The sequence below is a fragment of the Aotus nancymaae genome, unplaced genomic scaffold, assembly GCF_030222135.1.
Source record: "Aotus nancymaae isolate 86718 unplaced genomic scaffold, 86718_ANA_hifiasm-v0.15.2.pri h1tg000033l, whole genome shotgun sequence".
NCBI lineage: Eukaryota > Metazoa > Chordata > Mammalia > Primates > Aotidae > Aotus > Aotus nancymaae.
In genome coordinates, this window is record NW_026988447.1 from 32,247,138 (window position 1) to 32,391,316 (window position 144,179).

Here is a 144,179-nt window from a genome sequence, read left to right on the forward strand (position 1 = left end):
ATTGTGGGACCCTCAGATTTTTGAAAATGATTCTCTAACACCTCCCAGAGAATGCTCCTTGAATTCAGCTAGCAACTCTCAAAATTGTGTCCTGTGAGATCTTCAGGCTTTTGCTTTTCCAGAGAATTGTGCTAATTACCCCTGCATGCTGTGCAGATTTCTTGGAGGGCTGCCATGTGAAAAGGTCATTTATTAAGACAAGTCAACTGAAAGTGACTGTGAAGCCTTCGTTCACTTCCCGTAATAGTGTAGACAAGAGGCAAAAAAAGTGGTGCCAACTCGTCCAATGTTTCATTTTCCCCATGGAATAGCACAGATCAAGGGAAAAGATAAGTCCAAGCAGCTGGTGGAGGGAGTAGGAATTTTCTCACTGTTGAGGGAGCCCAACAAATAGTTTCTGCAATTTTTTGGAGGGAGTGATGGAGAGATGTGGGGAAGGGTACAACTAAAAAGAGAAAAGTCTCACGCCTACAATCCCAGCACTTTGGGAGGCTGAGGCAGGTGGAATATGAGGTCAAGAGATCGAGACCATCCTTGTTAACATGGTGAAACCCCATCTCTACTAAAAATACAAAAATTAGCTGGGCATGGTGGCACGTGCCTATAGTCCTAGCTACTCAGGAGGCTGAGGCAGGAGAATTGCTTGAACCCAGGAGGTGGAGGTTGCGGTGAGCCGAGATCGCGCCATTGCACTCCAGCCTGGGTAACAAGAGCGAAACTCCATCTCAAAAAAAAAAAAAAAAAGAGAAAAGTATTGAGTCAGAGCAAAGAAAGTATATTCAAGGCTCATGAAGGGAAGGACTTGGAATAAAAGGTATCTAGACTAGAAATACAGTTGGGCACATAAGCATGGCTGGGTCAGAAAAGAGTATTGGGGCTGAGTTCTTATCTGCAAATGCTTTCAGAAACCACATTGCACTGCATGTTAGAATTAAACAATGTAGACTTTTCACAAGATTTTTGGTTGATTCATTGGGATTTTTTACATAGACCATCATGTAATCTATTACATAAAATTTTATTTCTTCCTTTTCAATGTGTATACCTTTTTAAAATGTGCATACCTTTTATTTCATTGTCTCATTGCATTAGCTAAGATTTCCAATATGAGTTTAAATGGGAGTGGTGAGAAGGGACATTTTTGCATCAAACTTACAAGGAAAACATCAAATCTTTCACTATTAAGTTTGGCATCTGTCATTACTTTTGGGAAATTCTCATCCATTATTGTTTCAAATATTTCTTCTGCTCTTTTCACTCTATTCTTTTTTCTGATACTCCCTTTATACGTATGTTATGGCTTATTTAATTGGCCTATATTTCTTGGATATTAAGTTCCATTTTTTGATTCTTTTTTACTTTGCGTTTCTGTGCGTAAAGTTTTTCTTGCCATACTTTATTCTCATGGATTCTTTCCTTAGCTGTGTACAATTTACTGATAAGCTCATGAAAGGCATTCTTCAACTCTCATACACTGTTTTAGATTTCCTTTTGATTATTACTTAGTGTTTCTTTCCCTTTGCCTTCATTACCCATCTGTTCTTGTATATTATATATTTCTCCCTTAAGAATCTTTAACATATTATTCATAGTTATTTTCAATTTTCTATTTGATAATTTCAAAATCTTTATCTTACCTGAGTATAGTTCTGATGCTTACTTTAAGAAAGTCATTTTTCTTACTTGTTGACATGCTCTGCAATATATTAAAGAAAATTTTGATATATAATGGTTGTACATATTTATAAGGTATAAGTAATATTTTGTTACCTGCATATAATGTGTAATGATTGACTGGATAATTGGTATATTATATCTATAAACTCACGCATTTATCATTTCCTTGTGATAGGAACATGAAAATTGGATATGTGCTTTGGTAAAGGAATAGAGATAAATAAGTCTTTCCTTTGTGTTCTTATTTTCCACACTTGCCACTGTGTTCCAGTGTTTGCTGGAAACTAGGCTGTGTTTCAGAGGCTTTATCTTCCTCTGTGTACTCTTTTTTAAATTTTATATTTTATTTTTATTTCAATAGGTTTATGGGGAGCAGGTGGTGGTTGGTTACATGAGTAAGTTCTTTGGTAGTGATTTATGAGATTTTGGTGCAACCATCACTCAAGCAGCTTACACTGTACTCAATGTGGACTTTTTTATCCCTCACCACCCTCTTTTCCTCGAGTCCCCAAAGTCCAATGCACCATTGTTATGCCTTTGCGTCCTCATAGCTTAGCTCCCACCTATGAGTAAGAACAAACCATGTTTGGCTTTCCATTCCTGAGCTACTTTATTTAGAATAATTTTCATCCAGGTTGCTGCAAATGTCATTATTTTGTTTCTTTTTATAAATGAGTATTATTCCATTGTATGTATTTACCACATTTTTGTTATCCATTTGTTGATTGATGGGCATTTGGACTGGTTCTGTATTTTTGCAATTGCAAATTGTACTACTATAAACATGTTTGTGCAAGTATCTTTTTTGTATAATGACTTATTTTCCTCTGGGTAGATACCTAGCAGTGGGATTGCTGGATCAAATGGTATATCCACTTTTAGTTCCTTAAGGAATCTTCACCCAGTTTTTCATAGTGGTTATACTAAATAACATTTCCACCAGCAGTGTAGAATTGTTCCTTTATCACCGCATCCATGCCAACACCTATTATTTTTTGATTTTTTGATTGTAGCCATTGTAATAGTCTGTTTTCGTTATGGTGATAAAATCATACCTGATACTGGGCAATTTACAAAGGAAAGAGGATAGAACTCACAGTTAATGGAGAACTCACGTTTCTACGTGGCTGGGGAAGCCTCATAATCATGGTGGAAACCAAGGAGGAGCAAGTCATATCTTAGGTGGATGGCAGCAGGAAAAAAGAGAGCTTGTGCAGAAAAACTCCCATTTTTTAAACTGTCAGTTTGGGTGAGACTTATTCACTATCATGAGAACAGCATGGGAAAGACCTGACCCCATGATTCAATTACCTCCCATCGGGTCCCTACCACAGCTCATGGGAATTCAGGATGAGATTTAGGTGGGGACACAGCCAAACCATATCAGCCATTCTTGCAGGAATAAAGTGGTATCAAATTGTGGTTTTTGATTTGTATTTCTCTGATAATTCGGGATGTTCAGCATTTTTCCACATGCTTGTTGGCCATTTGTATATCTTCTATTGAGAATTGTCTATTCATGTCCTTAGTCCACTTTTTGATGGGATTGTTTTTTATCTTGCTGATTTGTTTGAGTTCTTTGTAGATTCTGGATATTAGTTCTTTGTGAAGATTTTCTCCCTCTCTGTAGATGGTCTGTTAACTCTGCTGAATATTTATGTTGCTAGGCAGAAGCTTTTTAGTTTAACTGAGTACCATCTATTTCTCTTTGTTTTTGTGGCATTTGCTTTGGGTTCTTGATTACGAAGTCTTTGCCTATGGGAAAAATCCCAATGTTTAGAAGGATTTTTTTCTGATGTTATCTTCTAGAATCTTTGTGGTTTCAGGTATTAGATTTAAGTCTTTTATCCATCTTGAGTTGACTTTTGGATAGGATAAGAGATGAGCATCCAGTTTCATTCTTCTACATGTGGCTTGCCAATTATTTCAGCCCCATTTGCTGAATAGGGTATGTTTTCCCCACTTTATGTTTTTGTTTGCTTTGTCAAAAATAAGTTGGCTGTAAGTATTTGGCTTTATTTCTAAGTTCTCTTTTCTGTTCCATTGGTCTATGTGCCTATTTTTATACCAGTACTATGCTGTTTTGGTGACTGTGGCCTTGTAGTATAGTTTGAAGTCAGGTAATTGGGTAATGTGATGCCTCTAGATATCATGTTTTTTTGCTTAATCTTGGCTTGGCTATGTGGATTCTTTTTCAGTTCCATAGGAATTTTAGAATTGTTTTTTCTAGTTTTGTGGTGGTATTTTTATGGGAATTGCATTAAATTTGTAGATATCTTTTGGCAGTATGGTCTTTTCCACAATATTGATTCTACTCATCCATGAGCATGGAATGTGTTTCCATTTATTTGTATTGTCTATGATTTCTTTCAGCAGTGTCTTGTAATTTTTCCTGTAGAGGTCTTTCACATTCTTGGTTGGATATACTTCTAAGTATTTAATGTTTTTTTGGCAGCTATTATGAAAGAGGTTGAGTTCTTGATGTGATTCTCAGCTTGGTCACTGTTGTATAGGAAAGCGACTAATTTGTGTACATTAATTTTGTATCCTGGAACTTTGCTGAATTCATTAAACAGTTTTAGGAGCTTTATGGGTGAGTTTTTAGGGTTTTCGGGCTATACGATCATATCATATCAGCAAACAGCAATGGTTTGGCCTCCTCTTTACTGATTTAAAAACAATTTATTCCTTTGTCTTGTCTGATTACTCTGTCTAGGACTTCCAGTACTATATTGAATAAAAGTGTTGAAAATCGACATTCTTGTCTTGTTTCAGATCTCAGGTGGAATGTTTTCAACTTTTTCCTGTTCAGTATAATTTTGACAATGGGTTTGCCATAGATGGTTTTTACTACTTTAAGGTATGTCCCTTCTGTGCCAATTTTGCTGAATGTTTTAATCATAAATGGATGCTGTATTTTGTCAAATGCTTTTCTGCATCTATTATGAACTGTGATTTTTGTTTTCTGTTTTGTTTATGCATTTTATCAAATTTATTGACTTACATATGTTAAACAATCCCTGTATCCCTGGTATGCAACCCATTTGATCATGGTTGATTATTTGTTTAACATGCTGTTGGATTAGGTTTGCTATCATTTTATTGAGAATTTTTGCATCTATGTTCATAAAGGATATCTGTTTGCAGTTTTCTTTTTTGTTATGTCTTTGGTTTTATATTAGGGTGATACTAGCTTCATAGAATAATTTAGGGAGAATTCCCTCTTCTTCTATTATAAGGAAAGTGTCAATAGGATTAGAACCAATTCCTTTTTGAATGTGTAATAGAATTCAGCTGTGAATTTGTCTGTACCTGGACTTTTTTATTTGCCTTTATTAAAATACAATTTTAATATCACTGCTTGTTATTGTTCTATTCAGAGATTCTATATCTTCCTGGTTTAATCTAGGAGGTTTTTATATTTCCAGGAATTTATTTAGCTCCTTTAGGTTTTCTAGTGCATGTGTGTAAAGGTGTTCATAGTAACCTTGAATAATCTTTTTATTTCTGTGATATCAGTTGTAATGTCTCCTGTTTCATTTCTAATTGATCTTCTTTCTTCTTTTCTTGGTTGACCTTTCTAATAGTCTGTTAATTCTATTTATCTTTTCAAAGAATAAGCTTTATGTTTTAATTATCTTTTGTATTTTTTTGTTATTATTTCCATTTCACTTAGTTCTGCTCTGATCTTCATTACTTATTTTTCTTCTCCTAAGTTTGGGTTTTCATTGTTCTTGTTTCTCCAGTTTCATGAGGTGTGACTTTAGATTGTCTATTTGTGATCTTTTAGACATTTTGATATAGGCATTTAATGCTATAAACTTTCCTCTTAGCATAACTTTTGGTGTGTCCTAAAGGTTTTAATACGTTGTGTCACTATTATTGTTTGGTTCAAAGAAATTTGAAATTTTCACCTTGATTTCATTATTTTTTAAAAAATATATTCTATTGCACTTTTTAGGTTCTGGGGTACATGGGCAGAACATGCAGGATTGCTGCATAGGTACATACATGGCAATGTGGTTTGCTGCCTCAATCCTCCCGTCACCTATATCTGGCATTTCTCCCCATGTTATCCCTCCCCAACTCCCTAACCCCACTGTTCCTCCCCTAATAACCCACAACAGACCCCAGTGTGTGATGCTCCCTTCCTGTGTCTATATGTTCTCATCGTTCAACACTCACCTATGAGTGAGAACATGTGGTGTTTGATTTTCCCTTCTTGTGTCAGTTTGCTGAGAATGATGGTTTCCAGATTCATCCATGTCTCTACAAAGGACACAAATTCATCGTTTTTTATGGCTGCATAGTATTCCATGGTGTATGTGTGCCACAGTTTCCTTGTCCAGTCTATCATCGATGGATATTTGGGTTGGTTCCAGGTCTTTGCTATTGTAAACAGTGCTGTAACGAGCATAGGTGTGCATGTGTCTTTATAATAGAATGATTTATACTCCTTTGGATATATACCCAGTAATGGGATTGCTGGGTCAAATGGAATTTATATTTCTAGATCCTTAAGGAATCACCACACTGTCTTCCACAATAGTTGAACTAATTTACACCCCCACCAACAGTGTAAAAGTGTTCCTACTTCTCGCATTCTCTCCAGCATCTGTTGTCTCCAGATTTTTTAATGATCACCATTCTAATTGGTATGAGATGATGTCTCAATGTGTTTCTGATTTGCATTTCTCTAAACACCAGTGATAATGAGCATTTTTTTCGTATGTTTGTTGGCCTCATATATGTCTTCTTTTGAAAAGTGTCTTCTCATATCTTTCTCCCACTTTTGAATGGGTTTGTTGGTTTTTTTCCTGTAAATCTGTTTTAGTTCTTTGTAGAGATTCTGGTTATTAGCCCTTTGTCAGATGGGTAGATTGCAAAAATTTTTTCCCATTCTGTTGGTTGCTGCTTCACTCTAATGATTGTTTCTTTTGCTGTGCAGAAGCTCTGGAGTTTAATTAGATCCCACTTGTCTGTTTTGTTGCAATGCTTTTGGTGTTTAAGTCATGAAGTCCTTGCCTATGCCTATGTCCTGAATGGTTTTGCCTAGGTTTCCTTCTAGGGTTTTTATGGTGTTAGGTCTTATGTTTAAGTCTTTAATCCATCTGGAGTTAATTTTAATGTAAGATGTCAGGAAGGGGTCCAGTTTCTGCTTTCTGCACATGGCTAGCCAGTTTTCCCAACACTATTTATTAAACAGGGAATTCTTTCCCCATTGCTTTTTATTTGTCAGGTATTTCAATGATCAGATGGTTGTAGATGTGTGGCATTGCCTCCAAGGCCTCTGTTCTGTTCCATTGATCTATATCTCTGTTATGGTACCAGTACCATACTGTTTTGATTACTGTAGACTTGTAGTATAGTTTGAAGTCAGGTAGCATGATGCCTCCAGCTTTGTTCCTTTTGCATATAATTGACTTGTCTATGTGGGCTCTCTTTTGGTTCCATGTGAAGTTTAAGGTGGTTTTTTTCCAGTTTGGTGAAGAGAGTCATAGCTGGCTTGATGGGGATAGCTAAATTACTTTTGGCAGTACGGCCATTTTCACAATATTAATTCTTCCTAACCATGTGCATGTAATGTTTTTTCATCTATTCGTGTCCTCTCTTATTTCCTTGAGCAGTGGTTCATAGAAAAAACCAGCTCCTGGATTTATTGATTTTTTGAAGGGTTTTTTGTGTCTGTATCTCCTTCAGTTCTGCTCTGATCTTAGTTAATTCTTGTCTTCTGCTAGCTTTTGAGTATTTTTGATCTTGCACCTCTAGCTCTTTCAATTTTGATAGTAGGGTGTTGATTTTAGATCTCTCCTTGCTTCTCATGTGGGCATTTATTGCTATAAATTTTCCTCTAGACACTGCTTTAAATGTGTCTTAGAGATTCTGGTATGTTGTGTCTCCATTCTCGTTGGTTTCGAAGAACATCTTTATTTCTGCCTTCATTTCATTGTTTATCCAGTCAACATGCAAGAGCCGGTTGTTCAGTTTCCATGAAGTTGTGCTGTTCTGAGTTAGTTTCTTAATCTTGAGTTCTAATTTGAGTGCATTGTCGTCTGAGCTACTGTTTGTTATGATTTCCATTCTTTTGCGTTTGCTGAGGAGTGATTTACTTCCAATTATGTGGTCACTTTTAGAGTAGGTGTGATGTGGTGCTGAGAAGAATGTATATTCTGTGGATTTGGGGTGGAGAGTTCTGTATATGTCTATTAGGTTTGCTTGGTCTATATCTCGGTTCAAGTCCTGGATTTCCTTGTTAATTTTCTGTCTCATTGATCTGTCTAATATTGACAGTGGAGTGTTAAATTCTCCCACTATTATTGTGTGGGAGTTTAAGTCTCTTTGTAGGTCTTTAAGAACTTGCTTTATGTATCTGGGTGCTCCTGTATTGGGTGCACATATATTTAGGATCTTTAGTTCTTCTTGTTGTATTGATTCTTTTCCAGTTATGTAATGCCCTTCTTTGTCTATTTCGACCTTTATTGGTTTAAAGTCTATTTTATCAGAGACTAGCATTGCAACTTCTGCATTTTCTTTTGCTCTACATTTGCTTGGTAAATCTTCATCCATCCCTTTATTTTGAGCCCATGTGTATCCTTGCAGGAGAGATGAGTTTCCTGGATGCAGCACACCAATGGGTTTTGACATTTTATCCAATTTGCCAGTCTGTGTCTTTTGATTGGGGCATTTAGTCCATTTACATTTAGGGTTAATATTGTTATGTGTGAATTTGATCCTGCCATTTTGATGCTAGCTGGTTGTTTTGCCCATTAGTTGACACAGCTTCTTCATTGTGTCCATGCTCTTTATCATTTGGTACGTTTTTGGAGTGGCTGGTACTAGTTCTTCCTTTCTATGTTTAGTGCTTCTTTCAGGAGCTCTTGTAAGGCAGACCTGGTGATGATGAAATCTCTGAGCAACTGCTTGTCCATAAAGGATTTTGTTTCTCCTTTGCTTATGAAGCTTAATTTGGCTGGATCTGAAATTATTTGTTGAAAGTTATTTTCTTTAAGGATGTTGAATATTGTCCCCCATTCTCTTCTGGTTTTTAGGGTTTCTACTGAGAGATCTGCTGTGAGTCTGATGGGCTTCCCTTTGTGGGTAATCCAACCTTTCTCTCTAGCTGCCCTTAGCATTTTTTCCTTCATTTCAACCCTGGTGAATCTGATGATTATGTGCCTTAGGATTGCTCTTCTTAAGGAATAACTTTGTGGTGTTCTCTGTATTTCCTGGACTTGAATATTGGCCTGCCTAACTAGGTTGGGAAAGTTCTCCTGGGTTATATCCTGAAGACTGTTTTCCAGCTTGCATTCATTCTCTCCATCACATTCAAGTACACCTATCAAATGTAGATTAGGTCTTTTCACATAATCCCATATTTCTTGGAGTCTTTGTTAATCTCTTTTCACTCTTTTGTCTCTGATCTTGCCTTCCATTTTATTTCATTGAGTTGATATCTCTGATACTCTTTCTTCTACTTGGTAGATTCTGCTATTGAAACTTGTACATGTTTCATGAAGTTCTCATGTTGTATTTTTGAGCTCCATCAATTCATTTATATGCTTCTCTAAGCTGTTTATTCCCGTTAGCATTTTGTCAAACCTTTTTTCAAGGTTCTTAGTTTCTTTGCATTGTGTTAGAACATGTTCTTTTAGCTCAGAGAAGTTTGTTATTATCCAATTTCTGAAGTCTGTTTCTGTCAATTCATCAGACTCATTCTCCGTCCAGCCTTGTTCCCTTGCTGGTGAGGAGTTGTAAACCCTTGGCTGAGGAGAGATGTTCTGGTTTTGGGTGTTTTCATCATTTTTGTGCTGGTTTCTTCCCATCTTTGTGGATTTATCTACCTGTGGTCTTCGTAATTGGTAACTTTCGGGTGGGGTCTCTGAGTGGATGTCCTTGTTGTTGATGATGAAGTTATTTATTTCTGTTTTTAGTTTCCCATCTAACAGTCAGGCCCTTCTGCTGTAGGACTTCTGGAGGTCCACTCCAGACCCTGCTTGCCTGGGGATCACCTGCAGTGGCTGCAGAACAGTAAGAGTTGCTGCCAGTTTCTTCTTCTGTTATCTTTGTCCCAGGAGGTTACCTGCCAGATGTCAGCCTGAGCTCTTCTTTATGAGTTTCTCTTTGGATATATGGGGGTTGTGGAGCTGCTTGAGGAGACAGCCTGTCCCTTATAGGAGCTCAAGTGCTGAACTGTGAGCTCTGTTGTTTTGTTCAGAGCTGCTGGGCAGGTACGTTTAAGTCTGCTGCAGCAGAACTCATATCTGCCTTTTTTTCCTCCAGTGCTTTGTCCTGGGAAGGTGGGGCTTTGTTTATAAGTTCCTGATGTGCTGCTGCCTTTTTTCAGATATTCCCTGCCCCGTGAGGAGGTAGCCTAGTCACAGTCTGCCAGCAGAGGTGTTGCTGAGCTGCTGTGGGCTCTGCCCAGCTGCTATGTGAACTTCCTTGTGGTTTTGTTCATAGAGGTATATAGTTAGAACTGCCTTGGCAATGGCGGTCTGCCTCAGTAATGGTGGACTGCCCTGGTAATAACAAACTGCCTTGGTAATGGCGGATTGCCTCAGTAGTGGTGGACTGCCTTGGTAATGGCAGATGCCCTTTCCTGCACAGAGCTGGACCATCCCGGGTCCAGCTGTGCTTGCTGTGAAACTCTCAATCCAGAGCCTTTCTGATTACTGGTCTTTATGGGGGTGGGACCCGCCGAGCCAGATCACCTGGCTCCCTGTTTCAGCCCCCTTTTTTTCAGTTGAATGGGTGACTCTGTCTCCCAGGCATTCCAGGCACCAGTTGAAATGGCTGCCCAGATTTGTGTGATTTTTTTTGTGCAGAGACCCACCACGCCAGCTGAAACAGCTATGCTGAAGATGCGTGGCACCTTTCTGCCTGGGAATCTCCTGGTCTGTGGGTAGTAAAAACTTATTTGGAAATGCGGTGATCACTCATCCTATGCATTCTCGCTGGGAACTGCGCTCCAGAGCTGTTCCTATTTGGCCATCTTGGATCTGTTTCCCCCCGATTTCATTAATTTATTTAATTTCATTGTTGACCCAGCAATCATTCAGGAGCAGGTTATTTAATGTCCACGTATTTGCATGTTTTGGAGGGTTCCTTTTGAAGTTGATTTCTAATTTTATCCTACTGTGGTCTGAGAGATTACTTGATATAATTTTTATTTTCTTAAATTTACTGATAATCATTGTGTAGTTTATCATATGGTCTATTTTAGAAAATGTCACATGTGCTGATGAATAGATTGTATATTCTGTGGTTGTTGGGTAGAATGTTCTGTCTAGAGCTATTCATGGAGTATTAATGTCCCTTACTGTTACTTTGTTGCCATCTATCTTATTTCTTAGGTCTAGTAGTAATTGTTTTATAAATTTGGGAACTTCATTGCTGGCTGCATATGTATTTAGAATTGTGATATTTTCCTGTTGGACTAGTCCTTTCACTATTATATAATGTCCCTCCTTGTGTTTTTTAACTGCTATGACTTTAAAATTTGTTTTGTCTCATGTAAGAATAACTACTCCTGCTCACTTTTAGTGTCCAGTTACATAGAATATCTTTTTTCCACCCATTTACCTTAAGTTTATGTGAGTTTTATGTATTAGGTGAGTGTCCTGAAGACAACAGAAACTCGGTTAGTGAATTATTATCCATTCTGCCATTCTGTATATTTTAATTGCAGCATGTAGGCCATTTATATTCAATGTTAGTGTGAAGATGTGAGGTACTATTCTATTCATTGTGCTATTTGTTGCCTGGATACCTTGGATTTTTTTTTTTCATTGTGTTATTGTTATACAGGTCCTGTGAGATTTACTTTAAGGAGACTCTATTTTGGTGTTTCTTTGAGGATTTGTTTCAAGATTTCCAACTCCTTTTAGCAGTTCTTGTTGTTCTGGCTTGGTAGTGGCAAATTCTCTCAGCATTTGTTTGTCTGGAAAAGACTATATCATTCCTTCATTTCTGAAGCTTAGTTTGGCTGGATACAAAATTATTGGCTGATAATTGTTTTGTTTTAGGAGGCTAAGGATAGAACTCCAAACTCTTAGCTTGCAGGGTTTTGCCGAGAAACCTGCTGTTAATCTGGTAAGTTATGCTTTATAGGTTACCTGATGCGTTTGTCTCACAGCTCTTAAGATTCTTTCCTTCATCTTGGCTTTAGATAACCTGACAACTCTATGCCTAGGTGATGATCTTTTTGTGGTTTTCTATGAGCTTCATGTATTTGGATGTCTAGATCTCTAGCAAGGCTGGAGAAATTTTCCTCAATTATTCTCTAAAATACGTTTTCCAAACTTTAAATTTATCTTCTTCAGGAACACCAATTATTCTTAGTTTTGGATGTTTAACAGAGTCCCAAATGTCTTGGAGGCTTTTTGCATTTTTTTTAATTATTTTTTCTTTGATGAACTGGGTTAACTTGAAACCTTTGTCTTTTGCACTCTGAATTTCTTATCTTGTGCTTGTTTGATTCTATGCCTGAGATTTTGCAGTGCATTTTGCATTTCACTAGGTGTGCTCTTGATTTCCAGAATTTGTGATTGTTTTTATTTATGATATCTATATCACTGTAGAATTTCCTTTTATATCCTATATCATGTTTCTGGTTTCTTTAAGTTGGACTTCACCTTTCTCTGGTGTCTCCTAGATGAACTTAATAATCAGCCCATGTTCTGGCATTCCAGAGATTTCATTTGGTTTGGATACATAGCTGGAATTATCCTTTGAGAGTGTTAAAGAATCTTGTTTTGTCATTTTACTAGAATTGTTTTCCTAGGTCCTACTTGTTTGGGTGGATTATGTCAGAGGGAAGATCTTGGATTCAAGGTCTACTAATCAGATTCTTTTGTCCCACGGAGTGCTCCCTTGATGTGGTGTTCTTCCCCTTCCCCCAGGAATTTGGCTTCCTGAAAGCTGAACTGTACTAATTGTTTTTGTTCTTCCTGATATAGCCACCCAGTAGAGTTATTGGGTTCTGGGTGGGTACTGGGGACTGTCTGTAAAGGGTCCTATGATGTGACCTGTCTTCAGTTCTTGCAGCTGTGGATACCAGCACCTGCTCTGATGGAGGAAGCAGGGGAGTGAACTATACTCTTTGAGGGTCTTTGGTTGTGTTTTTGTTATTTACGCTGGTTTTGTGTGGATTGGCATCTAGGAAGGAGGTGGTGCGTTCAGCTGCAGTCCTATAAGCAGCATGCATACTTGCCCTAGGAACACCTGGTTAAGTATTCAGGTTTCTCAGGTGGTGGGCAGGGGCATAGAGCTCCCAAGAAATTATTACCTTTGTCTTCAGATACCTGGGTGGGTAGAGAATGATCACCAGGTAGAGGCAGGGATAGGAATCTCTGAGCTCAGACTCTCCTTCTACAGGGCTTGCTGTGGCTATTTTAGTAGATGAGGGTTTGGTTCCCAGTCCAATGGAATTGTATTTCCAGGGGGATTATGGCTGCCTTTGCTGAGTGATGCAGGTCTCCAGGGAAGTGGAAGAAAGCCTGCCATCCCAGGCCTCACTCCACTCCCATGCAGCCCACAACCCTAAAGGCCAGTCTCACTTCCACTGTGCATCCCCAAGAGCACCAAGTCTATTTCCAGGCACCCAGTCACCAGCGCTGAGAACCTGCCCCAGACCATGAACCACCCCATTGAGAAAGCAAGAAGACAGTTTTCAGTGTCTCTGGGAGTCTGCAGCAATAATCCAGTTCCTTCAAAGGGTCTGTGAATTCTCTTGCCTTTTCTGGTGTGTTCCTGTGGTAGTTATTGGAGCAAAACTTGATGAAGTGAGTCTCCACACACAGTTCAGTTCAGCCCCTCCAAGCAGGAGCCGCAAGCTAGTCCTGCCTCCTGTCCACCATCTTAATCTGGTATCCTATGTATCTTAATTTAACTTTTTTCTTTATCTCATTGTTTTGGGGTTACCCTCTTTAATATAGTCAGTGTCATATTTCTTCCTGCTGTAAACCTCTGTTACTCTAAGTGGAGACCCATTAGTGTGGTGGTAAAGTGTTGAGGGTAAATAATGTATAATTTTACAATTTATATCAGCCGTTGGTGGGTCTGAGTCCCTGGATTATGATATTGAGATGATATTCTTCACGTTATTATTTTTAACTTCAGATGGGACAGGAAGACAAGAGGTGTATAGAGTACATTAATTAATCTTTCCTTGGGTACATAGGGTCTGAACCAGCAGTTTCCTTTGGAAGAAGGCCTTTGCCATGAAGAATGATCTGATGATCTGGGAATATTTTTAAATGCTTACCCAACCCTCCATCGAAAAAATGTGGGGAATTTTTTCTGTGATCTTTATTAAAGTGGTGGAGTTCTTAGAGGTAGAACTTACAAAACTGAAGTTTCTCCCAAGATTATGCTGATGAACCCAAACTCTCTGGTTCCTGAGAAAAATTTCTCTGAAGAAAATTACTTCATAGTTTGTTTTTGCATTTGTGTTTCCTACAGACTTAAATCTGATACACGAGGCTATAGGTTTGTCGAATGTTTGGCTGGATTTTTCCTAACTGAGTGAAAACTATCCTTCTCTGGCAGGCTTCCTCTTCTTCCTAGTGTTTGTGCTACCTTAACAGTGATCCAAGTGTCCTCTGTCACTTGCAAGTGCTCATGTGACTCTACAATTTGGTACTTTTAGATATCATTGTGTGAAACTCTTTTCAACAGCTTTAAAGTAATAATTATGTTGTTGTTTTTTATCCTATAATTTTTTATTATTGAAATAAGAACAACAGTCTCTCATTATCTACTACATTCTAACTGTAAGAGAACTCACTTTATTTTTGTATTATTACACCTTTAATTTGTATTTTTCTTGATATTCAATTCTTTTATCAATGTTTAATATTATTTTGGGTGACTTTTTGAAATTTTTATTAAAGCAACTTGTGAGCAATTCACTACACTAAATAGAGTCAAATGTAAATAAATTCGAGTGACAAAATGTTAACTGAAGTTAACAACAACACGGCAAAACCCAAATAGGTCTAGTTTTTAGCAATTCTTTAGCAAACCTTGGTTGAATTGTTCTTTATTATTTAGAAATTGGCCTACAATTCTAATTTTTCTATTTTAGATGTTTTCCTTTATTTTCCATTTATATGAATTGGAAAGAAAAATATGAGATTTTATATTGTATATAATAATAAACATTCAAATCTATGTACATATTGTCTAGTGACATATTTTAATTTACATGAATACTGTGTACCTCCCTTTTATAAAAGTGCCCATAGCACTTTCCCATAGATTATTCAATTTTCATGACTGAGGTAGTCAATTTATCTGACTTGAGCTTAATCTTTCCAACGTGGCCCTTTTGCTTTTGTCACCAACAGGTAGGAATGTTGATACATTTAAGGATACATTTAAGTAATTGCTATTATTTTTCCAATCTTGTGTATTCAACTTTTTAAATATATAATATATATTCCCATTGCCTCTTCTTTTGCTTCCTGGATTTTCTGCTCATAAACAATTATTTACTGGTTTTGAGTGATATTACTGGGTTTAAGTGATATATCTACTAACAGTGGTGATTCTTAAAATATTGTGCAGCTATTCAGATATTCACTGAATAAATATTTGGAATACTCTTCAAAATATGAGGTATAAAGGCAGTTGAATTATTAAAATCAATTGTGATAAGAACTATGACAAAGAGAAGACAGAGAAAGAACAGAAAGTTCACCTAACGTTTTAGAATCATTGTTAGTTTCCTAGGGCTACTGCAAAGAAATACCACAATCTAGGTAGCTTAAAGCAACTCAAATGTATTGGCTCACAGTTCCAGAGGATAGATGCCTGAAATCAGCATGTCAGCAATATTATTCCCTCTTCAAGGTCTACAGGGGAATTCTTTCTTGCCTCTTCCTATTTTCTGGTGGTTTGCTGACAATCTTTGATATCCCTTGACTTATAAATGCTTGAAGGTGCGTGTGTCTTCACTGACTGTCTTCTTATAAGTCTACCAGTCACATCAGGTTAGAGGCACACCCTATTCTAGCATTACTTCATCTTATTACATCTGCAATGACTTTATTTCCAAAAAGCGCACATATTGAGGTAGTACAAACTAAGATTTCAGCATCTTTTTTGAGAGAAAACCATTCAACCAATAATAAGTCATTTCAAATATTGCTATAAGCAATCAAAAAAATAATTACATGTGAACACCATAAACCAATATAAGAAAGACTTGAAATTCATTTTTAGAACAATGGCTACAAAATTCATATTTAATGAACATATTCTAATTTTTGATATAGTCCTACTTACCTCATTAGGTTGGTGAAAGAACCAAATTAGATAGTATGTATAAACGGATTTACAAACAAAAAAGTTCAGAAGAAAAGGAAAATTCTTGCTATTACAGCTATTAAGAATAAATGCATATTAATAATGTAGGTATAAATGACAACTGGCATTTAACCTGACCAGGTCTCTTTATCCCTAAATACTGCAACAAAGTGATAGTGCAGAATTGGAATCTATTTCCTCAACTCTAAAAAAATTAGGTGTTGTCTCATAAAATTATTAGACATATTGAATTTGCCTTTGTTTCTTGTTTTCTGTTGGATTACTTCTATATAACTGGGCCTCACATAGAAAGGAAGCAGTAAACCCTTCCATAAATAATGTGAACCTAAAATCACTTCTTCACTGTATTCAATTCTACATTTGAATTTACAACCAGCTATTTTCTTATGCGTAAATTCTTGAAATCATTTGGCCAAATATCTAGTTCCTTTACTAAACTCACTGGATATTCTTATCAAGATATAATTACTTGTTTAAGAAAAGAAATCTACACCCTGTGAGGAAGGTAAGAAGTATAATCTTCCTCAATAAATACAGATTATTATTATCCCTAGGATTAATGAGAGAATCACTTCTACTCATAAACATCTGTTCTTATAATGCATTCATGGAAATACGTATTGTAATATCTAAGGACATTTAAATTACAAAATCTCATATGTAATTCAACCAATGCAACATTACATAACTTTGGTTTAGCTTTTCTTTTTTTTCTTGTTCTGGACATTTAAAAAGGGCCATGATTTAAAATATCCAGATACTTATTTTGTACTTTATAAGTTCTCTGTAAACTTTAAGAGTAAAAAGTGAATATGATAAAATATAGAACACATTTATACTTTACAGTATTCAGGGGAGAGAGATTTAGTAGTTCATACCATTTTCTACCACAAATGCACTTTTGCAGTATATCAAGTTTTTAATTGTTTAGGGAGACCAAATAAGGGAAAAGCTAACAGTTTTAAATGGGTATAAAATGCTATGTAGATATCAACTTTAAAAATGAATCTTTGATGTGTGTCTTCTTTTCATTTTTGCAATTAATTTTAGCTTTTGAAGCTATTTGGAATTCAATTTAAGCCCACAGAGTATAAAATTATGCATTAACTTGAAGACAGACCCATATTTAGCAAAAACAAGGTTGAAAGATCAACAGCATTCGAGACAAATGTTAATTTCAAATGTATAAACTCAACTTTACTAGGGCTTTTAAACCAACCAGCACATTTGTTCCTAATCAAAGGCTTTAATTTAATCATCAGAGACTGTAAGATGCTTTTTAATTCTGCCTCTCTTATGGGCCGACTAGCATTTATTGTCACACAGTTTTAGAAAATATGCACAGATGAATCTAAAATTGAAATCCAAAGACACTAAAGAGTTTTTATGTACAATTCACCTCTTTGAAGTGAATGGCATTAGGAGCTGGGAAAAAGAAGTTAAAACAAAAGTTTTATACCTAGCATTTTTCTGCAATAAGGAAAGGAGTTTCCGATATGAAAATCCTCTACATGCACCCGGTGTTAATACGATGTTCTGGATGCATATTCAAAGTCAGCAATACCTTGCACAAAGTGAAGTAAAACTGGATCCATAATCCTTAGGTTTGTTTCCAATGGTGATCTTCCCTGCTACATTCTAACACATAAATTCTCATAGGCTGTGAAGTAGCAAAAGACACCTTTCCATTGTCAATCTATTTGGTCAGCTTCATTATTGAATTAGATTGTCATATCTTTTATCTATCCAATTATTAGACAATTAATTAAATTTGCAGTTGTAAGCTGTGGAACCAATTTCACTCCCATATTTATTGGCTAAAGTCTTCAGTTATATCAAAATATTGGAGAGTAAAATGCTAGTCAAAACTGTTTTACATACATTCTTATTAACCATCAAGTCATTCATATGAATATGTATTATATTTCCTGTTATAAGAAAGGATATTTGTTCAACAGGAGGCAGCTGCAAATGGTTGGCAATCAATGCTCTTGATTGTGGATGCACTGAATTTCTGTAAGTGCAATCATTAGTGCTCTCATAAACTCTTACTGGTTTCTTCATCTCCTAACTCTTCTGACATTTCACTTACTTTCCTATAAATTTTAGAATTGTTAAAGGTACCTTCAGAAACACCTTGAATCCAGTAGTGTTATCAAGTGGGACAGTGCTTTTATCATGTAAATCTATTTTAGAATTTTCCTTAAGGAAAAAAGATTATTACCACTGCAAAAAAAATAATAATGTTTTGCATGAAGTGTAATATCTAATGGATTTCAACAGGGCTTGTATCTTGATTGATAGAGAGATACTTTAGAATAGCATTACAAAAGGAAACCTCCAGGAACATGCTTCACTTAGCAGCTACAGTTTCAATTTCCTTTTCAACTATTTACATTTATGAATCTTGCAGAAAACAATAACTGCTCACATTTGCAGTGAGCTCTTTTATTCATTAGTTACATTCAGTGAACAATGTTTTATAATTTCATCAGCCACTTGCATTTCCCGAATAAATGGAAAACAGCACAAATGAGCAAACAGATAAAGAAAATGTAAATAGTGCCAGAGAAAGTCATATACTAAAGAATAAGCATGGATAAATAACATGAAGTATTCTCTAGGCTGCTCAATGCATTTACCTGAGGATGTTAGTAAATAGTTAAGGTATTATTCAATCACTTTTATGTACTTTATGAGAAAAACATATTTTGAAAAGTAACATTATGTTTTTGATTTTTTTTGCCTTTAGTTTTATATAAAATTATGCTTTGGAGGACTTTTATTTTTTATATGAAAATATGGATATTTTTAATCTTAATGTTTTATTTTACCATTTATTTACTTGATGCTTATGAAACTTTTCCTCTTATTAAAAATTCCGTTTTCTATATTGTGTTCTTCCTGAGACAATATACTTTCAGGGAAATATTGGATTATTATTAGATTCATTCTAAATTATAAACAATAACTAATTTTTACATTGTTTCAGAAAATAAATATCGTATTTAATATAGGCCACTGGAACTAATTATATATATTCATAGCAAAATTATAACCTCTACAATTCAATTTTTAAAGTCAAAAGCATTAATTGAGAACATATTGTCTCACTGAAAAGAGCAGTAAGGCCTAGACCATGAATGACAAAAATGAGAAATTCAATAAAAATAATATTTAGGAGTCTATAGCATGAACTGCAAGCATGAAATAACCTTCCACTGTCATTTTATGTATTATTTGATAATTATGCTTTTCAATGTATGTGAATAAATATTACTTACAATATTTCCATTCTTTGTTTTACTAAAGTAGAAATACAAATCTGACTTACTGGATTCTGGTTAGGGAGACCAGAAGCACTGCACCCAGGTTCTCAATAGATCCACTTTAGTTAAGACCCTTTTGGAAAAGAGGATTATAAATACAATTTTCTATATAATTCATTATTTTTGATTTTCTGGTTTACAAGTTGAGATGCCTAGTTTTGTTTATCTAGCCATTTTCCACCTTCAACCACCTTTCAACATTTTTTATTTTATTAGCGATGTTCCTTATTTCAAGCCACAGACTTCCTTTTAACACATTCTGCAATAAAACTGACTAAAGAATTCCAAAGAGTTAATGTTGTTCAAAAAATATTCTGAAGGTTTTCTTGGTATGTTTATATCCTCTGAGAATTAACATAAAATAGTCACAAACTTGCAATATAAACTGCTAAAAATAAAAGTGGAAAGCACAATGTATAATGATATAAGTTCCAGAATGTATTGTTAGTTTGATTTACTACTAAACCCCACCCTTTCTGCTGTTATTAATACTGTGTGTAATACCCACTACTTGTATTTAATACAAGAGGAAATATTAAATTCATGAATTTTAAATTACAACTCATTTAAATCTCATAGAATTACAAAAGAAGGAGCCATAAGCCCAAGTCTTTCTAACTGGCCCACGAATAGCATTATCTTCTTTAATGGTCAGTCCACATAAGGTATGGAAATTTAGTTATTCCCTTGAGTTCTCTGTAGTTCAGGCATCCAGATGATAGGCTATAAAATAAATCATATTTGCTCTTTGCTGCAGATATTTCTTCACTGTGATAGAGTTGGCCAACGGTGCCTATAGAGATATTATTTTTCACATCCAGATATTATACAGTAAGTTTGCATACAAAAATATATATAATATATACTATCATAATTTTGAAAGATTTAAAATCTAGCACACCCTCATAAAAATAGAAATAGGTGAAATGCAAAAGGTGCTTTAGGAAGCTAATAATTTATTCTAGTTTGAGAATTACCCAAAGAATTTGCATAGCAAGCACAGAATGTTGTGAAAATTAAGTCAGTTTTATAGGCTACATAATTATTATTAGCATGCTATTATAGAGAACATTTCAGTACTTATTCAGTTTATTCTGTTTATTGTCCATTTCCACTGATACTGCAGCCATCCATGAAAGAGACTAAATCATTCAATATGGCTCTGGTCCTGCCACAGAAAATACTTGCTGCCCAACAACACTGTTTCACAGCAAAGCTGGAAGAAAATTTTTCTCTTTTTAATATGGCAGCATTTGCATTTGGCATAAAATAGGTGAATACTTGACAGTGGCTGATGCCTTGACATCCAGTCTTATAAATATCACAGAACAACCTCTCTGTACAGAAAAAGAGCATGTAAATTAGTACCTCTGGGGAAAAGTGTATGGAGATTTCTTGATTTCTCAAAGAACTAATTGATCTGGCAATTCAACTACTGGGTATCTACCCAAAAGAAAAGAAATCAATATACCAAAAAGCCACCTGCACTTGTTTATCTCAGCATTATTCATAATAGCAAAGTCATGAAATCAACCTAAATATACATCAGTAAATAATTGGATAAATAAAATTGGATATATCCATATATACATATATATATACACACACACATATATATACACACACACACACACACACACACACACATATATATATATATACTATGCAGCCATAAAAAATAATAAAATCATAGCTTTTGCAGCACCATGGATGGAGCTAGAGGCCATTATCCTAAGTGAAGTAACTCAGAACCAAAAAGTCAAATGCTACATGTTCTCTCCCGTAAGTAAAACCTAAACAATGAATACAGATGGACATACAGAGTGGAATAACACACATGAGAGGCTCCAAAACCTGAGTGTGGGAGGACAGCATATTGAAAAATTACCTATTGGGTACAATATTTATTATTGCCAAGATGGATACACTGAAAACCCAGACTTCACCACTAGGCAATATAGCCATGTAACAAAACTGCTCTTACTCCCCTTAAATCTTTTTTTTTTTCCTAAGTGTGGACAAATACTGTCAATATAAATTCAACCTAAAGGAGAACAGACCCAAAAGTTTTATCACCATATGGAAATATTATTATTTGGATATCTGGGTATAACAATATATAAATATTGCTTCCACTTAAATTTCATTTAACTGACAGAATATTTTAGTTGAATTTCAATTAAATCGCATCAAAGAATATATTATAAAGAAACCAATCATCTTTACCAATATTACAATCAGAAAACTACCAATAATATTTGATGCAATTCTGTTTTTTATAACTAAATTTTCATTACCACAGACATTAATAAAATTTTGCCGAGTATAATTTGATGCAATTCTGTTTTTTATATTAAATTTTCATTATCACAGACATCGACAAAATTTTGCCGAGTAAAACTGCTTTTTTGGGGGGATCCTTTTTAGTATCCCTCTCTTTCTCTCTTCTCTTTTTTACATTCCCATCTACTTCTTTTCCTTTTACTAAAATAAAAAATAAACAACAAAAAGTAACCACTAAACCAAAAAAACTTTTTTACAAAATAATTTATACTTATTTTTGTGAAACTGAATAATTTGCAAAAACAAAACAATGAAGAAAAACTAAAGAAAAAAGACATATATATACATACACATGCAAACACACACATATGTATGTGACCCTTGAACAACATGAGTTTGAACTGTGTGGGTTCACTTATAAGTGGTTTTATTTTTCAACAAATACAGCCCACTCTCTACATCTGGGGGTTCCTCAAGCAAAGGCAGATAGAAAATACAGTACTCATCCTGTAAATATAGAGGGTTGACTTTTCCCATAAGCGGGTTCTGCAAGGTTAACTTCGGAGTGGACTTGATTATGTATAGATTTTGGTAATCTAGTGGGATCCTGGAACCAATACCTGTCAAATACAGAGGCATAACTCGTGTGTGTGTGTGTGTGTGTGTGTGTATGTGTGTGTGCACGTGTGTGGATCAAGTATGCAGAGATAAGAATTATCAAGTTGTGAATACCTTATAAACTTAACATTATGCCTATCTGTAAATCTCTTCTGTAACCCTCATTAGTACACAAATTTCATTAATTGCATTTGCAGAGATACTTTTTTCTGTACTTTTGCAGAGATAATATTTTGGAATTACTATGATGTTTAGTCACTTTCATTATTATATATTATCTAATATAGTTATTACCATCTATAACAGAAAATAATAAAACTTGGACAATCTATCCATTGGGTGCAATGTAAAATATTTGGGTGATGGGTACACTAAAAGCCCAGACTTCACCGCTACGTAATATAGCCATGTAACAAAACTGCATTTGTACTCTTTAATCTATAAAAATTATTTTAAAAAAGAAAGCACAAGAAAATTTTCTGGGTGATAACTTTATCCTATTACCTGATTTATGTGGGTTACAGGTCTATAATATTTTCTAAAACATGCCCCCTTCTACATTTGCTGTTGCTACATGTTTCTGTTGTTAAATAAACTCTCATTAAAAAAACTAAAAAAAAACTCATGGAGCACAAGACAGTGAACTGTCTTTTAGTTACACTTTAAAAGACACTCACTGCCATTGCTTTTCTACCTTGATATTCTCCATTTATGTAGTCAGTCCTTTATACTGGTTCCCATCTCTGTACTGAAATGGCATAGTTCAATGAATTTATAGTCAACTTCACCTGTTGGCAGAAAAATAATAAATTGAGGCTGAGCATACCCTGAAAAAAGCTTCCAGCCATGCTGAAGCCATTGATTTAGTGATATTTCATATGTCACATTACACATTATCAAACATCCCTGCTGGCTATAGCAGCGCATGACTCTGCCACTCAAGAATTCCTTATGTTTTGTATAAAAACATCATGAATTATTTGCAGTAATTTTGTCCTATCTGCACTTTTGCCATTGCTATCTCAAAATGATTAATGATGCTTCAATTAAGAATATGGTTTGAAACTTCAGTCTAAGATTGCCATTTGAGTCTGAGTAAAGAAAAATTGTTTTTTTAATGTTTTAAATATTGTGTTATCCAATCACTTAGGTAATGATTAACTAACTTAATTAGATTTTGGAGAATATTAGAATAAACTGGACATTAGTGGTTTATAGACAACAGACACCATGGATAGAAAAATCAGCAGTGTTAAAAATGTAAATTTATGGGAGAGGTATATATTTTTCTGAATTTGAGTATCACCTAAGTTGCAAAGTTGCCAATACTTGAATGATACTCTTTTTTTATGATGATATAAATTCCACCAGATAATTTTTATTATTAATCTTAGAACACAAATGAAGTCTTCAAGTTGAAAGAGTAACTAATTGAGCCATAGGGCTCTGGGAACTGGTTGGTCATAATAAAGAACATGGATAACGTATGGATGAATTCAAAAGAGAGGAGTTATGTATACTCTGTGCAACACTGTGGACCACTTTGTATATTCACCAAAAAGGCTATTCAAGTCTGTGATTTCTGTCATGGGTAATGTCTATCCAGGGCCAGTGTCACAGGCAGTAACGGAATTTACCAAGACAGTTGTAGATAAAGAAAGGCATATTTATTAAAGAAAGTATGAAAATGCATTGCAAGACTGCAATGGGCAGCACAGCAAAGAAGGGGATATCTACAAAGAGAGAAGGGCTGGAGGGAAATTTATAGGGTTGGGCAGAAGGGGGCTACTTGCAGAATGAGGTCATGCTGCTGGGGCCATGCATGGAAGGATGTCATTATGCTCACAGGTTATTTGTGATTAGTCATCTTTCAGAACAGTTGTTCATTGTTCTCCTCATCTGGACCTTCCTTTTGTTGCTTACTTATCTTAGCAGGACTCCAAAACTTCCATTTCATTTCAGCCACTTCTGTGCTGTATGCGCTGTTATGCTCTCAGTTCTGGTCTTTTGGAATATGTTATTGGAGTGTGTTTTTGCCCTCAAAGTCTCTATTACTTATTCTAACCAAAGCCATCCTACATACAATAACAAACACTGTTCATCTAAAGCAGACTTCAGCCTATTTTCTAGTTCAGAATAGTCCCCAGAAATTTACAAGAGTTTGGACTCCTCATGACAAGGATGACTTTTTATAATCTGTTAATTTCCTATCTCTGAAGCATTATCTCAACTATTCCGTTCATCAGACATCCCTCACACTGGGAAATTTGTCTTTCCCTGCTTGTACTCCGTTTTGTTTGTTTGTTTTTACCCATTCATCGACTGCTCAACAACAAATGTGTCCCGTTCTTTAAATTATAACTAGATTTGTTTCAACCTGAAGTAATCTCATTCTTGTTTCAATTTTCTCATACCACTTCTCTTTGAATAAATCTAAATCTGTTACATTAAATTTATTGGATTTGTTTTTGTTTAGTTCAAGTATTTTGAAAACTCACTGAGAGCAAGCATCTCATCGTGCATGTTCGTCTTTGAATCTTCAAAGTCTATTGTTATGCCCCAAACCTCTTTGCTCAATTAGTTTTTGTTGACTTGGAAACGAATGTGTATTTTACAATAACAATAATTTGATTAATCCTATGGATTTCCAAATATAAAGATAAGTTTCATAAAATTCTGTATTAAAACATATTTTTATTGCCATTTTTAATGTAGTTTATTTGCAAGTTTAAAATAAAGACAAAAGACAGCCAATTCGGAGTATACAATATAATAAATTATATGAAATAGTATGAAGTTTTAAGTGTATAAAATTTAATACTTTAATAAAATGTTACTATAGTATTCTTTTTAAGTAATGTATTTTAAAATATATTTTCTAAGTTTTTTCTTCATTGTTTTAAAAATAGATGCCAAATATCTGTTAGCTTTTTTTATAGCTCACTATTTTATTCTCTACTTTTTCTGGGTGTCAGGATGTCTATCAGCTTGCTTGTTAAAATTCACCACATGACTAACTTTCCTTATCTAATACACAGTCTGCATATGGTGATGATATTTGTGGGAAATGCCTGAAAGATATTCCACCTCGCCCTCCCACCCTTATGTTACTGAGTCCTTCAAATAACATGATAGCCAGAGCTGAAGAACAATGCACCAGATGCTCCCCCTCAGAAACTAACTAAAAGAAAAAGATTCTAAAATACTGTCAGTGATATAATCTCAATATATGCTCAAACTAATCACAATTTATGTCCAAAATAATCATTATGCTAATTAACAATTACATCATAGGAAAATGATGCAGCTAGAGAAACAACAAGCAATTTCTCATTTTAGATGGAGATCCATGCATTTTGCAGTCCCAGAACTTAGGTCGGAAATGTGATAGCTGGCAATTTAGTGCAAAATTCCAGGCAGAGAATAGGAGCAAAATTTAGAGAATTGCCTCAAAAGTTGGTGCAAGAAACTAATATATTTGAAAGAAAATAGAAATGGAAATACTATGGTCAAAAACACATTTTAAGCAGAAATATGGAATAAGTTATTTAAGGTAAGTAATATATATTAGAATATTATTTTATTCATTCCATCTTTAGTTTATTCACTTAACAAACTTTTACTGATTATTATATTTTAAGCACTATGCCAGTTGCCAGCATAACTAATGTGAAAGAAATGTGTCACTACCTCTTTGAATCTCATAGTTTAATGTGAAATATAAATCTAATAAAAATACAAGGAATGTTGGTACAAGATATAAATATTGAAAATATCTGCCTACAGATGAGGAAGAGAGGAATCAGTGGACTGATTCAAGGAATACTTTTCTCTTGAGTGATAGATATGAGCTTGCCAAGTGGATAAAGGGAAGATGAACATTTCAGACAAAACAGACTGCACATTCTTGAAGCTATCACAGAGTTCAGATGTAGAAAGTGCATATATAATTTGTTCATATGTGCAAAAATGTGCTACATTTGCATCAGCATCTTATTAAAAAATTTAATTTCTATTGAACAATTTATTTATCTAGCATCTCTCAGTTACCTGATCTTGGTTCTGTGTACTGATCATACTATGCTAGGTAGGGCTAGCAAGTTGGAAATTGCATTTCTCAGGCTTCTTTGCCAAATGGCTTCCATTTAAAAGAAGTTACGCTATTGAAAACGAAGAAACTGATGATATAAGCAAAAAGGTACATAATCTCAAAGAATTATCTTAAATAAAAGACATCAGGCTCAGAGTTAACATATTATATGATTCCAGTTATGACATTCTGAAAAAGGAAAAAGTGGGGCAGGAGAATGAAGAAATGATTGGTGATTGCCAGGGACTTGGGGTAGGGGTAAAATTGAACTAAAATAAGGAACAGCATAAAGAGATTTTGAATCCAAGAGAATTGTCCTCTAAGATGAATTTGCTGGTGGTAACACGATTTGTCAAAAATTACAGTATTGGGCAGCAAAAGAGTAAATTTTCATCTAATTTTTTTAAAAAGGTAAATAAAATTAAAAGGATCATTGTATAGTTGTTCCTTGTAAAAGCCTGTTCAACTTGGAATATGTTTAAATTTGTGTGATCATGTAATGAAATGTTTAGAATAAAATATAAACATGCAGAGGGAACAAGAGGAGAGAGAGACAGAGAAAAGAAAGAGAATGAGGGGAAGAGGGAAGGAAAGAGGAGGGAAGGAGAGTACAGGAGAGGAGAGAATAATTAGAATATTATCATCAGGGTGGCCAAAGGTGTAAAATCTACACAACCTTAAAGAATTAGTTGATGTTGTAGTTGCAGAACAGCTTCCTTAACTTGTTTACAATTATTTCTACATTTACTGCATTTGAGAAGTTACATCTGTGGTTCATCATGAGATGTTCTACCCAGATTTCCCATTAAGTCCTTAGTGGAACTGCTGTGACTTAACAGGAATTGCTTCTTTCTGGGCCCCTTCTCTTTACCAAGTTCAGCTCATCCAATGACTTCTTAATGTAATATGACTCCTCATCCCAATTTGGGATAATTCTGAATGGCCATCCTAGTTTCAGAGAGAAGAAGCTGAGGTCTTAGTTGAGATTACAGCATCATCCAGTTTCTTACTCTGTCTAGTGCTGATTCCTTCCTTTTCTATTCCTTCTAAAGATGGGAAGTACAGTAACACTCCTTAATAAACTTTCCACATACTAATCTAATCTCCATCTCAGATTCTACTTTCCTGATGATCCAGTCTATGAAAATTCTCAAATCAAGAAAAATAAAACTACTTCCTTTATAGTGACCTGAATAATTAAAAATACAGAGCTACTCTAAAAATAATAAGCAGCAGAAGTTAGAGAATATCCAAAAGCTATAACTAAACAGTCATCCTTTTAAATAAATATTGTAAAAAAAATTAGCTTAATTTCATCCTCAAAACTTACCTTCATTAATTATCAAAACTTAGTTCAATTATTGGATGAAGAACAAAATAGTTATTTATTTTCTTTCAAGAGAGAGTCTTGCTCTGTCACCCAGACTAGAGTGCAGCAGCACTATCTTGGCTACCTTTAACCTCCACCTGCTGGGTTCAAGTGATTTTCCTGCCTCAGCTTCCTGCGTAGCTGGTATTGCAGGCAGGCACTACCACACTGAGCTAATTTTTGGATTTTTAGTAGAGGCAGTGTTTCACCATGTTGGCCAGGCTGGTCTTGACCTTCTGACCTCAAGTGATCTGCGCCCCCTTAGCTTCTTAAACTGTTGAGATTACAGGTGTGAGCCATGGTGCCTGGCCTGACAAAAAATATTATTCTTAATTGCAGTTATAACTTTATTATAATTTTTTCCATAAGACTTGTTCTAACAACAGAATATTATAGAATCAGTTTCAGTGGATTGCAGCCTTAAATTTATAACCTAAGAATACTCACAAACCATTGAATAAATTTCTGCTCTAATATATATTACTATTGAAAACTTGTTTAAATTGCAATTTAAATTTTATTATTAGTACATAAAAATATTATAACTGAAAAAGTCTGAATAAGTAATGTAAGTTACCTCAGCAAAATGTATAAGTATTAATTTTTTCTGTTAAGAAGAAAAAGTTAACCTTAATATTTGGAGATTGGTTTATTATAGTTGTAATACAAATGTTTATATGTAATGATTTTCAGTCTTAAAGAATGTATTAAGAGTTAAGATAGGTGTAAATGTCTGATTGTTCTGAATATTCATGATCACTAATTGAAATGATAGAAAATGTTTACATAAAAAAATCAATATATTGGATCATGCGTGGGGTGGGGCAGGGATAAGGAAGGAGACTAAAATAAATTACTTGGGCAAAGAAGACACAAATTCATAAAGAGAGGTGATAACACATTGTCAGAAGATAGCTTGAGGCAAAATAGGTGAAAATTACAAAGAGACAAGCAGCACAGAAAGGGAAACAAAATTGCAGAGGAATAACAAAAGCAAAGGCTTAATAGTTATTCTGCGTGGGACATGTTGACAGCATGCCGAAAGAATTAGGATCTCATCAGTCTGGAGGCCCAAAGACTGTGTAGAGGAGGAAGAAACAGATAAATGGAGTCTATAAAGAAAGTCAAAAGAACAAACTGATTTTGAAGGGAATATTATGTTCCTGCCAAAATCCCTTGACTCAAAAAAGGAAAGACAGATGATCCCTCCTGTTACATGACAGTTGGGTCATAATCTCTGTTTTATTCAGAGATAAGAATGAAACTATTTTTAAGTCAATCCATAGAAGATCTAGGACACCATCTATCCATCAAGAGAAAGGTTGACCCTTTACTGAAAAAGAAGTCGTGAAACAGTAATTATACACTATTTCTTTAGAATTAAAAAAAAAGTGAGAATAATGAAATATTCCTGATAAATATTATTTATTTTATGTATGATTTAAACAGTGTTTAAGCAGTTGAATTATTGGCTTGATCTCTTAAATTTTCAAATGCAATAAAACTCTTTTAACTGACTTTTATTTAACTGACTTACCTGATGAACTGACACTTTCTTTTAACACAGCTGACACCCATAACTCACCTATTCTCAAATACACACATTTCTGCTCCCGCCATTTTATGTTTACCAACTTTAGTTGTGTTTGTTTTCTAATTTATTTATTACACTAACACCTAAAATTGTAATTACACAGTATTGTATAATTGTAGTACTGTAAATATACACTAAGCTGAATAGAAGGAACAGGATGTAAAGAACTGTTTTATGACTAAACACATCAGTCCTAGACTGCAGCACCTTATAAGGATCATTTGCACTAAAGTCCATTAAAATGATGTGAAAACAGTATTATAATTACTCTCAAAATTTATGTGAAAAATAAAATAAACCTTCTTAAAAAGTCACTTGTAGCTAGTACAAACATATTCAGTTCTCCTACTTGCTAAGTTTTGTGATCTTGGGCAGGTCATTTTACATCTCTGAGTCTCTGTTCTCACAACATTTAATGAGAATCCTATTGTTCAGTATGACTACAGTGTTTATCTCCCTTCCTACATGCTCTTACATTATTACTTAATCTTCCCTCTATGAAGCAGTGATTAAATATCTTGTTTCCTGGATCCTGAGTGATTGCCACAGATACATAGAATGGTGGATGTGACCAATTGTGACTTCTGGGCTAGATCATAAAAGCCTTCAGCTGGTTATTTTGGTGACTCTTTCCTCTTGGAACCCAGATACCTGCTGTGTGGAAGCCAACACTAGCTCTGGCAAGAAAATCACATAGTGAGGTCTATATGAAGGGGAAATAAGCCCCTCGCTTCCAGCCCTGGCTGAGCACTTAACCAACAGCCATTACCAATTGCAACACCATGTGTATGAGGTATCTAGGAATTAAATTCTCCAGTCTCCAGGGAAACTGTCCCAGTTGATGCTATATGAAGCAGAAATGAGCCTTCCATACCTATCTCTATTCAAATTGCAATTTCATGGAACTTATAAATGATTATTTTTACAGGTCACTACATTTCCAGATTTGTAATGCAAGAAAACTAAATCGAAGCCAAAATAATAATCTTACATACTCAGTAAGGTTGTTATTAATATCGATTATAATGATAAATGTTAAATTCACAGCACAGTGCCAATTACATTGTAAATACAGCAGAGTGTTTGTTCACCTGTTTTATAACTCTTGTTATGACAAACTATAAACTTTATTCAATAGTGGGTATATTCATCTAGAACTTGGTTACTTTGCTAAATGGATGTACAGGTATTTGAGTTATAGTTAATAAAATCATAAAAAATTATCTCAAGGATCAGCATTATTCTGATAGCAAAATCTAAAAAAGATGGCAAGAAAACCCATGATCTCTCTATATGCAATGATGGGTTATTTTGGCTGGAAGTAAATATAGTCACTTAGAAATAGACAATATGCAATAATGACAATATAGGACAAAGTTATTGCTCACTTATCACATTTGCTAGGAAATTAATAAATTTAATTTTTGGCTAATATAGAAAATTCAGAATCAATCATAAAGTTTTCTATTAAAAAACTTAATAGTGTTATAAAAATCAAAAGAACACAAGTATGTGAGAAATTATCATATCAATTTAAATTGCATGTTTTACATCTACCTGTAAACCTATTTTTTGTTGTATTTGAAGTTGGCTTTTGGGGCACAAAACCTTTTCACCTTCTTTTGTTTTAAAAATTAATATTTAAGTTATTGAAATAAATTTTAAATGTTTTTTATTTTTAAATTAAAATTAACCTTATTTATAAAACTCATGAATCTTCATATAACTTTGATGAGTTTGTGCTTAGGTAAAAAAGTTTCCTTAAGAAATTTAATATTATACATCATATATTCAATTTTCTTCTTCAAATGTCTCAATCTAGCAAAAACATCCCAAATAGCCAAATATATGTAGTAAATAGAGTCAGTGTCAAATATAAATAATGTTGAGTTGTTTTAACATTTTAATAAGGCTGGTCCACATGACTAATAGAAGGGCATTGCTTAAGCATTATGTATAATTTAAATACCAATACAGAATGTTTCTAAGACCCAACACAAGAACACTGATGCTTTGTGTTTCAATCAAATTATTCATCATCATCTTCAATTTTTTTTTTTTTTTTTTTGAGATGGAGTTTCACTCTTGTTGCCCAGGCTGGAGTCCAATGGCGCAATCTTGGCTCACTGCAACCTCTGCATTTTGGGTTCAAGCAATTCTCCTGCCTTAGCCTCCCAAGGAGCTGAGATTACAGGCATTCACAACCATGCCCAGCTAATTTTTTTGTATTTTTAGTAGAGACGGGGTTTCACCATGTTGTCCAGGCTGGTTTTGAACTCCTGACCTCAGGTGATTCACCACCTCGGCCTCCCAAAATGCTAAGATTACAGGCATGAGCCACCGCGCCCAGCCTCATCTTTAATTCTAAGAACCCAAATTTAAAGATGTCCACTAAGAAAATGGAAGTCACCAGCCCAAAATGTTTTGGGATGATTTCTCTGTGGGCTGAATTTGTTATTAGCCAAGATAGCAGATTTAGAGAGACACTCATTAAGCATAATTTTTATATTTTTGTTTAAGTAGTATGCTGAGAGACTAGAGTAGATAATTAAGAGCTGCTAGTCTCCACATAGGTTATTTTATCATTTCAATAGATTCAATTAATCTACTTAATAGAGGACTCTTGAATTATATGTATATCTTTCCTTTAATGTTAGATCTTAACTTTAACAGACTTTAAAAATACACATAATTTAGGAAACTTTCACATTTTTGTCTGACTTATACACTAAATATTTCTAATGCAACTTCATATACTCATTCAAACATTGAAGCATTTATAAAGGGAATATTTGAACTTACTGAGGAAAACTATTACAGCTATTAGAACTTAATAACTCTAATAGTTGTAAAAGCCTGTATGTACAGAAACACACAGACACACTCATGCACACACACATAGATGAATGATTATGGTAGAAATATTCTCAACTCTTTTTGTATCATTTATGTGTGTGAGGCTGCTAGAAATAAAACAATAAATTAGGTATCTGGTTAAAAATTGTTGAATTGTTCAATATTTGCACTATGAATTGGGAAAAAAGTCTTATAATTTATAAATTTTTAAGTTAAATGAAATATTCTTAATATACAATAATATTGCTTCATTAAATGTATTTCCGCTTACCTTTTGGATCTCTGCAATGTCCTGTTATTATATTTCACTAAAACATAAATCTTATTTGGCAAATCATGATAAGGCCAATCAGAAGAACTGCTAATTTATAATAGCTGCTGTATTAGCCAGGGTTTTCCATAGAGTCAGAACCAGTAGGATGGATATATGTATCCCACAGATAGACAGATAAATACATGAGAGGGAATTTATTAGTGAAACTGGCTCCCTTGATTATGGAGGCTGAGAAGTCTCACAATAGCCCATTTACAGGCTGGAGAACCAGGGAAGCCGACAGCCTGTTTCAAAGTTCACAAACCTCAAACCAGGTGGTGTAACTTTCAGTCTAAGGCTCAGGGCCCAATAGCTCAGGGGTGACTGGTGCAAGTTTTACAGTCCAAAAGTCAGAAAATCTGGAGTTCTGACATCCAAAGGTAGGAAACAATGAGTGGCCTAGCTCCAGAAGAGAGTAAAAATGTGCCCTTCCTCTGCCTTTTTGTTCTGTTCTATTGAGGCCCCCAGCCAATTGCCTAGTGTCCATCCATATGGAGGGCAGATCTTCCCCACTCAGTCCACCGAGACTCAAGTGCCAACATCCTCTGGAAGCACCCCTCAGACACACTCAGAAATAATGCTGTACCAGTTATTGAATTATTCCTTAATCTAGTCAAGTTGACATGTAAAATTAACTAGCACAGCTACCTACCATCCAGGGACTACACAAAATCTTTTCCCTAATAAGTAAGAAAGTTATTCTCAGTTTTGCTTAAATCCTTTGTCTATATTAGCATACTTTAAAATAGATACTGTCTAGCAGTTTTATCAAAAGATTAAAAAGTGCTGATAAGCATATATTAGTAATTCAACAAAATTTACATTTGAAAGTTTCTTGATAAATAATGATTATTCTTTTCTTGGAAAATAATATGCTACTGAAAAACTTTAAAATGCATTTAGTTTTTACATTTAATTGTAAAATATTTAATTTTATTAACTCGAATATTTGAAGAATTTAATATTTTCTTTTGAAAATTCAACAAAATACATTTTGGGATTCAATAATCATAAAATATCAAAAAGTTAAAGTATACAGCAGTATGACTATGATTATCATAGAAAACATAATTCCTTTATAATTTACTTTATGAGAAATGTATTGCCTTGAACATGATAGTCACTCTCTTTGAGGCAAAAATCCTTTGTAACGTGAAATACTTAGAGCAAATAACCTGAATTATCTTCAACAAATATCTTAAAAAGTGTTGTGTGTCCTTGGAGCTTAATAGAACTGACTAAAACTGAGTAAATAGGGGGTCATGCTGTTTCTTTACAATGTTACGCATACTTCAAAACAACACATGATAATGAAAAATCAAAATGTTAAATGTTTTTTATTTTTATCTACATGTGTGTAGGCAAATCATCAGTAATATGTTATATGTAATATTCTATTTTTTTCTAATTTAATGATTCATAACGGTTCAAATTCTTAATTCACAACATCAAATATATTAACTCACAATAGAAAAATAAGAGATGTTTAAATATATTCTTACTTCATATTTAACATCTTCTGTTCATTTGTTCATTCAACTAAAAAAATTTTTTTCCTTGTTAGATATCCAGGATATAATGGTGACCATATATGAATTTAGTAATGACTTTTAGGAAGAACATACTTTTGAGCAAGTTTCCTTGCATTTCTATCCCAGCTCTACAATACTATATGCCATTGAAAAAAACTATAGATCTTTGTTAAGCATATTATTTCCTCTATGTAAAATGACATAAGTAATAGCGTAGTCAATTCTTCTATAGTCCAACCTATGCATTTTGTAAAATGATAACAAAGTGCAAAATCACACAGTAATAATCATAAAAGTTTGGAGAAAATGGGGCCAAAGCACAACAGTTAAACACTTTTTTAGTGACACACAAAAAATAAAAACAGAGGAAGCTACTAAAATATTAGCATGGTTTTACTCTTGTTAAATTATTAGGATACTATAATACATGTAGGGCATTATCTTGGGGGAAAAAACAAATATGCTTGTGAAAGTGGAAGTTGGAATCATTACAGCTTAGGGTTGTGCTTATTAGCAACTAAGAATTGGTAGAAGGAGGATTATCTGAAAGAGAGTTATTAATGAATTTCAAATGTAGAGAAGAGCATTGGAAAAGTTGTAGACATCAACCATACCTAGATATTCAAGAAATTCAACAAAATATTTCAAAATTGGAGTTGATCAAGAAAAAATGGAAAGCCATTAAACAGTGAAATCACAAGATTTCCTTTGAATTTTAGAACAACTACTAGGTGTACAGTGAGAAAATTAGATTGGTGTTAGAAATCATTCTGTTAGGAAGTCCTATAAGAGAGCTTATACAGCACTAAGCGAGATCATCAGATTTTTAAATAAAGAGCAACTGGGTGATAGGTATCAATGGAGGTATTTAAATCTTGTTTAGAAAATATAATATAATAATTTTGGTGGATGCTTTGACATAGCCTTGGGAGAAAAAGATGGGATCACAAAAAGACAGATTGTTTTTTTGGCAACCTGGTATAGAATAGCCTGAAAACAGGCACACAATAACTGATTTATTGAGAGTGAGATGACATAGTTTTTAAGTTCCCTGTAGTTCATCCATGTGGAGCCTTCAAGGATACAATTAAATTAAAGAATATTAGGAGAGTGACAACAACCAAAGTATGAAAAGTTTGGAAAGCATATCTAAGTTGCTTCTAACAGGGCAACTAGAAAAATGACTGAAAAGTTCACACTTGACTAGTAATACTGGTATCACTTTCAATTTTTGCAAAAATAATTTAAATTGGGTAGCAGTACAGATGGTAGAATACATAGAGTTGTGTAGTAAGGTTAGGAAACAATAAATGAAAAAACTCAATAATTGTAAGTATGAAGAGATATTATAGTTGGAGTTAATTTGTTTTGTCATCATTGCTGTTCTTGTTTGTGTAATGGATTAATCTGTGTCTCTTTACGTATTAAAGGGAAGATGCCCCTAAGGAGAAATAATTGATTATATATGAGAAAGTTTTATCAATTGTGTTCTGGAGTGGGGAAAAACAGTCCTTAAACACAAATAAAAAAATTACCTTCTACCTAAAAAGATATACGTCTTTGATTATAATTGGAGAAAGAGTGGAAAAAGGAAATACATATTACACTATTGCAGTAGCATGAGACTGATAGTAGTCTCTTGTGATGCCCTCACTTAAGAAAAGAGAATATATTGTTTGTCACTATGGGGGTAACAGGTTTTAAACAGTTTGGGAGACTCATATATAATACTCACAGTGCCTTATACATTTTTTTGGATTGAGCTCTATATTACCTTATATCAATATTAAAATAATCAATATGTGTAAAACATATCAGTTGCTTAAGAAAATGTTGCTTTATCTTCTAATGAATGTAAACATTTTTTACTTCTGTAAATATTTTCATTCAATTTGAAACCTATCAAAAGGATATTATAATGTCTAAAAACTATTTAATAAGTCAATAGAACCCAGTTCATGGTAGTGCAACAACAACAAAAACAAGTGAAAAATGGAATCTGAAGCTGCTGTTAGACAGCAATTTGTACAAGTGTCAAAAATATGTGACAGAGAGGAGAAAACATTCCTTCCACCTAATTGTCATCTGTGGGCTATTATACCAGGTACATGGTACATTTAGACACTTTCAATGAGTTATCAAAGGATCATATTCCAAAGTCATGTGTTGTTTGGGAATTCAAGCAGAGTGGCCTGATGTACTAAGTATTCTGGTTTGGCTAATGAGCAAAATCTCAGGAAGAAAATCTAACCTGTCAGCTTCTTGATTTTGAGTAGTGTGACCTAAACTCACATATGCCAAGTTCTCTGCAATGCCAGGAGGCAGTTTTTGGGGATTTCATGCCACAGATACAGTTATAATAATTTGATTTAGTCTCATTAAATCTTTTCAATGATCTGTGCCGTATTTACCTATGTTAGAATAAACTAGTTTAGATTTTTGTCTCCATGTGAGTGAATGTATACACACATAAATACACATAAATATTTTCAAAAGCTTTTAGCTTTAATCTTTGCTAATGTTATAAGCATAAATACACCAAGATAATTATACAGCAATACAAATAATAGTATAATTGTTCTGTATCATTTGGCTCATTTTTGAGATTTGATATTTAATTTCTAGTATGCCGTAAGTCCTTAGATACTTTACAGATAATACATAACTGATGCCTTAGTCAATACTGATGGGTATTACCTGCAGGCTTTACAGATGTTCATATTTGTGTCGTATCAGCAATACTACTACCAATGTTCCTCAACTTAACAATGCAGTTACACCCAGATAAACACATTTTGAGTTGAAAATAATGTAATGGAGAACACATTTAATACTCCTAACCTACCCAGTATCATAGCTTACTCTAGCCTACCTTAAACATGTCCAGGACACTTATGTTAGCTTAAAATTTGGCAAATTTTCTAACACAAACCCTATTTTATAATAAAGTGTTGGATATCATATGGTTGTTTACCCTTGTGATCACATGCTTACTGGGAGGTGTGGCCTGCTGCCACTGCCCATCATCCTGAGAGAGAATCATACCACATATTGCTAGCCTGGAAAAAGATCAAAATTCAAAATTTGAAGTAGAATTTCTACCAAATGCATGTGGCTTTTGCATCACCATAGATTGAAAAATTGTAAGGTAACCGATTATAAGTTGGGACAGTCTGTATTCCTACTACAGTTTCTGGATACCCTGCTATAAAGCTGTAATATATTACATTATTTCCATTGTATAGAGAATTTAAAATATGGAATATAATTTAACATTTCAAATTTTAATCTTTACCACTAAGTCAATAATAGAAAATTAATCTTCAATGACATCAACTGATACAATTCCACTGTTCTACTATTAAAAAATATATATAAACATAAAAATTTACTTGTTTTACAAAATTGAGCATTCGATGTCATTATTCTATTTGATCTACTATCCCATTTTATTTCTTTTGCTATAGAAACACCTCACCCTTTGCTTGTAAGTCTTAGTTATGGAACATGGCTTTCCAGACAAATAGCATACTTCCCAGCCTGACTTGCAACTACATATGGCCATGTGGCTAAGTTCTTTCTTGTGGAATGTGAGTAGAAGAAAAGCAACTCTGATATAATTTTCTCAGGCCCTCACTGTCTTTCTTCTCTCTTAGAGTCTGAAATATTTTTGTGACCGTGACAACAACTTTGACTATGTAGATAAGGGCACTACTGAGAGGAAGGTAGAGTGACAGGATTCAAAGTTTGAGACACTTAAAGAGATGAAGCTGCAGCTTCACTTTTTCTGAACCATTATGTATTAATAATTAAAAAGATAATTTTTCTTCTTATTTGAGCCATGTATATTTTGAGATTCTTTATCAAGACAAGTTAAGCTGTATACTAAATAATATGTTTGGTTTCAACAAAAATATGGAAATATGACTTACCTCAAATAATTTCCAGGGTTCTCCAAGAAATCTGAAAAGTGAAATCATTCAGAGTGTTGTATAGTGATAGTTTAACTATTTTTCATGTCTTAAAAAAGTTTTTAATTTTCTTCATATATCTGAGAAGCATATCTGAAAAGCAGGAACATATCATATTGCTTTTACTTGGATGTTTTTACAAGTGATGAGTCAGTGTAATTAAAATTTATTCTTTGGAGGTGGAAAGAATGTCACTCTTTATATAATAAGTTTTGTATTATATTTAATCTTTTGATGAATTAAATTTTTTTATTGTACTACTAAAATGTTTTCCATACCTAAAAATTACTTCTATTTAAAAAAGAAGTATAGATAATAAGTCAATTGACGCAATAAAATGGAATTATACAAAAAATGCTCAATTTAACAAAAGAAGTCAGAAAAAGAGAAAAACAAGAACCTAGAGATAAAATCATACTTATTGGTAAGAAGCTTGATGCTATTCCAACAAGATTGATAGCAAAGTAAAAATGTCCCTTCTCACCCACTACTATTTAGCATCATTATGCAAATCCTAGCTAATGCAACAGAAGAGAAGAAAATAAAAGGAATGCAGATAAGGGCGGAAGAAGTAAAACTGTCTTCATTCACACATGACAGCTATATTTGCTCACAGATGACAGATTTTCCAGATTTGTCTAACTAGAAAATCCCAAATAATATACAAACTTAAAAAGTGTCTAGAGTTAATAAAAGATTACAGCAAGATTGTGAGATAAAAGGTTAATATATTTGGTAGTTAAAAACACACCAACACTTACATATGCACCAAACTAAGGAAAATGCTTAGTTATAAATCTAGCAAAATATGTACAAAGAAATATGTACAAAATCAATTATCTAAATAAACAGATATTCTATGTTCATGGATAGGAAGAGTTAATATTTTTATGTTGTCAGTTTTCCCTACTTGATTTATAGATTTAATGCAATCTCAATAAAAACACCAAAAAGTTAGTTTGTAAGTTATAAAGTTTATGTGAAATAGAAAAAGAAACAGGATTGGCAACACAATACCGAATATATAAATGTCAGTGTGGCACTACCTGACTTCAGAACTTACTATAAAGTTACTTACTAGCAAAACAATATAGTATTAGTGAAAGAATAGACAAATATATGAATGGAATAAAATAGAGAAGCCAGAAATAGTTCCACAAATACATTATCAACTAGTCTTTGGCAATGAAGCAAAATTCAATGGATAAAGGACAGCTCTTTTAGCAAATATTTCTGGGGCAACAACTAGAAAACCACATGCAAAGAAAAAAAAAGGAATCTAGGCACAGAACTTACACCTTTTATAAAATAGCAAGGTAAATCATAGATCTAAATGTAAAATTCAAAACTCTAAAATGTCTGGAAGATAATTTAGGAGAACATATAGATCACTTTGTATTTACCAATGAATTTTTGGATACAACACCAAAAACACAATACCTGAATGAATGAATGAAATGTTAGACTTTACTGAAATTAAAAGCTTCTACTTTGAGAAGACACTGTTAAAATAATGAAGAGACAAGCAACAGGTAGGGACATCTTTGTGAAACATATCCAGTAAAGAACTACTGTCCAAAATATACAAATAAATCTAAAATCTGAACAATAAGACAACAAACAACTAAATTTTAAAATGAGTAAACAATCAGAACAGATACTTCAGCTGAGAAAACATACAGATAAATATATAAAAAAGATATTCAATATAATCTACCATTCAGAATTGCAAATTGAAACAATGAGTTACCACCACACATAGGTTAGAATGGCTAAAATCTAAAACATTGACAGTACCAAATGCTGACATGTATGTGAAGCAATGAAGTGGGACTCTCATTCATTGCTGGTGAGAGTGGAAAATAAAACAGCCATTGTGGAAGACAGTTTTAAGGTTTCTTGCAAAGCTAACCGTAGTCTTACCATATGATCCAGCAAGAGAAACCAGGTATTTATTCAATTTGATTAAAGTATATGTTTATACAAAAAACCTACAAACAAGTGTAGTTTTACTCATAATTGGCAAAAATCAAAAGTAGACGGTCTTCTTTAGTAGGTAAATAGAAAAACAAACTGTGGTACATTCATTAAATAGAAAAATAATCATTGATATAAAGAAATGGCCTAATAAACTATTGAAAGACTTGAAAGAATCTTAAATTCATATTACCAAGTGAAAGAAGTCAGTCTGAAAATACTACAACTTGCATAATTCAAATTATATGAAAACTTGGAAAGAAAAATTTGTAGAGGTAGTAAAAAGATATATGATGTTCAGGACTTTGGGGTTGGGGGAAGGGATAAATAGGGGAAGCATAGAGGATTTTAGGGTGGTGAAACTATTCTGTGTGATACTGTAATGTTGGATACATAATGATGTTTTGTAAAGCCCATTGAGGTATACAAGACAAAGAGTAAACCCAAATATTAACTATCTTCCATAGTTAATATTTTAATATTGATTCATCATTTAATACAAATATTCTACACAATTGCAAGATGTTAATAAAGAAAACTGTGTGGTTGGTGGTAAAGGAGGTAGCTGGAAGTGCTTCATAGTTTCTGTGCAACTTTTTTGTAAAACGAGTATTTTCTAAAAAATAAAATCAATTAAAATATAGTATCTGATTGGTGAAATACTAAAGTGTTCAAAATATTTTAAAATTTATTCCCTCATATGATAATTTTAGTGTTTATATGCATCTATAAAATAATAAAATGTCAATATTTTTATTTCACTCTGCTTAGAAAATGTAATGATTCTTAGCGCTCACCCTCATATGGTGTGCTAACACATGTGTTATCAATTATTTTTTGCTTCCCCCAATATTAAGGAAAGAAAATACTAAGGGCATAAAAAAGCCATTTCTGAGGTCTTTAAAAATGTGTGAAAGCTTACTTTTAAAAAGTTAAATAATAAAAGATTCAGCTACAAAATGAAATAACTCCTGCATGAGAGTTTTAGGCAAAATACTCAAATAAAAAGAAAATTAAAATGCTAAGTGTAATATCTTATTCTAGGTCAAACAGAATCTCCAAGAATGAACAGATACTTGATTTTTAAAATAGTTTTTAAAAGATTAGAGATTTTTTATTTTGAAAAGTGACATGCAAATATAAAACCTCAAATGTAAGTGTCTTCTCTAGCACTGTTAATGCCTATCTATATCTGTTCAATTGTTCTCATCGGCTTTTGCTACCACGTTGACCATGTCTTGCTATTATCCTATTTTTTTTTTCTTTTTTACTACTTTCAGAGTCACATTTCATACCCGCTTTTCTTCTTCTTTTTAATTATTTTTCTAAAAGATTCTAAGGCCTTTGTATATGTTAGGGCATTTCTTTCTTCTCCTTCTTGTTTTTTATTTTTTAATATTTTGAGACAGAGTCACTGTGTCACCCAGGCTGGGGTATAGTGGCATGATCTCAGCTCACTGCACCTCTGCTCCCAAGTTCAAAGGATCCTCCTGCCTCAGCCTCCCAAGTAGCTGGCACCACAGGCACATGCCACCATGCCCAGCTAATTTTTGTTTTTTAATAGAGACAAGGTTTCACCATATTGGCCAGGCTGGTCTCAAACTCCTGATCTCAAGTGACCAGCTTCCTTGGCCTCCTGAAGTGCCAGGTTTACAGATATGAGCAACTGCTTTTTTTTTTTTTTTTTTTTTTTTTGATACCACCATAACATTTTATATAATGCTTTTTTGAATATTTTTGTATTTGAGTGGCTTGGGAAAGTGAAACAGGAGGAGAATCTGCAACAATTAGATTGCACCACAAGTGCAAAGGGAATACCAAGGACTGTAGCTGAAAATATCTGTGCACAAGAGACATCAAAAATTATTTTCCAAGGCTGGGTGCAGTGGCTTACGCCTGTAATCCCAGGACTTTGGGATACCAAGGCGGTCTGATCACTTGGGGTTAGGAGTTCGAGACCAGCTTGGCCAACGTGGCGAAACCCCGTTTCTTCTAAAAATACAAGAATTAGCCAGGTGATGTGGTGGGTGTTGTAATCCCAGCTACGCAGGAGGCTAAAGCCCGAGAATCACATGAGCCCATGAGTTAGACGTTGCAGTGAGCTGAGATGGCACCACTGCACTCCAGCCTGTGTGACAGAGCGAGAATCCCTCAGAAAAAAAAAAAAAAAAAAAAAAAAATACCAATGGATGCAGGATTAAGGAATGAAAATTTAGGTCAGTGAAGTTTGTCACTGAAGAGGGATCTTGCACTTTGAGTTTAAATCCCTGTACATAAGAACTATGTTTGTTCAGATGCCTTTTTGACCCTTCCTAACACTACACTCGACGTCTAGATGAATTTTTAGCTTTCCAATTTCTAACTGGGCATTTGTATAGAGAGAGAATATTGGCATATAAAAATTAAATCCGTTCCATTCTCTATGAACCCTCAGATACTCCTTTTCTTATTTATCAATTTATAATGAAAGTTCTTAGTCAGCCATGTCAGAAAGCCAACATTTATTGATGATCTTTAAAAACTGTCCTGCTTCTAGGTCTAAATTTTATAGTGGATCAACAAGTCTACTAAATTCTCTATCCAAAATGTGCATTTAAACATTACTTGCAAGGAGACTCAGGGGCAGTGACTCTTTCTCATTAAAAATCAGTATGTTGTTTTCTGTAATACCTACTTGTAAGCCTCATTTGGACAAGAGCCATGGAGTTTTTGGTTACTATTGAATGCCCACCACAATGCCTGATATATTGTTCACATGTTAAATTTTCTTGAATGAGTTTTCAAATGATTATTTTAACAATAATCTCCATCCCCAACCTGAACTCTTATGATTGATTTGGGTGGTAGATATAGAAATCCCTCCAAAACTCATCACATTAACAAATTATCAACATCTGTAAATGGCAAAAAAATTTCCTACTGATTGTGAAGATCTACTACAGATAGTCTTCTAAGGTTAAGAACTTCAAAGAGCATTTAGATATTGAAAGGCCTACCTGAGGTCCAGTTTGGGAAGAGGAATAGGGAGGACTGCTAACCTGTGCCACATAAAGTGATCAAGAAATGAGGGGCTGGAGGCTGACCAACAATAAAAAGAAGATTAAGAACATCTCTTTTGAAAGAAGGCCCAAATTTAAGGGGAAGTGTCCTATGAAAATGTCCCCATAATAAGTAGTAACCAATTGGAAGACTGAGAGTTGTAAGGAATGTTCTATATAGTAATATCATTATATTCCCCAAATTCTATCATGTATGTCAGTCTTGTGTAGGCTGTGTTCTAGGTGAATGAAGGAGAATTCTAGTATCCAAAACCCACGTCCTGATTACCTTATAAATTTTCTATGTCCAATAGAATTTAAATTAATTTTTTGTCCTCTTAATTGATTTATAACACTTGGATTTTACTTAAATCAGAAAAAAACTATCTAGAAAATAAAAGTTACATATTTATTAAATTTGTATTTCTAAAATCTTAGGCAGGAAAACTAATTTTATTTAAATCTGTTCTGTACAATTTATTTATATTAAAAACAGATAATGCCCTAGTCATAGACAAAGACCAACTGATATTATCAATTTAGTTTTCAGACAAATTTTTGACTATTTTAAAACAGCTCAGATCAGTTACAAATTTCTTTAGCTAATACTATTTTACAAATTCTGTTTATGTAAAGTTGTGAATTTCATAAATATATTTATTGAGAATTCAGGTGATAACTAATGTTATAATCTAACAAAAATCTCCAACAAATTCAATTTTTGTTTTAAATATTGCTATTTAAGTTTAAGTGGTTTTTTGAGAAAACAATCATGCACATGAACCTTACCTAATAAATACTGTGTAAATCATGATCAAGAAATGAAAGTATTCCTTTAGAAAATCATCACCCATATGAGCCTTCCCTAATAAATACTGTGTAAATTATGATCAAGAAAATGATTTTTAAAAATTTACTGGATAAATTAAATGTTTTAAAACCAATTACGGTATTATCCATCTCTCTCACTACCTATATATAATACAGCTGCCTAAAGAAGTATTCCTAGAAACAGAGTAAGTGTAAAGGTAGATCAAGTAATATTAGAGGAAAAATTGCAGAGAAACAGAGAAATCCTAAAACTAGAAGAACTTATTAAAAGTTATGAGAGCGAGAACAAAATGAAGCAGAAAAAAAGAAAGTGAGGGCTATATATAGCTTTACAATTGGCCACTTACCCGCCTCTGCAGCATGTGTAATGATTAATTCTGATTGAAGAACAAAGAAGACTGGTTTGATGTGCTTAACTAGCTGAATTCCTAAGAGGAAAATGAACTGACAAGTAAAAAGCGACTGATGATTTTAATTTTCAATAATCTGAAGTATAACTTAATTTTGATAGTGGCAAAACTATTAAAAAGTGTATTTTCCCTTTTAGTTTTCTTATTAAGGTGAGAAAACAAAGTATGCTATTGTCACCAGTGCTTTATAACGATAGAATTTACTAATTTTTCAAATTAGTCTTATCAGAGTTATCCTAAATCTATTGATTAGACTTTCATTTAATATTCATGTTTCCTGGCCTCTCTAAAAGACCAACTCATTTTCACAGGTCTAAGCATACATTTTCTTTTTTTAATTCACATTTTGGGGATTCTGATATTACAATGTGACTTTTAATTAATGTCAGAACACACTCTGGGGGAGTACATTGTGATTACAGACCGTTGTCCTTCTGTGTTTTGTGACCAAACTTATTCAAATAAGCCAACTCCCCTAATTGTCAACATTGTTGAATCATTTTTATTTGAGGCACCACAAGCAGTCTGACTTCATCCTGGATCCCTCTTTTAACTTAAAATGTCTTCAATTCTGTTCAGTTGTCCTCCATATTTGGTCTTGAGATCTCTCAGGATAGTGGCTATAACTCGAGACCTACGCAGACTGGACTCTAGATTTGGTCAATGTGCCTTTCGTGGGATCCTTTCTCACTCTGGCAACTGCCTAATGCTTAAGTGCGACCCACAACCAGGTGTCCCTCTCCCAGGAAACTTGTTTATACTGGCAGATAGTTTTGTGGATCCTGTGTGACCTGTGTCCAATTGATTCCTGCCAGGATAACCACTCTGTAGGAGAGGCTTGACCAGGGGGAAAGTTAGATCCAAGTGTGTCTGTCCTGTGAGACAGAGGCAACAACACAACAAAAACACATAAAATAACAGAAGCAGTCAGTTACTCACAGATCTACAAGAGAAGAGGAGTGCCAGCAAATGCCAATAGGAAGACGGCAGGGAGCCAGAGAGCAATGGACCTATGGGTCCATGCCTTTATTGGGGTCTGGGCATTACCCAAGCAGGTTTCCTGCAGAGAATTCTAATTGGTGTGTTTGGAGCAGGCAGACGTTAAGTCTTGTTGGGTCATGCTGTGACTGATCATGATCACTGTGGCTTATCTCCACAGACCATGTGGGATGCAGGGTCGGTGGAGTAAGTCAAATAGTTCGTATCTGTATGTCCTGGAGGAGATGGTTACAAGGAGATAGCTGTATATCAGACAGATATATGGATTAAGCACATTGAGAAACTAGCAGAGAACTGGAAACTGTGTGAAGGGTGACTGAGTACTGCTTTTGGTATTAGAAAGTTGAACCTTCATTTAAAATGGATGGCAAGGCAAACTGAAATTATAGAAATCTGCTGTAGAACATAATTTTGTAAAAGTCAACATTTGACACAAAAATTCTTGATACATGCTAGACAATGTAAATTAAGACACTTGGAATTGTCAAAGCATTTGAACTACACCGCAGTACTTTCAAGGCCGGAAGACACTATTGGGACTGAATAATGTATTTCATAAGGCCATCCATCATAGTTCAACATAAGCCTGTGAAATCATTTAATTGCTAACAAGCAAAATTCAGTGAAGAGGAGAACAAAACAGACTAAACAAACAGGATGAAAAGCTCTAAAATAACTAGAACAGAATACCAAAATATTATAAAATTATTTAGATTTGGTTTGCAAGTGACAAAAATCATGTTTAAACCAGAATCATTAGATAGCTTGCAAACTTGAGATTACAGAAACCATATATTTGAGCCGTTGAGAGCTTCCGCTCCTTTGTCTCATTTCTGCTTCTCTGAGCAACTAATTAATTCTTTTCTCTTTTATGCTGATTTTCTTTACCCCTCAATCTATGTTTAGAATAAAATATGAATATGTATATCTTCTTTACTGAGAGAGAAAAGGGAGAGTAGGGGGTTTCAACATTATTTTTGAAGTTTAAAATCCTCTTTGGCCCATCTTAAGATAAGTGCCCATCGTTAGACCAATCAACTCTGAAGAAGAAAAGAGGACTGATTATTCTGACTGGAGTCAGGTACCATCTTAAGACTAATCAGCCATAATAGTAGTAGGTACAAGAGCTAGAAGGGTGAGTAGCCAGTCCTCAAAGTTTAAATATATTCTGTAGTTGCCATTTATCTTAAGATCATGCAGTTAACCTTAAAAGTATGAAGCATGATAAAATATGATTATTGTGATAAGTATTATAGGTTAGAGAAAGAACAAGCCCTGGAAGGTTAAAATGATTTAACAAAGTTTTCACATTCTGAATATGTTAAAAATAAAGTTATACTGAGATACTAAGGAAAAAATGGCATAGAATTTTATGGATAAATGAATGCTATTTATTGTCTTCGAGAACAGGATGGCATAGAAAGCACATAATGCAGCTTAACTCCAGAAATGATACACAAGCTATAAAAACAAATTTGTGAATACAAAGAGGTGCTAAAAATATATAAGAATATAGAATCTGCAAGAAGCTGGAATTTAGATTCATGCATAAAGGGAACGTGCCATCATGGAAGCACAGTGGTCATTTGGTTGGTTCCCATGCTCCTCCAAGACCAGGAAAGGAACATTCTTCCTGGGTGTTAGCATAGAAGCAACACTGACTTCGGGCAAGGCTGACATTGCCATCTGTGTGCTACATACAGAGTTTATTGCTGATCATAAACGGGGCCAGAAATGAGATGAAATAACTTTATTTTTAAAAGTTATACAAAATAAAATAAATCAATAAAATAAAATACTACAAAATATGTTTATGAAGAATAAAAATTAGATTCATGGTTTGTGATAAGTCCTCTTCATTCAGAATTTTAAAAAATTTGTATAATTATTGATATATATCTTTTTATATAGCAGAGGAAATTCTAAATAAATTTTATAAAATAAACTTGAAAACATAAAGAGAAACTTTTTAATAAAATTATAATTATAAAAAATTAGTCCAAGACAAATTGAGAATTTTACTAGGGTAACTATAACTAAACCATTGAAATATATGTTAAATGGCCAACACAATAAATGCCACAGATTTTTGGATGAATTATGACACACCTTCAAGAAACTAATATTCTAAGAAAAAATAGCAGATAAGAATAAAGCGGAAAATCAATCATATAATTTTGAAACAAGGCAGATCTCCTAAATAAAATAGTATACTCAATGGGATGTTAATAATATTTTATAATGAAGTCAGTTAAATCCAAGGTAGCCAGTGTTTCAGCATGAAAACCAGTATTAGTGCAATTTACTATTAAGTTAGTAGATTAATAGATTAAAGGAGAAAATCAATGTGATTATCTATATAGATGAAAAATCAGTAAAAATCCATTACCAATTCATTATTTTAAAGTAATAATTGTGAATTGAAAATAAAAGTGAACTTCCTTAATTTGACAAAGTATACATGACACATAAAGAATGCCTTCTCTTTTCCCTATTATTGAGTTGTACTTGTGTCTAGCTGATACAATGAGAAAAGAAAAGAAAATCAGAAATATAAAGATTTAAAAGGAAAATTTGGGACCATTAGTTCAGCAGTATAGTGTAGTAATTAGAATTAATAACTTTAGTATTGAGTCAAATTGTCTGGTTTTAAACCTTTCCATCATTTACTTACCAGGTGACCTTAAGCCAGTTACTTAATATCCTTCTGCATTTGATTTTTTATTTGTAAAACAGTGATAATACTCATAATACCTGCCTTTCAAGGTTTCTCTGAGGATTGAAACAGTTCATTTACAGAAAAAGCCTAGAATAGCCGTTTATTAGTAAGTGTTATGTAAGTACTTAATTTTATTTTTTAATATTTGCAGGCAATAAGAACAACAAACAAGGAAGAGCTACGATTCAGTTGTCAAGTTTAATCAGGTCTTTTGAAATATAATCAGATGTAAGTTCAAAAGATAATAGTTTTCTTTTTTTTCTTTTTTATAACTTTTTCTTTTTTTAATATATATTTTTTATTGTACTTTAGGTTCTAGGGTACATGTGCAGATCATGCAGGATTGTTGCATAGGTACATACATGGCAATGTGGTTTGCTGCCTCCATCCCCCCCGTCACCTATATCTGGCATTTCTCCCCACGTTATCCCTCCCCAACCTTCCTACCCCTCGCTTCCCCTCCCCTAGTCCCCCCAACAGACCCCAGTGTATGATGCTCCCCTCCCTGTGTCCATGTGTTCTCATTGCTCAACACCCACCTATGAGTGAGAACATGCGGTGTTTGATTTTCTGTTCTTGTATCAGTTTGCTGAGAATGATGCTTTCCAGATTCATCCATGTCCCTACAAAGGACACAAACTCATCATTTTTTATGGCTGCATAGTAGTCTGTGGTGTTTATGTGCCACATTTTCCTTGTCCAGTCTATCATCGATGGGCATTTGGGTTGGTTCCAGGTCTTTGCTATTGTAAACAGTGCCGCAATGAACATACGTGTGCAATGTGTCTTTATAATCCTCTGGATATATACCCAGTAATGGGATTGCTGGGTCAAATGGAATTTCTATTTCTAGGTCCTTGAGGAATTGCCACACTGTCTAACTTTGCTAAATTAAAAAATAGAAAGAATAGAGATTCCTGTTCACATATTCCAAAGGGCATTTTCCCACCACTGACCTATTCCCTCTGTGGTCCTCTCCTTTACAGTATATGGCAATATCAGTGGTCCAGTTGTTCCAGTCAACAAACTTGAAGCTATTCTTGACTTTTTCCTTTCATATTCCACCATATTTAATTAACGAATACATAATCAAACCACTTATGATTTTCATTGCTATCACTTGGATCCAGTATACTATACTGGATTAATATACTGAGTATTGCATAATTAATCACAAATATGGCTTCATAGCCTCTTTATGAGTTTCTATCCTTGACTCTTTCTCTCCTTTATTTTATTCTAACAAAACAGCAAGCTATTCTTTAAACTGGGACGTTATCTCAACTGTCATTTATCATTTCAACTCATTCAAAACAAAACCAAAAATCTTTAAAATGTTTATGTTCTCATGTAATTAGGATGATGACTTCTGGTTTAACTTCATCTCTTATGTCTCTCGCATTCTGCTGGCATACTAGATTTTTGTAATGCTTCCAATGAGTCAAGCATTTTCCTTTTTCAAAGTCTTTACATTTGCCATTTCCTCTTTCTAGAAATGTTGTCCCTCAGATACATATATAGTTTACTTTCTCACTTCAGGTGAGAAATCAAATATCGTTCGACTTCCCTCAACACCTTATAGAAAACCATAATCCCAAACTTCAATCAGCAAATTCCCTATGTACCCTATCCAGCTGCATTTTTCTTTAAAATGCTTGAAACCATATAACGTGTTAGGCATTGACTTGATTGTTTCTTTACTTTCTGTGTCTTCCCGATAAACTAAGTTCTGTGAGTTGATAATTCTTTTGTTTTGTTTCCTAGGATTATAGCTTTAATATCTAAAATAATGTCTGACACATACCAGGCAGTCAACAAATATTTGTTTAATAACTGAATACATGAATGGATAAGTAAAATAAAAATATAAAAAGGCTAGCAATCAAACAAAACAAAAATATATAAGGTTGTTATGAATAAAAATGTATGACTTTACTGCTAAGATTTTTTAAAGAGCTGCAAGTTTCGAGAGGTATATCATGTTTATTATATTGTAAATGCTTCAAATCTCTCTAAATTAGTGTATAAATTTAGTGCAAACCCAATCAAAATTTCAAAGTGATTATTCATGGAAGCCAACATGTTGATTATAAAATTCATGTATAAAATTTTAATATGTAATTCTTGAAGAGAAAAAATAGAAAGAAAGATGGGAAATTATCATACCAAATCTCAAGACGTATTGATATATATAGTAATTTAAACAGTGTGATTTGGCAGAGCAAAAGACATATAGATCAAAATCCAGAAGGAGGTTCATGGACATGTGAGTATTTGGCTTTTTGCAGATGTGGCAATTTAAAAAGGGGCACACCAAGGATAGACTTGCCCACAAACAGTGCTATGAAAATAAAACTCTTATCTCAAACCATACGGGCAAAAATTTCCAGATGGCTCAATAGCACATATTTAAAACAAGCTTAAAATCATTGCAGAAAATATTAAAGAGTATATGTATATATAAACTTCTAGTAGGAAAATCTGTTTAAGGCAAGAGAATTCATCAAGAAAAGTGTTGATAAGTTTTATTGCATCAAAATTAAAATTTTCTTCAAATGTTCTTTATTTCAAAATACACTGTAACAAAGTTAAAAGGCAAATGACAGACTAAAAGAAAATATTTGCAACATTTTTAAGTTCTTTATAAAACCAAAAATATATTTAGCTACAAGTATCAACATAAACAAAGCATAAAGATAATTTTTATACTTAGAAGAAAAAGAATGGTCCAAGAGTGTAGAAAGGCAGTCCACAGAATGGAAACTCCAAATGCTGATTAAACATATAAGTAAATGTGTGACAACTGATTATCTTTGCCTGTATTCAGGAAAATGTCTTATCACCAAGAAGAAAAGAAATGGTAATAGCATGTGCTGGTGAGATTTGTAGAGAGTTCTTGTTTACAGCAGGTGACTGGGTAAATTGGTGAATCCAGTTTGAAACACAGCTATGGAAATGTAGCTTACAAAAACAAAAATCAGAAAAAGACAGAAATAGTCTTTCTCTGTCTAGTTAGGAAATAGATATATAAATTGTGGTGTAACTAGCAACAAAATGAGTAAACTAGATCTGTATACAACTTGGAGATTTTAAAAGCATAAGTTAAAATCATATTTATGAATCTCTATGAATGCTGTATCTGCTATAGCTGCATGACTTAAATGTTTCTTTACAAAGTCATCATGCCAAACAAAGGCATTTATTTTATGTGGATGTAATATTATGTATTTTTTAAAAGCTTGGTTTTGTAAATATTTATGAACCAAAATAATAGTAATCATTAAAAGTTGGACAAAGAAAAATAACATAGGTTTGTCCAAATTTAGTATTTTTTGTTATGAGCTACATGTTTAAGCATTAAATTCATGAATTAAAAATTATACTTACATGCTTGAAATTAATTTTCAAATCAGTGATGTATGTGAGTTCATTAAAAAGACATATATCTTAATTTTTAATGTAGTGTTCCTCATTTTACCCCAAAAGTGTTATTAAATTAATGATGTGTTTTACTTAGAGTTAATGACTTTATAAATTTAATGAGATATGAGGTTTTTTTTCCTTCTAAATAGTGCCAAATGGGAGGGATTATGTTAGAGACCTCTAAAGAAAAACGGAAGCAACCAAGTATTTGTGGATCAAGATTTCAAAATATTCTGTCACTAGTGTATATGTTAGTGTTACTGCCTTTGGAAGGTTTGGCTTTAAAGTCAGTGTGCAACCATAACATTCTTCATATTTACTCCTGAAAAATTCCTTCTAAGAGCAATATATTGGAAATAAATGTAATTCTCACCATAAGCCCATGCTGCATTATTTGTTCCCAGTGCTGAAACAGAGGGCTCCTTCTTTTTTCTTTTTTTTCTATTTTCTCCTTTCCTCCCTTCCTTCTTTCTTTCCTTTCCTTCACTCATTTTTGTTTTTCTAACAGTCATAAAAGACTTGCTAAAAAAGGAAAAAAAAATTCCCCTTACTCATTTAAGCACATTTTGTTCATTCCATTTAGACACTGGTACTGAGAGGAACAGGAAAAAGAAAACAAATTAAAATCTTTGATCTCATGTTTACTCTGGAAAATGAGTTTACTGAGTGAAATAAATTTATTGAAGTTACTATTTCTTATTTTGTTTTATTTTTCTTTGCTATAGTGTTTCTCAGATCAAGAAAAGATGTATTTGCTAAAGCCAAATGCACTTAGGACAGGAAATTGTTGACCCTAGCATTAAGAAAAATAAAGACTGAGGCCATAATCACTGTCTTCAAGAAGCTTATCACTTAGTTGAGGAGGAAATATATCTGACACAGCATAGGAAAGCAATAATTGGCACAAAAATATTAGTTGTTGATTCTTTTACTACTTCTTTAGAGCTCAAACCTCTTGCATTCTGTTAAGAGATGAAAATAGCAGCAAAAAAGAGCAGTGATGGCATAGATTTCACAATCTTAAAGAGTACCTCAGAGAAAGACGTTCTGCTTTTTTTCATTCCTGAGTTCCTTCCAGAAGCTATGTTACCTAAACACGGGTAGGCAATGTGGAATCATTAACATTTAGTTTCTTTACCGTAAAGTAGGCGGCGTGAGTAGGCGAGGCATTATATCTTCAGTACCCAAGAAATGATCAACGAATACACTCAGTGTGATTCTTTTTATTTATATCTTAAGTTTGTCCTCCCATGATCTTTATTTTGCTTCACGCAAAGCGCTCTACCAAGTTTCTCCCCTAACTTTTCCTAAGGTGAACTATGCATTCTATGTGTTATGTTCCTAAGTATAGTTTGTTTCAGTTATGTGGGACTTTTATCATGAACATGAAGAGCCCCTCTCAAGGACAACTTGGACCAGTCTATTCAATTAAATTTTAGTTTACCTTCTATTTTAATGGTTCTTGGTTCAACTCAGTCCTGTGGTCACAAGAAAGTAAACATTTTGCAGCATCTTTGTTTCGTCAGTATCTTCACATATATTATAAGCAAGTCAGCATTCTTGAATCCAGTCCTTTGCAAATTTTCGTTGTACTTCTCCCATAAAGGATATACCCAAGCATACATAATTATGCAATTATAATTTTGCAAACTCTTCCACCAAATATCTCTTAGATACATATTACAAAACCTAATACATCTCCCTCAACTTACATGCATCCTCTCTTCCGATCAAAGAAACTCAGCACTCCCCATGTGAAAGATAGTTTCCTAATTCTCAGCTACCTACAAGAAGAAGCTCATTAGGCATTTCCTCATACCCTTGCTCCATATAATTCATGCACTTAGTACTTATCAGCAATCACAATTATATGAGAACATATACAAGCATTTTATTCAACTTTAATCATGTCCTTCTTTTTTGTTCACCATAACATGAGTCATAATGAGCACTGTAGTGAATTGATCAATGTAGAGCATCTTTCATCAATAATAGAAGAAACACAGCACGATTGTAAGTATAGGATATGTTTTGTTTCCATGCTCTTTTCAGTGGCATTACTTAGATGTATGTCATTCATGCTGGTGAAATTCAGGAGTGAGGTGATGTTACTGTATCAATTGTTAGCTACAAGTGATATTTGAGCTAGCTAGAGGTGCAGTGGATTTGGATATGTGGAGGGAGAGGAAATATATTCTAGACATAAAAGACAAGATGAGTAAAGAGAGCAAAGACATAGCTAAGAACCAGCATCAGTGCCCACACTCTGCCGCTCTCCTATTAGCCAGGAGGAACATCCTGTGCCCCTAAATAAGGGAGTTTTCTATATTCTGCTACAGGACATAGTTCCAAAAACTGTCTTGTCTTTTCTGAATTACCAACTTTTTAATTTTTTTTGGTATCATTCACATTCCGTACAAACATTCTCTCATATCTTTAATGTTTAACAACAACAACAACTTACCCCAGCTCTCATTTCTACTGTCAGTTATAGCTCTCACATTCCTTCCTTTCCATGCCCTTTAAGGAAAGGTTTCTTGAGCCAGGCACAGTAGTTCACATCTGTAATCTTAGTGATATGGGAGGCTGAGGAGGGAAGATGGTGCAAAAGATGTAAAAGGCTTGTTAAAAGAGGGAAAAAAGAAAAGGAAATCACTTCTTACTCACTTAAGCACTAGCATCTTACTCATTTCATTTAGATGTTCATATTCTGAGAGGGATAGGAAAAGACACCACAAATTCATATTTTTTTTTATCTCATGTTTACTCTGAATCGTGGGTTTACTGAGTGAAATAAGTTTATTTAAATTACTATTTTTCATTTTGTTTTATGTCCATTTGTTTTACTGTTGACTTTTCTCAGGTCAAGTAAAGATGTATTTGAGAGAGCAAAGACACAGCCAAGAACCAGCATGAGGGCCCACAGTGGAAGGGCCCACACTCCACTGGTCTGTTGGCCCGGATGAACTCTTATGCTCCTAAATAAGAGAGTTTTTTATGTTGTGTTAGAGAACATGACTTCAAAAACCGTCTTCTCTTTTCTGAATAACCAATTTTTAAATTATTTTTAATATTTTTCACTATTGACACATAACCAGGAGTCTGAAGCCAGCTTGGGCATCATAGTGAGACCGAGTCTCTAAAAAAATAAAAAAAAACATATTATCAACTAGCTGGACATGATGGTGTGTGAATGTAAACCCAGCTACTGGGTAGCCTGAGAAGGCTGAGGCTACAGTGTACCATAATTGTACCACTACACTCTAGCCTGGGTGACAGAGTAAGACTCTAACTCAAAAAAAAAGACAACGTTTCTTAAAAATGACACACATTCTTTGATACCAATCTCTCTCATTCTTTCTTCAACCCACACTTTCCCCATCATGATTCCAGTAAAGTCGTTCTTGTTATGGTTGCCAGGGATTACAGCATTGTTCTATTCCAATGTCAGCTCTCAATTCACATCTCACTTGACCCTTCAGCAATAGTTGACATAATCGGTTCACCTCCTTCGAACATTTACTTTATCTGCTCCACTGACACTTGCGCCAATCCTGTGCTTATTCCCCCCACCCCCCCATTAACATTCCTTGTATTTTTCTGTTGTCTTCCAAGTTATACAAAATGCAAATCTCTATAGGTTGTCTTTCCTGAGCAGTTGTAGACTTTCAGAGTTAAGTCGGTTGTAGACCCTGGTTTGAGACTGGAAGCTGGGAGGAAAAGATAAGTCAGAATATTATTCTGTGTCTCCCTTTCCTTCTGGTGTTAAACTTGGCATTGACGTTACCACTTATGTGACTCCAAGTAGGTAGAAAAATAACATTTACTTAGATTTTTCAGTGTTCCTGTGAAAAGTCTTAGCTCCTGATACGTAGAAAAGAATGGAATATAAAGACTTGTAATACTTGTTTTCATGTCTCTCAGAACCATTTTACTCTTCTTATACCATGAGAATTAGATTTATAACCATTAGTCTGGCTAAGAGGGTCAGAGGCCCAGATGAAGTCCTTTCAGTTAAGGATCTAAGGTGCCATGAATACTGAAGCATTTTCTCCCTGAGTATTTACATTTCAGATGGTATAAAATCCAGACATTGGAGAAATCTCTAGGTCATAAAAACCAGAGACACCCAGAGTTTGTCTGACTCTTGGAAAGATATTAATACATTTATATTCCAAAAGGTTAAGGTAAAAACTCAGGATATTTTTCATAGTGTCTCAAAGTTGTTTCTTACCTCTTTCATTTCAGAAGGGAATGAGGAAAGCCATCCCTCTCCTACATAAAAATGGAGAAAACACATTGTTTTACATTTCTTGTCTATGATACCGAGTTTATATGAAAAAGACATTTGGCTTGGCTTTCATTACGCTGCTCTAGGGTGAGACTTGGGGTATGAAGAAACATGTGCTCATTATTTGCTTTGTTTGTGAATAATGACAATCTGCCTTAGCTCAGGAACACTCCATGTTTGCATTCAAGTTAAAATTAATAAAGAGTAACATTACAAACTCAACAATCACCTAATGGATGGAACCTCCATCATTCCAAATTCCACAAGCTGACCCAGAGTTCTAACCACCCAGAATGTTGACCTCTCCCTTTCTCATTCCAGGCTAGGGCTGGTTAGCATCTTCCTGATTCTAATCTCATCTCCTGGGTAGCCACTTAACAAATTTTATCACCTCCATAGCAACTTGCTGTGTTAAATTAAGTTCTTTTAAATATTCTTTTCCATGCTTGACTCTTGGATGATACAGCATATCCCTTTCTGATATTCTTTTTTTCTCCATGATTCCTTTTGTCTCCTTTTCTAGTTATTCCTAAGCCCACCAGATACGGTTGTGTTTTATATGGTCTGCACAATTCTAGTGGGTGCCATTTAAATCACAGTCTATTTGCCCAAGTTCTAACTGTCAGAGTATTCCAGAGATCAGGGCTTGGCTGTCACACATCTTTGATGAGATCATCTACTCTAATGTTTTTCAATTCCATTTATATGCCAATGATATAAAAATTATATCTCCTAACTAAACCACTTCAGATTTATATGCTATGACTCTCCTCTTGCTAATGTTATGCCAACCACATGCCTCTTTTTTTGATTAGTTGAAAATATCTGATATATTCCTGAACTGGCTGTTGTCTCTGCATGGTTTGTTCTTCTCTATGATCTTGTATCATCAATCAGTATCTATGAAACTGTAGTGGGCTAATTTGTTAGCTAGCAAGTGGGACAAAATCTGAAACCCTTCATGCTCTTGATAGTTTTGGTAATAAGAATGGGATGCTGACAGAGACATTGCTTTCTGGAAGAGAAAGGATGTAAGAGTAAAATGGTGCCTGAATTCAACAAATGGGTTAGGCAAGATGCACAGTGGGTATCACAACCTGGTGTGTCTCCCTTGGGGATTATTAAATGTGATATTGTTATGACTTCCACTGATTAATGTATATTTGGTGTTGATGTTTTACATGCCCATAATGTGAATGTTCATGAATACTAGACTATGCTACCACACCCAGAAAGAGCAACATATAGAAAAGTGCTAATACCTTTGAGACTTCATACCCTAAAACATTTCTTAGCAAGAAATCTCCATGACTAATGAATTTGCCAGAGCCTTTGTTGAAAAGAGGCAGCTTTCATCCAGTGCTTTTGGTATCATATTGAAGAAATCATTGCCAAACACTGTATTATTAAGCTATGTTTTCTTCTAGGAGTTTTACCATTTCAGGTATTACATTATGGATCTTTAATTCATTTAGAGTTGATTTTAGTGCTTGGTTTAAGTAAGAATCCAGTATTATTGTTTTGCATATGAATATACACTTTTCCCAGCACCGTTTATTGAAAGAAGTGTTCTTTTTTTCCCCTAAATTTGCTTTAAATATTTAGTCTCTCATAGTTTTGTATGAACTTTGGAATGTTTTTCTTCTATACCTGTTAAAAGTACTACAAGACTGAATGTTTTTGTCACCCCAAAATTTAAATGTTGAAATCAAATCCTCAATGTAATGGTCCGTAAAGTTGGGTCTTTCAGGAGATAATTAAGAATGAGGGTAGAGCCCTAATCAATATGAGAAGAGGCCAGATAGCTAATTCTTTCTCTATTTCTACAATGTTAAGATAAAACAGGAAGTCAAGAGATTGGATTCAAAAGGTCCCCCAGCAGAACCAGACCATGTTATTAGGCCTGATCTTAGATTTTCAGTCTCCAGATTGTAAGATGTAAATATTGTTGTTTAAGCCCGTAGACTATGGCAACTTGTTATAGCAGCCCATGCTAAGACAATTATCAATGGAACTTTGATAGAGATTGTATTGAATTTGTAGATTGTTTTGGGGAGTAATGATGTTTTAATAATGTCAAATCTTTCAATTCATGAGCACTGATGTCTTTTTTACCAATTTAATTTCTTTTATCAAGAATTAATAGTTTTCAGTGTACACATTTTTTACTTCCTTGGTTAAGATTATTTCTAAGTATTTGATTCTTGTTGATGTTATTGTAAAAGAGATTTTTTTTTCTTAATGTCCTTTTCAGATAGTTCATTGTTATTGTATAGAAATACAACTGTTTTTGTGTGTTGATTTAGTTTCTTGCAACTTTATTGAATTTATTCTAGCAGTTTTTTTTTTTTAATGTGGATTCCTTAGGGTTAGCTACATATAACATTCTGATTTAGATGGCTTTTATTTCTTTCCTTGCCAGTTTAGCTCTGACTAAAACTTCTAGTATTGTGTTTAATAGAAATGGCCTGAGTAGGCATTCTTGCTTTGTTCCTGATTTTAGAGGAAATAATGTTTTAGATTTTTTACCATTGACTATAATGTTACTGCAGGCTTTTAATATATGTCATTCATTCTGTAAAGAAGGCAAATTATTTCTATACTTAGTTTGTTAAGAGTTTTTATCATAGTAGTGTCAAATTTTGCCAAATGCTTTTCCTGCATCTATGGAGATAATTATGTGATTTTTATTCTTCATTATATTGGGTATTTTATCAAATCAATTGATTTGTGTATGTTAAACCATCCTTGAATCCCAGGGATAAATTTCATTTGATCATGGTAAATAATCCTTTTAATGTACTATTGAGTTTTGTTTCTACTTCATTTTTAAAGAATAGTTTTACTGAGTATACTATTCTAGTCTACAGCTTTTTTTATTCTTTCAACTCTTTGAATATATCATTTCTCTGTCCATTGACCTACAAAGTTTCTGTTGATAAATTCACTGAACCTTGTATGTGACAAGTACCTTTTCGCTTGCAGCTTTCATATTTTTTTCTCTTTGACTTTTAACTATTTGAATATAATTTGTCTTTGTGTAGACTTCATATAAGTCTGTATATTTATATTACTCGAGGCCTTCTGAGTGTTAAAAATCTAGATGTTCATGTCTCTCTTTAGATTATAGATGAATATAAAGTATTCATCCATTATATCTTTAAATACATTTTCTTTTACTTTCTTTTCCTCTTTTCCTTATGGGACTCCTATAATGTGTATGTTGGTTCATTTGATGGTATTCCATAATCCACTCAGGGTTCCTGTGCACTTTTTTTTTCCTTTTTTTGACAAGATAATTTCAAATGGGGTGCCTTTGAGTTTGCCAGTTCTTCCTTCTGCTCGATCAAGTCTGAAGTTGAGGCCCTCTAGTGAATTATTAATTTCAGTTCCTATATTATTTAGCTCCAGAATTTCTATGTACTTCTTTTTTATAGTTACTACTTTATTTCATGTATAACTTTTATAATTTGTTGTTGTGGTTGTCTGTGTTTCTTGTATCTCCCTGAGATTCCTTAAAATTATTATTTTAAATTCTTTGTTAGGCAATTTATAGATCTCCTTTGTTCTATTTCAGTCTTTCGATTGTGTTATATTTTTCTGATTTTTTTTCTTTGTAGCTTTGCATTGGTATCTGTGCAATAGCCACTTGCCAATTTTTCAAACTGGCTTTGGTGGAAATTAGTCTTAACCAATGAGCCTGGCTAGAGATTCTAGATTCTTGTTCCTAGCTACACAATGTTCCAGTCTTTCTTTTGTTTTGGATTTTTGTTTTTTCTAAAAGTCTAAAGTTTGGACCTCCCTTTGGTGTTATTATCATTTCCCCAGTGTTCTATATGAGGTGACACAGAAACCATTCCCTCAGTGGCACTCTGAAAAGCCAGGGATGTTGAAGCCACATTCCACTACTTTTTACTTTCTTGAGGAGAAGTCTCAATTATGTCTTTTCCATATCTCTCAGAGTGGGGTCAAACCACAGAAGATATCCATGCTTTTTATTTTGTTTATAGCTATCACAAGTATCCATACTACACTTAATTTTGGTCCAACTTTGAATAAAATCTAGTCTAAGAAGCCAAGTCTAATTAATACTAGTGATAGATGTAACTGAAGGTCAACAGCTAAAAGAAAACTGTTGAGATAAAAAAATTAATTTGAGCCATTAATTTCTAATTCTCCTAATTGACTAAAAACAAAATTTTCAGAGTCAAATTAGTATTATTTCTTTAAATTATTCTGTAGCTATTTATAGAAGATATTGAAAGTGATAGTGCTTCTCTTTATTCTTTTTTTTTCATATATAAGGCATGTGGTTTATTATAATTACAGTTCATTTGTACCAACTGTTTGTTTTTCCAAGAGTCAGTAACATCCTTGCTTTTCTGTCTGCTCTGTTTCCTATGTATCTACCAATTATTTATCCCCAAATTCTTCCACATATACGAATTTTCTGTGAATATATTTAAATACATCAGATAATCTATCCTATACATTCTAGTCATTTTTTTGTTTCTTAGAGACATGTAGAGCTCTAGTCTTATCGCCGTAAATTAGACTAGGTTTCTCATAAACCCTCTGCCCTGCAGTCACTCTGAGATGTCTCTTCACCATCATCCTGAGAATTCCATTTGCCTCCTTCTGGTATTCAATCATCTATTCCCCAGATACTTATGTCTTCTTTTTTCAGGTTTCCATCTTTATCAGTATAAAGGTGGGGTGGGGGCAGGGTAAATCCTAACCCCATGCTTAAGCAGCACTTTAGCTGGGAATTAAGTTCTACATTGGAAATAATTTTTACTCAATATTTATTATCTTCTAATTTCCAGAGCTTCTAGTGGGACAGCTGATACTATTCATATTGGGTCTTCTCTCCTCTCTGAAATGTTTAATCCCTGTTTATATGGAATTTCTGTCATATTTACGTATGGCCTGGGTACTTCGTGGCCATTTCTAATCTTGAATGATTTTTTTAACCGCATCCTACTCTTATTTCATGGATGTGGCCTCTTCCTTTGTGTCTCTGAATGCCTTGATTTTGTTTATATGTTTTCTTCTAACTTTCTGCACTGCTTCTGTTTCCTCTGAGTTCATTTTTTTGCTTTTCTTCCCCTGTAATTGTCATAAAGGTTTCCGCAAATGTCTGGATAAACATTTTCTATTGATTCATATAATAAAATGTGACACATAAAAAATAACTGTTGGAAGCTCTGTGTGGTATTGGTGGTCTCTGTGTTCAGGAAGAGACCTGGTTGTTTCTTTGGGATCTCAGCTGACAGTATCTGTACATCTTTTATGTTAGGCTGGTGAATTTCCTTAGAAAGGAATCCTCTTATCTCCAGCCTGGAGGTGATAAGCCTGGCCAAGAAATATCCTCTCAACCAAGTGGGAATTGGGGCCAGGAGGTCTCAGTATTTCATATGCCAACTTCACCTAATGCCCACATACATGGAATAACATCCTTATTCCATGGGTGCCTGATACCTCAAGTCAGAGACTGTTCAGCCTCTCCAAAGCTCCAGGCTTCTGATGAATTCAGAAAAAGAGGTCTTTGCTTAGAAGACCAGGGTGATGGAGTCCAGAGGATCAGCTGTCTTTTATGCAACTTCCAGCCGGTTGTCTTATTCCTACCTGGTCCCATACCCATACCCACAGGGGCAGCCAATGCCTCTAATGGTTTAGGTTTTCATGTTCCAGCACCTCAGAATGACTCAATTCTTAGTGTTGTCTCTTTTGGACATGTAGTTTCATCTTTCTGCCATCCACCTAAATCTGCTACCATCAGTCCAGCTTCTAGAATTTTACCGACATTTCTTAGGTGCCATCATTTCTTTTTCTATGCTTTTTGTCCTTATGCTTGTATGCTTTTTCATACTTCAACTGTCATTTTAGGCTTTGGGAAAGAGTAAAGAAACTCATGTGTTCAAGCTGCCATGTTTCTGAGTTACGTCTTCTTAGGAGACGCTTTTTGGCAAACCATTTCCATCCTATCACTGGGGGTGTTTCCTCTCTGGACTGCTAATATATGATCATCTCCGATTTATCCAGTGCAATATCAGAGGGAAAAGCAACCAGACAGTGTAAACCCTTCAATAAAGCACCAGACACGCTGTGATTAAAATGCATTCAGGAATCTGTATGGTGGGTGAAAGCATGGATCAGCCTCAGCAAGCGGCCCCATGTGTCCCATTTTGGATGACTGAAGAAAATTGATGGCAACAATATAAGTACTGTTCAGATGTTCAGGATGTTCCATGGCAGGCATGTTCTGTGGCTCCTGGTCGCATCCTCTAAAATCCTCATGCCAGCATTAACAATTTGGGTGAGACCTGGATTCATTAGGTATTCAAGCAGCATTTGTTTAGTCCCTTCAAAGGTCTTTCTTTTCCCCTGGAAGACAAGGAGCTAACTCTCTTTTCCTCTTCCTGGCTTTGAAATAGTCTACTTCTCATTACTATTTTAAATATGGCCAGGCTACTTTCCAGCCAATGTGATGGTGACTGGCAGACCAAATGATTGTTATTTTGTCTTATTAGGTTGAAATCTATTGGTCACAGAATCTTTGAGTAAAATCATTTTTTAATAATGTGAAATTTCAATATTCTCTGCACTAGCATGTCTTAATAGAAATATAATGTGAAACATGTAGGTTAATTTAATTTTTTTCTAGTAGCCGTGTTAAAAACACTACGAAGGGAAATTTTCATGTTGTTTTCCATAATGGCTGTACTAATTTATAAGCACACTAACGGTGTGCAAGATTTCCCTTTTCTCTCCATTCTTGCCAACACTTATTTTCTTTTGTCTTTTTGATAATAATCATCCTAACAGTGTGATGTAGTATCTCATTGTGGTTTTAATTTACATTTCCCTGATTAGTGATGTTAAACTAATGTTAAGTGATGATGCTAATTAGTTAGTTATATCCCTGTTGAAATTTTTATAACTTCATTTGAGAAATGTCTATTAAGCTCTTTTGCTCATCTAAAAACTTGAGTTAGCAATCCCACTATTGGTAATACACATGAAGAAAATGAAGTAAATATTACAAAGAGATACCAACATCCCAATGTTTATTGCAGCACTATTTATAATGACCAAGATATAGAATTAACCTAAGTGTTCAATATTGGATAGATGGATAAAGAAAATATGGTATACAGAATGGAATACTATTCAATCCCAAACAAGAATAAAATCACGTCAATTGCCACAACCTGCAACAACCTGTAAAACATCATATTGAGTGAAATAAGTCAAACACAGAAAGGTAAATACTGTATGATCTCATTCATATGTGGATATTTTTTTAAGTTGCTATAATGGAAGCACAGAGAAGAGTAGTTGCCAGAAATGGGGGAAAGAAGATAGGGCGAGAAGAGTAGGAGTCATTGGGATAGCAACAGAAGGCAGCCAAATGCCTAGGCAGATAGGGGCTTTTAATTGTCCTAGCTGGGATAGTTAAAAGCCCGAAAGCTAAGCTACAAGTTAGATTCTCAGACCTGTCTTCCCATTTGGCACACTATCCTGTGATTGATCCCCATCCTTCACCATTTTACATGTACCTATCCTTTCCTGATTGGTTTTCTACAATGTTGTGCCCACCTTTGAGTGTTGTCTTTGCTTTAACCTTTTTTGCATACTCACAAACCACTCCCCATTCTGAGTCCTTAAACAGGTCTGTACCCAGCCACAGAGAGAAGAAACCACCCAGCTGCAGGTGTGGGGGACCAGTCCCCCATGTCCCATGCCCCTCTCCACTGAGAGGTGTTCTGTTGCTCAGTAAAATTATCAGCCATCATCACCCTTTAATTATCAGCATGACCTCATTCTTCTTGGATGCTGGACAAGAGTTCAGGACCCATTGAGTGTGGGTACCCAGGACTGTCACACTGGCCCTTTGCCCTCACTGGCAGAAGGAAGCTGCCCCACACAATGGGGCTGGGGCTAACTGTGCTGGTAACATGCCATTGTCAATCAGGCTGTGGATGGTGGAACTAAAAGAGCTAATTAACACATAAACACCCACTCTGGGACTTCAGGGTCACAGGCAGCCCCGCCTGGGTGCTGCTGCATTTCTTTCGAGGTGACACACCTTGTCTGGTCATGGGCTGTACGGAGCTGGCTCATGTGTTGGCACCCAGAGCGTCTGGCAGATGCCACATTCACCTTCTCATGTGCTTCCTCCAGCAAAAGGCTGACCACAGCGGGCAGAGTAGATGGGGAACCCATGCTCCAAGTTCAGCAAAGGGGCTGAGAAAAGTCCTGCTTCAGTTGGCCAACAGGTATAACATTACAGTTAAATAGGAGGAATAAGTTCTGGTGTTCTGGTGTTCTGGTGCACAATAGTTTGACTACAGTTAACAGTAATGTATTGTATATTAAAGATAGCTAGAAGATAGGCTTTTAAATATTCTCAACACAAATAATAAATGTATGAGGAGATATATACATGCTAGCTACCCTGATTTGATCATTATACAATCCATGTAAATTAAAACATCACATTGTACTCCATAAATATATGCAATTACAATGTGTCTGTTTTTTTAACAAAAGCATTTCAGCCAGTTAGTTTTGGAATTATTTTTTACAAATAAAAATTAAAACATTATAAAGTAACAGGTGAAATTGATTTTAATAATATATTTTATTTACTGTAACATATCCAAAATATTTTTATTTCTACTTGTAATCAACATAAAAATTATTAGTTAATCCTTTTTTCATAAATCTTCAAAATCAGCTGAGTATATAATAATACATCTCAAGTGAGATAGAATATTGTCAACAGTTGAAGTGAAATGTAATCCTACCAAAATAATAAACTTCTATTTAACAAAAGATCTGACACTTTAGTTTTTAAATTTAAATAAATTAGAATTAAAAATGTATTATGTTTCTCACACTAGCACCATTTCAAGTATTCAATAGCCACATGTGGCTGGTGGCTACACTACTGGGCATCTCAGCTCTATACAATAATGTGGGAATAGAATTTGGAAGGAAATAAATAAAACACCTAAAGGAAGAATATAAGTCTGCTTATGTTTACGATTTTTCTAGGTATACATAAATTGAATTTTATTTAACTGCATCAGGAAAAGTTAGTGTATAATCTGAGAAGAATCATTTAATAATCTGAATTACTTTGGTTACCTTTGAATTTTAAAATCTACCACTAATTCATTTTGTATATTTACATTAATTTTTATGGTATAAAGCTAACATTTTTATCCTTTATTAAAGTTATAGTGTGATCATAGGCTTGATGTATAATTATGAAGATTCAACAACAACTTTTTTAAATGAATAACTCCGTCATAAATATTAAAACATGCAGTTGTAATTTCTAGATAGACAGCAAACATAAATTAATCATTTAATCTTACTTTAGATGTAAGTAAATGACAACATATACTAATATTATATTTAAGCCAAAGAAAGGTTATATGAGTTTAGGAGGCAAGAATGTGACACAAGTTATATATATACATAAGAAATATAATAGCAGCACTGGGTAACTAATTAGAATTGCTTTTACAGAGAACTTTTCTTTTTAAATACTTTGCAGATGATGCATTCTGCAATTTTAATTGCCATCAGTTGCTGCAAATGATGAAATAAAGTCCCACAGTCTTGTCTAGTTCTCAACTGCCATATTGTAACTCCGCCATAAATTACATTCTCTTGGCCTCTTGAAACTGCTCCATTTTCTCTCTGAGCTACAGTTTTCAGAGAATGGAGTTCAGATACTATGTCTGGCTCCTTGCCCTGGATACTGACTAGTTTGCCTCTGTGACATTAACCTGGTGCCTGAGAGTCTGAGTGTCAAGAAAGTTGACTCATTTACAGTTTTCCATTATGTAGTTCTAACATTTTATGTTGTTTCCTAAATAATAGATGTAGTATGGCTGGCCTAGTCTTGGTAAAAATACTGCTAGTATCACTCAGCGGTTGTGTAACAGTGTACTTAACCTTAACTAACCTGATATATGACTATATGTTTTCTTTCTTTCAATATTTTCTGTTTAATCACATGCCTTAGAAGAAGACTGGATTTCCTACAATTGGACAGGCCACTCCTTTTTGTCTCATTTTATCATTATTTGAGCATGTGAGCAGGAAGTTATTCTACTGCTATATTACCATATGTTGTAATTTATGTGAATTAATTCCAGTAAATAAGATTATTGCCATATTAAATAGAAAGCTATAAAATATCAGTTATTCTATGAACATAATTGATATTCTTTTCTTTCTATAGTGCATTAGTAAATAAAAGTTTTATACAGGAATTTTAACTAAACATTATCTCAGAGATTATCACCTAGAAGCTTATGGGATAGGTGTGTTTTTTTCTGTGTAAGATGATTTTAATTAGTACAAAGCAAAATGAAAATAAACAAAATAACAACAACATTAAAAATACATTGTGGAAGCAAATAGCCAATTTTCAATTTTTAAGATTTATTTTAACAATGAAAATAATCACATTCAGACAACTGAGTTGAAGATTCCTCCACGTGTATTCTCTAAGTTGAACTCTGCTTTCTTTGATTGCTTTTGAGAACAAGGCATGTAAGTGTAAAAAAAAAAAAAACTTGATTTGGTAACAGAATATGTTCAATAGTTGTTGCTATGGTGGTCAGCAAGAAAAGGATTAAAAACTAAAAAAATACTTCATTTTAAATCTAACTTAAAAATGTTATTACTTAATCTGTTGGTCAATCACTATTTATGTATATACATAGGTTTATATATGCATATTTATACATAATATATGAATGCATACACATATTTAAACATAAATATGCATGTAAACATGAGTGTATATATACACACCTACATACATTTAGGATAAATATATGCTACTATATTCTTTTAGCAAAAATGTCATAGTACTGTATTGATTATGATTTTTAAAATTCTTCAGAGAATGTGACACATGTGGACAAAATGTTACAGTCAGCCTTCTTTGGTAATTCATCTAGGAGCTGACATGTCTCTAAGTATGCTCCTCTTTGGTCACTCCTTGTCATCATTTGAAAATGAGCCTGAATACAAGAAGCAATTTTTCAAGAAGACATTCATCAACACTTATTCTATTGTAATTCAAGTTCCTTTTTCTTTTAAGGAAATTAGTATTGAATTATAGTTCCGGACCATTCTTAACAGCACAATTACTAAAACTGATTTTTTCATACATATTCATAGGCTAAAACCTTAAAGACCATTGCAGATTTCAAAATGATACATCAATCAATGTCATAGATTCCTGCTTAGCAATTAAAAAAAGAAAAAGCGTAGCCTAATATTTTCTTTGCGAAACTCTTACTGTCCACTTTTATGTAAAACATATCAAAGTAACAATTTACCATGTAGACCACAAACAAACACAGGATTGTGAAATAAGCAAAATACTAAAAGAAAGAATTCTTTATGCAGCTTCCTGCCCTTCAAAGTCAGTACATCTTGAGGCAAGTTATAAAGTTCTGAAGGCACAAAGTAATGTAGCTAGCCCTAAGTTAGAAAATTGTTGAACTTGATTTGGCCCAAAATAGCAGGTAGCAATGTAATTTTGCAGTGTTTCATATCTTCTCACGATCCCTTGGTAACACATTTTTCTTACCTATCAACACTAAGACCTGAAACTAACATGGGAAATTGTTGATTAAAGAGTTTTGTGTTGAAACACTATGGAAGAAATTGTTTTATACAAAATTGTTTACTACTCTTTTCTAGTTAGAGGGAAAAATAAACTGAAAATCCAACATAATAGTAACAATATAGAGAGATACAGCAGTATAATAAGGAAAAGGATACAAGTGTTTAATGACTGAACTTAAATCTTATTAAGAGCAATATAATGAAACATCTATTGAAGTAACCTGATTGTGTTATTAAATTATACATGGAAAGTTCTTAATTTTGATTATTATACCATGTTGTATATATAAGAATAAAAATAATCTACTCATTCAATATGACTACTAAAAATAATTCTTAAAACATGTTATATGGAGTAACTAACTTCCTTCTCTTTTAAACTATATGTTTTTATTATGATACAAAAAATAAACATTTTAGAGCTAACTTTTAATAATATTAAAAGGTTTAATAATTTCAACTTCTTATAGAAGAGTACATGGGAATGTATGTAATATATGGTGCTAAATATCTAAATTCCTTCAACTTTGCTCCATCTAGACATTCCCAGTTTATTTACCTTACTTTCCTTGGTGTTTTAGATTTTTTTCTTACTCGACTAAAATGACTTTCCAAGGATAACTTCTCTAGCTTGTGTTTTTAATCATATTTCCTTTTAACTCACACTATTACCCTACAAACAACTTTATCTGCCATAGTGTAAAACCAAAACTAAATTGCCACCATAACCACCACCACTGCCACCAGCAACAGCACACCTGCCCCTCCATTCCGCTTTGTCATCTAAAGGCAGCACCACGGAAGCCAGCTTTTTATTAGATTTTCCTTCTACCTGGAGAATGCTTGCCATCCTGCCATTTCTCAAGGCTCATTCTAAATATAACCTTATCTCATACTTGCTTATGTTTTTTCATAAAGGATGTTCAGACTAATTATAGTGCATTACAAATGTATGTCTAGCTCATCTTCATATTCCCAATGTCTCACGTACATTCACAATGTCTTCTACTTAAATCAACAAGCATCAGAGTTGGCAGGAGTGTTAGAAATTATCTCACTTTCATTTTATATATATTTTAAAAGATATGAAAATGAAGTGAATTTCCCAAAGTCAGACAGTGAGTTAGATTGAATTGGAATTGGAACTCATGTTTTCATCGTCTCTGACAAGTGCAGGGTCGTTTTTTCATAACATAATTTTACTTTCTTCTGGATGTTGAATGACATATCCTAGATCATAGCACAAGTTACAACATAATAAATATTTGTCTAATAACCTATAAACTTGGTCATTAGCCAAGTATCATAGAGTAGAGGGTGTTTTGTGGAGGCAAAGATAGCCGTTCTAAGACCCTTTACCTTAAGCCCAATTTGGAAAATCTATCAACAAAATGCTCAATCTTTTCTTCTTTGCTATCATGACATATTTCTGAATTTTAAGCACAAATTAGATTGCCTTCTACCAAATTATATCAAAGATGTGTTAAACATTTTTAAAAGTGTAAAGGAATCTGATTAGTAAAACTATCTCATCATTTTCTTATAAGTATTTCCAATTGTTTATTCAAAATTGTTTTGAAGATATTTTCCATATTAAAGTGGCATTGAATTCACTACTAGAGAAGGTAAACCTCTGATGGCATAAGTTCAACAGAATTGGTTTCTGCAATATTCTAGTTATTATTCTGCCAAAGACATTTGGGTAACTGGAGGGAAGACCTAGACTCTATAGGTATGAAGTTTCCTGATAATGTTAGGTAGTAACATATATTGATTAAAAAGAGTAATGACTGTTTTTGTCAGGTAAAGTCTATGTATTCACTAGTATCTGTGTTTACAAATCAGTGCATTTAAGATGTATCCATCTATCTGCTGTAATATCTAGCAGCAGAGTTGTATATAACTGTATAGTAAACTACATACATACAATTCACATACACATAAATGCCAAATCCTACAAGTATCACTTGGTGTTTTTCTGTTTTGCTTTTCTCCTGGAAAATTTCAACTAAACAGACTCTGAGACAAATATATTTTGTACATCTTGCCCTTTCCTCATATACAACATTTAGTAGGTATAGGTCAAATGAGTGTTGAAAGTAAGAACATCCCAGATAAATTAAACTCACCCTTGAAGGAATCCCTGTAGAGTTGTGTAAAGGCCAAAATTTGAAAGAAATAATTCATTTTGACTAAGAGACCATAGTGTCCAAATATAAAACATATTTATAATAGTTCTCAGATTTGTGCCAGGCTCTTTAATTGAATACTACAGTTCTAATGCCCAATGGCTAACAATTGTGAAGATCTTTATATTAATTTACAAGTGAATAAAACATCATTTTGGTTTTTGAATTTATTTTGTAAGCCATTATACCCACAAAACATTTTAGTTTTATTGTGCTCCATTTACTTATTTCCATATTTGTAACTCATCCAAACTGCTTATTAAATTTAAGATTTTCCATCATGATGGCCATTTTAAACATTTCAAATTTCTTTTGTCAGAGAATTAAAAATCTGTCTCTCTCTTCCTCTAAGGACACATAATTGTATTTTTATCCAATTGTCAGTAGTAAACACAAGTTGAGTGCTAAGAGTCCTAAGAACTTATTTTGTAGTATTGCAAAATGCTAGTGTGTAAGAGGCTAGTGTTGTTTCATGTCTCTATACCGCTTTAAAATTACTTGGACATGAATTAGAAAACAAAGTTCCCCAAGAATTAGAAATACATGAAGTACTTATATATGAACAAATGCAGAAACAAATACAAAGAAAGTAACCTCATTTCTGTCTGTCAAGAACTGAGCAGGGTCTGAGATTTTGCTCTACTTAGAAGGTAATGAGCTAGTTTGCTATAGTTTCACGTATTATAAGACAACATGAGACTCCTGGGTTAGAGAAAAAGGACTTTTTAAATTACAGCAAAAACAGTGGCTGGAGTTTCCTAGTAATATGTGCTAGGTTCTCCATGTTTTCCAAGTCCCAAAGAGGTGATCCAAAGGGTCCATCAAGGATGCACGCCTAGGCAGTAGGTTGTACTACAGGAGAAACATGAGCTTGCTTTTACGGTAAGCAGAAGCAAGTCTGGCCTTTGCCCAGTCTGAGGGTGAGGACAGTGTAAGCTTACCTCATCTCTCAAGTTTAGTTGTTGCAAAAACAACCACGGGTAAAGAGTGGTCGGGGTCTCAATTCTTGGTATGTCAACAAAAACATGTAGAAATGCTCAAGGTCCATGTCAGTTACCTCTCTCAACCCTCCCTTACTAATTTTTATTAGCTTTTAATAAAGCTTAAAATCCTCAAATTCTTATATTTCATAGTCCATGAAACTCAAGATACATATAGGTCTTTTAACTAGCATGAAAGAGGTTAGGAAACTTTAAGGAATAGAGAATGCAAACTATTTTACAGATGATTCAACATTATGGGGGTTACTAAGAATTAGCCATAATTTTAAACTTAAATTCAAAGAGAAAATTTCTAAGGAAGACTTGCCAGGTCATTATCAGGAATAGCTTGGTTGGTACCATTCTGAACACAAGAAGAGAAATGTTTCCAATATGCTCAGAACGTATCTGACAGATGATGCTCTAGAAGGTCGTCAGAAGATAATTAAAGCTGGAGCCTCTTAAATAGTTTTAAAAATGGTTACAAAAATCCAAGATATAAACACATATTTTTTATATGCTTTCCCTTTAGAAAGTAAGAGAATAAATACATTTTTATTTTAAATAATCTATTATTGCACTTGAATTTATTGAAAATATAGGAGAGAAAATATATGTGTGTATACACACATGTACTTTTTGTAAAGTTTGTATTCCTTTAATGAAGAATTTAAACAGGTGAACATTACCTTAAGGCAGCACTGTTTTCTTATGCCATTTTCTATCAAGACACTAAAGCAGAGAAAATTAACTTTATTCAACACTTGTGTCTTTTAAAAGGATAATGATTTCATCTAGTTAAAGCTGTCCTGGCCTACTTAGTTTATTTCGGGGAAGAAATTGCCTGCTCACTCATGATAAGATAATTTGTCACCTTGGAAATTAAATTACCCATCCTTGTTTACCTTGAGGAGTTGTGCTATATAATACGTACTTGCTCTATTACTACCTTTATATCAGTATGTGCTCAATTCTATAAGAACATGTGTTGTATAATCAAACTCTGTTGGGAGGCTTAAATAGCACACAAGTCCTGTTCCCTAATCTAAATTGAACTTGATCGATATATATGGGGATTTTAATGAATCTAAAAATAATTATCCATTTCATATTAGGATCTCATATATTAACACATGTATCTCTAAGAGAAATAAAAGTTTATTCCATAGCATACTGACTGAACTCTAGCTTAATAGGTTGTATTTTCTAAATGTTTATTATTGGTTTTATGGGACATTCAATTAAAAAGATCCAGCTATAGCAATTGTTTGTTGAGTGGATGTATTGATCTATCTGTAAATACCTTCAATTAGAAGTAATGCTTCCTATTTCTCTGTGTTCTTTTGTAAAATGTTGAAAACCTTAATTATTCCTCATTTCCTTAGAATTTAGACATTAAAACCTTTATAATTGCTTGTACTCTGTCTTTAATTTTATTTTAGAAGGCATGGTAATAGTCTTTCATAGATGGCAGAGCTCTCAAAATTTATTCTGTCACTAGATTTACAGAGAGCTTTTTAACTGAAATTATTTTTTAATAACAAAATAGTTGAAAGTGTTTAATAGTCTAAAAAAGCAGTAATTAGCAAGTAAGGAGTTAAAAGAATCCTTTTCTTCTTTTTTCTATAGAAATATTAATTTCTAATATTTCTAGAAACAGAAATATTCTAAAAAGTATAAATAGAAAATCTTTCTGGGATTGCCAGTGAATAAGAGCCAAGAAGTATATTACTGACTAAAGGACTAAATGTGAACTGTAACACCATTTTTTTTTTTTTTTTTTTGAGACAGAGTCTCTGTCTTCCTAAGACCATTTTTTATAAGATAGAGTTCTGGGCTAGATTATGCCTCCCCAAAATTTATAGGTTGAATTTCTAATCCCCAGTACCTTAGAATGTTGAGATTAGGTCATACTGGAGTAGGGTAGTCTCCTAATCCAGTATGACTGAGGGCCTTATGAAAAGGGGAAGTTTGGACACAGATACCCACACAGGGAGAAAGCCATGTGAACACCAAGGCAGAAATTGGGTTGATGTGCTTAACAAGCCAAGGAATGATAAAGATTGCCAACAAACAACCAGAAACTTGGAGACAGGCATAGAACAGATTATCCATCACTCCTTGGAAAGAATGAACTCTGCCATGCTCTACTGAAACTTCTGTCATCCAGGACTGTGACACAATCAATTTCTGTCATTAAAGCTACTCGGTTTGTGGTACATGATTTTGCTATAGCAGCCCTAGAAAACTAATTGCCTTCTCTTTTGGAAAAACATGTTATAAGTCTATATTATTTTTAGGTTGTATAGGGCTTACCATACATTGTTACAACCAATCCTCATAATAATCTTTAGAGATGTTCAGGGTATTCTTTATATATATATATACACATATGTGTGTGTGTGTGTGTGTGTGTGTGTACGCGCATATATATATATGTGCATATATATATATAAAATTGCATTTTAGGTTCTGGGGTACATGTAAAGAATATGCAGGATTGTTGCATAGGTACATACATACATGGCAATGTGGTTTGCTGCCTCCATCCCCATCACCTATATCTGGCATTTCTCCCCATGTTATCCCTCCCCAACTCCCCACCCCCCCGCTGTCCCTCCCCTATTTCCCCCCGACAGACCCCAGTGTGTGATGCTCCCCTCCCTGTGTCCATATGTTCTCATTGTTCAACACCCATATATGAGTGAGAACATGTGGTGCTCGATTCTCTGTTCCTGTGTCAGTTTGCTGAGAATGATGGTTTCCAGGTTCATCCATGTCCCTACAAAGGACACAAACTCATAGATTTTTATGGCTGCATAGTATTCCATGGTATATATATGCCACATTTTCCCTGTCCAGTCTATCACCGATGGACATTTGGGTTGGTTCCAAGTCCTTGCTATTGTAAACAGTGCTGCAGTGAACATACATGTGCATGTGTCCTTATAATAGAATGATTCATAATCCTTTGGATATATACCCAGTAGTGGGATTGCTGGGTCAAATGGAATTTCTATTTCTAGGTCCTTGAAGAATCACCACACTATCTTCCACAATGGTTGAACTAATTTACACTCCCACCAACAGTGTAAATGTGTTCCTATTTCTCCATGTCCTCTCCAGCATCTGCTGTTTCCAGATTTTTTAATGATCGCCATTCTAATTGGCGTGAGATGGTATCTCAATGTGGTTTTGATTTGCATTTCTCTAATGACCAGTGATGATGAGCATTTTTCCTTGCTCTTAGTTTTCAGAGAATCTGAAGCATGTTTCTAGCACAAGATTTTCTTTGTTTTGTGTTGTTTTGCTTTTTATTGCATTCAGATGCCTTAAAAGCATATATTCTGCTTCCTTCAGACAAATAATTTCGTTGTATGAGTTTACTTTTTAATTATTTAATTTTATATTTCCTATTTTTTTTTTTTTTTACATCTATAAGTGTTTTTTCAAAGGGTATAGACCAGGCTTGAAATCCATTGTGGTTGTCTTCATGGTTATGTAACGGAAGGAGAAAGAAGTGTCTTTAAGAAGTAGTGTTGAGATGTTAAGTAAGATGGGAATAAGAAACACCTGTTGGGTTTAGTAACGTGGTGATCCTTGATAAATAAACTAGTGGCCATGACCTGATCAGATTTTGGGAGGCCAAGGCCACAGGATCCATTGAGCTCATGAGTTCAAGACCAGCCTGGGCAACATGGAGAAACCCTGTCTCTAAAAAAAAAAAAAAAAATACAAAAATTAGCCAGGAATGGTGGTTTGTGCCTGTAGTCCCAGCTACTCAAGAGGCTGAGGTGGAAGGATGGTTTGGGCCTGGTAGGCAGAGGCAGAGGTATAAATGAGCTGCTCTACCTGGGCAACTGATGGAGACCCCTGTCTCAAAAAAAAAAGAAAAGAAAAGAAAAAGGCATAGTAATCATCTTAAATAAATGTAATAGCCATGTCTTTGTATTCCACATCTTCCCTCTTCTAGAAACTAATGGAAATTATTCTACAACATATGCCTTTAACTATAAGTTATTTTTTGCCCTGCCTTGGAATGAAAAACCTGACTCTTGCTGTTTGTATGAACTGATATTTTTTTCTAATTTAATTCATCAAAGAGAGCATCACATTCTGAACTTATTCAACGATATCAATATCTTAAAGGCATAAAAATAAGCACACTATTGAATGAAAAAATGTGAAAGTGTGGGAAAATGAAAAAAAAGTGGAAATTATACTTGCATAATTTTTTACATGGATTAATTGCATAGTGGTAAAGTAAATTTATATAAATAAAATAAAAACAAATAAACATCTTGTATACTTTCAAATATTTCAGGGTACTTCTAAATCACCTCAATTTATGAATATAAATATTAATGAAAACTTCCATAGATGATTGCACTTCTGCGTGCCTTTGTGTTTGGTGATAATTATTATTATTGCAATGATTAAAACTTTTATGACTTTGAAGAATTCTGTCATGCTTTTTGTCTAAGCATTAATTATTTTCAAGGAAATCTTTAGCAAATGTGAATATCCACCTCTGGAGAGCTTTTCAGTATGTAGTCACTATATTTTATTTAATTTAAAAAAATCAGGCCGGGCGCGGTGGCTCAAGCCTGTAATCCCAGCACTTTGGGAGGCCGAGGCGGGTGGATCACGAGGTCAAGAGATCGAGACCATCTTGGTCAACATGGTGAAACCCCGTCTCTACTAATACAAAAAATTAGCTGGGCACGGTGGCGCGTGCCTGTAATCCCAGCTACTCAGGAGGCTGAGGCAGGAGAATTGCCTGAACCCAGGAGGCGGAGATTGCGGTGAGCCGAGATCGCGCCATTGCGCTCCAGCCTGGGTATCAAGAGCGAAACTCCGTCTCAAAAAAAAAAAAAAAAAAAAAATCAAAAGATTTTTAAAATACTGTAATCTTTGTGGTACTTTTTGAAAGCAAAAATAAACCTCATGTTAGCTAATCTGTTACAAGAAAACTACAATTTATATGAGATGATTGAATATAGAAATTTGGTACATATATATGAAGCATGAAATCTAACATCATATCATCTTTCATTTTGTAAAATCAATTTTTTTATATTTTAACATGATTTACTATTTAGAAGCTGCTGAGCTATGCAGCTGTATGTGCATAGTCTAAGATTTCATTTGTTAATGAAGTTTTATGTCCTGTTAAAAGTTCCATTTTCAATATTATTTTAATAGAATTTTTATAAAGTCCTTTCAAATCTCCCCAAAGAGCAAATTCTCCTGGGAAAAATAAAAATTGAGAGCTGTTGTTCAAGTACAAATGACATAAAGTTACAATTACATTCTATTATTATAATCCACTCCTTATCTCTACAGGCTAAATATGAGTACGTTTTAGAAAAATATAGCAAGAAATAATTTAGCTATTATTTCCCAGATTTGTAAATAGTAAAACAAACAAAATAATTATAGAATTTAATGTAAGACTAAATGTTCCAATTTTTCAGCATTTTCCAAACACTTCCATAACTTTTCTGTTCATCTTAATATCATTCCTTCTTCTATATATTAAGAATTGGTCAGAAGACATTATAGATTCTGTGTGGATTTGTAGTTTTTATATTAGAAATGTTAAACTATAATCTGACCTGAGAAAGACTTTGTACTCTCATACTTGAGTTCTTACTTATACACGACAACCTTACTTAGCCGGTAAACAAACAAAAGTTTTAACTTAGGAGTATTCTTCTGTGGCAATAGCTGAGTCTCAGCCGATCACAGCAACCATACTTCAACCACTTAAAGGCAGCTAGCTGTTCAAACCATGTTCAAATAAGGAAATGCTGAGCTGTAACATATCCAGCTGTTTCTGTACCTCACTTCCGTTTTTTGAACATCACTTTCTTTTTTCGGTCCATAAATCTCTGTCCATGCAACAGCGCTAGAGTCTCTCTAAATCTGTTTGAGTCTGAGGGTTACCTGATTCGTTCACCTTTTTTTTTCTCAATTAAACTCTGTTGAATTTCATTTCTCTAAAGTTTTACTTTAAGAGATCTAGTATCAGAAGCAAGGATCAGAAGTAAAACTGCAGTGATTCCCAGAACACCAGGTGATAGATCAGGCAAGGTACCCATAGGGACAATGTGCTTTTGCTTCTCTTATTTGTAATTGGAGGTCATGGGTAAATTTTCTTTTAGATTCAGAGCTTTACTCTTGTGTTCTCAGCTCTCTAGTTTATTTCAGCTATATTTGCACTAGACTAGGTCCAGGATCAGACTGGATTCAGTAATTAACTTCATTGAATGCGGTTAGAGGGCTCAGACTTGGGTAAACACTCTTTTTTGGAAATGAGATCTTGCTCTATTGCCTAGACTGAAGTGCAGTGACTATTCATAGGTGCGATTATATTGTATTACTGCCTGAAACTCCTGGGATCCAGGAACTCTCTTGTCTGAAGCCTCCCAAGAAGCTGGGACTATAGTCATGTACCACCCTGTCTGACATGGTACCTTTTTGATAATGGGCTTGTTTCAATCCATTGAGAAGGTGGGATGCCAACTTGTGGGACTATAGCTAATATTATATAAACCAGGCCAGGTGCAATGGCTCACACCTGTAATCCCAGCACTTTGGGAGGCCAAGGTGGGCAGATCACGAGGTCAGAAGATCAAGACTATCCTGGCCAACATGGTGAAACTTCTTCTCTACCAAAAATACAAAAATTAGCTGGCTGTGGCAGCCTGCACTTGTACTCCCAGCTACTCGGGAGGCTGAGGCAGGATAATTGCTTGAACCTGGGAGGCAGAGGCTGCAGTGAGCTGAGATTGCGCCACAGAGTAAGACTCCATCTCAAAATATAAAATAAAAATAAAAATATATACAGGCCCAAACATAAGCATTTTTAGGAAAATGGGTTAACTTTACTATAAACAACTTAAGATAGCCACAAATTACAATGTTTAAATTTGGATGAGATTGTTTATTTTCGAGAAAAAATGGAGATGAAAACCCCATCGGAAACAGTAGAATGAGGCATCTCAAAGACTAAATGAATCAAAAATCCTTAGAAGCCTCCTTAGAAGACTCTTTGCAAAAAGCAAATGAAATGCTTAAGCAACAGACTAAAGACATCATGAAAGAGGGCAGTACTCTGAAGGAACAGCAACCGTTTCTTCTCTTTATCTGTCTCTACCCACATGCTCTAAGTCTACTAACCATTTTGCTAAATTATCCTTTCATTCTGAAGGTTATGAATGAAGAAACATTAGACAAATGCCTTACAGAAAGTAAGACCTTCTGATTAGCCAATCCTTCCTGACACAGCCACGTTTATTTACTCCATGACCTGAACTGAGCTTAGAACCATTGTAAAGTATTTCCCTGATCCAAGGGAAATTTAGAATCCTCATACGAGCTTTTGATGCCAGACTCTATGAACTTTACCAATTTACTCACATGATTTGGGGGCCTGGCAAAGCTTGAAACTGGATGGCAGCAGTGGTATGGGTCAAACCCAAGGAGGTTATCAATGTTTCCTCCAAAACCTCATGAAAAGGACCAAAATGAGCTAGAAAAAATTGATGAAAACCTTTTAGATTCAATTCCTAAAATTTTTCCACAAAGAATGGAATTGGTCCATTATACAGTCACTTAAACCCAAACCAAAATAAAACAAAAAGATAAACCAGTTTTATAATATAAAACTTACTTGGAATCACTTTGAAACGTTCTGGACTCAGAGAATAGGAAGGAGTATTTCCTACAGGGACTGAAATGGCATTAAATGCTCTATTTATAAATGGACTCTGTTGTGAACGTAGCAGTTACTCAAAAAACATAAACTTGGATGGGAAGTTCCAGAAATGACTGAATTGGTGACCTTAGCTAAACATTTTGAAAGGACTCTATAGAGTGCAAACAAAAAAGAAAACCCAAGAGGCTAACCAGCTTATGTCTCTCCAATTACAACAGTTACAGGGGCCAAGACCAAAGGAACATTCTCATCCTTATTTTAAATTACAACTAAGACGTCCTAGAATAAGAAATATTTTACCCTGAGATGTCTGCCTTAATTGCAAACAACCAGAACACAGAAAGAGTTTGTTCATTTTTTCATCAGTCCACCAATAAGCCTCCCTTTAGGCCAGATGGTTTCACTATTAGAGGAAGCCCAAGATATTTAAGCTATCATGATAATCGTGAACATTGATGAGGATTGGAGGAATTCATCAGTAAATTGGTCCCCATGGTATCCTTAACTAAACATAATGAAACAAAGATTAAAATAGGGTATCATGTACCATCATAGTAGATACCAAGCCATCTCATTTACCATGAACCCCACTTTAACAAACCAACAAATCCCTTGGAGTAAAAAGGTCATTTCTGTAGTGGGAGTTTTGAATTAATTTCAACAGTTTCCTGTATCTGAGCCAGTCTAATTGACTTTGGGGCCATTTCCAAGAAAACACATCTTTTTATCACGTGATACTGCTCCGGTAAACTTGCTAGGGTAAGACTGACTTTCAAGCCTGAAAGGCAATGTAAAATTCTCCTCAGAAGGAGAAATAATCCTAGAGTTTTCTGACTTTCCGGAATCAGATCTGTTATGCTCTCTACAGGCAGAAATTGGCGTCATCAAAACTTGTAGGGAATCCATGAGCCCCACACATTGGGTGCCAGAACATAGGGATCCATGAACCCCACATTGGGCACCAGAATGTAGGGAGCCAGCCCTACATCACCCGTGGGTATCCCAAGTTCGGTGGCAACAAAGAAATGAGAAAAAGACAGATTAAGAAAAAGACGGTGGGACCAGGAGGCCACATTTATTACTTTGGAGGAAACAGTGAAGGCCCTGAGCTCTTATCATCCACACTATTTACTGATTACAATTACTTTGATCTACAGGGTAGGGGTGGAGTATTGATGGAGTGAATCAGTGAGCCAGAACTGGTGTGTTATTCTAAGGACTGATAACAGTGGCTTTTGGGAGTTTCACAAAACAAGAACATGTGGTTATTTTTAGCTTATTATCTTTGTACAGCTGATGGAATGTGGGCCTTACAAGGAGCTACAAATCTGGCTACATCATAATGCAGGGTTTTCAAATGCATCATATGAAGGGGTTTTATGTCCTTGAGCACAATGTTTATGGTAACAGAGCCTAGGTCACCCTGCACCGTAACATGAGGCATGGAGAGGCCTTCCTCCTCAGAGGCCTCCTGTGGCCTTCCACAGTTTGTTCTTCCTTGTTTATATGTTACTCGTAACAAATTTATATGGGCACTCTGTAAGTCCTTTCTCCTTTGCTGTTTTTCCCAACAAAAACTTAGGCCTGTGACACACATGACCCTTCTAAAGTACCTGAATGTTTGTGGGGTTCTTCCTCAACTGACACAGGAATAATTAATAGTGTGGAACCTATAAAAATCGTAATAGATTATTCTAAACCTTTGTCTAAGTTAACCCAGTAGTTACTAAAACCTGAAGCAATTCAAAGGCTGTCACCAAATGTAGAAGATTTAATTAAACAAGGACTTAAAATTCCACAAAGCAGTCCCTGTAGCACTTGAATTCTACCAGTTGAAAAACCAAATGGTCAAGGTTGGAGCTTCCTTCAAGATGGACAGGCACTTAAAATTAATAAAATTGTAATACCAAAGTTTCCTGTAATCTCAAATCATAATATATTATTACCTAATGGACCTATGGAATCAAAGTGGTTCACAGTAATAGACCTCTGCTAAGTCTTCTTAGCATTCTGGTTCATAAACAGAGTCAACATTTGTTTGCTTTTACTTGTAAAAATCAGCAGTACACCTGAACTGTAGTGCCACAAGGGTGCACTGAAGCCATTTTGTATTTTCCCCAGACATTGGATCAAGATTTGATAACCTCACTGTTTTCTTGAAATTCTACTCTTATTCAGCATGCAGATCACCTGTTGTTACGCTCCTCAACTAAAGAGGACTCAGAAATTGACTCCATTTGCCTTTTACAGCAACTCACACATAAAGGTCACAAAGCTTTGATAGAAAAACTTCAGTTTTCTAGAAGAAGGTGCACTAATAGAGACATGACTTGATTGATGAAGGTATTTCACTTTCGCCTGAGAATAAAAACTGTTTAAAGTAACTCTCATCCTGTAATCAAAAAACAGGAGGTTTTTTTGGACTTACTGGATATTGCAGAGTATAGGTTCCAGAATTTTCCTCAATAGCCTTATCATTGTGTGAACCCACTAGAAATGCAGTACCAGAGCCATTACCTTGGGAAGACAGTCACGAGCAGGCTTTTAACCAAATGAAATTGGCCTGACACTAGGCCCCAGATTTAGGACTACCAAATTCCACTGAAACTTTTACTTTATTCATTTATGAATGTAACAATCAGGCTTTAAGAGTTCTTACGTAAGAATATGGGGAAAACAGGCCCATTACATATTACAGACTGCAATTAGACCCTGTAGCTGAGGCATAATCCCAATAATTTAAAAGCAGTAGCAGCAGCAGCCAAGGTGGTAGAATCTTCACCTAAGCAGGTTTTAGGAAATGAACTTGATTTGAAAGTTCCACATGCTGTGGAAAGTCTATTAAATTCCAATGAAACTCAGCATTTTTCAGCAAGATCTTATGAAATTTTTCTTCTGTCTTCTTCTAATCTCCATCTAGAATACTGCAATCTACTTAACTATACTATTTTATTACCTCTGCCTAATGATCGTGAAAACCACAACTGTGTAAATGTAATGTCAGAAAGAGTGAACCCTCATGTTGTCTTACAAGATATTCTATTGCGTAATCCTGAGTCACTACATTTTCTTGATTGGTCCTATGCTAAAATCTCAAAAGGAAAATACCAAGCAGGGTATGCTTTTACCACCTAAAATGAGTTAATAGGAAAGGAAACCCTCAATTTAAGTCTGTTCAACCCATGGAGCTTTTTGCTCTCAACTGAACTTATTATGCAGCTAAGGACAAGTCAGTAAATATTTATAAAGATAGTAGACATGCTTTTGGAGTAGTACACAACTCTGGCATGCTATGGAGACAACAAAGATTTCTCATTTCTAGTGGACAGCTCATCAAAAGTGGACTCCAAGCAGATCAACTTCTTTGTGCAATCTTGTTACCATTACAGATTGGCATTATTAAGATTGACTCTCACACCTGTAGAACTAAACCTGGCTATTAAGGGAATGCTTTAGTAGATTTTTATGCTAAATCAGCTAGTGCTTAAACTATTAGGATATGAAATCTAAATGAACTCCATAACATTTGTTCAGGTCAACACCCTTATGATGACCTATTTAATAAAGAGTACAATGCACCTGACTTAGAAAAACAACATTATCTAAAAGGCTGTAAATTAAATACTAAATACAAACTAAAAATCTCAAATGATGTCCTGGTTCTCCCTGAGTTTTTGAAGCTTCCACTGTCAAAAGCTTTGTACTCCAAAACTCATCATGGAACAGAAAATAATCCACATTTTGAAAAACTACTGATGGGGTGACTGTTCCAAAATTTCTAAAATGGTTCATAACCAATGTTTGGTTTATCAACTAATAATCCTAGGAAAGGATCACAACTTTAGGTGTATTTCTGCCACCTGATGGGCCACTTGTCATTTATGTGATATTACACTTACAGATGGACTTCATTCAGTTGCCACCTCAACATGGTATCAGTGTATTCTTGTAATAGTGTATATGTTTTTCAGTTAGGTAAACACTTTCCCATGCACGAAAGCCAATGCTGTGACAGCAGCTAAGACATTATAAGAAAATATATTTCCTTTGTTTGGCATTCCTGGAGAAATGTTCAGTGATAAGAAAACTCATTTTACTAGTAGAATTAAAAAGTAGTTAAATAAGGTGTTATAGATGCAATGGTGCTATCATTGTTCTTATAACCTTCAGTCTTCTGAAAGGGTTGAAAGAAAAAAATGGCATCTTAAAACTGAAACTGGCAAAGTTCATTCTCTTAACTTGGCAAATCAATTAGGTTGCCTTGGCCAAAGGTTCTGCTGGTTTTAATGGCAATCTGATCCACCTTCACTGGAAAACAGAAGTTGGCACTCAGGACCTTACATATTCAAGACCTCGTGAAAGTCATGGAAAGGCCTATTCCCCTAATAAAAGAAACTCATGCATTCTCTGCTATCCCAAACTGGTAAGACTAAATACTCCAAAACACTGAATTGTTATGCCAAAGTATACTTTCACCAGGTAAAGGAAGCTTTTTGTGATCCACCAACTGATGACAAGAAAACCCTTCATGATATAGAATCTGGAGATTGGGTCTTCTGAAAATGACGCAAGAGAAAGACTCCCCTTGAACCTTGTTGGAAGGGACCATAACAAGCTTTGCTCACCACCTACACTGTAGAAAAGCTTCAGGGCCTCAAACCTTGAGCCCATATCTCATAATTAAAAAGAATCTTTTTAGAGTCTTGGAACTTTATGCCTATTGGAGACTTTAAGGTAAAGCAGAGAAATTTCTCCCCAAAAGCACGCAGCATCTTAGATGTGATCAGCTTTCTCAATATCACAAATGATGACTTCTCTGCCACCAAAAAAAGCCTATACCATATTTTTTCCTTTTGTCCTCATTTTCTGCTGTCCTAATACTTTCCTTTTCACTAAAGTACATTCCAAGGGACCATATTAAGTGGATGGTTTTAGTTCAAGTTTATTCCTTAGCATAAACCAGAGTAATTGTTGTATGGGCTAATACCTCAAAATTAGAAGACAATTTTATTGATATCAGTGCTTATTCACATTCCCAATGAGAGTCACTCTGAAACTCCAAAGGAAGAGGGGAATGTTATCCTTTATATTCTAATTATCAGGGCTACTTGCTCTCTTTCACTCACTAGAGTACTCTAACTTTTCCAGTCAACAGCCTAATTGTCATCAAAATAGAAAAACCTTTCTGAGTGAAGCCTACAAAAGGCATATGTGTTTTTAGGCATTATACACCGAAGACCTGGGAATGACCTATGGGAGCACAAATTTCTTGTACAATGTCACTGTATTAAATTCATTATGTTTAAAAAAAATGTGGTTATACACTCTTACTGCTTGCTTTAAGCAGGGGGACAAAAAAGTGAATTTCCCAAGGATCTTCTTCAAGAGCTATGAAAATGTATGGATAAACAAATTTAACTGACCCCTGCTCAAATGCAACTATGTGGCCCTCTTTTTTAACCCTCAGGGACCTATATTAGGTCCACAGAGAAGGTGCTTATTTTGTTCTGTCTCCTTGCTGGTACAGATATTTCTATTTGATCTTGTTTATTGCTGCTTTTTAATAGCTTTCCTTGAAAATTTTCATAATAGTGTCTATGATCAAAGACCAAAACAGTCAATAATCAAAATTAACACTAAATTTGCAGTAGACATAGATAAGCTATTTCCACTGTGGAAAGTTTCTAGTGGAACTTCTGGAGACGCACTCTTGGTGGTAATGGGATACTGATTGTATGGAGTTTAAAGTTAATCTGTAAATGGGGAAAAAATCTTGGATTTGGTAACCAATGAGACCTACCAGGCCTTTGGACAAGTAGAAGCATCTCTTCAAAAGGTGTATAATAACATACACATTCAACAAAAACTCTTAGTGGACCATCATGCAATTTTAGATTTCATTTTTGCTCAAGTTGGGGGCTTGTGTTTTGTATTGAACAAAACTGGATACTGTACTTATACTTCTCCCATTTTCTTACTGCAACAAGCTTAATTAAAAAGTGCTATTTTCTTAGACACTGCCCCCAAAGACATTAAGGAAATCTCTCAAGAGAAAGGAACACATGATGTGTTTACAGGAGAAAGTTACAGCTTATTTTTCAGATATCCTAAATGGTAAATGACAATCTCAGGTTTTCCAAATCTTTATTTATTATAATTTGTGTTACCAGGCTAATGACAAAAGTGAACAAACACCTCTTTAAGTCAGGTAACTTTACAGTAAACTACAGTCCTTAACTGCCATTATACTCTGAAGAAGGACTATGACCAATTAGGCTCAAATACTGTTAAATTGGCTATATTGCCTGAACTTTGACTTGTTTGATTTCATTTGGTTTGTTTCATAAGGACAGTTGTTATGGAGTATATTTTGGTTTTTTGATAATATATTCTTGATAGCCATCATAGTCAATTATAGTTTCCCTGGTGAAGTATCCTGTTGAACCTTAAATGTCAAGTGTTGAATTGTCTCATTTCAACTAGGTCAGCAAAAACAAGGAATTCTTCAAGTGGTATAAAGTCATAACTTCCGAATTCCGTACTAAGACCAAACAAGACTTCTGAACTCTGTGCCGAGACCATATAAGTAATTTAAGATGGTGATAGAGTAGTGTAAATTTCTAAAATTTTGATGACTCTCTCAAAATTAAGAGGTTAACCAAAGGGGGGAATTGTTAAGTCAAACTAAAATGGGGCCAAAGAAAGCCTCCATACTTACATACTTAAATTCTTGCTCATAAACTGCAACCTTACCTGGTAGGTAAGCAGATTGAAAACCTAACTTAGGAAAATGCTTCTGTAGGAACAGGTGATTCACAGTCAATCACAGAAGCCATACTTCAACCCTCATAGGTGACCAACTGTTCAAACTGTGTTCAAATAAGGAAAATGGTGAGTTGCAACCAATTCAGCTGTCTCTGTACCTCACTTCCATTTTCTATACATCACTTTTCCTTTCTCTATTTATAAATGTTCTTTGACCATGCAGCATCTCCGGAGTCTCTCTGAATTTGTTCCAGTTGTTAAAGCTTGCCAACTTATGAGTTTTTCTGTCTCAGAATTAAAATCTGTTAACTTTAATTTTCCCAAAGTTTTTGTTTTAACAGTACTAAATCATTAATTCTTTCAGACTCAAAGGGGAAATTTCAACTATAATTTACCACTTTTTTGAATTTTTTCAATGTTTTTTCTATGTCCAAATATTTTGATAGCCTTGATGCTACCAAAAATTAAAAAAAAAAAAACCTTCATATTGTCTGCAAATAGAGGCAATTTGACTTCCTCCTTTCCTAATTGAATACCATTTATTTCTTTTTCTTGCCAGATTGCTCTGGCTAGATCTTCCCATGCCATAATGAATAGGAATGGTGAGAGAGGGCATCCTTGTCTAGTGCCAAATTTCAAAGGGAATGCTTCCAGTTTTTGCCCATTCAGTATGATATTGTCTGTGAGTTTGTCATAAATAGCTTTTATTATTTTGAGATACATTCCATCAATACCTAGTTTATTGAGAGTTTTTAGCATAAGGGGCTGCTGAATTGTGTCGAAGGCCTTCTCTGCATCTATTGAGATAATCATGTGGTTTTTGTCTTTGGTTCTGTTTATGTGGTGGATTACCTTTACAGACTTGCGTATGTTGAACCAGCCTTGCATCCCCCAGATGAAGCCTACTGGCTCATGATGGATAAGCTTTTTGATGTGCTGTTGCGATCAGTTTGCCAGTATTTTATTGAAGATTTTTGCATCTGTGTTCATCATGGATATTGGCCTGAAGTTTTCATCTTTGTTGAGTCTCTGCCAGGTTTTGGTATCAGGATAATGTTGGTCTCATAAAATTATTTGCGAATGATTCCTTCTTTTTGGATTGTTTGGAATACTTTCAGAAGATGTGGTACCATCTCTTCTTTGTACGTCTGGTAGAATTCCGCTGTGAACCCATCTGGAACTGCGCTTTTTTTGACTGGTAGGCTATTAATTACTGCCTCAATTTCAGCCTTTGTTATTGGTCTATTCCAGGTTTCAACTTCTCAGTTTAGGTTTTGGAGGGTGCAAGTGTACAGGAATTTATCAATTTCTTCCAGGTTATGTGCATAGAGTTGTTTGTAGTAATCTCTGATGGTAGTTTGTATTTCTGTGGAATTGATGCTGATATCCCCTTTATTGTTTTTTATTGCATCTATTTGATTCTTCTCTCTTTTCTTTTTATTAATCTTGCTAGCAGTCTGTCTGTTTTGTTGATCTTTTCAAAAAACCAGCTCCTGGATTTATTGATTTTTTGAAGGGTTTTTTTGTGTCTCTATCTCCGTCAGTTCTGCTCTGATCTTAGTTATTTCTTGTCTTCTGCTAGCTTTTGAGTTTTCTTGATCTTGCTCCTCTAGCTTTTTCAATTTTGATGATAGGGTGTCAATTTTAGATCTTTCCTTGCTTCTCATGTGGGCATTTATTGCTGTGAATTTTCCTCTAGAGGCTGCTTTAAATATGTCCCAGAGATTGTGGTACGTTGTGTCTTGTTTCTTGTTGGTTTCAAAGAACATCTTTATTTCTGCCTTCATTTCATTGTTTATCCAGTCAATATTCAGGAACCAGTTTTTCAGTTTCCATGAAGTTGTGTGGTTCTGAGTTAGTTTCTTAATCCTGAGTTCTAATTTGATTGCACTGTGGTCTGAGAGACTGTTTTGATTTCCATTCTTTTGCGTTTGCTGAGGAGTGATTTACTTCCAATTATGTGGTCAATTTTAGAATAGGCGCAATGTGGTGCTGAGAAGAATGTATATTCTGTCGATTTGGGGTGCAGAGTTCTGTATATGTCTATTAGGTTTGCTTGGTTCAGATCTGAGTTCATGTCCTGGATATGCTTATTAATTTTCTGTCTCATTGATACCATTTCATGCCAAATAGAATGGCAATCACTAAAAAATCTGGAGACAACAGATGCTGGAGAGGATGTGGAGAAATTGGTGGGAGTGTAAGTTAGTTCAACCATTGCTGAAGACAGTGTGGCAATTCCTCAATGACCTAAAAATAGAAATTCCATATGACCCAGCAATTCCATTACTGGGTATATACCCAAAGTATTATAAATCGTTCTATTATAAAGACACATGCACACGTATGTTTGTTGCGGCACTGTTTACAATAGCAAAGACATGGAACCAACACAAATACCCGTCAACAATAGACTGGACAAGGAAAATTGTCCAGTCCATGGTGGCACATATACACCATGGAATACTATGTAGCTATAAAAAACAATGAATTTGTGTCCTTTGTAGGGACATGGATGAATCTGGAAACCATCATTCTCAGCAAACTGACACAAGAACAGAAAATCAAACACTGCATGTACTCACTCATAGGCAGTTGTTGAACAATGAGAACACTTGGACACAGGGAGGGGAGCATCACATACTGGGGTCTGTTGAGGGAGGCTAGGGGAGGGACAGTAGGGGGTGGGAAGGTTAGCGAGGGATACCATGGGGAGAAATGCCAGATACAGGTGATGGGGAGATGGAGGCAGCAAACCACATTACCATGTATGTACGCATGCAACAATCCTGCATGATCTGCACATTTACCCCAGAAGCTAAAATACAATTAAAAAAAAATGGGAAGACCTAAAAAGCATGCAAAAAATATGAAAAGCCAAACTAAAACTCAGGCAAAGCCTTATATCAGAAGGGTTTATGTAAATTGTCTACTTTCAGCATGAAAAATTTATGAAGAATGATAAGTTAAAAAGAAAAATTTAAGCTCAGACCTCATCTAATATAAAATAATTAGTATATGTTATTTTAGTATATCTCATTATTATTTTCATCACCTACCTATGAAACTTCATATAATAAGATATTTCTTGAACTAGTTTGAGGAAAAATTTTTTGGATGTACACATATCTTATAAAAATGTTGTTTTATTATTAGTATTGTTATTTATTTATTTTTTGAGACAACCGAAGAGCCTATATTGACAGATTATCATTGGTTACATTATGCTTTACTCTTGGTGTTATACAGTCTCTGAATTTGCTTACAAACATGTAAAGATATTTTGCCACCATTATATTATTTTATAAGATACTTTACTACCCTAACAAATCCTCCGTGCTCCACTTATTTAACTCTCCTCAGCCTGTCGTTCCCTGGAAAACTAATTTTTTTACTATCTACATAGTTTTACATTTTTCATAATGTCATATAATTGGAATCCACAGTGTGTAGTCTTTCAGACTCATCTTTTTCACTTAGTAATATGTGTTTGAGTTTCTTTTATATCTTTTCCATGGCTTTGTAGCTTATTTCTTTTTAGAACTAAAAAAATGTCCCATTAAATTGATGTAGCCCAGTTTATTTTTCCATTCAACTCCTGAAGGACATCTTTGCTTCAAAGTTTTGGCAATTATAAATAAAGCTGCTATAAACACCCATGTGCAATTTTTTGTGTGTGGATGTAAGTTTTCATCTCATTTGGATAAATATCAAGAAAGATGACTGCTAGAACACGTACTAAGAGTAAGTTTAGCTTTATAAGAAAATGCCTAACTACCTTCAAAAGTAGTTATATCATTTTTTGTTCCCACCAGCAGTGAATGAGACTTCTTGTTATGCCATATTCTCACTAACATTTAATTTGTCAATGTTCTGAATTTTGGTCAATTTCATATGTGTGTTCTTATTATTGTTTTAGTTTGTATTTCCCTGATGACCTATGCTTATTTAGCATCTGCATGTCTTTGGTGATGTATCTGTTAGGATCTATGGCCCATTTTTTAATGAGGTTGTTTGTTTTCTTTTGTTGTGTTTTAAGAATTTTTTATATATTTTCATTAGCAATCTTTTATCAAATATGCTTTTTGCAAATATTTTCTCCCAGTCAGTGGCTTGTCTTTTTATTGTCTTGACATTGTGTTTCACAAGCCTCAGTTCTGAATTTTAAGAAACTCCAGTTTAAGTATTTCTTTCATAAAATTTGCCTTTGATTTTGTATCTAAAACGTCATCACCATATCCAAAGTCACCTAAGTTTTCTCCTATGCTATTTTGTAGAAGTTTTGTATTTTTGCATTTTACATTGAGGTTTATGATCTATTTTGAATTAATGTTTGTGAAGGGTATAAGGTCTGTGTCTAGATGCATTTCTTTTTTTCATATGGAGGTCCAGTTTTTCCAGCACCATTTGCTCCATTGTATTCATTGTATTGTCTTTGTTTCTTTTCCTTCTTTTTTTTTTTTTTTTTTTGAGACAAAGTCTTTTTGAGACGAAGTCTTTTTCTGTCTCCTAGGCTGGAGTCCAATGGCATGATATCAGCTCACTGCAACCTCTGCCTCCTGAGTTTAAGCGAGCCTCCTACCTCGGCCTCCCAAGTAGCTGGGATTACAGATGCCCACCACCATGCCCAGCTAATTTTTTGGAATTTTTGTAGAGGCAGTGTTTCACCATGTTAACCAGGCTGGTCTCAAACTCCTGGCCTCAGGCGATCTGCCCACTTTGGCCTCCCAAAGTGCTGGGATTACAGGCGTGAGCCACCATGCCAACCCTTTGTTTCTTTTTTTAAAGATTGTTTAACTATATTTGCGTGGTTGAGATATATATATATGTATATATATTTATTTATTTATTTTTATTATTTTTATTTTTTTGAGACGGAGTTTCACTCTTGTTACCCAGGCTGGAGTGCAATGGTGCGATCTTGGCTCACCGCAACCTCCGCCTCCTGGGTTCGGCCAATTCTCCTGCCTCAACCTCCTGAGTAGCTGGGATTACAGGCACGTGCCACCATACCCAGCTAATTTTTTGTATTTTTAGTAGAGATGGGGTTTCACCATGTTGACCAGGATGGTCTCAATCTCTTGACCTCGTGATCCACCCTCCTCGACCTCCCAAAGTGCTGGGATTACAGGCGTGAGCCACCGGAGAATATTTTTAAAGTATAAATTTGCTTTGAAAAATTTCCACTGTATCCATAGGAAACACATACCTTTAAGATTTCCCTCAATCAACATCATCGCATGTTTCTTACAGTGCTGCTGTAAATCATGGGGTTAAGTAAATAAGCAGAATCTAAATGTAATTCACATTTGAATATATTTCATCACTTTCAACTATAGCATGTTCTTATTTTAAAACTTTGGAGTATTGATAACTTTTTATTTTTCCTATCATAATTTTGAGACAACTTTAAAAATATGTTATAGAATTATAAACTGTTAATTCTAAATGTATAAAACTTTGAACACATAATTCTATACATTCTTATGATTTTTAAAAATGTTCACTAATTATAATACTTTTTCAAAGTTAGTAATTTGGCAAATTTCTTGTATCAACAAACTATTAGATTATAATTAATATTATAAAAATTCTGGTGACTTTATATGCTAGAAGATAAATAAAAGGACACTAAAAAGACATATTTAGTCCTTAAGAGCTAATAATTTAAATTATATAACTACGACATCTACTTTTTATCAAATGTTTACCATTGCCAAGCACTATTTAAAATGTTTTACATCGATTGTTTCATTTAATACTCTTAACAATTCTATGAATCATTTTACAGAAGAGGAAATCATAGCAACTACAGTTAAAATTACTTATCAAAATTGGCTGGTGCAGTGGCTTCACTTGTAATCCCAGCACTCTGGGAGGCTGAGGTGGGTGGATCACCTGAGGTCAGGAGTTCGAGACCAGCCTGGCCAATATGGCCAAACTCCTTCTCTACTAAAAATACAAAAATTAGCCTGATGTAGTAGGGGTGGGAGTCTGTAATCCCAGCTACTTGGGAAACTGAAGTAGGGAGAATTGCTTGAACCCCGTAGGTAGCAGTTGCAGTGAGCCGAGATTGGGCCTCTGTACTCCAGCCTGGGTACAGAGCGAGACTCTGTCTCAAAAAGAAAAAAATAAAATTACTCACCAAAATGTGCACTGTTAAACTGGAACCAGGATTTTAATCTTTGCACAGGGATTACATAGCGTTTCTTATAACCACAAACATGAATGCAAATATAAGCAAAGCTTTAATTTGAACACAGCTGAAAAATATTTTAATAAAATAACTATTGAACAAAGGGCAGTTTTTTTCTTGCAGATTGTCACATATAAGCTGTTTCCTGAGAAGGATTTGAGAGAAAGATTAATACTAACAGAAAATATAATTGAAAATAACAGGTTAATACATGAATGACATGTTACCACTCATTGCTTTTTTGTAACTAGAACATACAGTTTGAAAAGGATAGAAGTAGAAATCAAGACCATTAAACGTTGGTTATATTCTGCTAAAATAGATGGAAAAGAGAATGGAGTTCATTATAAATAAAATAAGCCATTAAAGACTTATTTTTTAATTAAATGATTTTATATTTAATATATTGCATAAGTAAAAAAATTAAAAAGGGACATATTTGAAATATATAAACAATTGAGCATCTCAATGATGGGATTCATTTTGACCCATAAATATGGTGTCATTTTATTTTACTTTAAGTTTTTTGATACATGTGCAGAACATGCAGGTTTGTTGCAAAAGTATACACGTACCATGGTGGTTTGCTGCAAGATATGGTATAATTTTAAACTGAAAACATGTGAACCAACTTGAGCTGGAGAGGTAGAGAGAAATCCTTATCTGAACTTCTTTTGTTTATTTAAACAAAGCTTCCAGAAAATACAGCCACCATAAATTCCCCCTTTGGGAGGTTCGCAGCCGGAAAGGAAATAGACCACTTGGACCTGGATAAGAAATCGTAAAAACAAAACATTCCAAAACTTCCACTTATTTTCTCCACTTGTTTTTTATTAATTTCCCACTCTCTGTTGAATTCCTAACCCTTCTTATTAAGACCATATATAAACCCCTAATTCTAACTGTAGCAGGAGCCACATCTTTTTGCACTCCCACATATATGAATAAACTTTATGTTTTCTTCTGTTTATCTTTTGTCAGTTATTTCACAAGCTTCCAATGGCTGAAGCTAAGTTGGTAGACAGAAAGTTGTTTTTTTTTTTTCCCCAAGTATAAGATATATGGAAATAGAGTGACAAATATTAAGTAAAACACATTGATTCTTATTTTTCCACAATAGCACATTCCTTAGACATAGCAAAAAGAAAAGTTTCTTTTTCCTGAAAAAAAAATGCTCTCTGTGGCAAATACACAAATACACATACATCCATAAATACATAAAGTCTCCTTATCTTTGGAAACTATGTTTCTAAAATGAGGTTATTTTTCTTCATGTTTGCAATCTACAAAAATGAATAGATCAAATTATAGAAGCCCAATATCTCATTGCTATTAGGAAATTTAATATCGAGCTACCTGGATTCTCCTCCGTTTCACATTTAACACGCCTTCTTGAAGGATCCCTCCACTAGTCAGGTCTCACTTCTCAACTGCCCATCACTCCTCCACCCACTGCAGTCTGAGCTTTGCAACCAAAGAACCATTAAACCTGCAATTGCCAATATTAAGAAAAAAAATGCTCCTGCTTCCAAGTTCAATTAATTTTTCTAGTCCATTTGTTGACCTTTTCTACTTTTTAATTGTGATAAATGCACGCTGTAAGTATTTTTAATATGGAATAAAACAAAATAAAAAGTGAAGCACCCATATCTACTCTTTTTTGATATTTTTATAACTATATTGACTTCAAGTTCTTAAATATCTTCTGAGTATTTTACTACTTCCTTTTGACTTAATTGATGGATGTTTTCACATTGTTTTTCTTACAAAGTCCTTTCAGATATAGATGTGTATTTATTCATTTTTTTCCTTGAATGATTTTCTTCTCTTTGATCCTGAGGAAACACACTCTCCTCTTTTTACCTTATTTTTCATACTCGTCTTGGGTCTGTTCACTCTCTTGTCCAGAATAAACTCCTACTCTTCTTATTTGATTTGATTTGAAATGCTCTCCATTCCCCTCCACACACCTCGATTTTTTTTTCCCCTTTCTATGAACTAATCTTGCATAAACTTACTTTTCTTTGGAGTTAACTTTATTATATAGACTGAGAACCCATCAATGCTATTCTGAAGCCAAAATGTCTCCACAGTTTCTGATCCATATGTCAAACTGTGAGTACTATCTGTACTCCAACATTCCATAACCCTAGAAACTCAGTATATGCAATCCTGAGCTCAATATGTACCCAGCCAAGCAGCACCTGTCTTTTTCATGATTAGGGTAAAAGACACTAGCATCTAATTAATTGAGAAAACTTGACATTTTTACTCCTTCCTCTCTCTCATTTAAATACAAAAAAAAAAAAAAAAAAAACCCTGTTGATTCTGAACTATGTGTATCTGATCTCTTTGTATTGTCATATTCAACCATTTATTAATATTTCCACAACCAATATCATAGTACAAATGTGAAACTGATCACTCTAATATATTCTCCACAAAATGTTAACTAAATTAATATATTACTAATATGCAAGTTGAATAATGCCACTCCCATAATAAAGTGTCTGACAGTGAACAAATAATAAAATTTAACCCTTCAGCCTGGCATACAGAGGCCTAAGATCTGATCATTCTCCTCTAACTTTTCTTTAGAGCTCTATGTCTCAGAAGCAGTTCAGCACACAGCTTCCGAGGCCAGCCTCTGGGGACAGACAGATTGCAATGAATCACTATTCATTTTTCTAATCTGCATAATGATAATATTAGCTACCTCATGGACTTGTGAAAACAATGCCAAATCCAGATGTTGTTACCTTTGTTTTGTTACTTCTGTCATTATTATACCATCTTTTTTTTTTTTTTTTTTTTTTTTTTTTTTTTTTTTTTTTAGCAAATGTTGAGAAAAACAGCAAAGGAGAAAGGACTTACAGAGGGCCTACATAAATTGTTTATGAGTAACATATAAACAAGGAACAACAAACTGCAGAAGACCGCAGGAGGCCTCTGAGGAGGAAGGCCTCTCCATGCCTCATGTTCCGGTGAAGGGGTGACCTAGGCTCTGTTACCATAAACATTGTGCTTAAGGATGTAAAACCCCTTCGTAGCACTATGACATAGCCAGACTTGTAGGCTCCTTGTAAGGTCCATGTTCCACCAGCTGTACATAGATAATAAGCTAAAGATAACCACATGTTCTTGTTTTGTGAAACTCCCAAACTGCCACTGTTACTAATCCTTAGAATGACACACGAGTTCCAACTCACTGATTCACTTCCTGCTCACTGATTCACTCCACCATCATTCTACCCCTACCTTATAGATCAGAGTGATTGTAATTAATAAATAGTGTGGATGATCAGAGCTCGGGCCTTCACTGTTTCCTCCAGAGTGATAAAGTGATGGCCCCTGGCCCACTTTTTCTCTTAATCTGTCTTTTTTTTTTTTTTTTAAAGAAAGAAAGAAAAAAAAGAATGAAGAAGAGGAGGGAAAGGGAAGAGAAAGAGAGAGAGAGAATGGGAGTATTGCTTTCTTGCCCAGGCTAGAATGCAATTTAGTAATGGGGATTGAAAAACTCTTTTATACCAATAATTATACTTAATGATGTAGTCAGGAAGGAAAAAGGGAAGAAAATAACAAATAAGCAGCCAACCAATATTTCATTTAAACCTATGAAATGCTATGCGATTACTGAGGAGTGATTTACTTCCAATTATGTAGTCACTTTTGGAATAGGTGTGAGGTGGTAATGTATGTTTTGTGTATTTGAAGTGGAGAGTTCTGTAAATGTTTATTAAGTTTACTTGTTCCGGGTCTGAGTTCAAGTCCTGAATGTCCTTGTTAATTTTCTGTCTCGTTGATCTATAGAATCGTTAGCTCTTCTTGTTACATTGATCCTTTTGCCATTATGTAATGTCCTTCTTTGCCTCTTTTGATCTTTGTTGCTTTAAAGTCTACTTTATCAGAGGCGAGAATTGCATCTCCTGCTTTTTGTTTATTTGTTTATTTTTACTCACTGTTTGGATGGTAAATCTTCCTCCTTCTCTTTGTTTTGAATCTTTGTGTATTGTTGCATGTGAGATGGGTCTGGATGCAGCATACCGATGGGTTTTGGCTTTTGATCCAATTAGAATATATATAAGTTTAATACTGGCATTTGATGCTAGCTGGCTGTTTTGCCCATTAGTTGGTGTAAATTTTTCATTGTGTTAATTCTCTTTGCTTTTTGATATATTTTTGGAAAGGCTGATATTGATTGTTCCTTTATATGTATAGCGCTTCTTTCAGAAGCTCTTGTAAAGCAGGCCTGGTGGTGGTGAAGTCTCTAAGTACTTGTTTGTTCGCAAAAGATTTAATTTTTCCTTCGCTCATAAAGCTTAGTTTGGCTGGATAGGAAATTTTGGGTTGAAAGTTCTTTTCTTTAAGGATGTTAAATATTGGTCCCCACTCTTTTCTGGCTTGTAGGGTTTCTGCTGAGAGATCTGCTGTAAGTCTGATAGATTTCCCTTTATGGGTAACCTGACCTTTCTCTCTGGCTGCCCTTAGTATTTTCTCCTTCATTTCAACCCTAATAAATCTGGTGATTATGTGCCTTGGGGTTGGTCTTCTTGAAGAATATCTTTGTGGTGTTCTCTGTATTACCTGGAGTTGAATATTACCCTGCCTTGCTAGGTTGGGGAAGTTTTCCTGAATGATATCTTGAAGAGTATTTTCCAACTTGGATTCATTCTCTTCGTCACATTCAGGTACACCTATCAAACGTAAATTAGCTCTTTTCACATAGTCCCATATTTCCTGGAGACTTTACTCATTCCTTTTTATTCTTTTTTCTCCAATCTTATCTTCTCATTTCATTTCACTGAGCTGGTCCTCGACTTCTGATATCCTTTCTTCTGCTTGATCAATTCGACTATTTAAACTTGTGCATACTTCGTGAAGTTCTCGTGTTGTTTTTCAGCTCCATCAATTCACTTATATTCCTCTCTAAATTGTCCATTCTTGTTAGCATTTCGTCAAACCTTTTTTCAAGGTTCTTAGTTTCTTTGCATTGGGTTAGAACAAGTTCTTTTAATTCATGGAAGTTTCTTATCACCCACGTTTTGAAACCTGCTTCTGTTATTGGAACACACTCGTAATCTATTAAGCCTTGTTCCGTTACTGATGAGGAATTGCGATCCCCTGTAGTGGGAGAGGCATTCTGATTTTGAGTATTCTCTGCCTTTTTAGGCTGCTTTCTTCTCTTCATTATATATTTATCCCTCTGTCGTCTTTGTAATTACCGACTTTCTAACTAGGTCTCTGAGCGGACATCCAACTTTCTGATTCGCAGCGCCGAAATCTGAGCAATCCACTGCGCTGGCCAAAACAGCAGTGTTAAGATTGATGGTGCTTTTCTGCCCGGAAATCTCCAGACTCTGCACCAAGAACTGCCGCGCTAAGGTGCCAGCAAAACCGCTGCGCCAGCCACAAGAGTCGCCCTGGCGACCGGTGGGGCTCCTCCGCTGGGAATCTCGTGGTCCGTGAGCAACAAATATTCGTCTGAAAGTGTGGCGTCCTCTCGTTCTCTGTGCTTTCACTGGGAGCTAGGTGCCCAAGCTGCTAGTGATCAGCCATCTTGGATCTCTCCTAATCTGTCTTTTTCTCATTTCTTTGTCACCACTGAACTCGGGGTACCCACAGGTGATGTAGGGCTGGTTCTCTACATTCTGGTGCCCAATGTGGGACTCATGGATTCCTACATTCTGGCACACCAACGTGTGGGGCTCATGGATTCCCTACAAACAAACAATGTTTATAATGTGTACAATGTGCCAGGAACTGGGCTAACACATCATGATACAATATATAGATAGTTCAGTCCCCATTGAACATACACTCTAGCCTGGAGCAGTGTGAGCCACCACACTTGGCCCACATTTTTTTCTGGGAGACCAAGGCAGGAGAATCACTTGAGCCCAGGAATAAGACCAGCCTGTGCAACATGATGAAAACTTGTCTCTGCAAGAAATAAAAATGAAAATAATTAGCCAGGCATGTTGGTGTGTGCCTGTGGTCCAAGGTACTAGGAAAACTGATATAAGTGAATCACTTGAGCCCAGGAGTTTGAGGCTGCAGTGAGCCATGATCCTGTCACTGCACTCCAGCCTGGGCAACAGAGTGAGATCCTATCTCAAGAAGAAAAAAATGTGATGATAAAAACTTATTTCATTATAGCTGTGGTAAATAAGTTAAGGCAAATTATTTGATCTAATCCATCACAAGAGAGTTATACCTAAGGATGTATCACTGAATCTGAGATCTGAAGAATGAAGAAGAATTAGCTAGATGAGTGACTTTTTAAAGAAAAGGAAATTTATACAAAGATAAATATTTTGCCTATTCCTCCTGATCTCTGTGAAACAGGTTCACCATGCACCAGTTACTCTACCACTTCCAGGAGTCTAGTGGGACAGAACATTCACACAAGTGAAGGAACTTTAGATGGGCATCAAGGGTCAATAGAAGTATAGGACTAAGGGACTCTGAAAGCATTCTGCATTGGATTTTAAACGCTGAGGGTCACTGCAATCACATAGCTAAAGCACTGCAGGACATCCTATTCTCAGAGAAATAGGAGCAAAGTCCAATTCCTCCTGATACCTTTCTTATCTCAAGATGTTGCATTTTCAGTATGTTCCACAGTTTTCCTGAGATCTACAAGCAGGAGAAGGAGAAAGCTGGTTGGCCTAGGCCATCTGGGGACCCATCCTCCTGCAATACCAAACTCATTGTTTGATTTTGCTGCCTTTTTTAAAAAAATTAACTTGTTCTTTATTGCCTAGCACTAATTGTTTTTAGACTTAGTCCATTATTCCCAACTATAATTGTATTTCATTGCAGCCCATAATTGACTTCCTGTCTCTTTTATTATATTTTCATATCAAAAATATTTTTTCTTTGATCATTTGGGAGGGAGAGAAATAACTTATTACCTTATTTTCTTCTCTAGACCTCTTTGGTAGTCTTTCATCCCTGTCATTGAGAGAATCTTACTCTCATTCTTGAATAAGTTGATACCACACTTACATCATTGATGGCAAGGTATCCTAAATCCTCCTGAATATTTTTCTATCTTATTTTGTTTTGTTTTTCCATATTAAACTGTCAATAATTCAGTCAACTATGGAAATCAGGGCTGCAGACCCTGGATAATGGCAACAGGCATTTGAATCAGGCTCCACCATTTACAAGTTGGATTATCATGGATAAATTCTTAACCTCTTCAGGCCTTCATTTTGTCATGTGCAAAATGGACAAATAATCATATCTCTGTCATTCGTATTTGTTTGAGGGTTAAATGAGGTTAAAAATTAGCTCGTACATAAAACGTGCTTGCTCATGTATTATTGTTTTCATTAGTTTCTATTCTGATGTAACATACTATAGCCTTATTTGTATTAATTCCAAAGTCTATTTTCTCCTTTAGTTTATATTAATATATTGTAACAAGATAGGACTCTGTCATATTTGCCAAATCTTATTGCTGGTAGAATTTACTTTTATGACTCATAACATCCTATGAGAAATATTCATTTTTGATGGAGATTTTTTAAATACCTTATATATTCTCTACTCCGGGGAATCCAAAAAATGTCACACAGGGCACTCTGGAAATCCATCACTGCTTTCACTGGAGAGAGCCAGTTTTAGTATCTTCAGAACTTCAACCAAATAACTTCTATTGTGTTATTTAGTGGTTACTATAGCCCAGTAATTTAAACAGGAGACATATTTTTGAGATGAGAAGCTGAAGGTATGAGATTAAAGAAATGTATGTAAAGTAGTACAAGTGAGTAAGCAGTTCCATTTGATTGCTAACTACAAGAATATATGATAAGGGAGTAAATTAAAGAGAGATAAATATGAGTGATAATGTTTACCTGTTTTGTCTTAGTATTGCCTATATAGAGGAGTACTGTTAACATATGATTTCCATGTACACTACATTTATATTTACCAATATAAATATTAATATTTTAACATAATTGATACTTATCAATATACATATCAATATTTTAAAAATTTTTATCATTTAAGACTTACATGTCCTTAGCATTATTCAATGATAATTTTTGAAATCATTATTAAAAATAGAATATCAACATTTATCAACTTAAAAACAACATGATTTATTTTAAATAAATCTAGTCTATTTGGTTTCTTTCTGGTGCTAGGCTCCATCTACTTAAATGCTTGCTATTTTCTACATCAAAGCTACTGTGTGAGAACATTTTCATGTACACACAAACCTTTAATTACCAATATTCAACAAGAAGTCATATGAGTTGTGAGAATATGGGCAAGTCACATATGTCAGAGAGAAACATAGCAAAATATCAGTATTACAAATAATATTATACTCTAGCAAATTAAAAAATGCTATTGTTGCAATGGCATATTGGAAATTATCTTAAAAGTCATAGTTTAATGCAATAATACATTTTCAATTCTTATTTAGAGCAATTTCAGTAAAACTACATCTCTGTTTATTAAAGCTTTTGATTTTTTAATACTATCTATTGTGTTGTTTTGAAGAAGCTGTCTTCTTGAACCACAAAATGGATGCTGCCAATTTTTTTTTGTTATTTTCATATCCCAGTGGATTCTTCCTTCCTGCTGTTCCCCACAAAACCAATGAGAACAGCAGGTGTTGCAGCAAAGAAAGAGTTTAATAAACACAGGCTGGCTAAGAAAGGAGAACAGGAGAAATTTCTCAAATTTGTCTCTCCAAGAATTCAGAGGCTAGGAATTTTTTAAGGGCACTTTAGTGGGCAGGGGTCTGGGGAACTGGAACAATTGATTGGCTGGAGATGAAATGACAGGGGCATCGAAAACTGTCTTCCTGCAGCTCGGTCAGTTTCCAGGAGGAAGGTGGTTCTTAGGCCAAGTGACATCTCTTCTTCTATTGAAATGCTAAATCTGAAAAGTATTTCAAAGACCACTTCTTTAGGCTTCACAATAGTGATGTCATCTACAGGAGTACCTGGAGAAGTTATGTCTTACGAACTCAGGTTATGTAACTGTATGGCATTTGGCAGCAACTGACTTACAGGAAAACACACTAAGCAATGGCAGCGCATGTTTAATTGTCCCTATTCTTTAACAAAGTTCAAACTCCTATCATAGTTTTAACCTTGCCTTATGAATGCAGCTTCAATCTCCAAACAAGGCAGGTGGTGGCAGGGGGCAGCTTCCCTTACCTCAAAGTCTACCTATAAACTAAATTTTCTGCATAGTTATCTTGGCCTCCATGCTAGAATGGGCAAAACAAAAGCCAACCAATCAACCAACCAAACAAAAAACAATTTAACCTCTGAGGTTAGAAGCAAGATGGAATCAGTCATGTTATATTTATCTTATTATTTATGATTTATTTATTTTGAGATGGAGTCTCACTCTGTCACCCAGGCTGGAGTTCAGTGGCACAATCTCAGCTCACTGCAACCTCTGCCTTCTGGATTCAAGCAATTCTCCTGTCTTAGTCTCCCAAGTAGCTGGGATTATAGGCACATGCCACCCCACCTGACTGATTTTTGTATTTTTAGTAGAGATGGGGTTTCATCATGTTGGCCAGGCTGGTGTCGAACTCCTGACCTCAGGTAATCCACCTGCCTTGGCCTCCCAAAGTATTGGGATTAAAGGTGTGAGCCAGGGTGCCTGGCCTTTCTTCTTATTTATAATTCTGCAAATGCAGCTTCATTATTCTGTTTTATACATTTGCAAAAGGATACACAACTTTAGAATGTTTGGAATTAAAGTTTTCTTTCCTTTTGTACATATTTATTTTTCTATTTAGATTTATTTTTGCCAACGGCTAGTCTATTTGGCTTCATTCTGGTGCTAGGATCCATGTACTTAAATGCTGGCTCTATTTCTACATCAAAGTTACTGTTTGAGAACATTTTCATGTACACACAAACCTTTAATTATCAATATTCAACAAGAGTTCATATGAGTTGTGAGAATAGGGGCAAGTCACATAACCTCTAAGTGAGTTTCTCCGTCTATAAATTGATAATAACAGTATTATCAAACTTCTAAATATGTTGTGAGGAGTGAATGTCAATTCAATCAGAGTTGGTGGTCCGGCACCTGATAGGCACTTTGTTGGTGACTGCAAACTATTAGAGTGTTTCTACTTTACAGAGTGTGTATCTTTGTTCTCTCATAATTTGAACTAATAATAAAAATGATCCCAAACATATTTTGTTAATTGCCCTTATCGTTTTGCTTTGGGACATAATATTCAGAGAATTTGAGAACCCATTTTTTGTGATTCCTTCTTACTGGCCTTTACTATTCAGGATCTTAAAATACTAGAACAATAAAGATAAGTAACTGTATACTCCCTTGACAGAAGCCCTTAATTTTCAGTTAGCATTACTCCTTGTACATTCATCTGTGATTGCAAATACACAAAACAGAAATGCTCTTTTTTAATCCTTCTTCTGCCAACAGATTAGTTTGTTTCTGTTTTATGTGTATGACCAACTCCTTCTTCTTTCTAGCAAATGAAAATTCTTTGAAAATTCTGACATATCGCCAATCCTATTCTGGGTCCTATTAGTGTCTGTTTTGGTATATTTAGGAAAAGGCTTAAAGATATATGTCACAGAAGGAGCTGCAAGCCAAATGCCATTTTATTTTATTTATTTTATTTTATTTTATTTTATTTTATTTTATTTATTTATTTATTTATTTATTTATTTATTTATTTATTTATTTCGACGGCCTTGCTTGGTTGCCCAGGCTAGAGTTCAGTGGTGGGATCTCAGCTTACTGCTACCTCTGCATCCCGGGTTCAAGTGATTCTTGTGCCTCAGCTGCCCAAGTAGCTGGGACTACAGATGTGCACTACCATACCCGACTAATTTTTCTTTTATTTTTTTTGCATTTTTAGTAGAGACAGGGCTTCACCGTGTTGGCCAAGCTGGTCTTGAACTCCTGACCTTAAGTGATTTGCCCGCCTTCACCTCTCATAGTGCTGCGAGCATGAGCCATGGTGCCCAGCCCAAATGCCATTTTAAACTGGTAGTTTAACTGATTTTGTTTTTCTTGTGGCAAAATAATATTGCCTATGTTTTTAAGCTTCTGATGCTATAATAAGTTGTAATGATGTCACTTCAACCACATCATGTAATTTTTCACAGAAATATGTTTATAACATTTTATTTTCAGTACAGTTAAACTTCATTTTGTTTCTCATGCTTTTACATCACTAGAAATTAAGCATCCATAAAGAGCATCCTCATGCAACAACCTTTCTATTTCTGGAAAATAGGTTATTTCATTTCTTAAGATCCCAAGATGAGATTTCCCTCTCTCATGCCATCTGGCAAAATAATAAGATAACATCTAAAATCAATACTTTAATATGATCCTGGCTAAAACCTAGCCTCAATGAGAATTAATGGCATATGGCTGAAGCTTAAGAGGAAAAAAAAAATAAAGAAATAATGTTACTTTAAAAAATATACGTTCAAGAAAAAATTTTTTTTACAAAAATGGAAATAAAGTATAAAAAGCCTGTGACATTTTTCAACTCAGAACTAAGTTGCTGATCGCATGTCCTGAAAATATTTTTATAGAAATCTCTTCTAAAATAAAATAGTTTGTGTTTAGTTTGCAAAGCTTCTATTTTAAAAATTGAATAATAAAGCAATATTTTAATTAAAATTAATTTAAAGGTAAAATACTAAATACATATTTTGAGTAAGATAGTTTAAATGAAAAAATATAAAGACAAAGAAAATAAGAGCAAGTACCATAGCAATAAGTAACACAGATTCTGTATTTTTATTTCTGTTTGAATTGTGTATATATTTTAAATTGAAATGGGAAGAGGAAGGCTGTGTTTAAATGAATTTCTCAAGATGGATCCTAATCTCTAAACATTGCATGTGTTCATTGTGGGCCGGGGTATGAGTGGGATTGATATTTTACTTATCATATTGTAGTTGAAAATAACATCTTTATGATTTCAATCCTTTGACATTCATTGAGGTTGCTTGTTTTTTAAATGTAATTTAACTGAATTTATTATAATGGACAAATAATCATATTCATGGGGTATGTAGCAATGTTTTAACACATATAATATATAGTGATGAGATCAGACTAATTAGCATACCCATCTTCTCAAATATTTATCTTCTTTTACATTGGGAATATTCAATATCCTCCTTCTAAAACTATTTGAAACTATGAAATATATTATTAACTATAGTCATCCTACAGTGGTATAGAACACTAGAACTTAATCCTCTTTTCTTGTTGTAATTTTGTCTCCTTTGATCCAGTATGTTGTCAATATTTCAGAATGCTCTGTTTGTATATGAAAACAGTGTCTTCTGCAGCTGTTCAATGTGTGAGTTACATGTATAGGTCAGGTCAAGCTTGTTATTTCTTTTCTTTTCTTTCTTTTTTATTTTTTTTGACCGAGTCTTGCTGTGTCTCAGTCACTCAGGCTGGGGTGCAGTGGCCCGATCTTGGCTCACTGCAACCTCTACCTCCAGGTTTCAAGCGATTCTCTTGCCTCAGCCTCCTGAGTATCTGGGATTACAGGCATGCACCACCATGCCCAGCTAATTTTTGTATTTTTAGTAGAGATGGGGTTTCACCATGTTGGTCATGCTGGTCTCCAACTCCTGACCTTATTATCTGCCTGCCTCGGCCTCCCAAAGTCCTGGGATTACAGGCCTGAGCCACCAGGCCTGGCCAAGCTTGTTATTTATGTTACTCAAATTATGTATATCCCTATGGATTTTTTTAATCTGCTTAAACAGTAACCTTAACAGTATGCTTGAATCTTTCACAAGAATTGTGGCTTTGTTTCATATGCCTGTATTTCTGTTAATTTTTCCTGTACATATGTTAATCTGTGTTACTAGTTCATACAAGATTAGAATTGTCTTAGCTTTATGTTAATAAAAGCTTTTGCCTTTTTTCTTATGGACTAATTCTCAGCTATAGGAATTATGTTGCCTTAACCTTTCTAGGGTTAATATTTATATGGCATATATTTTTTCTGTAGTTTTCCTTTCCCACTTTCAGAAACCTCAAATTTTACATGAGCTTCTTAACAACATAAAGCTATTCCTGTTCACTTGTTTTGAATTTTGTCCATTGAAAATTTGCCTTTAACCATAACATCCCATTTATGTCTATCATAATGACACAAATTTGAATTTCACCATGCAGTGCTATCCTGTATTCTCTATTTGCTCCACTTGTTATGACATATTACATTATTTTAAAATCTTATTTACCAATATTTGATCCTGAAAATGTTAGTAAGCATACTTGTCTTTTTATCACCATAAAATCATGGTGAATTTATGTGTTGTCTTTTACAACAAGGACATAAGAGTATTTTAACACAAAACAAGATCTTTTAAAAATGAGATGCTGTTGTTTACAAATACTTAAATTCTTTTTCTGCTATATTCAGGTATAATTGACAAAGTAATACATGTACTGTGTACAATGTGATATTTTGATATAGGTATACATCATGAAATAATTACCATAAACTAGCTAATTAATGTAGACATCTGACTCTTATGACATTTCATGAAACATTGTTATTATTTTACAAAATCAGTGTTTGAGATATTTAGCTTTGTATTCGTAACTTTCTTTGGTCTTCATATATTTCTATATCTCAGATTTTTCAACCAATATGAGATTCTGCTAAGGCAAATACTTTTTCCTTTTCTCAAACTGTATTTTGTTTGTTATAGATTCTATGTTTTCCAACTCCTTGCCTCTCTCTGCTACATTTTATTTTTTTTTAGTTATATCATCTAATTTCCTGTATTCTTTTTGATTGTGTCTAACTTGAAATTAAATAGTAATTGTTTTATTTTTATATTTTTAATTTTTAGAAATTCTTATTTTTTGTAAATTTGTTTACTTTTAAATTATATATACTATTATATTTTTTATTTCCTGATATACAATGAAGTAGTTGCTTTAGTCTGCTACTTTAGTAATTAATATCTTTTAGTTATTTTGAGTTATAATTCTGCTTCCTATGTTCCTGCTGATTCTTGCCTGTTGTACTTCAGTTCCTTAATTACTTAGTGGTTTTTAAAAATGTTTTTCTACTCATTTTTCTTAATAAGGTATCTGTTTAAATTTTTGATACCTGGGATAATAATTTTTTTTAATAAATTTGGAAGCACTGTTTTCTATAACTCCTTTACAGTAAACTCTTTACATGGGTAATGATAATATAAATTGGGGCTGCAAACTTGTTTGAGAGATACAATAAGACTTCTCAGAAAGTGCTTTCTTCTTTTTTCCATAAAGTATCCTATGTGCGCTCTGCTTCATGACTGGAGGCTTCTTCATTACACTTAGGTATACCCTGGACTTGGTTTTATTTTTACCCTAGGCTCATAAGGCCACATAACTTGATATTAAAGTCTATTTGGGGCCCAAGAGTAGAGTATTCTTGTTTTGAAAAAATTTAAAGTATGTATATGTTGTTATAAAAATATATTTGTATTCTAATATCAAATTTAAACCAAGTTATAATACACAAACTCTTCTATTAAATATAAGTGTTTTCCAATTAACTATAAAAATGATAATTTAATTTTTTATTTCCAAAACCTATTTCTGTTTCCATGCATTATTGCAATAAAGCAATGGAGTATACCAGCTCTGATGATTATATATTGTTCTTTATGCTAAGAGTCCTTAGGTTAGTTGTATGATATGATAGTCATATTGGAAAAATCACGTCAGCTGCAGTGTGACCTTAATTTGAAATGATGCGGTAATAGAAGTAGTAGTTGAATGCCTCTGGCTAAATAGTTATATTCCACAAGAGGCTCTCACACTATTGACTGTAAAAGACTTGAGACCTAGTAAATCTCAGATTGCTGGATTCTAATTGGGTAGGTATAAGGCAGGATCCTCAAATTTGCATTTTAAATGAGTTTCTAATTGCTACTGGTCACTGTCTTAGAATACAGTAACTTGTGCGAAACTGATCTTAACCTACCCTTACTTAAGGAATATTAAAAATGTGACCAGTCATATGTACTGTCAAGTGGATGCACTGTTAGGGGCAACCACAGGAAGTACTGATAAAGAATTACATAAAAATGAACAGCAAAGTAAGGTTAACGCAACTACTGATGCAAAATGAATAGCTGTTGATGGTTTACTAAAAGTATATAACAGTAGTAGACTTAAATCTAGATAGATAATACTGAAAATCAGCTATAGTTTTAGATTCACATGCGTGCTACCAGCATACATGCTCTTGGATATATTTTATTAATAATAAGCTTAACTAATTATATATTTATGAATAGGCATATTATCTTGGTTTTTGATTTCCATTTCCCCTGAAATCTCTGTAAAGTATTACATAAGGAAAGAGATTATCTCACCTCTCTTGCTTTGTTCTCCCTGCCTGTGTCTCCTCTGTCTGTTTCTGGTACTTTCTGTCTCTTCTGTTCTTTTCTGTCTCAACAGTACATATCAGCTCTTGCATTGTCTCTAGCTACTTCACAGAGAGGTGAGGACAGTGACCCCAATGTGCTGATGTCATACAAGGGAGTCAAGAAAAACCACAACGTCTTTCATGGACCTGTCTCAAAGGAGGATAGAAATCCATTCCTTAGTTCTCCAAAGCCCTGGTTACATATGCATTACATGACTTTATTTAACACTCAGTGCTAAAGGGTAGGAAGAGCACCACAAAGAGAAACCTTAACATTTAAACCTAGAAGGTAATTATACTAGCCTTCAGAGCTCAGGGGCAAAATCTTCTGCAGCAATCTCTCTCTTCTAGTTCCCAGTTCAATTCCAGGATACTGCACTGCCTCACATTTTTCATTTTCTAATATTCCCAGCAGAATGTCTCCAGCTTTGTGCTCATAGGTACATTAATCGTTATTTTCCATTTTTTTTTTATGTCTACGTGGATCCTCTTTGAAAGAAGTGCTTGATGTATGTAGGAAAGAAAGGCAAAAATTAAAAATGTCTGTTGGTCAGTGATATATGGCCTCTGGACCCATCCTTTAAGAAGCAGCTTCCAAGGTATTGGAAAGAATTCTAGCCTGTGTCTATAAGTTTATGTAAAATTTGCAAAAAAGAAAATATGTTACCAGTAATTGGTTAAATCCACTGTTACTTTCCACTTGGCATCTTTTTCCCACCATCAGATTTCCTCTCATTTTTGGCAGTGTTGAAATCACCAGAGGTGTGTGTGTGTGTGTGTGTGTGTGTGTGTGTGTGTGTGTAGAAGGAATCCAGCCTGCAGCCTGGGCAAAATTGAGTAGGAGATGCATTTAGTTTGAACATAGTCTAATGTTACTTACATGCATATTTACCGTTGGCTGTCCTCAGGTAGAAAATACTTCAAGGAATATTCCATCTGCCATTGTGCCACGAAGGTTCTTAAATACTTGAATTTGTAAGGGAGAAGCAGATTTTGAGATGAACACTATCAGAAGGCAATCAGTGGAAAATTCTTTCAATCATCAGAAAAATCTGAAAATGTAAAATCAGAAGATATAATTCTTACTAACAAATAGCCAAATCTGAAATTTTCACCTACGAGGAATAAACTTGGAATTGCATTGAAGGGATTTAAGATTCAGTGTTCATTGTTTTCCTTTTCCTTTAACTAGAATCACATGAAATTGAATTATTTAGAATTCCTAGTTTTAGGGAAAAAACTGGTAGTGATACTATGGAAATAAACCCAGCCCCTAGAACAAGCATGGGCTTTTATTGAGATCTTACTATAGCAAGGGAATAAGCCATTAGCAATTGTGTTTTTCAGGCTCAAAGACACAGAAAAGAGCAAACAAAAGAGTAAAAAAAAAAAGAAAAGGCCTTAGTTATGCCTTGATTGGAGGCTATTGACATGGAGAAGCTGTAGGCAGGCTAAATTGAAGCAGGACATTCTATGTGAATGGTTACGGGTGCATTCTTGGTGCTCCTTGCTTGGTTCTAAATTGGAAAAAAGGGAAAAAATTAGCTCCTAGTTATTAATCAGATCCCAACCATTTGGGGCTGACTGATATAGGTTCATGTTTTGTTTTTGAACTGTTGCTAGAGATAGTAGGTCTCATTCCCTGGACTGATTTCTGTAGACAGCAGTTTTGCTTCCTGAGCTAGTTGCTAAAAATGATGGATTAGATGGATTAGAGTTTTATATATATATATATATATATATATATATATATAGAGAGAGAGAGAGAGAGAGAGAGAGAGAGAGAGAGAGAGAGAGATTGGTTATTGTTCACCTGTATTTTTAATCTCTCAGTACTATAAAGACTATTTATGGCTGAGTACAAAGTCATCTTTTCTGTAGATCCCAAAATATTAGAATATGCCTTCTGTATCTTATATATCTTGCACTAATGGCATCTGGCATTTTGGGATGCATGTGGTGTTTGTCAACTTCTTTAAATTTATAATTTGTTGTGATTACTTTCTCATTGCAAATATCATTTTATGCCAAAATTTGTATTCATAATTTTATATTTCTTGAGGAGCCCGTTCCTTCAACTTAAAAGCTTCAAATCCAGATTTTTAGATCTGCTTCTGAAAGATTTTGGCTTGTGCAACTGGTCCATTTGGTGCTATTTATCTTTATGCAAATGACTGGTAGAAAGGAAGTTGAAGATCTTAATTTTCAATTTTTGCTTTAACACTTTCATATTTAGCCTTGTATTAGGCACTTAAATGAAGATGTCAGGTACTTTTTAAACTTAAGAGTCTGAATATTTACTAAAGCATGGTATTGGACTAGATCACATTAGGAGCTAGAAGAGATAGAAGAGTGAAAATAGCCTTGGATCAAGATTTGAAGCCTGTCAACATCTGGAAGTTTGCTGGAAGGAAAAAAAATCATTTTAAAAAGAGAGAAGTTTATAGAAAATCACTGAAATTTTTCTGTATTGCTTAGATTCACCTTTAGAGTTAAGGGATCCCTTGTTTGAATTAAATATTTCAATGAGTCTTCTCTGTTCAAAGTTAAAATCAAGATCCCATTTAGGTATGTTCAATAGGGCGCTAACTGCTGTGCATGATAATATAAAAAGATTTTTTATTGTGTGCCTGATAATAGGTAACATCTTTCAACTGTGATTGCCTTCAGGAGCTTTTTCTCCTTTATATAGATTTGTACTTTGCTGCCTGTGTAAATTGTTATTGGAAGCAATTGTATTGTCTCCAGGAGATTAGGAATAGATCCATAGGAAACAGGGCTTATCTTAAACTTGTATTATTCAGGCACAGTGGAGTTGACCAGACTGATAATGTCAAACCATTCTGGACATTTTTATCATATTTCTTATATGATAGCAATCCAGATTGAATAACTCAACCTTTGTAAATTGCACTATTTTCAGCATTCTCTTTTAGTGTTTTTTTTTTTTTCCTTCCAGAAAGAAATGATTATTTTACCTAAAAATTAATAGGGATATTTACAATTCAGGATTATGATGCCTTGTTGGAAGACTCATTTGGTAATGAAGCAGGAAGAACGAGAGCAGAAGCATTTGGGAAGGAAGCAGCACATAGGAGGGGACTGCAAACAGGATGAGGGGTTTGAGGAACGTTTCCCAAATGAACTGACCTCCACATTGAGAGCTTAACTAGAAAAAAACAGAGGTGGGATCATGAGCATGTGAATTATGTTTCTAGCAGAGGAAACATAGAAATTCTACAGCAAAGTATGATTATAAGACTGCGTGGAAATGAAGAAAAGAAAAATAAAGCTGGGTAATGGAATTATGAAACACACCACCCAAAATAATGCAGCTGTCAAGGTGACCAGGGTTAATATCAGAGAATCTCTATAGAGATGTAGCATACAAAGTGTAAGAATTTAAATTTTCATTATAATTTTCTTTATTCTATTTTTAGTAATGAAGATTAAATTACCTTGAAACATGAAATAACACAATGTAGAATGTGCAAGTTGTTTGTCAAAAGACATAATAAAATTGTCAAATTTTATTACATAATAATAAATAATAATGGCAACAATAAAATTGGTAATTGAAAAACAAATCAAAATGTAGATAAGGAAAGACTGTATTCAAAGCGATTATTTCATAAAATGGGGAAGTATTGTCGTAATAGGAACGATGCAAGGGCCAAGAGATCTGAGAGCATGTCAAAGGTAAGGCAGAAAGGCTTTTTAAAAGGTTGTTGTTTTGTTTTGTTTTGTTTTTTTAAATAGGGAGGAGTGAACAAGGTTAGAGGGAGTGGGTATGGGGACGTGGAAGGGAAGGATCGCATGATTAGACAATTGATCAGGGAATGGTTTTTCTTGAGGTCAGTCCATGCTCTGGAGGAGCTGTTAGGGAGGAATTAAATATGAGCTTAGGCTAGAGGCTGAGGGCTATCAAAGTTCAGGAAGCTGGAGGAAGTCGAGAAGCTTTATTAAATTTGGTTGAGTCAAGGTAGCAGGTATTTTATCCAGATTGGTCAGTATACGCAAATAGTACAATTAATCATTTAGGAGACAAAGAATTGTAATTTGGGAGGTCATCTCACAGGTAAGCAGGTATTTTGTCCAGATTGGTCAGTGTACCAAAACAGTATAATTAATAATTTAGGAGATAAAGAATGGTAATTTTTTGTTTGGCCATCTCATATGTAAACAACGGGAGCATCCTTGAGTCTTACTTAAGTAACATGGAGAAGGGCAGTTCCTTGCTTTATGCCATTTCTGGAATACAAATATGTGGGGAGAGTTCTTTAAATGTCAATGCTTTCCAGAATCACAGGGCTCAAGTAAAGTTCAATTTGCCATGCAAGAAGGAAAAAAGAAAAGACAGACAAATATGAACAATGTAAATAGAGTTTTACAAAGGCCAAAATTCCTATGCTTAGGAAGTCCTAAACTTCTATGGTTAGGTGGCAGACCAAAGCTATGAATCTTGGAGAAGGGGATGTTCTAAAAGACTAAATATCTCATCACAATCAAAGGACAAATGTAATTTTAGCATGGGAGTCTACAAAATAAATTAAAAATGGTTAGCGCAAGGGTAGTTTAAGATTTCAGAAGTAAGACAAATATGGTTTATAAAAAGGAGTAGCGTAGAGTCGTGAGAATGGTTTTCTGAATGAAGACCCGTTTGTTGAATGGGTTATCTAATTAGATGTCAAGTATGCCCTTCCGAATAGTCTAGGATAAGCCAAGGTTGCCAACAGCCCTGTGTCTCCGTGACATAAAAAACAAAGCTTAGGTACACAGGATAACAGAGCAGGAGCTAACAACAAAATTGTTGGTTACTGGATAAGAGAGGATTGTTTCAGCCCAGAAGTGACACAAATCCCTTCCGTTTGTAAATCACAGGTTTTCAGATGGCCCCACCCCACATAAGCGATCCAACAGCACAATTCCTCAAAGAAAAATGAAAGCTGGAAATATTTGGTGAACAGCTTTAATGGCTACTACAGTGTGCCACACATTCAGCTTACTTTCCTTTCTGTAGTTAGAAAATAAGCAGACACTTTCCAAGTGAGAGAAGCGGTTCTGTCTGGTCAGGGCATCAAGCTCAAAGCCCAGGATCATTTTATGATGGGTGATTGTTTCTGTTTCAGGGGTTATGCTCAGCAGTTTCTAACTTCAGTCTGAATATAGCTTATTTTGCTCTGTACACCAAAATAACAAATATTCTGACTGCATCCATCTGATATATGGGGAGAGAGTAATGGAAGACACAGCAACAAATATTCCATATTAATCTCCTTGGGCAGAAATTATGAGTGCCCACTCCCTGGGGATGAGGATTATCCCATCTTGAGAGGAGCTCCATGGTCCATTGCTTTCCATGGTTCTTGAGCTGCTCTCTGGAGAAGGTTCTTTTTTCATCCCCCCACCCCCGCCATTATTTTACTTGGCCGTATTTAAACAGGAAAAGTAGATAATATGCCTTCCTGGAGGTTGGGCAGCTGGCTGTCTCAGCTTGTTTCAAGCCTGCATAAGTATAGGAGTGGAAGGATGATTCAAAGTCCCAAATTCTCACTACTGTTTTTCAGTCCGGTCAGTGAAATGTACTAAAAGACAATGCAGACCACTTAAGCCATTTAGAATTATTCCTTTAAAAAAATTAAAAAAAGAAACGGGTAAAATTCATTTTTCTGATCTACTTTATTTGACCCAAATGTGTAAAATGTTATATTTTACAGTCAATCTAAAAATCATGAATGAGATATTTTACTTTATTTATTTTTACTAAGTTTGCAAAGTGTAGGGTATATTTTACATGTATAGCATATCTCAATTATAATGCTAAATTTTCAGTGAAAACAGGCTTTCCAAAAAAATAAAATTGTACTTAACAGAAAAATATTTAACAGACTTCAGAATTTTAATTTAAATTAATCAAAATAAAATATTAAAAATTCATTCCTTTCATCATATTAGCCACATGTCCCAGTCAATAGCCCCATATGGCTGGTGGCTCTCACCTTGGAGAGCACATATCCAGGGCCATGATTTCTTTGGTAGTACAAATTTCTCAAAACCTTTAGTTTTCTTACTTGAGCTATTCTTTTTGAGGTGCTGATACTCATATTCACAGTCCATTGATAAACGTGTCTTTTTTCTATGTATCTTTCTTGACATAATCTGCCTCTATTACCTAAGAAATTATATTCCTAGTTTTATTTTACTGGGCCATTTTATCTAAGGGAGAAGTTTGCCGGATGGTACCTAAATTCTTTCAGATGTCTTAACAGCTGTTGTGGCAGCCATAACATTCATTTGAATCTTGCAGCAAGGATGTATTCTAATCAGCCCTTCGCACTTAAAGGCCTTCTTAGTTTTGTATTTTGTAAATTGGTGATAAGAAACAGCTACATCTTTCAATCCTACAAGTCTCTGAATTTCTAGATTATTTTTATTCTTCCTTCTGCTTTCAGTCATGCAAATATTTTCTGAGCTCATCTCTTTTTTATAGTAATTTGTCAACTATAGCCGAAACACACTGCTAGCATTTTATTTTCGATCTCTTTTCTAGATCTGTTAAGTTCATAAAATATATTTTGTTATACAGTGCTGAGAATTTATCTATTTTGCCACTGTGTAATAAGGATTGTCATACTTCCACTTTACAATAACAGTTTCCAACCACAACCAGCCCACACATTAGCTAATAACATATATGTTAATTCAATTTTATAAGAATGCATAACTTAGTTGCAGAGTAGGCTAATTCATGCTACATTATCCAGACATCCATATCTCAGCGGGTTAAAACAAATGTGTATATTTCACTCATGCTGCTAGTCCCTCACAAGTCTGCTTAAGCATTCTATTTTTCATACCTATTTAGGGATCTTGGCTAAAGCAGTGAACACTATCAACACGTATTACTTCTTGTCATGCTAGAGGAAAAAAGCACTCTGGAGAATCTCAAACCAGCAATTAAACTATCTGGCTAGAAAGTGACATAGATCATTTCTGCGCACAATGCTTTTGTCAGAACAAGGGAGTCTCACACGTGGTCCTAACATGTCAAAAAGAAGAAGGTAAGCCAGATATACTTAGTGATTAGTGTTAATGACAGTCATAACAATTACAATTATGGTAACAGAATTCAAGAAAAAAACAGTAAGACAGATGTCTGTGACCTCAATTATTATGGAAAAATGATTAAAATAGACATTAGTGGAATAAACTAGACTAGATGGGATGAGCTTCAAAAACATGGTGCCCTTGCATGTAAGAATAGGAAAGTCAAAGTTTTGGAAGTGACACAAAGTAACAAAAGTAATGCTGACTCTTGTACTTCTCAATAAACTCCTGACATGGGAATTCCAGATGACATGGTGAACAAGTACTCTCCACCAAAGAGGGCTCAATATAAGTGACACCCTTAGGGGATTTCTAGGACAATTAGGAAAGAATACAGATATTTTCTGTTATAATCTTTTATAAGGAAATTATTTGCAATAGAAAGGAAGTTTCAAAATGCGTGTTGAGGTCATTTTTGTGTGTGTAAGTAGAATTACGTAAGATGTAGAAAGAAGCACATAACAGCCACTGTATTTGTTTATTATCTAAATATAAGAAATATGAGTGATACTCGTTGATTCCGGGGTTCTGCATAATAGTAGGAAATGAAGTAAACAAGTTATAATGTTCCCAAAAATTATTAAAAGTTTTTATCTATAATTCCTGATGCCTTTGAGGAGATTAAGCTACAAGCACCCAGATTGATCTCTTTTATTATTTTTAGAGTGGAGATAACTCAAACTCTTACTCTTTGTAAACCCACTAAAGGCAAATGTCTCATTGACTTTATCCACCTGGTAGGCACCACAATTCAATCAGTATCACATCACAACTCAAGGGTAACCTCTGTCAGAAAGCTTTCCTGACTTACTCGGGCTGAGAATCATGCCCTCTGCGCTCTTGTAGCTGTACCGGGCTGCATCCCTTACCTCTCCTTCTCCTTGAACTGCTCTTTTGTCTATTTTCAACATAGCAGCCATTTCCAAACAAAAATCAGTTCGCACCATATCTTTACTTAAAACACCATGATGGTTTCCAATTTAATCGCAGGAGGCTCCATGCCAAAGGCCTTGTAATTGCCCACAAGTTTTTACATGATCTCATCTTTTCTTCCCCCCTTGTTCATTCTTCTCCTGTTACCCTGACCTCTACATTTTTTATTATATTCATTAAGTGCACACATGCCTTATGGATTTTGCACTGGCCTTTTCTTTGCCTGGAATACTGTCTCCTGAGATATCTATGTAGCTAGCTATCTCATGCTTTTCAAGTCTTTGCTAAAACCATATCTCTTTAAATAAATCTTTCCAACACAGTTTAAATTGCAGTGTTTACGAACTGGAACACCCTTATTCCACTCTATTTTTTTCCTATTGTAATTTTCAGTTTCTAACATGCAATTCTTGTATTATTGTCTCTTTTCCTTACTATAACCTAAGGTTTAGAAGAACAGTTATTTTAATTTTTTTTTCATGTTTCTTTCTTTTTTTTTTAGGAATGAGTAAGAAGACTAGTTACTTAATTACTTGTAGAATGAATGATTGTAGTTTAACATTGATATATCTTCTACCTTCCCAACCAGACTTGGTGCAGAAACAAGATTAAACATTATTTACCTCATTTTTCAACTAGGATTGAACAAAGAGAGAAAGATCAGAAACAAGTTATTCCAAAAAGACCTAAGATGGTATATAAAGTATATGACATACTTATCTTTTGCATTTTAAAAAGAGACTTTTATAGAGTATAATATTTTAACATAATATACTCATTACTAGCTTTAAGTAAAATTGAAATTTAGTACTTTTGTGTAAAGCTAGAGGTGCAATTTATGTTTTGTTTAATATAAAAATGTTAAGTAAGAGACAATACAATTTGATTGCCCAATTTGCTTTCAATTATCTACATGTGCAAAACATGAGTATAAAAATAATCTACTGAGTATAAAATAATCTATGCTAAACTTGTTTTTGGAAAAATCCTAGTGGAGATACTTAACTACATGTATTTTCTAAGAGTGAACACTGATGCCTTTTGATTTTTTAAAATTTTATTTTATTTCTCTCCCTCCTTCCCTGCCTCCCTCCTCTCCCCTCCCCTCCCCTCCCCTCCCTCCCTCCCTCCCCTCCTTCCTTCCTTCCTTCTCTCTATTTCTTGCCATCCGTAAACATTGATAACTGATTTTTGACATGGAAACAAAAGTAATTCAATAAAGAAAGTATAGTATTTTCAAGAATTTACCGTGGAATAGTTGGACTTTCATATGCAAAAATATTAAACTCAACTCATACCTTAAACTTTGTATAAAATTAATTCAATTAAGATTATATACCTAATATTCGAATAGAAAGTTATAAAACTTTTAGTGGAAATTGCAGTAAAAATTATTGGTGACATTGGGTCAAAGTGTTTTTAGATAGAACACCTAAATCATGCTATATATAAAATAAAAATTAAAGAATTAAGCATCATTAAAATCTGTTCTGTGAAACACTCTGTTAAGAGGATTAAAATATAAAAACATGAGATGAAAAGAAATATCTGCAAGTTACATAGCTGATAAATAACTTCCTTCTGTAAATATAAAGAACTCTCAAAACTCAACAATACGAGAATGAAATAACCTAATAAAATAATTGTCAGAAGATTTGATAAGGCAATTCATCAGAGAAGATGGCCAATGAACATATTAAAAGATGCTTAATATCATTAATCATTTGGAAAATCAAAATTGCAACCATACTGAAATACTACTACACAGTTATTAGAATGAGGAGGAAAAATCTGACAGTACTTAGTGCTAAGTGTTGGAAAAGAATTCAGAACAACTGGAATGGTTATAAATCACTGATCAACATAGAAAAACAGTACAGCTACTATGAAAAAGGCTATGGCAGTTTTTATACAGTTAAACATTCACTCACTGCATTCCAGCAATCCACTCCTATGTACTTCCCAAGGGAAATGAAATCTATGTTCACACAGATAGCTATAAGTACATAGTATCTTTATTTATCATCAGCAACTTGAAACTCCCAAGTGTCTCTCACTTGGGGAATGAATAAATAAATGATGGTACATCTATAATGATATTCTATTCAGCAACAGAAAGGAATAAAATATTTGTATACAAATTGACTCATAGTTATAGACTGTAGGTGTTTTTCTGAAAACATACAGATATTTTTTGATTTTCTTTGTGGGGTTAAGTATATTTTGTAAAAGATCATGATCTCCTGAAAATAAAATCATGTAACTTCAATTAAACAAAAAGGGTCATAACACACTCAATACTATACAACTTTGATGAGGTGGCAGTTTTTTAATTCTTGATTTATGAAATAGAAATTCTGAAATTTTCTGAGTTCTCCAAAAAAGACCATACCATTTGCTACATAATGAATGGCAGTTTTTTAGCGAGAGCTCACAAATTAATTGTAAGTCAATTAACAATTCATGTTAATTTGGCAACCTATGTGAAGCTAAGCTAAGAGTATTTCTCAGTTTTGAAGAAATCATCAGCAATTTACTTAAAACCAGCCTCTTATTTATTTGGGTAATGTTAAGTGGATACTACAAATTTAATCATATAAATCTATAATGTTAAATAATAGTATAATAGGCATGTAAACTAAGGACCTTAACTATATCACACTTCAGAAGTGGTTGATGCCCATTATTAGGATTTTCAATTACCATCAAATTACAGTCAATAACCGTGATAGGAATAGAATTCACTATTAAAAGCCCCTAACCCTGTTTATTCTTAGATATAGAGTCACTCACTTGTATCCTCATCAATTGAAGGGGAGAAGGAAACCTCCAGTGTATACTACACACCAGGTTCTATGTCAGAGATTGACATTACCTAATGCAATCTACATATATACATACAGCGTTATTTTTTTTTTTCTTTTTTTTTTTTTTGAGATGGAGTTTCGCTCGTTACCCAGGCTGGAGTGCAATGGCGCGATCTCAGCTCACCGCAACCTCCGCCTCCTGGGTTCAGGCAATTCTCCTGCCTCAGCCTCCTGAGTAGCTGGGATTACAGGCACGCACCATCATGCCCAGCTAATTTTTTGTATCTTTAGTAGAGACAGGGTTTCACCATGTTGACCAGGATGGTCTCGATTTCTTGACCTCGTGATCCACCCTCCTCGGCCTCCCAAAGTGCTGGGATTACAGGCGTGAGCCACCACGCCCGGCCCATACAGCGTTATTATGCAGTAAATTGATTTTCTATTTCTAAAATGTGAAAGTTGAAGTTCAGAGAGTTCATCTTATCCAAAATCACATAGCTAGTGAGCATTGCAGCTTCAAATATGTACTTTATTTTTGTTTGAATCTTGGAAATGCCCACCTCAATTTGAAGACTCTGAAAAATATCTGCACAGGGTCTCAGTAAGTCTATTTAGTCAAATTTTATAGCCTAGAAGGCAATGGTAGTAGAGTGGAGTGGTAGAACTTTCTGACAACCTAATCATTAATATATAATGAGGAAAGCTCTTTAGCACCTTTTAGTTAAATTGTATTGGTAAAGTTTAGGCATAGCCTATCTAATCTACATATGACATATATATACACACACATTCATATATACACATACATGTGTTTTCAAAATATAGCTCTTTTAAACACAAATTTTATGCCAGATAATGTATTCATTGGATGAATTTTAAGGAAAAGTTTGAGTAATTATGAGTAATTAACACTAAGATTATCGTATTTAATTTTAGAGAGTATTCTATTTTTTGTCTTAGTTTATCACGTATTGCTGATGTCTGTCCCTTTTTCATAGTGAGAGACTGAACTGTCTGCCAAGACAAAGAAGAAGAGAAATTACAAAAAGAAAAAAAAGAGACTTTATAGTCTCATAAATAGCATTTATAAGCCCAAGTTTTAACATTAGAGTGGAGTAATTACCTAATGGAAATGGGAAGGAGTAATAAAATACGTCAAGTGATAACTCTAAGCTATTGCATCTCCTTTTAAGAGTTTATATAATCTGGCTAAGCTAGTTTAATTTTTTATGTAACTATTCGGAATTGAAGGCTAAATTAGCCTCTTCTTACAAACTCAAGGCTATTTAAGAAGGTGAGTCATGTTAAGACACCTAATATCTTTAGGTCTATCACATGGTTGAGAGATTTTCATTTGCTATGTTTACATTTAGCCTTTTTTCTTGACTAACAGAAGTGGCAGGGAAGATTCCAGCATCCTGTCTTCACAAGAGTCAAATACATACTAATATTTATTGAGAACTATGTACCAAGAACTGTAAAAATTGTGCTAAATATATTACCTTATTTCAAATTTACACCAACTTTCTAGGCATGTGCTATTTTATTTATTTATTTTGAGACAGGGTCTTGCTCTGTCACCCAGGCTAGAGTGCAGCGGTGCAATCACAGCTCATAGCAGCCTCAATTTCCCAGGCTCCATTGATCCTCCCACTTTAGCGTCCCCGGTAAGTTAGGACCACAGGCACATGCCACCATGCCCAGCTGTTTTTTTTTTTTTTTTTTCATTTTTAGTAGAGACAGGGTTTCATGTTGCCCAAGCTAATCTTGAACTCCTGAGCTCAACTGATCTACCCTCCTCGGCCTCCCAAGGTTGTGGGATTACAGGTGTAAGCCGCTGCACCGAGCTGGTATGTGCTATTTCAATCTAGTTTGTTTGTAAGGAAATTGAGTATTATTAGATTAAACCATTTGCATGTTTTAACTTAAATGTAAACTTGAGATCTGCTTGATTCTATTACTTGCATTTGTTGACTTTTCTATCCTCAAATACAATCCATCTCATTTTCCGACACTTTTTAAAATAAGGTTTTTAAAATTGTCTTCAAATGCCTACTTTCTATTTAGCCAAGTTTTTCAAATATGTAAGTTTCTGGTTTCGCAGATACAGGATATTTCAAAGATTCACAAAAGCTCAACAAATAATTGTTACTTGGATGAATCTCTCTTCCTATCCTGTCATTTTAATCATGAAACAACTTGTGGCTATAAAGAAATTAAAAGTATATTCCATATTCACACAGTAAATTATGGAACCAAGTTTTGAAATAGAAATTTATTGCCTCAACTGCCTCTACTTCAGTTAACTTTATTAATGACCGAGAAAGACACCACAAATACACATGAAGATAACAAAGCATATTACTCAATTTAGTGGAAAAATGATTGTTAAGATAAATAGAAATCAAGAAGTGAGTGGCACATCTCTGACCTAGAAAGGTGCTTCATAGATTATGACATCAAAAGAGACATACAGAATGACATTTCTGTGGCCCAGTGAGGTGACCTGACTTAGGCTGCTTGTGGCTAGAGCAGAATGGCCCAGAGTCCCAGGCAAATGAGGCAACTGGCTACTCAGTGTCCACTTGACCAGCCCAAGTGCTGCAAGGCCAGTATCTCAGCACACCTGTAAATAGGTGGATATACATTCAGCCTGCTTTTTGTACAGGCACTCGGTTTATTAAAATATTAAGATACTCCTATTTCTTTTGGTCAGTAGCCAGTTCACCTAACCCCCCAAATACCACCCCCAGGTCTTTCCATTGTCCTACAACAGAAGGGGAAATCCCAGGCAGCAGGATGCCCCCACAACTCCACTTCATTTTCAGCCGTCTACCTGTGACCTAGCAGTTTGTTCTGACACGCTGGTTAAAAACTGCAGTCTTAGAAAATTTACTTTAGTGGTTAAGGGTTGAATTTTTTCCTGGGAATTTTTGATTAATTATTTATTTAAAATCCTGGTTAGACACTCTAAAATAATTAAATGTTATTTGAAGTCATTACCTAACCATTGAGCATCTCTTAATAATACCACCATGCATTTATAAAATATGATCCATTTTTAAAAAAATCTAGTGCTATAATAGAGTTACTAGATATATAATCAATGGTGGGAACTTGATTATGTTGTTTCAAATCACAGGCTATAGAACTAAGACCTAGGTTTGAATGTGACTTCTATATTTAACTAACTCTGTGGAAGTGCAAATCCTTTCATTGTATCATTTCCAAAATGAGGGTAATAATCACAATTGCCTCTTTCTTCACCCTCACAATCACTGCACCCAATAGATCCTGCACCAGAGGATTACAATGTGATAACTAGCCTTTAAAATCTAAAGAAAATATAATCATGCAGTTCCCTTTATTTTTGTTATTAAAAAAAAAAAAAACAGCATATCACATTAGTGATATTACAGCCAAAGGAAAAAATAATGAATAGATCAATTTTTACATTGTTATTTTATGTCACTTATTTATATAAGTAAGCAATATTGAAGTGTAATGCTAGTATATTCTGGATATACAAACACACACACACACACGCACATAAAAGCTGACATAGTTGAAATGTCTCCTTTTATTTAAACTTATTTATGTTAATAAATACCGCAGAAAGTGACACAAAGCTTTTCTTCCTAAGATGTTTTTGTTTTAAATGTAATGTGGTCAAAGGAATAGCTGCAGTCTCCCAATAAAACATGATAAAAATGTTTGACATTTTCAGTGTATGAGCTGATAAAATTATTTACACACTAGAAAAAAAAGTTTAAAATGTAAAAAGTATGTTTTGAGTTAAATAATTCAAAATCACAAAAAGCAGAAAGAGCATGGATTGCAAAATAAACTATACAGAAGATAAAATATTAAATTTATAGACAAATATTTTAAATAATAGAAAACTATAAAGAGAATATTAAAAATTGTCATTAAATGGTTGTAATTTTTAGAGAACTAAAGTTTAATGCAATTTTACCAACTACACTTGTTTTGTGCTAAAAACAAAATTGGATTTTTTCTTTAATTTTCTGTATTCTCAAACTGAAGGCAAAATAGCAACTAAATTGTTTCTGAAAGAAAAGTATGTGATTTATGGAAAATAATAAGCAGTAATTAAATATTTTAATTATTTTTTGCAACAGCTTTTAAGACATACAGTTGAACCTTGAACAACATGGGGTTTAGGGGTTACAACCCCCCACACCACAGTAAAAATTCCAGGTATAACTTCTGACTCCCTAAAATCTTAACTATTAATTGCCTACTATTGAGTAGAAACCTTACCAATAACATACTGAATGGAAAATTTCATATGTTTGTACATGTTATTTAATGTATTCTTATAATAAATAAGCTAGAGAGAAGAAAATGTTATTAAGAAAATCGTAAGAGGAAATATATTTACTATTCATTAAGTGGAAGTGGGTCATCATAAAGCTGTTCATCCTCATTGCCTTCTCATTGAATAGGCTGAGGAGGAATAAGGAGGGGTTGGTCTTCTTTTCTCAGAAGTGGCTAATGTAGATGAAGAAAATCCACTTAAAAGAAAATTTATCTGGTTCAAAGCTGTGTTGTTCAATAGTCAATGGTTGTCTTTCCTTATTATTTCCTTCCAATTGTAACATATTTTAAAACTTTATTGATATTAAATGTTCTTGTTCTTAAAAATGTGTGTAGTTTTAGAAAGTTGAAGGTCATGTTTTGCATGAATACTTACATAAACAAAATTAGATATTTTACTCTGGTATTTTTAAAATATTTGGAAAAACAAATTTATCTACAAAAACAATTTCAAACCTAAGTGGAGTGAAGGATGTCAGTTATAAACGGTTTTTAATATTTCAAATAATATGTACTGCTAGAATAATATTTAGAAAAAGGATATATTGCTGGGTGCAGTGGTTCACCCCTGCAATGCCAGTACTTTGGGTGGCCGAGGTGGGCTGATCATCTGAGATCAGGAGTTTGAGACCAGCATGGCCAACATGATGAAACCCTGTCTCTACTAAAAAAAATACAAAAATTAGCCAGACATGGTGGCAAGTACCTGTAATCCCAGCTACTTGGGAGACTGAGGTAGGAGAGAATCACTTGAACTCGGGGTAGAGGTTATAGTGAGTGGAGATCGAACCACTGCACTCCAGCCTGATGCCTGGTGACAGAATGAGACTCTGTCTTAAAAAAAAAAGAAAAAGAGAGAGAGAAAAGGTATATATTAAAAAAAAGATATTATATATTAAGCACCATCACATAAACTCCAATGAAAGGCAAATGTTTTACGTTTCTTTCTAATTAATAGGCTATGTGTATAATTTGTGGACATTTTCTTTATACACAGTTATGATCATCTTATGTTATTTCCTTCAAGTAACAGTTCTCTTTTTAGCAGTTACAATTACCTAATAAATATTTCTTTCAAGTGTCCTTGTAACATTCTACATAAGCACGTTAACATGCAAGAAATGTTTCATTGTTAGCAAACAAAATCCAAACTACTTGATATACAAATCTAAAGAATTTTTTTTTTTATTTCTGTGAAAAATGGTATCAATATTTTAATAGAGATTGCATTAAATTTATAGATTTCTTTGGGCTATATGCTCATTTTAATTATATTAATTCCTCCAATTCATAAGGATGAAATGGATTTCCATTTGCTTGTGTCATCTTCAGTTTTATCAATGTAGTAGTTTTTCTTGTAAAGATCTTTTATCTCCTTGGTTAAATTTACTTCTAGATTTTTAAACATTTTTATTTCTGTAGCTATTGTAAATGGGATTGCTGCCTTGATTTTTTTTCCAGCTATTACATTATTGGCATATAGAAATTCTACTAATTATTGTATGTAGATTTTGTTTCTTATAACTTTACTGAATTTATCAGTTCTAAGAGTTGTTTGGTGAAGTAGTTTGGTTTTTCTAAATATAAGATAACATCGTTTACAAAGAGGGATGTTTTGACTTTCTCTTTTCTAATGTGGATGCTTTTTATTTCTTTCTTTTGGCTGATTACTCTGCCTAGGACTTCCAATACTATGTTGAATAGGAGTCTTGAAATTGGGTATTCTTGTCTTGTTTCAGGTAATAGAGGAAATGCTTTCAACCTTTCTTTATTCAATATGATGCTGGCTGTGATTTGTTTTATATGACCTTTATTATTTTGAGATACGTTCCTTCTATGCCTAGTTTGTTGAGAATTTTTATTATGAAGAGGTGTAGGATTTTATGAAATTCTTTCTTGGTATTTATGGAGATGGTATGGTTTTTGTTCTGCATTCTGTTGATTTAATGTTCCATATTTATAATTTGTGTATGTTAAACCATCCTTGCATCCTTGGTATAAATTACAATTTATCATTGTGTATTATCTCTCTGATAAGCTGTTGGATTTGGTTTGCTAGTATTTTTGAAGACTTTTGCATCTGTTTATCAGGGATACTGGCCTTCAACTTTGTTGTTGTTGTTTCTTTTTCTGCTTTTGGTATCAGGGTAATGCTTTCTCTTATAGAATGAATTAGGGAGAATTCTCTCCTCTAACTTTTAGAAATAGTTTAAGGAAGATTTGCATTAGTTTTTTTATATCTATGGTAGAATGTCCTAGTGAATCCATTCAGTCCTGGGTTTTTCTCTGCAGAGAGATTTTTTTTATTACTAATTCAATCTCACTACTTGTCATTGTTATGCTCAGATTCTCTATTTCTTCTGATTCATTCTTGGTTGCACATTTCCAGCATTTATTAATTTCCTCTAGATTTCCTGTTTTGTTAGCATATAATTGTTCATCATAGTCTCTGATAATCACTAATGATGTCTCTTTGTTCATTTCTTATTTTGCCTTTTTAGGCCTTCTCTGTTCTTGGTTAGCTTACTTAGTAGTTTATCAATTTTATTCATCTTTTCAAAAAAAAACTTTTCATGTTATTAATCCTTTTCTTTTTTAGTTTCTATTTTGTTTAGTTCTTATTGCATCTTTATTATTATTATTTTTGCTAATTTTGGATATGATTTGTTCTGGATTTTCTCATTCTTGAGGTGCATGATTAGTTTGGGTTTTTTTTTCCTGCTTCTTTGAGGTAGGCGTTTATTGTTATAAACTTCCCTCTTAGCACTGCTTTTGATGCATCCCACAGGTTTTGGTAAATTGTGTTTCCATTTTTATTTGTTTCAATATTTTTTCCATCTTAATTTCTTCATTGGCCTAGTAATTTTTCAGAACTATGTTGTTTGGAAAGTTTCCAACGTTTCTTTTGTTTTTTGATTTCTAGTTTTTTTCCACTGTGGTCTGAGAAGATTCGTGATATAATTTTGACTTTTACAATTCTGTTGAGATTTGTTTTATAGCCTAACCTGCAGTCTACCTTGGAGAATGTTTCATGTGCTGATGGAAAGAATACAGATTCTGTAGTCATTGGATAGACTGTTCAGTAAATATCAGTTATGTTCATTTGGTCCCAAGGTCCAGTTTAAATCCCATGTTTTCTCATTGATTTTCTATCTAGATGATATGTCTAATGCTGAAAGTGGGGGTGTTGTGGTCCCTCACTATTACTGTATTAGGGTCAATCTCACTGTTTAGGTCTAGCAATATTTTCTTCATAAATCTGGGTGCACCAGTGTTGGGTACATACATACTTAGAACTGTTATATCTGCTTGTTGGATTGATCCCGTTATTATCATATAATGACTTTCTTTGTCTTGTTTTACTATTTTCGACTTGAAGTCTGTTTTATCTGATATAAGTATAGTTAGTTACTCCTGCTTGCTTTTGGTTTCTATTTCTGTGGAGTATTTTTTTCCCACTTCTTTACTTTCAGCCTATATTTGTCTTTATACTTAAAGTGCATTTCACATGCAAGACTGAGCACAGAGGCTACAGTGCCAGTGGGAGTACGATTACCACTCAGCCCCAGACAGGGAGCTACCCCCAAATGCAGCAACAGTAGCTACAGCTGTGGTGATGTGCAGAGTGAGGTAAAGGGTCCTACTCTCTCTGTGTCAGCCTGAGCATAGAGGCCACTCTGCCAATGGGGGTACAGTCAATGCCCTCAGCCCCTGACAGTGAGCTCTTAGGCTTACCTACCTAAGATCCTAATGTCAGCAACTGCTATAGCAGTTTGCATGAAGGAGGAAGGGATTCTACTTTTCAGTTGGAGCTGCAGAATGTGCTATTGCTGGGGAGTAGGTCACTTCTCATAGCCACAGATAGGGAGCTTTCATGCTCTGTTAAGCACATACTTTGAGTTTCTCTGTCCCAGGGGCTGACTCCTTGGTATGCTGCACCATATTTTCCATAGGAAATAGTACTCCATAAGAGTTAGGGTACTGGGGACATTGCAGTACATTTGGGTCCAGCCTATGCTGTGCCACTGTAGTCCTCTGGGTGGCACAGTGGTATGTCAATGGGGTATTCTGGGATGTGGAGATACGGGATCTGTGATTTGCAGGATAGAATGCAGTTCAGTGATGGCTGAGTTCTCATGATGGCATTGTGCTGCAGCTCTTTTCGTATCAAGAGTGTATGTGTCTTAGATTGAGTTACTGATTGGGTGCAATATCCTCGCTGAGTCTCCACATCACTGCACATGCCAGTGTCGGGGTTCCCATGGATAGCAGAGTTCTTCCATGGTTAAGCTTGCAGCAGTCCCCAGTGAGGATGTGGGCTGCTTAAGGTCTCACTTACTCTCCAGGCTCTCAGCACAATCTTGGCTGAGCTGGCCACTCATTTCCTTCCCCTTCTGTGTCTCAGGTGTTTCGTGTGACTTCTCTGGTGAACTCCAGTGTTCTCTCCTAGATGTTCTGTTCACAGTGTAATTATATATTCGTAATTTCGGTTCTTCTTTCTGGAGAGAGCAAATGTTGAGTGTCTCCAGTCAGCCATGTTGAACCTATCCTTTTCTGTATTATTTCTTAAAACTGCATATGAACCTATAATTATTTCATAATAAAGTTTAATTGAAAATGAAAAATTGATGCCTCTGTACTAGACCAAAGATCATTAAACTACAATCATATTCCATTTTCTATTTGCAAAAGAAAAAGACATGTTCTTCTCTTGAAGCCTTAACAATTATCTTTCATTTACATTGGTTCTGAATGGATTTTCTTTGTCAATCCCTGGACTAATTATTGGTGCTGGAAGAATGAAATATTGTGATTCGGTTAAGCCAGCAGGACCTACTCCTCAAGAAGAAGTGGAGCCCATAAATAATTTCTTGTCATCATGAGCCTTATAAATCATAATAATAAGAAAGAGGGAGAGATGGTTTCCAGGAGAATTAATTTTTAAAGTAAACAGACAAACAGTAAGTGCCTACTGCCATCCTAATTTATTTAAGTTATGCCCTGTATTTGAACTTTCAAATGATTTCTAATATTGCTTTATTTAAAATAATGTCATTGTCAACACAATTGTATATACTTTTCTGGTCTTAAGGATCGTATATTTTGGAAAGTATACTATAATTGATCATATTATGCCAAATATTCCACATTTCATGAATTTTCATTGATTGATTCATTCATCAAATGTAATTGTACTGTAGATACCAAAGTGAGCAAAATTTCAAGAATTAAAAGGTAGGTGCCATCTGCCTATATGTGATGAAGGCTGCAGTAATAGAATAATTACAGGTTTCTAAGCCAGTAGACTGGAAGATAACTGCTTGTGAAGATGGAGGAAGTGATATATGTTAAAACTATGTTGTATATTTGAATAATTAAAAGTTATTCAGGCTACAGGAAGCATGTTCTACAGAGAGAACAAATGGGCTAACGTAAAGAGGTAAGGAAGAACCTGGGAAAATAGAAAGTGGAGATGCCTGGAACTTGGATTTGAGGGCTGTGCAATAGGAGATGGAGTAAAAGGAAAATGAGTAAGGGAACAGTAACAGAAAAGTAAGAGAGAGATCCAAGATGGCTGATCACTAGCAGCTTGGGATTGTAGCTCCCAGTGAAAGAGCAGAGAACGAAAGGACACCACACTTTCAGATGAATTTTTCTTGCTTACGGACCAGGAGATTCCCAGCGGAGGAGCCCCACAGGTCACCAGCGCAACTCTTGTGGCCGGCACGTCAGTATTGCTGGCGCCTTGGCATGGCGGAGATCCCAGGGAGCCAGACCGGAGATTCCTGGGCAGAAAAGCACCATCAATCTTAACACCGCTGTTTTGGCTGGTGTAGTGGATTGCTCAGATTTCAGCGCTGGAAATCAACAAGTTGGACCTCCACTCAGAGATCTAATTAGAAAGTCAGTAATTACAAATACGACAGGTGGATAAATTTATAATGAAGGGAAGAAACCAGCCTAAAAAGGTAGAGAATACTCAAAATCAGAATGCCTCTCCCTCTGCAGGGGATCACAGTTCCTCATCAGCAAGGGAACAAGGCCTGATGGAGAATGAGTGCATTCCATTAACAAAAGTAGGCTTCAGAATGTGGATGATAAGAAACTTCTGTGAATTAAGAGAACTTGTTCTAACCTAAATCAAAGAAACTAAGAACTTTGAAAAAAGGTTTGACGAAATGCTAATGAGAATAGACAATTTAGAGAGGAATATAAGTGAATTAATGGAGCTGAAAAACACACACGAGAACTTCGCGAAGTAAGCACAAGTTTTAACAGTAGAATTGATCAAGCAGAAGAAAGGATATCAGAGGTCAAAGACCAACTTAATGAAATAAAATGAGAAGTCAAGATTAGAGAAAAAAGGATAAAAAGGAATGAGGAAAGTCTCCAGGAAATATGGGACTATGTAAAAAGACCTAATCTACGTTTGATAAGTGTACCCGAATGTGACAAAGAGAATGAATCCAAGTTGGAAAATACTCTTAAGGATATTATTCGGGAAAACTTTCCCAAACTAGTAAGGCAAGACAATATTCAACTCCAGGTGATACAGAGAACACCACAAAGATATTCCTCAAGAAGACCAACCCCAAGGCACAAAATCATCAGATTCATTCGGGTTGAAATGAAGGAGAAAATACTAAGGGCAGCCAGAGAGAAAGGTCAGCTTACCCACAAAAGAAAGCCTATCAGACTTACAGCAGATCTCTCAGCAGAAACCCTACAAGCCAGAAAAGAGTGGGGGCCAGTATTCAACATCCTTAAAGAAAAGAACTTTCAACCCAGAATTTCATATCCAGCCAAACTGAGCTTCACAAGTGAAGGAAAAATAAAATCTTTTGCGAACAAGCAAGTACTTAGAGATTTCACCACCACCAGGCCTGCTTTACAAGAGCTTTTGAAAGAAGCACTATACATATAAAGGAACAACCAGTATCAGTCTTTCCAAAAATCTATCAAAAAGTAAAGAACATTAACATAATGAAGAATTTACATTAACTAATGGGCATAACAGCCAGCTAGCATCAAATGGCAGTATTAAACTCACATATATTATTATTAATCTTAAATTTAAATCAACTACATCCCCCAATCAAAAGATACAGACAGGAAAAAGCCAAAACCCATCGGTATGCTGCATCCAGACCCATCTCACATGCAACGATACACAAAAACTCAAAACAAAGGGATGGAGGAAGATTTACCAACCAAATGGAGAGCAAAAATAAATAAATAAATAAAAGGCAGGAGTTGCAATTCTCGCCTCTGATAAAATAGACTTTAAAGCAACAAAGATCAAAAGAGGCAATGAAGAACATTAGCACCCAGATACATAAGACAAGTTCTTAATGACTTATAAAGAGAATTAGACTCCCACGCAATAATAGTGGGAGACTGTAACATCACATTGTCAATACTAGACAGATCAATGAGACAGAAAATTAACAAGGATATCCAGGACTTGAACTCAGACCCAGAACAAGTAAACTTAATTAACATTTATAGAACTCTCCACTTCAAATACATAAAACATACATTCTTATCAGTATCATATCACACCTATTCTAAAAGTGACTATGTAATTGGAAGTAAATCACTTATCAGTAATTGCATAGTATTTCATAGGTTTAAATGAAATATTGGTTGGCTGCTTGTTATTTTCTTTCCTTATTCCTCCTATCTATCTCCATTGTTAAGCACAATTATTGGCATAAAAGAGATTTTCAATTCCTATTTTTAGACTGCATTCTAGCCTGGGCAATAAAGCAATACTCCCATTCTCTCTCCCTCTTTCTCTTCCTTTTTTTTCCCTCTCCTTCATTCTTTTTTTTTCTTTCTTTCTCGCTTTCTTTCTTCAAAAAAAAAAAAAAAAAGAAAAAAAGAAAAGAAAAGTAACTAAGGGTTTTGAAAACATTTTAAGCAGTTTGACCTTAAGTGAGAGCAAAGTGATATTATTACAATGGTTTTAAGCAAAGAAGTGACATGATCAAAGTTACTTTGTGGCTTAATGAGGAGAATGTAGCAAGCGGAATAAGAATGAAGCCTGATGGACAAACATAAGGTAATTGTGGGTATTCAGATAGCTATGATGTTACATTAAGCTCAAATGGTGTGTATGGACAATGGAGGAGAATGGAGATTGGAATAATACTGTAGAAAGCAAATGAATTACACTTAGTCATTGGAAGAGAAGGCCTAGGAAATGAGAATAGGAAAAAATAATTCTTAAAATTTCAGATGCTTTCCAAAAGAATGTTGTCTCATCATTACCATCATGTGGGATTTTTGTTTTAAAAAGCATTTTAAATGACATTTCATTGTTGACTTAATTTGCATTTTCTTGTTCTGGCACTAAGATAGAACATTGCCAATATGTCTGTCAGTTGTTTTTTACTCCTTTATAATGTGAAATCTATTGTATCTTTCTCAGGGAATGTCTGAGAAAGGGAGAATGATTATATAATCTTTCATTTTTAAGATATATATTTTCTGTTAAATTATCTATGAGTATTTACTCAATACTACAATTTCCCATCTAAATTTATATTTTCTTTTTGATCTAATTTCCATTAGAAATCAAATTAACCTTTTATTTCAGATATTCCTAACATATCTAACTTGAGAACGATTGCCAAGGTTTAATTTGTGTTAACTGCTTCATTCATATGTTAAGTCAGCAAATATTTATCGAGTACCCATTGTGTGCCTGAAACTGTACTAGGCCTTTAGACTATTTACTGTCAATTAAGGAATCTCTACACACAATCAAAGCACCTTGCCATTTTTCTATCACGTAACTTTAACAGTCTCTTAATCTTGACATCTAGTATGTTCAATTAAAATAACCATTTTACCTTTCCAACTGCTTCTTCAGGTAAATTGAGAGTTAGTAGTAAAATAGTTTTTCCTAATTTAATAACTGTAATTCTAAAACTATGCATGCTTATTTCAATATTTTAAGCTGCTTTTAATGCTGATCATCAAAATGTTTTCCAATACAATGTCCTTTATCAGTCATATCAAATTTATATTTCTCTTTCTATGAAATAGAAAATAACTTTCAGTGAGACTGGTGTACCTGAATTATTTTGTCTTTATAAATGTTTGACAAACTACTTGGTAGAATACTTGATTTAAAATTTCTAAACTCAAATTGCTGTGGATGTTGATCTAATCTGGTATTACTCTAGGTTCTTTGGTTGCAAAAATAAAAACAATAAAAAAAGATTAAGATTCTGCTAACTTATACATTAATCAAACAAAAAGGACTTCTATAAAAAATAGCGAAGTGGCTAAAGGTAAACATTCAAGTTTAGGTAAAGAAATAAAGGCAATGCTGATATCAGCAGGAGTTCAGGAACAGTTTACCAGGGTGCTGCCTCAAAATAATGTAATTTAATAATTTCTTACTTCTCCATTATAGATTAATATTCACAGAGAAGCTCACCTGAGTATCAGGGACTTGAGATATTTTGATCAAGCCAGTCTGTATAGCATAATGCCTTTCCCTGTTGCCGCGGAGATTAGAATCTGCTCCCAGAAGAAGAAGGGGTAATAGGCAAGCAAAGAGAATTGAAATCACTGTGCATGCCCTACCTGACCAAAGTCATAGGTAAGTACTAACCTCCTACTCATTTTTCAATTCCTAAAATGCTCCTGTTTTATATAACGTGTTTACCTCACATACAATTGAAAACTATATTACATCTAATTAGGAGAAAACCAGAAGCGATTTTTGGCTACTGTTCCTAAAGATGGTTGACACCAGTATGATCTGTGCTACGGTTTGAATGTGTTCCCCACAGTTTATGTGTATGAAACTGAATCTCTAAAGTTGTATGTTGATAGTATTTGGAGGTAGGTATATGCTGTCTTTCCATGTGATGCCTTCCTCCTTGTCATGAAGCAAGAAAACCTTCACTAGATGTGGCCCCTTGATGTTCAACTTTTCAGCCTCTAGAACTGTGAGAAATCACTTTTAAATAAATTACCCATGTTTGATATTCTCTTATAGCAACACAAAATTAACTAAGACAGAAAACTGGTACAAAGAATGAGGTTGTTACTGTAAGCAAAAAGTATCCGAGACAGGTCTCAATCAATTTAGGACTTTATTTTTCTAAGATTAAGGATATGCCCTGGAGGAGGTCTGTGCCTTTCTCCAAACACTGTTTTAAAGACTTTCATATTTAAAGGGGAAGAGGGGGCAGGATGGGAAAGAGGAAATGTATGGTCATCCACATGTTGCAAAAGAAAAGGAGTGTAGCCCCTTTTTGGAGCAGGTGGAGAATAGTCAATTATATATTCCTCTCATGCTCAGAAAATTGGCACTTTACATAAGATAGGGTGAACATAGAGGATCTACCTGTGGAGATATTTAACCTTTTATCTGTAGCTATCTGTTAGGAACAAAAGGAAAGGCAGTTTCTTGCATGACTCAGCTTTCAGCTTATTTTTTTTATTTTGGCATGGTGAATTATGATCCCAAGAATTATTTTCTTTTCACATTGCTAAAACAGTTACCCAAAAATGTGAAAGTGAAAAGTGGCCTTAGAACTGGGTAATGGACAGAGACTTAGAAGAATTTCAAGGAATAGCCTGAAAAAAAAAAAAAAAGTTTATTTCCCTGAGCAGAGCATTAAGGGTTATTCTGGTGAGGGCTCAGAAGAAGAGTGCTGTAGGCAAAGTCTGGATGTCTTAAAGAGTACTTACATGTTTGTGACCAGAATGTTGGTAAAAATATAGACAGGAAAGGCAATTCTAATGAGGTTTTAAGTGGAATTGAAGGAGCAAGGCATTGGATACTTGAGTAAAGACCATCCTTGTTATACAGTTGCAAGGACCTTAACTGCATGGTGTCCATGCCCTAGGGCTTTATATAAAGAAGAACTTAAAAATGATGAACCAGGATACCTGACAGCAGAAATATCTAAGCAACAAGCATTCAGGCTGCTGCCTGGCTACTTTTAGAGATGCAAGAGCAAAGAGATACTTCAAAGACTGAATTTAAAGGAAAGCAGGTTTGGGAGACAATACTAAGTAGGTGGCCACCCAAAATTTTGTTACAGAAATTCACAGGGCTAGAATGCAGCCAGGTGGTATTCATTAAGACAATGGGAGAATGACCCAAAGCTGTTTCACACATATTTGAGGCTGCCCCTTCCATGACAGGCTCAGAACATAAGGATGGCAGAATGATTTCCAGTGATGGGCCCTGGGCAATTTCCAAAGGTTCACAGTCCGGGGCCACCTCAGCTTTCTGCTCCCTGCATTTTAGCACAGCACTGCTTGGCTTCACACGTGACCAGGTGCACTTCAGCTGTGGCTCACATGTACTCAGGTGCAATGTTATGCTTCGCTCTGGAAAGACAAGCAGTCAATGTTGTCCCAGTTTAGGTATCAGATAAACTGGGGCTAAATTATGTGCAGCTCCTTTTTAGCTATGACTAGAAGCAAGTTGCTTATCATTCCTGTAACTCTTTCTCCTCAGTTGTAGAAATGAAAAATATAACAGTAACTCTTTCATAGGGTTTATGTCGAGAATTAACTCAGTAAATTACCATATGCAACCACAATAAATATTAGTTGGTGTTGCTGTTATTATTACTATTGCTTTAGACTCTATCAATAATACAGTGGGAGCATATGACATCCTATGGGACAATGACTCATATAAAATCCCTGAAAACCTATATAGCACAGAAATAGAAGGGAGATATATCCCAGAGGCAAAGATACATCACAAAGGCAGTTCCTGCCAGCAAGCTACTCTTTTACCCCATGTTCAATTGAAATGTAATTTCTGCATCAGTAAAAGTATACCTCTTGCCAAGGCATATATTTGCATGCCCATCTGGATAGCAAGCACAGTCATACTTATTAAGTGATAAGTTTACAGTAATTGATTATTACTTCTTTTCTAATAACCAAAGTAGTTAAATGAATAGGTATATACTATGGATCACAGAGCTAGGATTTTTCAAGTTTTTGAAGTTTACACCAATTTTCATCTTCCTCAGGGATGGAAAATAACAACAATGTGTTGCTTTTATTATTCAGTGAATGAATGTGTCTATCCTATCATAATTTGAGCAGGCTCCAAAAGTCAAGTAATCAAAATGAGAATGATGCTATATAACAAACATCCCATTCCTCTTACATGTTCATGAACTGATTGGAAAAAAAATCACTTTGAATTCAGAAACTTACTGCAATTAATATGTGGCAAATTTTGTTAAAATTTTAGTGATCACTTACTTCCCATAACAACTCGTTCTGTAAATTAGAATTTATAGCGGACTTCATGTAAACTCTAATTCCTCAGGAAGTAGTATTCGCTTGAAGTTTATATCCAATTGCCCTGTACGTATTCTCTTTTCCAATTACATGGAATAAAAGTCCCAGTTTTTTGGAGAAGTTCAGAAGAAATGCTAAAGGAGAATGTGCATGTGTGTTGTCCTAAAATTTTATTTTCCATTCCTAGTTTTTATTTGTTTTTCTCAAAGCTTTCTGACTTCCATTTACTTGGCAAATTTTCATTGACTAATTTCATTGACTAATTCTTAGTATCTAAAATGTGGTTATAGTGACTCTGATGAATCCTCAAATTAGGCCTTTCTAATATTTGAGCAAAAATCTGAAGGAATTAAGTGAGTCAGCTTCATGGATAACTATGGATAGAGCTATTGAATAGAGGAGACGGCTTATGCAAAGGCCCTGAGGCATGTTCTAAGAATCGGTAATGAGACCAAGGTGGCTTTAGCAGATTAAAAACAAAACAAAACAAAACAAAAAAACCAGGATGATAACAAGAAGATAAGTCAGAGATTTAACAAAGCTACATATTGCATAGAACCGGTAAGCCTTTATACAGTCTTTTACTTTTATGCTAAGTGATAGAAGAAACTAAACAGGATTCAGAAAATAGCTTTAATGTGACCAAACATATTTTAATTGGATAAAACTAGCTATTGTGTATAGAATAAATTACGGAGTGAAAGAAGAGCAATCAGTTAAAAGGATTTTGCCTGCAATTCATTCTTGAAGCAAGCAAGACTTATTTTGTTTTAAGCAACAGAATTAAACTTAATCAAATACAAATTTGAAGTATCTTAAATTTGTTTAAAATATAATACATTCAACAAATATATAAATAATTATATAAAGTTTATGAGCAATGCCCTGGAGTAGCTCAAAAAAATTATTTAAAGTCATCATCTAAACAAACATTGCAAAAGGCAGATATTAGTACAGGTAGATATTAGACCTCTGCAACAGGGGTCTTTAAATCTTCACTTACTGGTGCACTGTCAAATAAAGAACATTTCAATTCTGAGTCTACACTCATAAATCAAATTGTAGAAAGTGAAAAGCAATGGTTCAGCCTGGGCCAGGAATACTCCACAAGCCTATTACTGGATATGAAAATGTGAGTAACATTCATTTGCCCAGCCTCAATTACATGCCAGCACATTGGCAAGGCAAATGGGGTTTGATTCCTAAGGAAGAGACAGAAATCATGGAAAGCAGACAAAACAAAGTATAGTATTAATATAATATGCAGTCATGTACTGCATAACATTTCAGTGAACTATGAACACGTATAACATGTTGGTTCCATAAGATTATAATGAAGCTGAAAATTTTCTATTGCCTATCTGTTGTAATGTATTAATCTTTTCTATGTTTAGATATACAAATATTTACTACTGTATTACAGTTTCCTACAGTATTCAGTACAGTAACATGCTGTATAGGTTTGTAGCCTGGAAGCAATAGGCTATATGCCATCTAGGTTTGTATACATATATGCTATTGTGTATGTATACATCATTGATCACACAATGATGAAATCACATAACAACACATTTCTTAGAACATATTCCCTTCATTGAGCACATGACTATAAGATAATATAAAATGCTATATTGTAATACAATATAGAGGAGGAAGTTAAGAACAAAGCTATGCTTATTTTTAAACTGATGCATACAAAATTATATATGTAATTGCCATATTTATACAGAAATCTTTTAAATTAATTTTCTTATTTAAAGGAAGTAAATCAAAATATTGACAAGAAAATCTTTCACAAATTATTTTTTTGTTTGTTAATCTATAGTGTTTACTCTGTTTTAGCTTTGGAAACACCATTATTTTTTGGCTTGATGTTTATTAATTACCTTCCTTATATTTTAATATTGTTTTTAATCACTTCATTTTTTACAGTGTTGGTGTTTCTTAAGTTTTATGTTCCTACACATTGACGTAATATTGCAAAGGGCTGTATCTCTTTACTATCTCTGAAAACTATGGATTCAACTATTGACTGATATTTTTCATTATAACTACATACTATAACAGGAAAATAGATAAACATTATTTTAGGTGATTTTTCTATCCTATATTAAGTATATTTGCATACCTGGGGGAACAACAACAATAATATCAAACTTTAATACATTATCCTCAAGTAATTTTTGTTTATTCATACTTGTAGAAAAATACATTTATCTGGTACTATAGAACAAATGTGATATCCAGATTGCTCTATGTTCACTTAGAATCAATACTGATATCAAAAGAATCCAGCAGATATTTACAAATCACTCACTTTCTTTCTAGAAAACCCACCTATGGAGCCAACAGAGCATATTTTTGCCATTAAAAGACTTTATTCTTCTAGTATTTTTAATGTTAGCTTATAAGTATATTCTCCCACACACTCTTTTGCAGTTCAGTTTTTAAGCTCTGGTCTCAGGAATGATAAATTTTTTTTTCTATTTATGAGATTTTATGAGAATTATAAAGGTAAGTTTACAGAATGGGTTTTAAAAACTGACCCATAATTTGTATTTCTTTAAAGCAGTTTTCTGTTATACTATGGAAAGAAAATGAGATTGTAAAATCTGTTCAATATGTTGGTTGAATGGTGTAATAAATGTCCTACAGACCTATGAAGCAAAGCCACTGGCTTATTCCCTAGACATAGGTAATAGGTCATTTTACCTTCAAGGCACAAGTAGAAAAACACAAAAAAGTAAACTAATGAACATATGTTATAAAACGTAAAGAATTCTAGCAAGTCAGTCAAGACTTGAGGAGACCCAGGAGTAAAGAAATGCATTGAGGTGAGATCAAACTTCTGTGTCAATTTCCTTCTGGATGCTTGTCAGCTAAAAGTGGTAAGGGGTTTGGTGGTGGAAAAATTAAGCAGAAAATAGAAGATTTTCTGAGAAACTTAAGTGAACTTTCAGAAACCTCACAGGAATGAGACAAAATTAAGTGTTCATGGCTACTAAAGCAGTTAAAACATGAAGGATCATGATCAATAAATGTAATTCATCACATAAGCAGAACTAAAGGCAAAAACCATATGATTATCTCAATAGATGCAGAAAAGGCTGTCAATAAAATTCAACAACCTTCATGCTAAAAACTCTCAATAAACTAGGTATTGAAGAAACATACCTAAAAGTAATAGGAGGCATTTATAAGAAACCCATAGAGCCAATATCAGACTGAATGGGCAAAAGCTGGAAGCTTTTTCCCCTGTAAACTGGTGCAAGAGAAGGATGCCCTCTCTCACCACGCTTATTCAATATAATATTGGAAGATCTGGACAGGGCAATCAGACAAGAGAAAGAAAGGGTATTCAAATAGAAGGAGGGGAGGTAAAATTATCTTTGTTTGCAGATAATATGATTCTATATCTAGGAAACCCCATCATCTCAGCCCAAAAGCTTCTTAAGCTGATAAGTAAATTCAGCAAAGTCTTATGATACAAAATCAATGTGCAAGAATTGCAGGCATTCCTGTACACCAACAGACAAGCAGAGAGCCAAATGATGAATGAACTTCTATTCACAATTAATACAAGGATAATAAAATAAGAATACAGCTAACAAAGGAAGTGAAGGACCTCTTCAAGGAGAACTACAAACCCATGCTCAAGGAAATCAGAGAGGACAAAAACAGATGGAAAAACATTCCATGTTCATGGATAGGTAGAAACAATATTGTGAAAATGGCCATACTGCCCAAAGTAATTTGTACAGTCAATGCTATTCCCATTAAACTAACTTGACATTATTGACATTCTTCACAGAATTAGATAAAACTATTTTAAATTTTATATGGAACCAAAAAAGAACCTGTTTATTAGCCAAAACAATCCTAAGAACAAAGGATTGTTTTGAAAAGAACAAAGCTGGAGGTATCATAATTTAAAAAGAACAAAGCTGGAGGTATCATACTACGCAACTTCAAACTATACTACAAATCTACAGTACCCAAAAGAGCATAACACTGGTACCAAAACAGACATGTAGACCATGGGAACAGAAGAAAGAACTCAGAAATAAGAATGTACATCTACAACCATCTGATCTTCAACAAACCTGACAAAAACAAGCAATGGGGAAAGGATTCCCTATTTAATAAATGGTGCTGGGCTAACTGGCTAGCCATATGCAGAAAACTGAAACTGGACCCCTTCCTTATGCTTTATACAAAAATTAACTCAGAATAGATTAAGGACATAAATGTAAAACCCAAAACTAGAAAATCCCTGGAAGGCACCTAGGCAATACCATTCAGGACATAGCTATGGGCAAAGATTTCAGGATGAAAACATCAAAAGCAATTGTGACAAAAGCAAAAGTTGATAAATGGCATCTAATTAAACCAAAGAGCTTCTGCACAGCAAAAGAAACTATCCACATGAACAGACAACTTACAGAATGGGAGAAAATTTTTGCAATCTCTCCATCTGACAAAAATCTAATATCTAGTATCTACAAGGAACTTAAACAAATTTACAAGAAAAAAAAAACCATCAAAAAGTGGGCAAAGGACATTAACAGACACTTCTCAAAAGAAGACATTTATGTGGCCAACAAACATGATAAAAAGCTCAACATCACTGATCATTAGAGTAATGCGAATCAAAACCACAATGAGACACCATCTCATGCCAGTCAGAATGGAAATTATTAAAAAGTCAAAAAACAACAGATGCTGGAGAGACTGTGGAGAAATAGAAACACTTTTATATTGTTGGTGGGAATGTAGATTAGTTCAACCAATGTGGAAAACAGTGTGGCAATTCCTCAAAGACGTAGAACCAGAAATACCATTTGACCCAGCAATCCCATTACTGGGTATATTTTTGAAGGAATATAAATCATGCTATAATAAAAAATACATGTGCCCATACATTCACTGCAGCACTACTCATAATAGCAATGACAAGGAATCAACCCAAATGCCTATCAATGATAGACTGGGTAAAGAAAATGTGACACATATACACCATAAAATACTATACAGCCATAAAATGTAACAAGATTATGTCCTTTCTGGGAACATGGATGGAACTGGAAGCCATTACGCTCAGTAAACTAACACAGGAACAGAAAACAAACACTGGATATTCTCACGTCTAAGTAGGAGCTGAACAATGTGAATAAGGTAAACACATAGACACAGGGAGTAGAGCAACACACACAGGGAGGGGTTTGGGGAAGAGAAAGCATCAGGAAAAATATCTAATGCATGCCAGGCTTAATACCTAGGTGATGGGTTGATAGTTGCAGCAAATCATTATGGCACACATTTACCTATGCAACAAAGCTGTACATCCTGCACATGTACACTGGAATTTAAAAAAAGGAATTTCAACTTTATGCACCATCTTCTTCCTCAAGACATTATCCAGTTCATAAGCATTCATGAAGGTAAGAATCAATCAGGAAATGACTGTTAAGATCTCACATGAACCTGAAAAATGATATTAGAGGTCACTTCAAGGAGAAAAAGTTTTGTTAAAAATTTCAGTTATTAATAAAACTGTGGAGAAACATACTAGAAGTAATCATGAAGAAGAAATAGGCCAAATTTTAAAACAACTTTATTTTAGACTGAAATACTAGTATATTCTTATCCTAATTACTTGCCATAAGAAAATGCAAATACTCTCTGGAAAATAGCAAATCAGCTGAGTTTCAAATTAGCTAAATCACTTTGTATATACAACATCCAGCCTCCAATATAATTTTGAGGAATTCTAGGAGATGAGACTAAATTTATAAAACACAAAAGTAAAAACTATAGACTTTTAGGTAATTCAAATGTTGGAGTTATCAGGCACTTATTTTAAGATAACTGTGATTAATACAGAAAAATAAATGTCAAAATACAATATTTCAAAACAAGAAGTTTAAAAAAAGGAAACAATAGTTCAAAAATGAAAAAAGAAATAGTACCGATAATTGAAAATTGAAGAAAAGGCTTAATAACAGATGAGAAATGACAGAAAAGAGAATTACAGCATTAGAAGATATATGGATGGAAAATCTGCAGATAGAGGCATGGATGGAAAATACAAAACAGACCAGGTGCAGTGGCTCACACCTGTAATCTCAGCACTTTGAAAGGCTGAGGCAGGATAATCTCTTGAGCTCAGTAGTTTGAAACCAGCCTGGGCAAAACAGTGAAACCTCATGTCTACTAAAAATAAAATTGTAAAAAATTAGCCCAGCATGTTGGTGTATATCTGTAGTCCCAGCTACTCAGGAGGCCAAGTGGGAGGGTCACTTGAGACCAGGAGTTCAAAGCTGCAGTGAGCTGAAATCATGTCACTGAACGCCAGCCTAGGGAACAGCGTGAGACTCTGCCTCAAAAAAAAAAAAAAGAGAGAGAGAGAGAGAGACAGAGACAGAGAAAATATAAAACCAAATGAATGACATTGACTGTGAGACACAGACAGTAATGCCACTTATTTGGAAACTCATAAGACAGGAGTAAATATATGAGTATATATGAGTTACTTTCAGTATGAGATGAGAAACTGCTCTGAATTTTCTGAAAGTGATGAAGGACACTGAGCCTACGAATTGAAAAAATAAATAAATCTCAAGTCGAATAATAAAAAGAAAACATGCCTAGGTATATTAGAATATAACTGCAAAGATTCATAGACACAGAAACTATCTTAAAGCAGCCACATTAAGAAAAGATGCATTACCCTTGGTAGAGCAACGAGACCAAAAAGTACTAATTCAGCAGAATGTTGGAAAAATGTAAATGAAACAAAGTAGAAATATTTAAAGAGACAGACAACAATCACTATTAAATGATAATCTATCTCCTGAAATGAAAATTAAAAAAAAAATTTTGAAACAGTAACTGAGTGAATTAATTGTCAGCAGATCTCCCCTTAAAAATTGCCAAAGTGTATATTTCAGACAAAAGGATAATAAACTGAAGAGAAAGCAGAGAAATTCAGAATGGAATTAAAAAGCAAAGAAAAGCACATATTTGTGAGGTTTTTGTGTGTGTGTGATGGAGTTTTGCTCTTGTTGCCCAGGCTGGAGTGCAATGGTGCGATTTCAGTTTACGCAAACCTCTTCCTCCCAGGTTCAAGCAATTCTCCTGCCTCAGCGTCCTGAGTAGCTGGAATTACAGGCTTGCACCACCACGCCTGAATAATTTTTTGTATTTTTAGTAGAGACGGGGTTTCTCCATGTTGGTCAGGCTGTTCTCAAACTCCTGACCTCTGGTGATCCTCCAGCCTCGGCCTCCCAAAGTGCTGGGATTACAGGCAGGAGCCACCGCGCTTGGCCGTATGTTTTAAATAATATGAACTGTATTACAGAAAATTAATCATGCCTGTGATATGTAAATTCTATGTAGGATTAAACTATATTTAATAAGCTGAAGGAGTAAATTGAGTTAAGGATTCTCATGAACTTTCACTGTATAGAAAGTAATAACTGCACTAATGTATGCCAGATACCTCTAATTTAAAGTTTTTTGCTAAAATTTCCAGAGTAACCAAAGAAGAGTAAAATAACACTAACAAACTAAAAGAAGAAAAATATCCAATGGTAAAATATTCTAATAGCACAAAAGAAGGGATTAAAGGAAGAACAAGAAACAGACTTTGTCGTGCAAATACAAAAAAAAAATAAGGTGGTAAATTCAAATCCATACTTGAAAATATCATTATTTCAATTAAATGTAAAACCAGTGGAGATCCAAGATGGCTGATCACTAGCAGCTCTGGATTGTAGCTCCCAGTGAAAGTGCAGAGAACCAGAGGACACCACACTTTCAGATGAATTTTTGTTGCTCACAGATCAGGAGATTCCCAGCGGAGGAGCCCCACGGGTCGCCAGCGTGACTCTTGTGGCCGGCGTGGCAGTTTTGCTGGCGCCTTGGCGCAGCAGTTCTTGGTGCAGAGTGAGCAGGACTGGGTCCCCTTTTGGCCGATTCCCAGGCAGAAAAGCACCATGAATCTTAACACCGCTGTTTTGGCTGGCACAGTGGATTGCTCAGATTTCGGAGCTGGGAATCAACAAGTTGGATGTCCACTCAGAGACCTAATTTGAAAGTCGGAAATTACAAAGATGACAAGTGGATAAATTTACAATGATGGGAAGAAACTAGCGTAAAAAGTCTGAGAATATCCAAAATCAGAATGCCTCTCCCTCTACAGGGGATCACAGTTCCTCATCAGCAAGGGAACAAGGCCTGATGGAGAACGAGTGTGTTCCATTAACAGAAGTAGGCTTCAGAAGGTGGATGATAAGAAACTTCTGTGAATTAAAAGAACTTGTTCTAACCCAATGCAAAGAAACTAAGAACTTTGAAAAAAGGTTTGACGAAATGCTAACGAGAATGGACAATTTAGAGAGGAATATAAGTGAATTAATGGAGCTGAAAAACACAACACGAGAACTTTGCGAAGTATGCACAAGTTTTAACAGTAGAATTGATCAAGCAGAAGAAAGGATATCAGAGGTCGAAGACCAACTTAATGAAATAAAACGAGAAGTCAAGATTAGAGAAAAAAGGATAAAAAAGAATGAGCAAAGTCTCCAAGAAATATGGGACTATGTGAAAAGACCTAATCTACATTTGATAGGTGTACCTGAATGTGACGAAGAGAATAAATCCAAGTTGGAAAATACTCTTCAGGAGATTATTCAGGAAAACTTTCCCAACCTAGTAAGACAGGGCAATATTCAACTCCAGGTAATACAGAGAACACCACTAAGATATTCCTCAAGAAGACCAACCCCAAGGCACATAATCGTCAGATTCATTAGGGTTGAAATGAAGGAGAAAATACTAAGAGCAGGCAGAGAGAAAGGTCAGGTTACCCACAAAGGGAAACCTATCAGACTTACAGCAGATCTCTCAGCAGAAACCCTACAAGCCAGAAAAGAGTGGGGGCCAGTATTCAACATCCTTAAAGAAAAGAACTTTCAACCCAGAATTTCATATCCAGCCAAACTGAGCTTCACAAGTGAAGGAAAAATAAAATCTTTTGCAAACAAGCAAGTATTTAGAGATTTCACCATCACCAGGCCTGCTTTGCAGGAGCTTCTGAAAGAAGCACTATACATATAAAGGAGCAACCAATATCAGCCTTTCCAAAAATATATCCAGCTAGCATCAAATGGCAGTATTAAACTCATATATATTATTAACTGGATAAAAAGCCAAAACTCATCGGTACGCTGTATCCAGACCCATCTCACATGCAATGATACAAAAAGACTCAAAACAAAGGGACGGAGGAAGATTTACCAACCAAACGGAGAGCAAAAATAAATAAATAAATAAAAAGCAGGAGTTGCAATTCTCACCTCTGATAAAATAGACTTTAAAGCAACAAAGATCAAAAGAGGCAAAGAAGGACATTACATAATAGTAAAAGGATCAATGCAACAAGAAGAGCTAACAATCCTATATATACATGTACCCAATACAGGAGCACCCAGATACATAAGACAAGTTCTTAATGACTTATAAAGAGACTTAGCCTCCCACACAGTAATACTGGGAGACTGTAACATCACATTGTCAATACTAGACGGATCAATGAGATAGAAAATTAACAAGGATATCCAGGACTTGAACTCAGACCCGGAACAAGTAAACTTAATAAACATTTATAGAACTCTCCACTTTAAATACACAAAACATACATTCTTATCAGTACCATATCACACCTATTCCAAAAGTGACTACATAATTGGAAGTAAATCACTCATCAGTAATTGCATAGTATTTCATAGGTTTAAATGAAATATTTTTTGGCTGCGTGTTTGTTATTTTCTTCCCTTATTCCTTCCTGTCTCCGTTGTTAAGCACAACTATTGGCATAAAAGAGGTTTTCAATTCCCATTTTTAGACTGCATTCTCGCCTGGGCAATAGAGCAATACTCCCATTCTCTCTCCTTTTTCTTCCTCTTCCTTATTCTTTTTTTTTTCTTTCTCTCTTTCTTTCTTCCTTTTTTTCTTGAAAAAAATAGTAAAAAAAAAAAAAGAAAGAAAAAAACAGTAAATACTCCAGTTGCAATAC